General features: G+C 35.7%; 7 protein-coding genes, 2 long non-coding RNA genes and 1 other non-coding gene across 13 annotated transcripts; 5 read left to right on the top strand and 5 right to left on the bottom strand.

The window, feature by feature from the left end:
- The first annotated feature begins 22,874 nt into the window (after positions 1-22,874).
- On the top strand, positions 22,875-60,640 carry LOC136805083 (protocadherin Fat 1-like). Its single transcript, XM_067061646.1, has 24 exons — positions 22,875-26,594; positions 26,790-26,935; positions 41,281-41,505; positions 41,828-42,151; positions 42,366-42,547; positions 43,922-44,131; positions 45,026-45,358; positions 45,534-45,819; positions 45,952-46,516; positions 46,887-47,242; positions 47,474-47,668; positions 47,960-48,959; positions 49,246-50,498; positions 50,738-50,946; positions 51,256-51,681; positions 51,919-52,627; positions 52,910-53,490; positions 53,615-53,852; positions 54,109-54,228; positions 54,357-54,517; positions 54,696-54,945; positions 55,087-55,311; positions 55,542-56,578; positions 59,309-60,640. Exons 1-24 carry the CDS (start codon positions 22,915-22,917, stop codon positions 59,909-59,911), a joined length of 13,314 nt encoding a protein of 4,437 aa, XP_066917747.1. The 5' UTR covers positions 22,875-22,914; the 3' UTR covers positions 59,912-60,640.
- Positions 36,451-37,437, top strand: LOC136805092 (uncharacterized). Its single transcript, XR_010846332.1, has 2 exons — positions 36,451-36,784; positions 36,935-37,437. It is a non-coding gene; the product is annotated as an uncharacterized lncRNA (long non-coding RNA).
- A 2,988-nt stretch (positions 60,641-63,628) lies between the features above and the next one.
- LOC136805088 (leucine-rich repeat protein 1-like) lies at positions 63,629-65,951 on the bottom strand. Its single transcript, XM_067061653.1, has 4 exons — positions 65,767-65,951; positions 65,331-65,429; positions 64,368-65,116; positions 63,629-64,112 (listed from the first exon to the last, which is right to left on the bottom strand). Exons 1-4 carry the CDS (start codon positions 65,929-65,931, stop codon positions 63,848-63,850), a joined length of 1,278 nt encoding a protein of 425 aa, XP_066917754.1. The 5' UTR covers positions 65,932-65,951; the 3' UTR covers positions 63,629-63,847.
- A 208-nt stretch (positions 65,952-66,159) lies between these two features.
- On the bottom strand, positions 66,160-67,948 carry LOC136805087 (probable splicing factor, arginine/serine-rich 7). Its single transcript, XM_067061652.1, is given in 2 exon segments — positions 66,160-66,737; positions 66,740-67,948. Coding segments are annotated over 2 exon segments (1,599 nt in total). The 5' UTR covers positions 67,926-67,948; the 3' UTR covers positions 66,160-66,324.
- Positions 67,949-73,443: 5,495 nt separating this feature from the next.
- On the top strand, positions 73,444-73,885 carry LOC136805094 (uncharacterized). Its single transcript, XR_010846334.1, has 2 exons — positions 73,444-73,538; positions 73,797-73,885. It is a non-coding gene; the product is annotated as an uncharacterized lncRNA (long non-coding RNA).
- Positions 73,886-77,826: 3,941 nt separating this feature from the next.
- On the bottom strand, positions 77,827-96,579 carry LOC136805086 (leucine--tRNA ligase, cytoplasmic-like). Of its 2 annotated transcripts, XM_067061650.1 has the most exons (28): positions 96,336-96,532; positions 93,951-94,061; positions 93,539-93,552; positions 93,220-93,307; positions 93,023-93,103; positions 92,743-92,832; positions 92,273-92,364; positions 91,966-92,041; positions 91,684-91,796; positions 91,460-91,523; positions 91,262-91,329; positions 91,071-91,167; positions 90,680-90,899; positions 90,163-90,512; positions 89,823-89,908; positions 89,582-89,647; positions 89,260-89,342; positions 88,954-89,089; positions 88,686-88,778; positions 88,323-88,567; positions 88,028-88,140; positions 87,671-87,741; positions 87,336-87,498; positions 87,036-87,104; positions 86,701-86,841; positions 81,561-81,788; positions 78,554-78,658; positions 77,827-78,039 (listed from the first exon to the last, which is right to left on the bottom strand). In XM_067061650.1, the coding sequence occupies exons 1-28, from the start codon at positions 96,435-96,437 to the stop codon at positions 77,944-77,946; spliced, it is 3,261 nt and encodes a 1,086-aa protein (XP_066917751.1). In that variant the 5' UTR covers positions 96,438-96,532; the 3' UTR covers positions 77,827-77,943. The 2 variants fall into 2 exon arrangements, with proteins under 2 accessions (XP_066917751.1, XP_066917752.1); XM_067061651.1 differs by lacking the exon at positions 93,539-93,552 and having other exon boundaries at positions 93,943-94,061; positions 96,336-96,579.
- A 4,443-nt stretch (positions 96,580-101,022) lies between these two features.
- LOC136805015 (serine/threonine-protein phosphatase with EF-hands pef-1-like) lies at positions 101,023-111,536 on the bottom strand. The gene is given in 17 exon segments (XM_067061544.1): positions 101,023-101,669; positions 102,109-102,196; positions 102,405-102,568; positions 102,868-102,974; positions 103,222-103,352; positions 103,449-103,634; positions 103,989-104,072; positions 104,371-104,520; positions 104,700-104,836; positions 105,724-106,566; positions 107,965-108,036; positions 108,039-108,078; positions 109,239-109,400; positions 109,691-109,884; positions 110,080-110,128; positions 110,935-111,062; positions 111,229-111,536. Coding segments are annotated over 17 exon segments (2,904 nt in total). The 5' UTR covers positions 111,380-111,536; the 3' UTR covers positions 101,023-101,451.
- A 9,064-nt stretch (positions 111,537-120,600) lies between these two features.
- LOC136805089 (replication protein A 32 kDa subunit-like) lies at positions 120,601-132,802 on the bottom strand. Its single transcript, XM_067061654.1, has 8 exons — positions 132,627-132,802; positions 123,625-123,644; positions 123,299-123,373; positions 122,905-123,012; positions 122,579-122,692; positions 122,076-122,264; positions 121,377-121,588; positions 120,601-121,089 (listed from the first exon to the last, which is right to left on the bottom strand). The coding sequence occupies exons 1-8, from the start codon at positions 132,637-132,639 to the stop codon at positions 121,008-121,010; spliced, it is 813 nt and encodes a 270-aa protein (XP_066917755.1). The 5' UTR covers positions 132,640-132,802; the 3' UTR covers positions 120,601-121,007.
- Positions 132,803-133,050: 248 nt separating this feature from the next.
- Positions 133,051-140,899, top strand: LOC136805090 (small ribosomal subunit protein eS21-like). Of its 3 annotated transcripts, none has more exons than XR_010846331.1 (6): positions 133,051-133,132; positions 133,234-133,296; positions 138,589-138,663; positions 138,846-138,914; positions 140,033-140,088; positions 140,829-140,899. XR_010846331.1 is itself a non-coding variant. In XM_067061655.1 (6 exons), exons 2-6 carry the CDS (start codon positions 133,247-133,249, stop codon positions 140,845-140,847), a joined length of 258 nt encoding a protein of 85 aa, XP_066917756.1. In that variant the 5' UTR covers positions 133,052-133,132; positions 133,234-133,246; the 3' UTR covers positions 140,848-140,899. The 3 variants fall into 3 exon arrangements, 2 of the variants coding, with proteins under 2 accessions (XP_066917756.1, XP_066917757.1); XM_067061655.1 differs by having other exon boundaries at positions 133,052-133,132; positions 138,600-138,663; XM_067061656.1 differs by lacking the exon at positions 133,051-133,132 and having other exon boundaries at positions 133,215-133,296; positions 138,600-138,663.
- On the top strand, positions 138,391-138,461 carry LOC136805105 (small nucleolar RNA SNORD36). The gene has a single exon (XR_010846338.1). It is a non-coding gene; the product is annotated as a small nucleolar RNA SNORD36 (small nucleolar RNA).
- Positions 140,900-144,179: the final 3,280 nt, after the last annotated feature.

The raw sequence follows: 144,179 nt of genomic DNA, 5'->3' as shown, positions 1-144,179 counted from the left end.
ATTAAGGGTATCAGTAAGTAGAATAAGATTCAGTCCAGGTAGATGTTTTCCTATTAAGAAATTTTGCGTATTGGATTTTTGCTAGGTATTTTGATGACTCTCTCAAGTCTTTTAAATCTTTATCATAATAAAGATAACAGAGGCAAAATCGTCGTCAGCTTGTCAAAATTCCATAAAAGTGTCTAATAATTTTAGAGAGTGTCACATTCTAATTTCGATTGCAGATGGCAAACAAAAATATGTTGCGTTTGGGTCGTCCGGCCGACTGTTTATTTACAAGAAAACCCGATTCGGAAAGTCGGTAAAATCGTCGGATTTTTTTGGGCGCTGTTCGCAGGTTTGGATCTTTCCCATAATGGTGGGCACAGGCGAGCAGAGCATGTCTTTGAATCATTATTTTTTGTTTACTTAACCCACATTGAGTCCCGTTCAAGTTTTTTCATGTACCCTTTTATTGAAATTTTCATGTCAAAAGTCAGCAACGCGGTAGGGCCAATACCTTGGGGGCCGAAAATAAGGGCCGCTTTAAGGTTAACACATGCGCGCGCACATTTAATTTGGCAAATTAAAGATGGCGGCATAAGATTCTGTTGATTGCCGACTTGATTCATCGGGATTTACTAGATCTTAAAAATCCGACAAAGAAAATTTACTACCGACCCGAGACCCGCCTGGATTTGAAGATGTTTTAGGACCCGAATGGAACATATTTTTGATTGCCGCCATATTCTTATTACACAGGCTCTCAACTTTGGCAAGCTATTTTTTTCATTTTTCATAAAAAAAAATTATTGGAGTGACAAAAGATGAAAGGGATTCAAAAGTATACACACAGTTGAAATTCTGCATTTCAGTAGGGTGGTCAGTCGAAATTTCAAACTGATTTGCAAAATGTCAAACCAAGTTTAATGAAAAGCCCTTATCCTCAGAAAAAAAATGAGGGGTCACTCATCTTTAAACCTTTAGTAGTTTTCCAGATATTCCATTTTGAAGCTCCACTTTTTGAAGATTTCTGTGCAAAAACCTCCCGCCATCTTGTAACCTCTTCACGGCACTGAAATCGCAAGTGTTTCACAAAAAAAATCCTTGCGAGAAGTGGGGCGAGTGGGTTTTTCCGTAGCGCAAGCTACAGACGGGGATCACCATACCATTAACTTTCCCTTAGCGCTTTCCACCCGAATCTATTTGATTAAAGATTTTTTCAGATTTGGAAAGAAAAAACATTTATCTTGTTAAAATAATAACGTTGGTTGAAAATTATTGTAAATTTAATGGAAATATTTGCAGTTTAAATGCTTATTTTAACTTCCTGAAAAAAGTAGAACACTCTAGTCAGCCAACGTGGTACGTTTCGAAAGCTAAACTATTACGGGGGAAAATGTAAAAAAATTCAGGCCGATACCGTAAACGGCCATAACTTGCAACGAAAAACAGCGTTTTTTGACTAAACGATGCTATATCTTTTAACCTAGAAAAGTTATAGCAATGAAACTTTCACAAAATAAGCTTCTACCTTATTCCTTTTTAGATTACCATACATTGATCCAAACAGAAACTTCAATCGAAAACGTCGTTAATCCAAAGATGACCAAAAAATTTTCTTCAAAGTCCACAACTTGCAACGGTGCTAATTTCATAACAACAACATACTGAACACGCGCCAACTCTATCACATGAAACAAATTTGATTTCAACAAATTTTAATAGCATAATTAAAAAATGGCACAACGATGGAGTGCGTTGTTGTAGACAAAAGATGGATCAATTTGTGAATTACGATTACTTCTCACACATGCAAATTCCTAATTGGTTTGGCTTTTTTATGACGATAATGGAACATTTGCAAAAACATCGATAGAAAGACGGGGGGCATTACTAAGCGGAGAAGCTCAGTGTAACGAAGATCTGGGATTTCGTACCTTCCACGAGTTGAATGATTCTTCTACACCCCCATCTCAATTAAAGCAAAATAAAGTCTACTTTAATTGGATTACTTTTCGCGAATTTATATTTTCGCTTTTTTGCAAATGTTTGCCTTTCATTCACGAAAATAAAATCTTGCTAAATTGCGAGAGTAAGCTGAGTTGCGAAATTCAATACTCGCAAAACTTTTGTTTTGCGATCGCCGATTAGTGAATATAAATTCAAAAAAACAAACCTTTTGCGAGATGAAAACGAAATAAAATATTGAATTAAAAGTTGGGATTACGACGGCAGGTTACGGTAACAAATCAAGGACCATCATCCGTACCTTATTGTGATTTACCTTCTTTATGGGACTCAAAATTTGGAAATAGCGTATAGATGGATTTCCATGAAAATTTTTGAGTGAAAAATGGAAAGTTTTATTGAAATATAGTACTAGATGTTTTTGACTGGAGAGATTCAATCATATATAATATATACTTTCATAGAGATAGAACACTAAAAACGTAAAATTTTTCTCGGGAAGAATCTTTAGCGAATATTATTGGGTATCACTATTTGCGTGTTTCCTCAAAAAAAAAACCACCTTGCTCTTTCAAATTTTAAGTTTGACACATTTTTTTGGTGGTGTTAAAACACAAAATGAAGACATTCGAGGAAGCTTATAGGCTCGGGAAAGCTTATACGTTTAAATAACGGTTTAATATATTATTTGTTTTAAGTCTTTCGTCTTCTACCGTTGGAATCCCCGATTCTCGTCATAGTATGCCAAATTCATTCATCGTTTTGCTATTGAACTTTACTTTCGGGGTGAGAGAGGAGAGAGAGAGAGAGTGTTTTCGATCCCCATTCGAAATCCATCCAATGTAAAAAATTGCACTCCATCTTCACACCATCTTCATTGTGTATTTTAAAGCTTGGAACAATAGAATTCCTATCCCCATAGAGATTTTGATAGAAATTATTGACCCCGTTGTGGGAAAAAATTCCATTGAGACAGGTGTTTCGGCGTGACATGATTTACCGTATTTATATATAGGAGATTTGTAAAAATTCGAGAAGAAAACGGATATTTACTTTTTACCATGTATCCCGTCACTGTCTGCCCGGAGTTCTGCGTTCGCAAAGAGTGACACCTCTTAGACTGAGAAATAATTGTCTAATACGCTACTCCTTCTCTGGTTCCCATTGACGAGATACCGGAATATTCATCAGAATATTCATCTCATCTTCATCAGAATACTCATTGCGCTCATTTGACGTTGACTTTGCACACACCCCTGTCTCACAATCTATATCGATCGACGAAACGTCCATATACAGTGTTACATATACTTTCTTTTACACCCCTGTATCTTAACTAAGTTCAGAACAGGTTTGAAGGAAAAATAATCACTTTTGATTAAAAAAGTTCTTAAGAAAAATTCAAAATTAGCGTGTACAGGGTGTGTTTTTTCTTTTCCGAAGCTTGTATCCTTCATATTCATTTCTTATACTCTTACAAAATTGGCTCTGATATTTACTCCTCATTCCTGAAGGGTTGCTTTTTTTATCCGTCCTGTCTTTTGGTAATTTTTTTCCGTAAATCCAACGAATTGTAGAACTTATTTCAATTAAATTTTTCTTATAAAAGAGACGCACTTGAACAATCCTTGACCCCCTGATCGTAAAATTCATGATTACAGTTTAACGACGAATGATTTTATTGATTTCTTTTGAGGCACTTTTATGACACCAGTCTTGTTATTAACATGATTAGTTTTCGTATGGGACATTAGGAAGCAGAACTTCAGCTGAGATCCTTCAGTTATAATGGTTGATTGATTTAACATGAAAGCATTGGTAATTATCCAATTTATGCATCGAAACGTCTCTTCGTTGTGAAATGTAATCTAGCAACTTCAATCGAAGAATACGGAAGAACGAAAAACTGTACGAGCTGCGGATTTCGACCCAGCAAGGCCTCGTCTTTCTTCTTTCGAACTTTCTAGAAATCGCATCGTAAGAGAACGTCAATCGCCCAAGCGAGGGGGTTTATTGGAGAGACCTAATTATTTTCACTTTTTCATCTTCATCTTCGCAACAAATTATTCAATCGGGCTCGTTTTGCTTGATTAACGTGTAGTTTACCATTTCGAACATTCCCTGAAAAAATGAAAGAAAACGAAGCAATCAACATGGAGAAAACGTAAATAAACAAAGCTGTTGCAAGTTAAGTCCGTGTTGCAAGTTATGGCCGTTTACGGTAGCTGACTCAGGTGGCTAGCGCTTTTGATTTTAGTAACCCCCGGTAAAAAAATTTCCTGTGCCGTGAACAAGACGTTTGAAAAGACGCACCGCTGCGAGTACTCATTTTCAAATTTTGAAAGAACGAAAAGACATATCTTGATAACTTCTTTTGCAAAAGAAAGCTCAAATAAATTCTCTTGAAGTTGGAAAAAGAATTTGTGCTAGAAAACTTTTCCTTCCTGGATTTATGTAAAAGTTTGAAGATTTTTTTTCAAAAGTCCTGCTTTTGTTACTGCCGCAGGCGCGAGCCTCGACCTCCCTAATTTCAGAGCTGAAAATGTTGATAAAATATATTATATGCAAACTTGTAAAAAAATTTGAAAATAACTTTTTTGTACAATAGGGAGTATATAATGTTCAAGCTCTATCAATCTTTTAACCTAAATAATTCAAAGAAATAAAATTATGACAGAATATTGTCGGATTTTTCATAACCAATTTTGAACAGCAACGAAGCTCGCTTCAAAGAGACTTAATAAAAGATGTCTAGTCGTTTATATGTTCATGATTTTAAAAGAGCCATTTTCTGTAAGAACCAGGCAGTTTTGGACAATTTGATAGTTTCGAACATTTTAAATTCCTCCATTTTTGGATATTTGGTAGACAATAGTGAAAATTTCAGAATCCCAAAATTTCAGGTCCCCAAAATCCATAATGGCGGATTTACAGGCAATCAAATATTTCACTTTTTTTGACCGTTTTCTTTGGGGTTGGTCTAAAAAGCAGGGTAGCCAATTGGGGTAGCCAATTGGGCTAGGTTGTGGGGTACCTAAATATTTTACAGACCAGAATAGAAATACCGAAAATGAATGCATAGAACCACATTTTACTGACCAGGGAGCACGAATCTGATTGATACTTAGATTGATCATGTATAATTACAAAGATAAACAAAGATATAAATTACCACGTGTTAATGCACGAGGAGTAAGAAATAGAGCTTCATTATAATAGAGCTATTTCAAAAGACTTTTTGTACCTATTATAAGCTGCCATATTAAAAAATTTTGAAAGGAATTAATTGTTTGAAACATCTAAACATGATATAAATTAAACAATAGATTCAATAACAAAGGATTGTTAAGATATGACAAGATTAGAGATCATATGGCCCAAAGGCGATTCCAAAGCTATTATCATCGAATTACAGCTTCACGGAAATAACAATTAAAAACATAAATAAGATCTAAATCTAAAATATTAAAAACTGTTTTGTATATATTTTTTATTCCGGTCTGTAAATTTTCAAACGAAGCCAAGAAGGAAGACAAAATGGCGCCAGGTCTCTTGAGAAGTAACAAAGTTTAGTACCCTTGGAAAAAAGGCTATTGTGGCTGAAGTTCGAAAGGAATCTTAAATTTTATTACATGGAATCATTAACAAGATGTTGTATAGTTATTTCCACATGAAAACAGGTTTCAGATTTCAAAAGTTTAGGCAAAAAAAGGTACCCCATAACCTAGCCCAATTGGCTACCCCATTGGCTACCCTGCTTTTTAGACCAACCCTTTTCTTTGTTACAACTTTAAGAGGCATTTTTTCAAGTTGCAACTAAGATCACATGGGTTTTTATTAATTTTCTCGAAGTATATACCCAATTAGTGCTTCCAAAACAAACAAAAAAAACCCATGTGACCTTAAACGCAAATTCCATAATGGTGGCTTAAAGATGTTCCAAAAGCCCAGGACTTTTTTGGACCAAATTTCTTTGTGGAAATGTGTTAAATAACTTTATGACAGCAGATTTAAGCAAAACTTCTTTTATCAACCTAGGTAAGTCTCAGTTCATGATCATAAGGGGAAAACAAAGTTTTGAGAAAAACAGCTTTAAAGTTTCAAAAAATGTATGGTCAAGAAACAACTTATCTCTTCAAATCAATTATTATTATTATTATTAACGAATATTTATTCAGGATGATTACTTTTCAGTTCTAAAAATGTACAATATTTACATAAATATATACAATAAAACTGTTTTCCGTTGCAGTCCTGATAAAATATAAAAACCTAAATCAAAAAATATAATTAATAAATTAGCTAAAATATTGAAAAAATCTAAAAGGCTCAAGGCACTGGAGAAAAAAGGACAGAGAAAATTAAACGTAGGGCTAAATGCATAGACCAGAAGCAAATTGAGACTCTTCTATGCACTCATCATACCAATAGCAATATATGCCTGTGAAACTTGGTCTTTAAAGAAAAAAGATATGTCAAAACTTTCAGTCTTCCAAAACGACTGCCTCAGAATCATGGCTGCGAAATGCAGAATCGACAGAACGAAAATATTAGATTTAAATCGTAATTTCTTGGTGTCAAGATGGATATCCTTGATATGATCAAAAGGAGGAGAATGAACTGGTTTGGTCACATCGCAAGAATATCAACTATGTGCACAAGGCTTATAAGCGTGATTTTAAGGAAAAAAGACCCTGTGGACGTCCCCAAAAAGATGGAGCAATCTAATCCAAAGACACAGGGATCCCACTTCCTACTGCTGAGCGCCATGCCCGTGACAGAGAAAAGTGGAAAGAGTTTGTCTCCAAGAAGTGTGCAAATATCCCCGTGGTAAGTCAAGCTGAGTCAAGTCTAATCTAGGTAAGTTATTGACTTGAAACTCGGCAGAAATATTCTCTACCATAAAACAGGGATATGTTATAGCGGAGCTGGATGAAGGACGAGAATTCCTTAGCGGATTGCTTCTTTGTCTTTTCTATTGTAAACTGTTCATAACAGAAATCCATCTCTGTCCTCTGAGTGTTCTGTTTTTATAAGAATAATGAAGCAGACAAAGTATTCATGCAGTACGTTTGCACATATTTTGCTATGATGTTCCCGCTTTTCATCAAAGTAATATTTGTAGAAGATTCCCCAAAAGCTTCCTTGTAAATGAAATCTATTTTTATCAGCGTGTGTTATGAATTTGAGAAGCTTTCATGATTTCTCTTTAAAAATTTTGGTTGTAAATATTTTGACAAATATTGTTTTAATTGACTTGAAATTTTTTCCATAATCAGACATACCGACATGCTTTCTGAAAATATCAGTTAGAAAGTGAGGCACCCCTTGGTGTACTGTAGCGCGGTTTTTGAAAAAGTACTATTTATAATCTTAGAGAAGAAACTTCTTATGACGTCAAATACAATTGAGTAAAGTCACATCTGACAGCAAGAGTCAAAATCTGAGTTTTTCTGAAAAAATCATGAAAAATCGCTACTAGACCCACTCAAATTCATCAAAAACATCAACCAATTAAACTTAAACATCACCATAACCATCCATCATGACGTCCACGAGGAATAGAAATATTCCAAATCCGCTTTGCAGTCCTTCATCCTGTGCTGACTACCAAAACGAAGAAAGTCTAACCTGCTCGAAGTGTAATCGACTAGTTCACTACATTTGTACAAGGCTACCACCCTACATGATTGCAGTCTGTAAAGACGGGAGAAGAACTGCGAACGCATGCAAATACGTGTGTTGAAATTGTGTGAAAGTAATTAAAGATCTTTTGGTCCTCTCCCCTCAACCTGGACCTCAACCATCCCTGCGAACGGCTGCTGAGCTTGCAAAATTAAATGAGACGATTAAAGAAAACGAAAAGACAATTAAGAAATTGAAGTCTAATGAACAACAACTTCTTGAGATTATTGAATCTCAAAAAAAAGAGCTCACTAATCTCGAGAAGAAATTGTCTAATGCCCCGGCGTTTCATACTGTCGAATATGTAGAGAGCAAACTGGAAAAGAAACTAGAAACCTTCCGAGCGGAAATCTTAACATCATTGAAAGAGGAATGTAAAAAATCGTATGCTGTAGCCACTTTTGCCAATGTCCAAGTGCCTAGTGACAATATCAAGACTGCCGTTAAAGAGTTTCACGAGGAGGAGGCAGCAGAAGAAAGGGATAAGATCAGAAGATCAAAGAACATCATCATCCATGGTGTTGAGGATCCAACGACAGAGGACGCTACCAAAAAAGATGAAGCATGGGTGAGAACACCATCGAAAAGCTCCACGTCAAAGTTAACATCAAGTATATCTCAAGAATTGGCAAATCAGTAGACGGGAAAAAGCGTCCCCTCATTGTTACTCTGAACAGTGAGGAAGAGAAAATGAATGTTTTTGGAAATCTCCCAGCGCTAAAAGGAATTGATGCCTACAAGGGATGAGCATTTGCGAAGATCTAACTCCAGCTCAAAGAAAAAAGTACAAAGAGGCGGCAGAAGATGCTAAGGCACAAAATCAAACCAAAAAAGATGGAGTCTGGAGAGTGCGGGGTTTTGCAAAAAACGGATTCGGTGTAAAGAAGATAAACGCCAAAGATCAGCAATAAACCAAACACGAAAAAAAGACGTAACAAAGAAGAAAGACGAACAAACTAACGAACGAAAAAACCTTAACACACTATATACTAATGCAGACAGGTTGGTCTAAAAAGCAGGGTAGCCAATGGGGTAACCAATTGGGCTAGGTTATGGGGTACCTCTTTTTGCCTAAACTTTTAAAATCTGAAACCTGTTTTCATGTGGAAATAACTATTACAACATCTTGTTAACGATTCCATGTAATAAAATTTAAGATTCCTTCCGAACTTCAGCCACAATAGCCTTTTTTCCAAAGGTACTGAACTTTGTTACTTCTCAAGAGACCTGGCGCCATTTTGTCTTCCTTCTTGGCTTCGTTTGAAAATTTACAGACCCGAATAAAAAATATATACAAAACAGTTTTTAATATTTTAGATTTAGATTTTATTTATGTTTTTAATTGTTATTTCTGTGAAGCTGTAATTCGATGATAATAGCTTTGGAATCGCCTTTGGGCCATATGATCTCTAATCTTGTCATATCTTAACAATCTTTTGTTATTGAATCTATTGTTTAATTTAATTCATGTTTAGATGTTTCAAATAATTAATTCCTTTCAAAATTTCTAAATATGGCAGCTTATAATAGGTACAAAAAGTCTTTTGAAATAGCTCTATTATAATGAAGCTCTATTTCTTACTCCCCGTGCATTAACACCTGGTAATTTATATCTTTGTTTATCTTTGGAATCATACATGATCAATCTAACTAAGTATCAATCAGATTCATGCTCCCTGGTCAGTAAAATGTGGTTCTATGCATTCATTTTCGGTATTTCTATTCTGGTCTGTAAAATATTTAGGTACCCCACAACCTAGCTCAATTGGCTACCCCAATTGGCTACCCTGCTTTTTAGACCAACCCAATGCAGACCAACTAACTAAAATAAAGAAAAAAAAACTAAATGAAGTGATTTCAAAAGAACAACCCGATATCATTGCAATTTGTGAAGTAAAACCGAAACATTCGAAAAAAGAACGTCTCGTACAAGACTACCACATTGGAGGTGGCTACTCCGATGTCCGAACCCTACGAAACAAATGCCTTAAATAATGTTGGACGTTGAATCATCGTTTTGACACATAAATCGATCAAAAATTTAGTCGAAGTGACACCCAATAGTGAATTTCAGGAGGTATGCTTGCTGGAAATCAAACTCAAAGGAGCGGATTCTTTGCTTTTTGGATGTATGTATCGAAGTCCAACCAACACGCCAACATCAGCAAAAAACAATACAGCACTTTAATCTTCTTCTGAAGGAAATAGCAATGAATAAGAAATGCATCGGAGGAGACTTCAACTATAAAGATATCAATTGGGAAAACTGGTCAACTCCTCACGATGACACGAATGAAGACGAACAATTTCTCGAAGCTTTAAGAGACTCCTTCTTTTACCAACACGTCGATGAACCAACAAGAACTAGAGGTACCGATACGCCATCACTTATTGACCTGATTCTGACAATGCAAACGTAAATGATTGCTTGAAGATGTTGCGAGATAAATTATTCGAGCTTAGGAATCGGTACGTTCCTCGTACGAAGGGGAAACATGCCTACGGAAAAAAGGGAAGTTTTGCAATAGATCAAGATATTCAACAAAGCCTAAAAGAAAAACGTCGCCTTCATCGCAAATGGATAAGATCAATAGTTACAACTTCGGAACAAAGAAATAGAGCTATTTACGCTACTGCGAGAAACAAGGTTACAGGGAATATCAGACGAGAAAGAAGAAGACTAGAAGAACGAATTTGCAGTCAAGCAAAAAGAAGCCCTAAGAAGTTTTGGAAGCATATCCGGAACTCAATGAAGACCTCCTTGATCCAAATGATAAATCATCACTTCGTTTTACTGATGAGCATAAAGCTGACATCCTACAGGATCAGTTTTGCAGTGTTTTTACGAATGAACCTGCTGGATCACTACCTGAGTTTCCATCACGAACAAACACAGATGTGGCATTCGATCTAACAATCGACATGGTCAAAAAGGAACTAAAAGGTTTGAATCCTAATAAATCGCTAGGACCTGATGAGATTCACCCAATCATGCTGAAAAAGCTGGCCTTTTACATAGCCGGTCCTTTACATACTATCATGGCCAAGTCCTTTGTAGAAAGTAAACTACCTGAAGATTAGAAGACTGCACATGTGTCCCCGATCTACAAGAAAGGAAAAAAGAACCTTGTAGAAAATTACAGGCCCGTCAGTTTAACATCAGTTGCGTATTAAGAATCCTAAAGAAACAAATAATGGAACACCTCAGGAATGAGAAATTGCTATCAACCAAACAACGTGGGTTCATGGGTAAGCGATCGACAGTGTCACAACTACTTCACTACTTAGACAAACGTGCGGACTCGATATCCAATGATAAGGTTGCTGACGTAATCTATTTCGACTTCGCAAAGGCATTTGACACCGTTCCACATTGCAGATTACTAAGAAAACTCGAAGCGTATGGTATCAGAGGAAGGGTACTTGGTTAGATGAAAGCATTTTTGTCCGATCATTACCAATATGTGAAGGTCAATGGAAAGTTATCTAAGAAATGCCAGGTGCAAAGTGGTGTACCACAAGGAAGTGTCTTAGGTCCACTCCTTTTCGTTATTTACATCAATGATCTAACTGAAGTTACCAACTCAGAAATGTTCCTCTTTGCCGATGACACAAAGCTTGTTGAAGAAATAAATAACGCTGAAGATGCAATTAGACTTAAGCACGATATCGAGGCAATGGAAAAGTGGTCTGGTGACTGGTTGTTGAAATTCCATCCTGACAAGTGCCACGTGTTGACATTAGGGAAATTCTGGAACATTCAACATGCACATCCTTATGAGATCACTGGCTCTGTCCTAGAACATGTTGATCAAGAGAAGGATCTTGGAGTGATTATTGATAGTGAATTGAATTTTGAAGAACACATCTACACCAAGATCAAGAAGGCTAACTCGATCGTTGGATTGATTAACAGAAGCTTCGACTTCCTTTCTCCCGAGATGCTCCGCACACTTTTCATTGCATTTGTGAGACCTCACCTTGTGTACGCGCAAGCTGTTTGGTCTCCACGACTGATCAAACACTCTGATGCAATTGAAAGTGTCCAACGTAGGGCCACAAGATTTGTCGGTGGTTATAGAAACCATTCATATGAAGAACGTTTACAAGTCATGAACCTACCCAGCCTCAAGATGCGGCGTAAAATCGGGGACATGGTGGAAGTATATAAACATCTTAAAGGGATCCTCCGGTCATTTTGTTTGGCTTTGAATTTTCGTTTTATGAATATGAGAAGGAAAATCTATTTCATAAAACGTAAAAATCTCTTATAGAGCCATAAATGAAATTTTAAAACAGTCGAAGCTTCATAAAAAGATTATCTCTTCGACCTTCCCTTCCAAACAGCTGAATCGAATGGTGCGTATGTGACGTCACTTGTTACCCTCTCTTCTTTTATAATTTGTTTAACAGAAGAGAAAGCTTCAGATTTTTCAAGTTTTTTCTCTTTTTTGTCTAGTGATAAGTTATCTTTCTTTCAATTCTTCTCCCTTCTGTGAACGGTTAAAACTTTTCCTTGTAAAAAATATTATCCTAGGAAAATGGAAGGTAGGAAAATAATGGGTTTGCAGTTCCAGTCAACGCGAAGCGGGGAGAAAACGACTACCACTAGTACATCATTGACTACACCAGAAAATAGAACAAATCAACAAGATCAGTCAGAAATAATTGGGAGATCTGAAAGAAATGATTGGTGTAAATGTGATAGATGTAGTGTTATGACGGCCTATGGTTTCTTGGAGGAGGATGAATTTGCTGCCACAAGATAATTAAGAAAGCCGATTCATATTACGCTATGGAGAGAAATAAATGCGCAACTCAACATTCTGATAACACTAAATTTATTCTTGATAAGTCTTATCCGTACATAGGTTTGGTTATCTTACATGATTTATTCAGTGATTACTTGCCTCCACGTGACAAAGCTACTACCAGAAATTATTGATATGTCGCGTATAAATATTTCACTTGGTGGGCTCATAGCAAAGGAAAAAAGAATGTCCGTAGAAGATTACCAACTTGTGTGCTAAGAACTGTAAGGGAGAGATTTCCCGCTCCTGATGGTGTATACGTAGGATTCAAGGCAGGGGTAGCTACCACAGATAACCGTATGTCATCATTGAGATTAGTCGAAGAGGAAGAAGAACTCAACGAATAAAAAAGCTGAATAATATTAGACAAATATTCATGAAATAAAAAAAAAAGAAATCTATTGATTATCTTTCACTGCCATTCTGGAAAACTTTGTAGAGCGTTCGATAGTTTGTTCTCTAGCAGGCCTTTCAGCAGGTGTAACGTAAAGCCGCTTTCTCTTTGTCATTAACTTCCTATTTCCATCTACGACTGTGTGGTAGCATCGAACAGCAATGTCTCGAAGGAAGTCGTATGATTTCTCCTTCTTGACCTGCTTTGCCACAAACCGGTGGGAGTATTTGTGATAGGCAATCTTGAATCGCCCTACCAACTTTCCCTGATTGAGCGTTTGTTCCCTATTGATATTAAGGTTGTGGTCTAAGGCAGCAAGCATCATACCACATTCCATTTTATCCTGCTCGTAAAAAATAGATTTGGGCAGGTACCTTATCTTCAGTGCATGGAGAACCTCCAAGTGTTGTATAGACGTTTAAATTGAGCTTGCGAAGACCTTTTTGGAATTCAGCGTTAAAGATAATCTTCTTCAAGGCTTCGTGTGGTTTAGATCCTGCCTTTAGCCAATCATACTGATGTGATTTGTCATGGGGTGGGCAACTTGTGTATTGGTTTCCTGGAAATTCGTATCTGTCAACAATGTGAACAATCACGCTGTTAAACCGCTCTGTCAGCTCTTCTTCGTTTTCGTTGCAATTTCGTACCGCCCAATAAAAATGATTTTCTATCATTGGAGCCCAATCTGCCAGCTTCTCGTATCATTCTCTAACTATATTCAAAGGCAAAATATATTGCAACCGTTCTCGTATTTCCCGTGATTTTTATCGCAAAACACCCATAAAAATGAAATGATGAAGTTATATGAAAGTTTCACAAGCAAGGTTTTTCATTTTTTAAAGGGAGAAAAAAAAAGAACATCAAATAAAAATGAAAACGTTATTGATAATCTCAGTCCAATTTACTGGAATTCACTGTAAAATAAGCTTTTCAACTTCTTATGTGACAACAATCTACGTCACAACCCATTACTTTCAGCATCCGGTTAAAAATTACGTTTTAAAACAAGATGGCGACTATTGATATTTCTTTCTCTATTTGTTAAACAAAAAGTGCTCATAATCTCCTTATGTGGAGCTTTTGAGGGAAAAGAGAAACGTTTTCGTAGATGTTTTTATGTTAGCAGTGATATGAGAGAAACTTTAAAAAAGGCCGGAGGGTCCCTTTCATCATCATCCTTCATCATCCTTCGACCTAGGTCCGAATGGACCTAGGTCGGAAACAAACAATAACCCTCCCTCCACAGCTCTCGATCAGCCATTGCAGTGCCCAGTTCCTCAATCTCTAGCCCTGTTTCTCGTTTCAAAGTATCAAGAAAAGTGCGCTTTCTCGAGCGCCTAGTGCCCGCAGGACACCAAAGTAAGATCTCAGACACCATTTCGTTTTTCGCACGGAAACAGTGACCTGAGAAAGAGAGCATCCTGCTAGTCAGGACAGAGGAAATTCTTGGGAGTCCATGATATATCTCTTGAAGGGTTGGGTGGTTGCGCCAATCAAGATTCTGGACTCTTTTCAAAAGATTTGTATAGCAGCCATCAAGGTTCTTCAGCATGGTTTTTGTCATGGTCCAAGTCTCCGAGCCATATAGAAGAATGGGCTCGACAAGACTTCTAAAAGTTTGAAGTTTAAGAGCGTTAGACAAATTAGAGTGCCATATCTTGTTTAACTTATTACAAGCTTTCCAAGCTAGACCTTTCCTAATTTTAAAATCGTTTTCAGAGCTGTTAATATGAGAGCCAAGATATTTAAAATCCTTCACAAGTTTGATATTGACACCATTCTTGGAAGTTAAAGGGAGGACAATCCCAGAGGAGCTGATAAATTCAGTTTTTCCAGCATTGCAATAAAGACCGACTTGACTGGCCGAAGTTTCAAGTGAGTGAAGAAGACTTTCAAGATTTTGAATACTCTCAGAAACTAAGGCAAGATCGTCAGCAAAGTCAAGATCGGTCAGAAAAAGGCCGCGGTTACGCTTGCGCAGGGGAACTTTAATTTTGATTCCCTTGTCATTAGATAAGTCAACAGAAATTCTTAAAACATAATCTAAAACAATGATAAAAAGAAAGGGAGCTAAGGTGTCACCTTGTAGAACTCCAGCATGAATGTCAAAAATATCAGTGTCTCCGTCAGCTGTAATGACCTTTGCTTTGGTGGACACGTAGAGTGCCCTGATGGCTGAAATGAGTTTCTCTGGAATGCCGTACAATTTAAGAATTTCAAACATTTTTACACGAGATATGGAATCAAAGGCTTTTTTAAAGTCAACAAAGCAGATAAAAGCATCTTTGTTAAGTTTTCGCATTTCTTCCAAAATACGTCTGATGGCTAAAATCTGTGTAAGAGTACTTCTTCCCTTCCGAAAACCATTTTGGTTTTTTCTTAGAAGAGGATCAAGAACTGGAACGATACGTTGTAAAAGAAGTTTGTTGAAGATTTTGGCGGCGATAGGCATAAGAGTGATGCCTCTGTAGTTGGATGCTAAGGTCAAATCACCCTTTTTTGGAACAGGAATGATACCGCCAGTTAACCAAGCAGAAGGGGGAGTTAGAAACTCAAATGTGTGATTACAAAAATCGAGAAGCATTTCCATAAAGACGGGATCTTTCCAAAGCAGAGTTGGAATATCATCAAGGCCTGAAGATTTATTATTTGAAAAAAGTTTAACGCAATTTGAAAGTTCATCAATTGTAAAAGGAGAAGTTGATATGTCAAGCTCATCAAAAATTTGAGTTAAAGGGAGAGCATTAGTATTTAAAGTAGGTTGGTTTCCAAGTAAAGTTTTAAAGTGGTTGAGCCAGTTTTCTCTTCTTTTATCTGGTGAGCCACCTTTGAGCTGAATAGAAGGGTGGTCTTTTCGACCTGTTAGATCATTGATCGTTTTCCAAGCGGCCGAGTGCTGATGGCTAACATGAAGATTGGAAATTGAGTTTATCTTACCCTGAATAAACATCGATTCGGCGTTAAGGTAGGCATCATCCAGAGCTTTTTGAGCATCAGAGAGGATTTTTGATGTTCTTCTTGTAGGGCGTCGCTGATGTTTTAGTTTGGCCTCTACAAGTGCATTCCGTGCATCAGAAACAAGGTTGTTTTCAAAGAGATATTTCTTTTTGACTTTTTGTTTCTTTGGTAGAAGAGCAAGACTAACTTCTTTATTAGCTTTAATCAGATTTTGGTAACTTTTCTCAATGTCGTCGTCTGCTTGAGCCAATGTATCAAATCTATTTTTCACTTCAATAGTGTAAGTAGTTCGGAGGTCGTGGTTACAATAAACCTGTTGCCAATCGATGGATTTCATTGGGTCAGGTTTAGACTTTTTAGATGATCTAAGGCTAAGAGAAATGCGACAGGAAACAATTCTGTGGTCAGAACCAACAGAAGAAAAAGAAGAATAGGACTGAGCATTGCGAACACTGTTCCTCCATTTGTTTCTTACAATCATATAATCTAACTGAGAGAGGCTTCCTGAAGGGTGTTGGAATGACCAGAGTTTGGAAGCCTTTTTCATAAACATTGTATTTGTTGCTAGTAATTGAAACTGTTGCATGAAGTCAAAGAGTTTGTTACCGTTCCGATTAGTTAATGGGTGGAAAGAGAACTTAACGTTGTCTAGGCCAAGCTGAGCATTAAAATCACCAGATATCACCAAGAAGTTGTGGGCAGGGGTGTTAAGGACAGCCCTAGAAAGAGAAGAGTAGAATTCATCAACTTCAGATTCATCAGAAACGTTGGTGGGGCTATAGCAAGAAATGAATGTTGTTTTCGGATTGCTATTAAATTCGGCGACAATAATACGGCTTGATACTTTTGAAAGTGAAATTAGGTTGTTCGCTGCCTTAGGAGAGAGTAGTAAACCTATGCCCCCTATGGTCGAACCCTGAGAGTTTTTCCAAGCAGAGGATGTTATAAGTTTATTTTTACCAATATTAGTATGTTGAAAGTTAACCTCAGGATGTAATGCTCTATGTTCTTGGAGACTAAGTATATCAATATTGCATTTGGAAAAACAGGAGAGTAGTTCCTGTTTGCGACTAGTTAAAGTAAGAGTACGCGCGTTAAAAGTGTGGGTCCCTTTAATGTCTACGATAAAACTTTCCTATGTCAGAAACTCGTTCTTCGAAATCGACATCACCGTAAGCACAATCTCGAATTACAGAGGAATTTCGCTGAAGACGGCATTAGATGATACCAAACGAATTCACTTTACTATAGGAGCATTGATACTTGGAACGGTTTGGCAACCAATGTTGTAAATGCACCGTCAATAGGGAAATTCAAACTAGAATCGACAAACGAATGGAATAATGAGATCTATAAATTGTAAAGATGTAAGATTGTTTCATAGAGGTCAATAGACCTGAGAAATACACTTCTATAAATTAAAATTAAATTAATTATAACTTTACTAATGAAAACAATGTTTTTCATTTTTTTAAATTGTTATTCACCAATGTTTTACAGGCCTTCTTGATAATTAAAAGTTTTTAATCGTGAACAATAAATGCAGCAGCAGAATCATTGGCTAAGAGGAAATCCAAATTTCACGAGTTTGTAATTAAAAAAGTTAAATTTCATATCAAATTTTAATGTCAGGGACAGAGATAGAACAAGGCTTTTTTAAATGTGCGTTATCCAGCTCCGCTATAACATATCCCTGCATAAAAGGAATATTCATAGAAAAAAATTTGGGTTGATGACATCATCATTAAGGTAATGAAGTCATCACAAAGTTTCACAATTACCTCTGACCAGTGAAAAAGTACTTTCCACTAAAATAGTAATTAAAGTTAAACAAATAAACGTTTCCTAATTCTGTTTTGATTTTCTGAAAGCCATAATAAATATCTTTAACATATTTGCTGGTTTTTAACATACCGATAAAAGTTTTGTTTTGATTGAAAGGTCTGATGATGCTGATTTAGTAAAAACAAGTGCGACAAGATTAGAAAAAGTTTTGAAACAATGAAAATACATTGAATAAAAAAACATTTCTCAAACAAAGGGACTTAAGCTGATACTCTTTCAAACATTTTTATGTTTATAATAAATAGAACGTTTTCTATTTTTCTTTTATAATCAAAACATTCGATTGTAAATTTTCTTAAAATCAACTTTGCTATTTTTTTGTTTACAAAAGCAATAGAATGTGAGATCGCATCTCAAAACAACTTTTGATCTTTCACTTGTTTGCAGGATATCGTCGCATAAAAAAGTAGCTTTAATTTATCTGACTCAGCATGAAGACACTGCCTAAAATAAGCTCCTTTTATTCCCGTAGAAAACCTTTAACGTTTAAGATTAATGTGTAGAAGATGAGTAAAATTTGTTAAAAAATAATAACATTATTTTTGATGACGTCATCAATTTTTGAAAATGTCTTCATAGTTTTCTAATACGCATTATTGATACCTAAAACCTGTCAAAATTTGAAGTAAATTGGATGCTAGCCTGGGAATCCATGCTATGATTTCTTCTTTGATAAACTGATGGCGAAATGTATAGCATGGTATGGGTTGAGAGTTTGAATTTCTCAGATCCTTATAACGGTTGAAAACATAGCCAATCAAATTTTGTTATTCTTTTACTGGTCACACTTTCTTAGAGAAAGCGCAACTTTCGAAATTTGGTTTTTATTTTAGTAAGTGAGGACAGCGCTAAATTCGAATTTCCCACTGTAAAAAATGTGAGTCCAATATTGGACTCACAGCTCGAACCCGTCTTGTGTACATCAAATTATAAAAAAACACACGACGGGTCTCCTGTCTAATTGGATGCCTATAACAAAAGTTATGCTGTATTTAAGACTTTGTGATTTTACAGGGTTTTAGCTGGATTTTATGACATGCCTGCACAAAAAAGTCATAAAACCTGATCTGGTAGGTGTATAATTGTAAAATTTAGTAAACATGCTCCTGATAAGATTATATTAAAAGTCAGAAACTTTCAGCAGGCTAAGTTTGATATTATAAGAAAGAGGAAGATCTAACTCTAAAAATAACAGTTGTTTTTGTGTGATCGGTTTTCAAAATAAAATTTCACTTTTCAAAATGAGCCTGTATATCGATTGTTTTCTAAAACGATGGAAATTATGTATGAATTATGTTTTTAAATCCCAACCGCAACTGTTACAAAATATCACATATTATTTACATTTAAAAAGAATAAGGAATGCCATATTACTTCGAATAAAATCCCCCTTCTTTTAAATACCCCCCCCCCTTCAAATAAACGCCCCTCCTAAAAGAAAAAATATTTAATAAACGCCCCTTCGAATAATTGCCCCTTTAGGAGATGGGTGTTTATTAGAAACTTGTGACTTTAATACTTCAATACCAGTGTTAACTGGGTTTAAAAAGGAAGATTTTAGTCAGTTTCTTGTAACCAGAGCAGTTTTCAATGCAATTTTAGTTTTGCACTAAAATCCTGATAAAGAACCAAAACAAAGGGTATATTTGCTCTAAATATTCAACTAAAGACTAAAATAATTTAATAAATGTCCCCTTCTTTTAAACGCCCCTCTCGAATAAACGCCCCACCTAAAATTGAAAAAAATAAATAAACGCCCGGGTGTATATTCGAAGTAATACAGTAAATCTGTAAAACTTTAAAGATTAGATCTAAAATTACCATAAAAATAAAATACCACTTTTCTTCAAGAAATTTCCATTTTTTCTTCTTTATTTTCTTCATTGCTTTTCATCTTCCTACCTTAAGGGAAGAAATTTTCGCGAGAAGAAATTTTCGCGGAAGAAATTTTCGCGGAATTTAATTTCGCGAATTAGGGCATAATTCGCGAAATTAAATTTCCGCGAAACACACCAAAATGGTTAAATCGCGAAATTAAATTCCGCGAAATTCGAATTTTTTTTTTTTATTATTTTGTTGTTATTGACCAGATGTTACTTGATGAAAAGATGGACACAATTGATTTTAAGCATATAACGTGTATTTTTTATCAAATATAAACAAATATAAACAACTCCGTGATGCTTAAAATTTAATCTAAGTTGAAAACTTCTTCTCATCGCGAAATTAAATTCCGTGAAACTATTGAAATCGGCTCATTCGCGAAATTAAATTCCGCGAAATTTGCCATTTTGAAACTCTGATTCGCGAAATTAAATTCCGCGAAAATTTCTTTTCGCGAAAATTTCTTCCCTTAAGGTATTCAAATTCTTTTGTATTCTCCTATTTTATCATTTCTATTAATTTATTCAGCTTGGATTCCAAGGCTAGCAGACAGTTAGTTATGTAATGTATAGCCAAACCTGTTACTATCCTGACCTTACAAATTGAGCTGATCAAACTGATTTTTTTTATCAAACTGATGTAACCTGTTCAAACATGATCCATGATGATCTATTGGGGCTCGATTATTTCATAGGTTTGATAAATGTTGGATCAGCATTAAGAGTTATAACTGATAGATTCAAAATTCCATTAAATATAGACTTTTTCTTAATCACAATGTCATTACAAATAAAATGGAACAGTTTTGGGCTTTTCTGAATCACAATGAGTACAAAGGTTTATTAATTAACTTGATTGGAACATGCAGGAGGGTTTTTGGAACAGTCAGGAACATTCAGGAACCTTTACGGACGCTAGGACATTACTTGGATGCCCTAAGATGCCTAGTAAATACAGGAATCGATCAGGATCCAAGTCGCTTTTTTCACTGAAATGCTCTTATCTTATATTTAAAGTCGATTGTGATAAAAATAACTCATGGCTCCGACTGGGGTTCTAGGTCCCCCCCCCCCCTACAAAAGTAGGCCCCCCTGAGAACAAGTTCCCCCCAGCCTGATAAAATTTTAGGTCCCAGTATAGGAGAAAGATTCTATGGCATTCACAAAGCCCTATTTACATGTGTGTGCACTTTTCGAGAAGGAATGTCTTCATTTTTGCATTTTAAGGATCAGATCACACTTTGCATGAAAACATAAAGGTTTAGAGAAATTAAAAACCAACAGTAAAGAAAAATATTTAAAAAGTGTTATTTAGCCCCCAGAGTTACATAACTAATGCAGGTCCCCCTAAGATAGAGCTTCCCCCGCCTGTTGGGAAAAACAAGCAGCTCCCACCTCTTATATGGCAAATTTTAGGTGTAGCTCCCCCCGTTCAGGCGGGGGGGGGGGTGCGAGCCATGTAACTCAAAGTAAATTCTGAGAAAGGCACTTCCTAAATCTAATTTTTGGATTTTTTGTTTACATGTAAATAATATACAGTGAAAATCTTTTGAAAAATCTGTTTTCTTTCCTTTAAAATTGTGGATCTTTGAAACTTGGGCCAATTTGCCCAAAAAAGGGCACTTATGATAAACCTCTGACTTTAAGAGCAGTTTCAGACATGATCTTAAGCTTAAAGACTCATTTCAAAACATGCTTTCATGGAAGACAACCATTGCTACTTTGAAAATTCATGATATTCAGCACTACAATGTCTTCGTCATCACTATGGTGACGTAAAATCAGTCAATATTTCCCTTGCAACCAAGAAGTCTAGAAAACACAATAGTTCAAATTTTGAAAATATTTGAGACCAATTAGCTGGCTTGGTCACAAGTGTCAAATTGATGCTGTATACTTTAGAAGTCTTTATTTTATGGTAGTCTTCAACTTACAATTAAACTTTCAATATGGTATTTAAAGGCAGTTAACTTAAAGGGCATATCCTAAAATGGTGGTTAAACATTTTCATTTTTGTTTTTCCTTCAAGTCAATATCAATATTTTTTAAGCCTTCTTCCACATTCGTCTTCAATAAATTTAGATGTTTGACTTCTCAAAAGGTTTTATTAGTAATCTGTTTATCAAGATTTTCAAAAGGTAATAACAATGATAAAGAAAATGAAATTTTAGGACGAGAAGATCATTATCATTTCAAATCTGAAGTGGAGTTTTGAAAATAACTTTTAAAACAATAATAGTTACAGAATTGAAAAGAAATAAGATTTGTTGTTTTTTTTGTTATATGTTTTTCAGTACCTTTTTTTGGTTAATTGTTGTATATTGAAGTAAAATGCGAGTTTCAATATGTCTACTTATAATTTCTGGTTTATAGTCAAATTACTTTTGACACCTAGGATAAAAAGACAGTTGTTCAATAATTCATAATTTTTTTTCCATTCTTAAAAATATTGGCTGGTTAAGATTCTAAGTTATAAAAGAATAAACACGTTTTGGAGAAAGGTGAAAAGTTTTATTATTCGACTGTGATATTAGTACTTTTTTATTAAATTTAAACATTAACATGCTTTACAACACTCTTCAATACTAATATGCTCTTTTTGCCCGAAATTATTATATTGTTTTGATTAAAGAAGGGGAGCAGAATTTTTTTTGTTATTAATTTCACATTATGATTTGCCTGACTGCTTTTTGATAGTAATGACTACCGTTGATTATTATTATAATTGCATTAGGAATACTATATTTTTCTTCTCTTTTTTGAGCTACATCATTTGCCATAATTTCATCAATATATTCAGCTGTATTAAATAGGTAGGACTTTCTGAGGTTTCCATTTGATAAATTTAAAATCAAGACAAAATTCATGACGCATGAAGGAATTTCCTTTGAGGTATTTTTTAGTATTTCCTTTTTCCAGTGGACTTGATATCACATTTCGATCTAAAGCCTATTGCTGAGGGAAGGTTCAATTTCTGTTCATTCATCTCTCACTGTTGTAGTGTTTATTTTAATAACATATCATGTATTCAGTAACTGTACACCATGAAACTGTGAGGTTTATACAATCTCGTGTCTTTTTATAAACCTTCTCTTCTCTATAGAAAGTTGACTTTATTGTTTAAGGAAATGGAGAGGAGACTTCTGTCTTGTAATCAAAAAAAAGTTAGTGACATGTCATTTCTCTTCTACCGTCCTTTTAATTAGTTGATATGAGAAAATCCAATTCTACTCATTAATTGAAAAGTTGTTAGATTAGTATTACTGTGTGATTTCTACCTAACAAGAAATGACAAATTGTCTTATTGAGCTTGGTTTTTTAACTACTATGTCTCTTATTTTATTTTATAGACTAAACTACTAAAAACTTTACGAAATTATGACAAAAAATGGAAAAAGTTTTAACATTTTGTTTGGTTAGTTTGGTTGTTTTTGGAGAATGTACTCGATTCCAAAGAGAAGAACTTGGTGTACCAGATAGGTTACGTTTTACAAGTGGAAAAAACACTTATTATAACTGCGATATTTTTAATGGACAATTGGTTTCTAATTTGAAAATAGGACTTCACATCTACAATCACAAATCTGTAATCAACTTTGCCATCAATGATACAAATTTCAATGTTGTTGCAGAGAAAGTACAAGACTTTTACTTCGCCCATATTAGAATTGTCAAAAAACCTGCTAAACTTAATGAGGTTGTTATAAAGCTTGTGGCGAAGGACGAATCTGGTATTTTTATAGACGAGACTTTGTTACGTATCAACAGCCCCAAAATTATCACAACATCTGCTCCTGTATTTGTGAACAGTTCAGATACAAACATTGATGTTTATGATGATGTATTTGTTGGTAGTACAATTGGCCATCTTCTCATCACTAACAGAGATGCGTCGGTAATCTACTATCTTGACCAAAAAGACTCGATAACATTGCGCGAATTTGGTGTTACTGTTGATGGGAGTATAATTGTAACAAAAAGACTCAATCATGAGCGTAAAAATAATTTCAAATTCCAAGTTAATGCAAAACATTCGAATTTGGGACCTTCAGCTTCAATAACCTTGACTGTGACTGTAAAATCAGGTACGAGCCCTAAAAAGATACCAGAGCTTAGAAGGCTATATCAACCATTGATAAACCAGAAACCAAAATCAGCTTATTCCGTATCAAAAAATGGGTTGATCAAATTCTCCTTAAGTGAACTTGCACCAAAACACACCATTTTAGGAGGGATTGGTGTTAAACCTGATCAAATCAGATATGTCATTGGAAATGGCAATGATGGAGAATCTTTTTCGATTGACAGTGAAACTGGTATCATAAGTGTTAACAATGCAAGTCAAATTGATTATGAGAGAAAGAAGGAATTCACTTTAGAAGTCAACGATTATCCCAAAATCTTTCATATTTCGAAAATGATCGAGATTACGATTTTGGATGAGAATGATAATTCCCCTATTTTCACCAAGAACAAATATACAGCTTCTATTGATGAAAATGCACCCATTGGTGAAAGTGTAATTAAGGTTTCTGCCAGTGATAAAGACTCTGGAAGCAATGGTCTAGTGCATTATACATTCAGTAATAAACGGGAACACCCATTTGCCATTCAACTCGATGGTACCATTACTGTTGCAGCATCATTAGATCTCATTAATCAGAATTCGATTCATTATCTGTATGTCAAAGCACTGGATATGGGTCAATCTGTTCGTCGGGAAACAGAGACCCTGGTTGAAGTGCACATCAAAAGTATTAATAACCATAAACCAGTATTGAAGAATGTGAAGTGTGATATCTTTTACAATGTTGAACGAAAGAATGAAGAACTGTTCAAGTTAGAGGCCGTTGACGAGGATGTCAGTACTTCCATCACTTTCAGTACCGTTGAGAAAAGTAAAGATATTTTCATCAATCAATCTTCAGGTGTTGTCTACTGGAAAGGTGATTTAACTCAACAAACAGCAAAAATCAATTTCCTTGCTTTTGATGGTTTACATACTTCAGATCGTATGCAAGTCATTATCCGTTTTGTGAACGAGCAAAGCTCCATTTCATGTCAAACTTATTCTGAATACGAAATTGTCAAAGAAAAATTGGAAAGGAGAAAACTTCTACCGAAGCCAGAAAAAAAGTCGTCCTCTACAGTTAGACCAAACTCAAAGCTTTCTTTTGTGGAAACACCCGGAAGTTCAGTTTACATTTCAGAGAATTCAGAAATCGGAACTTTTGTTGGGAAATACCGCGTGGTGAACCCAAACCCACAATCCTATGGTATTGTTTTGTTTTCAATCACCAATGGTAACCATGAAGGGAAATTCAACATTGATTTACACAATGGAACTTTATTTCTTCGTGGTAATCTCGATCGTGAAAAGACATCTCAATACCGTTTGGAGATCGAGGCCAGCGATAGCATCTCAGAGAAGATTACGACAATACTGGAAGTTGAAGTCACCAACGTGGATGACACTCCACCCGTCTTTGAGAATAATGGCAGATACAACGTACAAGTGAAGGAGAAAGAGAATATTGGAAGGACCATTGTTACTGTGAAAGCTAATGCTGTCGGTGATTATGGTCTGACTTACTCTCTTGTTACTCCTTCCACCATCTTTGAAGTCGATGGCAAAACTGGTATTGTTCGATTAAAGTCCAGTGTGGCCAAACAACCCTACAAAGAGTATTTTATTGAGATTCAAGCAGCTAATCAGACCATGATGAATCCATTGTATGGATATGCTGTAGTTCATGTCAAAGTTATCGGACTGCAAAATCATCCGCCTCTGTGTTTGATTGAAGAGCAACGCATCGAGATTTCCACCAGCACGTTAGCAGGTGTCATTATCGGCCGCGTCTTCGCTTATGACGTAGACGAAGGGAAAGCGGGCAAGGTGACATTCGCTGTCAAAAACAAAGACAATACACATTTTGATGATTATTTCTCAATCAACCGAAAATCAGGCCTAATAACGTTGAAAAAGGATTTGTCTGTCCATGACAAAGGTATCGTCTTTCGAATCCAGATCGAAGTTTCAGATCAAGGGAAACCAGCACTGTCCACTATTTGTCATCTCTATAAAATCATTGTTGAAGATTCTGGTGCAACTCAACCAAGTTTCACGCATACCAATTATCCAGTCTCTGCATCCATCCCATACAACAGTAGCAGAGGAACGTTTGTCACTAAGCTGAAAGCTGTGCTCCCTGGACAAGAAACTTCCGTCAATGTTAGATATTCACTTATTGATGGCACTGGTATCGGACTTTTCACTATCGATAGCGTATTGGGTTCCATCTACGTCTCGGATAACACAACAGTCATGCCTTTCTATTGGCTGACCGTACAAGCGTACATGTTTTCAGATTCAACTAGCTATAGGAATGCTCATGTTTTGATTCAAGTCAGTGGTCAACGGCAGGGAAGTTTGTTCTTCAAACCAAGCGTCTATCATGTGAACCTCCCTCACAAAGAAGAGGATGCACGGTCAGTTGTTCAACTCTATGCTACAGACGGCGCTGGCAGATATAATCTCAAAGGCTTGAAATACACCATCCACGCTGGTGATAAAAAAGAATCATTCAGTATCGACAGCAATGGTTTGATGACCACAAAAGACATTCTAGATATCGGTTTGTACCATTTGAACGTCACTGTATCCAACCCAAACAATAAAACTTTCATTTCGTATGGTTACGTTGTGTTGGACGTTAAAGCAGACAATTCGGAACCTCCAGTCTTCAGTGGGCCAGCTGACCCTTCTCAAGCAGTGCGCATATTTGAAACATCAACGCCAGGTTTCAACCCACCTTATTTGTTTCAAGTCTCTGCTCTGAATCCGTCTTCAGATGAACGTACCACGTACCAGAGTACAGACACGGATACGTTCACTATCGATCGGTTTACTGGTGCTGTCAAAAGCAAAGCATCTTTGAAAAGTGGTGGACAATACTTCTGGTCTGTCAGGGCAACCAATCAAGCTGGAAAAAGCACAAGCAAATTCTATTACATTGTTGTTGGAAGACGTCCCGCTGTTCAAACCAAAATCAATTTCAAGAAAAGAGTGTAAGTTCTTTACCCATTCTTGTTGATTTTTGTGTGATTTAGCTCGATTAAATTTTCAGATCTCTGTGTTGTAGTTTCGGAAGATTCGTATCCTATGATTTTTTTTGTTTTGAACCTTCCAGGGTATTTCACCAAGTATATAACTAAGTAATCTTTGAATGGAAATACAATAACAATTCTCTTTCCACTTATTAGATACCATGTAGTCATGAAGAGTGGGTCGCTGGCAAAAAGTGTTATCGACCTACAAAAAGAAATCATCAGCTCACATTCAGAATACAAATCATATTTTTATGTCCTTTCTGGGAACGATCTACAGAACTTTCATTTCCCACCGGCAGGTAAGTCTCACATTTTGATGTCAATTATTTTCAATTATTTGTTTGAATATGATTATCTTCCATAAAACAGAAGTTATTATTGCCTCGTTTACTCTGTGTGCATTGTCTTTTTGATAAAAAGATTTCTGTACGGAGACCTCTGCGATGAAGTATAATTTACATAGTGTGAACCCCCCTTTTTTAAGGGGGTGGGATCTAACTGTTCCAAAAATGCTTTTTAGGGGTGGGGTGAAATAAAATTTAGGGGGGGGTGTTTGATCCCTCTGCTCACTATGATTTATAAATGGCGTACTGTATAACCCGGACCCGGACCGGACGCTGGACCCCTAGAAAACCCGGACCCGGACTTTTACGAAAACCCGGACCCCTCGTAATTTTTCGAGAAAACCCGGACCCCTCATAATTTTTCGAGAAAAACCGGACCCCTCATAATTTTTCGAGAAAATCCAGTGAAATGTGAGTAATGTATCATGATTCAAGTCGACTGATATAATTATATACATAATATATGTTACAAGTTCCCAACGGATTCTCAAGCTCGGTTATAATAAAACTATTAGATGTTAGTAGCAGACCCGACTGACAATTGTTATGTAGCAGGTTGAAACATGAGTTTCTGCTGGAAAGATGCAGTTTGTTTTCAAGTTAAATCTTCAAAATAAAACAAACTGCGTGGGTTTCTTTACTTCCAAACAACCTACCAATAGTTTTGGAACACTCCATAATAAAGGAAGATGGCTGTTCTTGTGGATTGACTTTCTGGTATTTCCCATATAAACACGATGTGACATGAAAGTGAAGAGACATGATTTGTTGGTTTTTGTTTGATTTGTTGACTCATATATCTCATGGCAAATGGGATAGCAAATGACTTTTCATGTATTGCTTGGCTCTACATATGATACCTCTAACTTTGAACACCTCCAGAATGTTGAAAAAAGCACTTTACGTTTACGAGATAAGTTTCGATTATAATTTTCTTGGAAATTTTTAATCGACAGATTTGACTCGGCGTCAGTTTTGTTTGGTTGATAAATCTTTAGCTACACCATGACCATGGGATGATTTTCAATAAACTTTTGTTGTTATACAATGACTTTTTATTTCTGGCTTGGTTATAACAGAACAGTATTTGATCTTATGTACGTTCACGTGAAATGAATCTTGGCTCTTGACTTGGGGTAAACATAAGTTTGTGTATGACAGAAAAATTCCATTTTTGCAACTAGAAGTTATGGAAATGAGCTGATGCAAAACATTTTAAGCAACAAGTATCATGATCATTAAAAGCAATGAAATGCCACACAGTCACTCTACACATGGTACTTTATGCCTCCAGGCTGCTCCAGCCACCCATGATTGGTATCAGAATGTTGGAAGAAAAAAAATTTAACTAGAAATTGTTTATAGAAATTATATTGACTTATTTTTACAATTTTGACGGTGTGGGTTTTGTTGGTTGATAATGTTCACACCGTGGGATGGTTTTCAAAAAACTGTTATATTGATAGTTGTTTGTTGGAATTGATTACCAAAAAAAAGAGAATCTTTTTTTGATAAATGCTCAGGGGGAGGGGTACAGAGGCAGGGTACTCAGCCATGGGGTACTACCGTCAACTGCTCCAACTTGAGTGACGTCAAACGCTCACATTCGCGCGTGTTCCACTACGACACAGTGCCCTGTGTCTGTACACCCCCCTGAAATGCTTTATTTTTTCACGAATCAAAAAAACCGTGCGGATGGTTGACATCTTTCTCTAGTCTTGTATAACCAATGCAGTGTCTATTTTCAAATCTTGAAAACTCTATATCTACTGAATTGAAGCTCTGACTAGCTGTTTTTAAAACTTTTAGCCATTTTTTTTCTTTGTATATTGCTATTAAAGATAGATTTTTACTTTGTCGTAATGTGAATTTATGGTAAAGTTTTAGTTTTTGAGTTTAGTTTATCTACAGCAGTATTTTTTCAGTAATCCTTTCTTGTAAATATAGTAACATTTAGCCACCGGACTCATTGCCCTCGTTATATTCAATTTTTAATATATTTAATATTTTTTTAGGACTGATAAGTACATCTTTTTGAACACCAAAACAAAGCAAACAACATGCCAATTCTTTCTGGACAAATATATCTGTAAGTAGGTAGAAAAGGAGAGTTTAAACACAATGGGTATTGTTTAACATGAATAGAAACACAATGGGTATTGTTAACATGAATAGAAATGAATGGGTATTGTTAACATGAATAGGAGAGTTTGAACACAATGGGTATTGTTAACAAGGGCAGAAATGAATGGGTATTGTGTTAGAGCAGAAATGAATGGGTATTGTTAACAAGGGCAGAAATGAATGGGTATTGTGTTAGAGCAGAAATGAATGGGTATTGTGTTAGGGCAGAAATGAATAGGCATTGTGTTAGAGCAGAAATGAATAGGTATTGTGTTAGAGCAGAAATGAATAGGTATTGTGTTAGAGCAGAAATGAATAGGCATTGTGTTAGAGCAGAAATGAATAGGCATTGTGTTAGAGCAGAAATGAATAGGTATTGTGTTAGAGCAGAAATGAATAGGCATTGTGTTAGAATAGAAATGAATAGGTATTGTGTTTACTTTAAATCATCAAATTTTAAAACGAAAAGGCATGAGAAGAGCTGAAAATGAATAAGCATTGTTTTCCACTTTTTAAAGTAAATCAAGATACAATTTTTACGCTTTGATTAAAACACAACCTATAAAAGGATGAAAATTGCTCACGTTTTTTCTCAGTTTTTACCTTTTCAAAGTTGGAGAGCTGTTAAGGGCATCAACAAAATGGCGACTTTTAAAGAAGATACTTCAAACACCAATGCTATGAACAACATTGGCGACAAGGCATCATACATGAAGAGAGAAAGGGCATTCTCCTTAGGAAAATTTAAAGTTGTATATTCGAGAGAAGGAGAAGATGCGGCAGATACAATCATTGTGAGAAATTTGTATGGTGATGCTAAAGAAAATCAAAGTATCTTTGGAATGAAGGGGGTGGACAACATCAGTAAACTATTTTTGTCACTGATTACAATTTGTCACGACAACAAAAAATGGATAAAGAAGAGTGCTCAATTTTTGGATCATGCTAATCTAGATGAAGTGACTGATGTTTATCTCGAAAACACTCACAATTTGGATCAACTGAAAAACTGAAAAACAATTGACTCTTCAGAATATATTCAATTTGGAATAAGAAAGGATGATGACGACTACAGTTCTATTGTCAAAGTAGAATTCAATCGAGAACGTGCGATTTTCAGTTTGTCATTTTACATAATTGAAGGAGTGTTCAGAAATAGAATTTATCTATTCCCAGCTGAAGTCATGAAGCTTTTGAAATACATGAATTCAAGATTTGAATTTTCAGAAGTGGAAAGATTGAGATTAGAAACGAAAGAAATGGTGAATGAAAAAGCTATTGATTTTTCAAAAGACGATTTCTTTTAACTTAAACAATGTTCTATATATGCGGAAAAAATAATAATGTATAAATGCATCATGTGAATGTAATATTTAAAATATATAAAAAATGTAAATTTAAGATGTAATAAAATAAAATAAAAAGTATATCAATTTACATTCTCTTCCATCTCTTCCGTGTTTTTGTAATACCCATAAGGGCGTGTGCTTATACCATCAGATAAAATAAATCTTTTATCATCATATGGACATAACGATATCTTATTCTGTTGTATCTTTTCAAAGTTGGAGAGAGCTGTTTAAGGTATGTGATCACCTTTCTTGACACATTCTCTTTAATTGATCATATCTTTAGAACAACAAATTTTTATATATCAAAGGTATATATTTTCTGAAAGCCAATAATATTCTCTTTCTAATGCTAAAATTTTCAGCTGAATTTAAAAAACTAAGCAGGATATAATTAAAATCTTGAAAATTTTAACCTTACCTACTTTAAAGAAGGTTAAAGTCACCCATAGCTTTTGAATTTTGAAAAATAATTTTGATGCTATGTCCCCAATAGATTGAACTAAAAAAGTGTCTTGGGATTTTTTTTTTTTTTTTTTTTTTTTTGGAGAATTGACTTTAACTCTTTAAATCCTGAATTCTGTAAAAATATTGATAAAAAAGTAAATTTAAATGTGATTTCTTCAGTTATCTGTAAATTGAGGTAAAACAACTCGGTTAGAAATAAAAATCTAAGATACTTTTTAAGTTTGATCTTTTTGGGATATCATAAAAAAAGAATGAAGTCGATACCTAAATGCTATGGATGACTTTAACTTCGTTAAAAGTAGTATAATGTGGTAAAATATCTTTTTTTTTTTTTTTTTTTTTTCTACATTAATTTGAAATTTTTAACGAAATGATTGCTATTTATTTGAGTAATCAGTGAAATGTGTCAAAAATATTACTATTCAAAAGAGGTGACAATAAATATTAGCTGAATTCTCTCTTTTGTCTTTATTGTTTCCAAAAGAGATAATTATTTGAGTTAATAATCCCTCATAAAACGAACTTTGTTTTGAAATTTAAATGATTATAACTCAGGATCAAAAAAAAAAAAAAAATTTAAGATCGCGATTTTACCAAATTGAAATCCAATAACTTTTCTTCAACTTTGACTGAAAAAATTTTTTTTTTTACAAAAAATCGGAAAAAGGTATACACATACATTAAGGAATAAGCAAAACGGCGACTTTTAAAGAAGATACTTCAAACACCAATGCTATGAACAGCATTGGTGACAAGGCATCATACGGAACGTCGAAGGTGTTCTCCGCATAGTGATATCAGTTAATGATGTGAATTGGAAGAGAAAATCCAAGGGATTATATAATCTCAAATGAGGATTAGTTGATCCCACTTAGGTAATCTAATAAAGGGATTCGATAATCTCTAAAAGATTTACTTGAATCGGATAATTAGAAAGAGGGATTAGGAAATCTTATAATAGGGGTTGGGTGATCTGAGATAAGGATTAGCTTGAATTAGGTAAACCCAAACAGAGATTAGGTAATCCCAAACATAGATTAAGTGAAGGATTAGGTAATCTTAAACATGGATTAGGTGATCTCTAAAACATATTAACATAGATTCAATATAATCCCAATTAAAGATTAGGTAATCTTAAACATGGATTGCGTTAGATTAGGTAATCTTTAATAGGGATTAGGTAATCTTTAATAGAGATTAGGTAATCTTTAATAGAGAGTAGGTAATATTTAATAGAGATTAGGTAATCTTTAATAGGGATTAGGTAATCTTTAATAGAGATTAGGTAATCTTTAATAGAGATTAGGTAATCTTTAATAGGGATTAGGTGATAGTCCCAAAATGATTAATAAAACAGACTAGGAAATGTAGAATAAGATCAAGCTAGCTTTGACCCAAAATCGATTGTAAAGAAAAAAAAAAGACATAAGCGTACTCAATTGAAGAAGAAGAATCCAAGATCCTGAAGAGAAACCCGATATCAGATTCCTCTTGCATTTGGACTATAAATTGGCAAGAAAAGATTCTATTTCTTCATAATGTTTAAAACCAAGGGCGACAATGTATGAATGTGACGATTGCGAAAAGACCTTTTCCACAAAAAGCAATTACAATCGCCATGCTGCAAAAGCCCACCCTGAAGAATCTGAAGAGGAAGAAGATGATGATTATTCAGACAGTGAGTCAATGTCCAATGATGAAGATTCTGATGACAGTGAACAATCTCAAAGCGATGAAGAAGAAACGATAAATATCTGGGAGACCATGTTCAACGAATGTGAAGAGACTGGTTTATCAATTAATGAAATTTATAAATACAAAGTCCTTTTTCTCCGAGCAATGAAAAATAATATAGCTCATAAAGCATCATGCAAACTTTGCAAAGAGTAGAGACGAGAAGATATGGATTTGAGGAAGCATTGGATTTGCCATTGAAAACGTCAGTCTTTGATTCATCGACATATAATTCAATTTTCAAATGATGAAATGAAAGAATGAAACGAATCGATCTCTGTAATAGACACTTGTATTTTCATTAAAGCTCTGAATATATTGCTCTCTGATTAGATTATACTAGGATGTTAGCACTAACAAAAAGCTAGAAGAAATTATAAATATAATGAAATAGCGTATTGTAAAACAAATGACCAGGCATCAGTAATTGTGATTAAAGAAAACAATGATGTCTTATTTTTATTTGTAAAGAATGAATTTGGGGACGTTCGCTCTTGAAAGTCTTCAAGGTATTTTATTGAAGTTATTTGTGAAAGACAAATTTTTAGGTATCTACATAGCAGACGAATTTAACAAATATAAAAAATAGCCAACAATTATGCAACTGCTTTAAAAAATCTTGTAGCTATTTTTAATACGAAATCATGATCAGAAGGATGAGAACGCTGGATCGTCATCACCCGACGTCGCACCCTATGATGATTAGATAAGATGAATGCATCCTAAGCCCTTTAGATAGTAAAGGGGAAATTATAGACTGAATTAATCTTTAAAAACGAAAAATTGCTACTTGAGACCAATCAGATTTTAACCAGTTCTACAAAATGATTTTATCTGTACCTTCTGACTCTATTATGATGTGTGTAATCATTATTAAAATCAGAGGAAAACAAACTAATTATATTCGACTTTTGGAAAAATTGGATTCAATAAATTTTTCGTTACCATCATTTCACAATTTCGCAAAAATATCGAACATCAGTAGGTAGAAAGTGAGAGTTTGAACACAATGGGTATTGTTAACATGAATAGAAATGAATGGGTATTGTTAACACGAATAGGAGAGTTTGAACACAATGGGTATTGTTAACATGAGCAGAAATGAATAGGCATTGTGTTAGACCAAAAATGAATAAGCATTGTTTTATATTGCGTTTTGATTAAAACACTAACATGAGCAGAAAATGAATAGGTATTGTGTTAGAGCAGAAATGAATAGGTATTGTGTTAGAGCAGAAATGAATAGGTATTGTGTTAGAGCAGAAATGAATAAGCATTGTGTTAGAGCAGAAATGAATAGGCATTGTGTTTACTTTCAATCATTAAATTTTAAAACGACAAGGCATGAGAAGAGCTGAAAATGAATAAGCATTGTTTAAAGTAAATCAAGATATAATTTTTGTGCTTCGATTAAAACACAACCTATAAAGGAGGTTTGTAGGGGTTCGAAATACCGTTTTCCGTCAAAATTTTTGCTAAATCCTGGAATCCCGAAATTGAAAAAAATAATAACACCGTCACACCGGTTTGTACAGGTTCAAATACCGGCATAATGACAAAAAATAAGACAAATACTGTCACCATCTGATTTTAAAATACCGTTTTCCCGTACTAAAAAGGGCCAAGGTCCACCGTAAAAAAGTACAACCCCACCCCCATAAAAGGATGAAAATTGCTCATGTTTTTTCTCAGTTTTTACCTTTTCAAAGCTGGAGCCGTTAAAGGAATAAACAAAATGGCGACAAGGCATCATACGAAACGCCGAAGCGTTCCGGCGGCCAGCGATTTCAGTTAATGATGTGAATTGGAAGAAAAATACAAGGGATTATCTAATCTCAAATGAGGATTAGTTGATACCAAAGAGGAATTAGGTAATCTAATAAAGGGATTCGGTAATCTCTAAAAGATTTACTTGAATCAGGTAATTACAAAGAGGGATTAGGAAATCTTATAATAGGGGTTAGATGATCTGAGATAAGGGTTAGCTTGAATTAGGTTAGCTTGAATTAGGTAAACCCAAACAGAGATTAGGTAATCCCAAAGAGAGATTAAGAGAAGGATTAGGTAATCTTAAACAGGGATTAGGTGATTTCCAAAACATATTAACATGGATTCAGTATAACCCCAATTAAAGATTAGGTAATCTTAAACATGGATTAGGTGATCTCAAAAAGGATTGCCTTAGATTAGATGATCCCAAAGAGGGATTAGGTAATCTTTAATAGGGATTAGGTAATCTTTAATAGGGATTAGGTAATCCCAAACAAAAATTAGGTGATAGTCCCAAAATGATTAATAAAACAGACTAGGAAATGTAGAATAAGAACAAGCTAGCTTAGTCCCAAAATCGATTGTAAAGAAAAGAAAAAAAAGATATGAGCTTATATTGTAGTAATGAAGAGCTCCTCCAAAACTGTCAAAAAGTACAACTTTTCGTTTAGCAACCAAAACTAAGAGCCAATGGTTACCAAATTTATGAATAGGTTGATTATTCGCTATATATAGTCCATCAAGAAGCGAGTTTTCTTTAAGATACCAAAGAGGAATTAGGTAATCTAATAAAGGGATTCGGTAATCTCTAAAAGATTTACTTGAATCAGGTAATTACAAAGAGGGATTAGGAAATCTTATAATAGGGGTTAGGTGATCTGAGATAAGGATTAGCTTGAATTAGGTAAACCTAAACAGAGATTAGGTAATCACAAACATAGATTAAGTGAAGGATTAGGTAATCTTAAACAGGGATTAGGTGATCTCCAAAACATATTAACACGGATTCAGTATAATCCCAATTAAAGATTAGGTAATCTTAAACATGGATTAGGTGATCTCAAAAAGGATTGCCTTAGATTAGATAATCCCAAAGAGGGATTAGGTAATCTTTAATAGGGATTAGGTAATCCCAAACAAAAATTAGGTGATAGTCCCAAGATGATTAATAAAGCAGACTAGGAAATATAAAATAAGATCAAGCTAGCTCAGACCCAAAATCGATTGTAAGAAAGAAAAAAAAGACATGAGCTTATATTGTAGTAATGAAGAGCTCTTCCAAAACTGTCAAAAAGTACAACTTTTCGTTTAGCAACCAAAACTAAGAGCCAATGGTTACCAAATTTATGAATAGGTTGATTATTCGCTATATATAGTCCATCAAGAAGCGAGTTTTCTTTAAGATCCCAAAGAGGGATTAGGTAATCTAATAAAGGGATTCGGTAATCTCTAAAAGATTTACTTGAATCAGGTAATTACAAAGAGGGATTAGGAAATCTTATAATAGGGGATAGGTGATCTGAGATAAGGGTTAGCTTGAATTAGGTAAACCCAAACAGAGATTAGGTAATCCTAAAGAGAGATTAAGTGAAGGATTAGGTAATCTTAAACAGGGATTAGGTGATTTCCAAAACATATTAACATGGATTCAGTATAACCCTAATTAAAGATTGGGTAATCTTAAACATGGATTAGGTGATCTCAAAAAGGATTGCCTTATATTAGATGATCCCAAAGAGGGATTAGGTAATCTTAAACATGGATTAGGTGATCTCAAAAAGGATTGCCTTAGATTAGATAATCCCAAAGAGGGATTAGGTAATCTTTAATATGGATTAGGTAATCCCAAACAAAATTAGGTGATAGTCCCAAGATGATTAATAAAACAGCAAAAAAGAACTTTTAAATGATGAACAATGGGTAAATGAACTGAAAAAGAAGATTTTACAATCAAAAATTTTAAAATAGAATTTATCACGATGTATCTCTTTAAGAAAAAAAAATTATTCATTTGAAATGCTTAATGATTGTTTGTTATATTTTTTGTTCGGTTGTATTATTATACGCATGAGTGAATAAGCTGAAAAAGAAAAATTGCAGCGATAGTTTTGAAATCAAATCAAAACAAAAAGAATATACATTCATCGAATTTTTTTAAATACGTTTCGAAGTTTTATTAAGGCAAGCTAAAATTAAAATGGAAAACTCTTCAAGAATTTTTGATTTGATCGTTCTTTCAAGTGGCGAAGAAGAAGAAGAATCGATCATCGAACCAAAGAAAGTAAAGCATGAGAACATAATTGAAATGCCTGATGATCAGTTGTTAGCAGACTGGATTCGAAATTATCAAGGGTAATAGGTATGTTTTTCACACTTATTTCTTGATACTACATCTATCTCGATCTAAAATATGTATGGGTCTTTTTTCAATAAAAACTGATGAATAATGTAGCGCAAGAAAAGTAGCATATATTATAGAACTCATTGAAAACTACTTTTTTTATTTAAGACTCTTCGCAGAAACAACTACTACCCGCAATCAAATATATTTGCAAATTATGGATTTTTCTTCTGGATCACAACCACTCTCACAATCGGAGATTGATCAAAATTTGAAAGTAGATGAGGAAAAAGAAGCAACAAAGTTCTTCATTGAAAGAGAAGTATATCTCATGGGAATTGTCGATAAAACCACCGAAAGGATGATCAATGCTTTAACAGAGACAGTCAATGAAATGTGCAAAGGATGCCAAGAAGAAGGAGCACAAAAACATCATGTCTTATGTAAAGAAAACATTATCAATACGACGATGAAACTGTTTGAACACATGTGGAATGAAATGGATATCGAGGAATTCAACAAGCAATCAACGGCAAAGTTTTTTAGACATCTTCAAAACAAGGAACAATTTTCAAGAGATAAAAATTGGTTTGAATATTTGAAAGAAAATTTTTTTATACATTATTTTAGAATAACAGAATAAATACAAATAAATGAGCGTATACAATAAATTGAACATTTACTGCTAAAAACTACCATGTCCTGGGAAATATTTTAACAAAAAATGTCCTATCTTTTGATCATTTGCGAAAAAGTCGGTTCTATCAAATTTTTTTACAATGTCAGACAATCTTTTACCACGGCACAATTGAGTAGCAAAATAAATGACATATCCACCGCAAACTTTCGAGAATAATGAATGTAGTTGAACAGGGTTTCTTTCGATTTCAGTCTGCGGTTTATCAAATGTGGAAACGCCGGAGGCGTTCCTCGCCCAGCGATTTCAGTTAATGATGTGAATTGGAAGAAAAAATGAGGATTAGTTGGTCTCAAAGAGGGATTCGGTAATCTCTAAAAGATTTACTTGAAGCAGGTAAACCCAAACAGAGATTAGGTAATCCCAAAGAGAGATTAAATGAAGGATTAGGTAGTCTTAAACAGGGATTAGGTGATCTCCAAAACATATGAACACGGATTCAGTATAATCCCAATTAAAGATTAGGTAATCTTAAACATGGATTAGGTGATCTCAAAAAGGATTGCCTTAGATTAGATAATCCCAAAGAGGAATCATGTAATCTTTAATAGGGATTAGGTAATCCCAAACAAAAATTAGGTGATAGTCCCACCAAAATGATGAGTAAAATAAAGTGACGCAACACTTGAATGAGCCTCAAATAATTTCAAAAAATACATTAAAGACTTTCAAAAAGCGACCGCTCCCAAATCCATTCTTTATAGTTAAAAATAAGACATCATTGTTTTCTTTAATCACACTTACTGATGCCTTGTTATTACAACACTCCATTTTATTTATATTTATACATTTCTTCTAGCTTTTTGTTCGTGCTAACATCCTTGTCCTGTTATTTTTATTCTTAAACAACGTAGCTGAAACTTAAAGCATCTATATATTATCATGATGTTTCAGTAACCCTACCTTACGCTAAATGCTTGACCTCGGGTGAAATGATTGACCCAAAGAATAAAAGAAATAGAATACAAGTATAATCTAATCAGAGAGCAATATATTCAGAGCTTTAATGAAAATACAAGTGTCCATTATAGAGATCGATTCGTTTCATTCTTCCATTTCATCATTTGAAAATTGAATTATTTGTCGTTGAATCAAAGACCGACGTTTTTCAATGGCAAAATCCAATGCTTCCTCAAAGTCCATATCTTCTTCGTCTCTAACTCTTTGCAAAGTTTGCATGATGGCTTTATGAGCTATATTCTTTTTCATTGCCCGGAGAAAAAGGACCCTGTATTTATAAATTTCATTAATTGATAAACCAGTCTCTTCGCATTCGTTGAACATGATCTCCCAGATATTTATCGTTTCTTCATCACCTTGAGATTGTTCACTGTCATCAGAATCTTCATCATCGGACATTGACTCGCTGTCTGAATAATCCTCATCTTCTTCCTCTTCAGATTCTTCAAAGTGGGCTTTTGCAGCATGGCGATTGTAATTGCTTTTTGTAGAAAAGGTCTTTTCGCAATCGTCACATTCATACATCGTCGCCATTGGTTTTAAACATTATGAAGAAATGGAATCTTTTCTTGCCAATTTATAGACCAAATGCAAGAGGAATCCGATATCGGGTTTCTCTTTAGGATCTTGAGTTCTTCTTCTTTAATTGAGTACGCACATGTCTTTTTTTTTCTTTTCTTTACAATCGATTTTGGGACTAAGCTAGCTTGTTCTTATTCTACATTTCCTAGTCTGTTTTATTAATCATTTTGGGACTATCACCTAATTTTTGTTTGGGATTACCTAATCCCTATTAAAGATTACCTAATCCCTCTTTGGGATCATCTAATCTAAGGCAATCCTTTTTGAGATCACCTAATCCATGTTTAAGATTACCTAATCTTTAATTGGGGTTATACTGAATCCATGTTAATATGTTTTGGAAATCACCTAATCCCTGTTTAAGATTACCTAATCCTTCTCTTAATCTCTCTTTGGGATTACCTAATCTCTGTTTGGGTTTACCTAATTCAAGCTAACCTAATTCAAGCTAACCCTTATCTCAGATCATCTAACCCCTATTATAAGATTTCCTAATCCCTCTTTGTAATTACCTGATTCAAGTAAATCTTTTAGAGATTACCGAATCCCTTTATTAGATTACCTAATTCCTCTTTGATATCAACTAATCCTCATTTGAGATTAGATAATCCCTTGTATTTTTTCTTCCAATTCACATCATTAACTGAAATCGCTGGGCCGGGAACGCTTCGGCGTTTCGTATGATGCCTTGTCGCCATTTTGTTTATTCCTTTAACAGCTCTCCAGCTTTGAAAAGGTAAAAACTGAGAAAAAACATGAGCAATTTTCATCCTTTTATGGGGGGGGGGTTGTACTTTTACGGTGTGACGGGATTGGCCCTTTTTTAGTACGGGAAAACGGTATTTTAAAATCAGATGGTGACAGTATTGGTCTTATTTTTTGTCATTATGCCGGTATTTGAACCTGTACAAACCGGTGTGACGGTGTTATTATTTTTTTCAATTTTCGGGATTCCAGGATTTAGCAAAAATTTTGACGGGAAAACGGTATTTCGAACCCCTACAAACCTCCTTTTATAGGTTGTGTTTTAATCGAAGCACAAAAATTATATCTTGATTTACTTTAAACAATGCTTATTCATTTTCAGCTCTTCTCATGCCTTGTCGTTTTAAAATTTAATGATTGAAAGTAAACACAATGCCTATTCATTTCTGCTCTAACACAATGCTTATTCATTTCTGCTCTAACACAATACCTATTCATTTCTGCTCTAACACAATACCTATTCATTTCTGCTCTAACACAATACCTATTCATTTTCTGCTCATGTTAGTGTTTTAATCAAAACGCAATATAAAACAATGCTTATTCATTTTTGGTCTAACACAATGCCTATTCATTTCTGCTCATGTTAACAATACCCATTGTGTTCAAACTCTCCTATTCGTGTTAACAATACCCATTCATTTCTATTCATGTTAACAATACCCATTGTGTTCAAACTCTCACTTTCTACCTACTTCTGTATACTTTATTGTGTGCTTTGATTTCTATTTTAATCAACCCTTCCAACTGCTGATCTTTCAACTATCATTTAGGAGTATAGAATGGGCTTCCATAGTGCCATTTTCTGCAAAGTATTTTGTGCAAATTTTCAACAAAGCAGACTTCTTGACTGTCCTTGTCCCTTGTGTTAAAATTGTTCTAATGGAGGACATTGCCATTTTTGGTAGCCTTCACATATCAATTAGGAGCTTTGGCTTAAATGTTTTTTCTGACGAAATTATACTAATCTGGAACTATTAGGCCTTTATGAACTTTCTAGAACATTAATCTTGCTCCAATATTGAGAAACACTGGAAAATAGATAAACGCCAATTATAATATTTCCTGGCCAACCCCGGAATTTTGATTGCTTTTCTCGTATTTGAGTAGGGTCCGGGTTTTCTCGTAAATTTGGACGGGGTCCGGGTTTTCTCGTAAATTTGGATTGGGTCCGGGTTTTCTCGAAAAATTACGAGGGGTCCGGGTTTTCGTAAAAGTCCGGGGTCCGGGTTTTCTTGGGGTCCAGGGTCCGGTCCGGGTCTGGGTTATACAGTACGCCTTTATAAATAGCAATATTTCTCTCGTCGTCTGCCCTCTCTCACCAACACTCTATCGCAGCAGTCAGTTTAAAAAATCTCAAATGAGAAAAGACAATGACAACAGACCCTCTACGGCAAGGAATTTTGAAATTAGCTGTAGATATCGGGTCTATGTACAGACTAAAGCGTTTTCTACATGCCATAGAAGTCTAGAAGTCAGATATTGATGTTTACGGTCTTTTGTGTTGCAGGATCAACATCTTCGTTGAAAGTGACAAGTCCACTGAACTACAAACGAAAACCTGTCCACAAGTTGACCATCTTAGCGTTCGATGGGTCCTCCCATGCCAATTGTCAGATCGAAATTACTATCGAGAATGATGAAAGTGAAAATTATTTGACCGCCTCTCAAGCTTGCTTCGAAGCTCGTGTTCCAGAGAATGAAAAGAAAATTCGAAATCTCATCACTGTCCCAGGTATAATTTTTTGTTAACTAGAGAGAGTCAGATGAATTCCTTAATTTTCAAATAATGTTTTTTGATGTTTGGAAGAAATGTTCTTTGAAGTTTTTGAGAAATGTTCTTTGAAGTTTTTGAGAAATGCTCTATTGAAGTTTTCAAGAAAATGTTCTTTAAAGTTTTCCAGAAATGTTTTTCAAAGTTTTCAAGAAATGTTTTTTGGACCTTTAAAGAAATGCTTTTTGAAGCTTTTAAGAAATATTTTATGAGGTTGGGAAGAAATATTTTATGAGGAGGTTGGGAAGAGATATTTTATGAGCACGATCTACATTTCTGTTAGTGACCAACTCGGACCTTTTACCACGTGTTGAATACGTCATGATCAACAACAATGATGGCTCTTCACCTTTCGTCATCGATCAACATGGTACCCTCAATGTGAAACCATCCGTTTCCTTCGATCGTGAACTTCAAGACGAATACATCGTGACGGCGGCCGCTGGTTTGAAGAAAGAAAACGCTACTTTTTGTGTCAACGTTTTTGTGGAAGATGCGAACGACCATAAGCCAAATTTCACGCAGAATGTTTATAAGATTGAAGTGTTGGATTCGACACCAGTTGGATCTTCAGTGATGGCTGTCTATGCTACTGATAAAGATACAGGTATACTTCTTCTTTCACTTCACATCCCGTAGTGATTTGTTGATGGAACCTAGCAAGATTTTCTTTTTTCTCAAAGGTTTGACAGTTTTGGTTAACTCATTACTAACTGATTATCACCGTGGCCTGCCCTTCAATCTCAGGATCAAAATTCGAATATCTGATTTTGTTCCAAATGGGAAATATGTAATGATAGAGTTATTTTGATTTTTTCAAGGTTCGAATGCACGACTAAGTTACTCCTTCCAAAAAGAAAATCAATATTTTGGTGTGGACAGCAAAACTGGTATCGTTCATATCAAGAAAAGTTTGAAAGATGTGGCTAACAAGAGCTTAACATTAATGACCATTGCCACGGACCACGGACAAAAAGCGTATTCGGGAAATGCCAAACTCAAGGTATTGTCGCTCAAAATAATATTGTTTTTAGTTTTTGGACCTACCCCGGGTGGGCTGTAGGTCCTATAAATTAACCTCTGTTCGTCCGTTCGTTCGTCCGTTCGTTCGTCCGTTCGTTACCAGCTTTTCTCGGGATTGGCTCATTAGTTTTTCCTAATTTTTGGCACAAAGATGCAAAATGGTAATGCCCAAAATGTGACGGAGCCCGATTTTCGAAAAAAATTCATTTCCGGCCGAAAATGCCGGAAATATGCCGAAAAAACCGGTTTTTTGGCATTTTCTCGAGATTTCATCATTAGTTTTTTCTGATTTTTTGCACAAAGATGCGTATTAGCAATGCCTAAAACATGGATTAGTCCGATTTTTGAGAAAAATTCTATTCCGGCTGAAAATGCCGGAAATATCCCGGAAATCGCCGTTTTTGCAGATTTTCATTGGACTTTTCCTTATATTTCGTTGTTTTTTCACACAAAACATTATTGATAGCAATGCCCACCATCAAGCATGGTTTAATTGTCAATAAAGTGATTTTGAAGCCGGAACTTTCTAAAAATCGCCGGAACAGCCTATTTTCGCCGGTAAAACAGTATTTCTTGAATTTCTCGAGCTGTACTTTATATTTTTTCATGAAATTTTGCACACTGATGCAAAATGACAATACCTAAAATGTGACGGAGCCCGATTTTCGAAAAATATTTTTTCCCGGCCGAAAATGCCAGAAATATGCCGGAAAACCGTTTTTTTTACATTTTCTCGAATTTTCATCTTTAGCTTTTTCAGATTTTTTGCAGAAAGATGCGTATTTGCAATGCTCAAAACATGGCCGAGTTCGATTTTTGAGAAAAAATTTTTTCCGGTTGAAAATGCCGGAAATCGCCGTCTTTGCAGATTTTCATTATATGTTTTCCTTGTATTTCTATGTTCTTCACACAAAACATTATTGATAACAATGCTCACCATCAAGCATGATTCAATTGTCAATAAAACTGATTTTTGCGACCAGAACTTTCTATTAATTTTTCCCTACAACCCTTCCCTCTCCCCCCATCAACAATCAATGATGAATTTATTGCGTTATGCATTTTCGCTAAACGATATATTTTCTGACTGATTTTTTTCTCCTCGCATTGCTATCAATATTTTGGTGTCAGCAACTGGTATCGTTCATATCAAGAAAAGTTTGAAAGATTTAACAAGAGCTTAACATTAATGACCATTGCCACGGACCACGGACAAAAAGCGTATTCGGGAAATGCCAAACTTAAAGGATGTCGCTCAAAAAAATTTTGTTTTTAGCTCGTAGATCTTCGGTATCGTCCACGCGCCCTGTTAGATTCCCTTTTAAAGAATTCTCTCCCTTTGTTTGCACTCTAGATCTTTGTATCGTACGACTTCCAACGCTTAGAATTCAGCAAACCGGAATACAAATTCTCCATCAGTGAGAATCTGCCAAAGGGAACTTTGGTGTCAGACAGTATCAAAATCAACGTCTCGAAAGTTTTGTATGAAATTGTTGCTGATCGACCTGGGGATTGTTCTACCAAGTTCTGGCTTGGACCTTTCACTGCTATTTTACTGACCTATGTAAGTGTCTTTCTTTCAATATCATTCGTTTTTCCTTCTTTGAAAGTCGCTCGGTATAAATGGTTTTAATATTGACTTAATTAAAGAAATAACACTTGATTTGTTTTAGACATTGTTTTTTGGAGGGAGTTTTTAAGTTATTTTAACATTGACACCCTGGGTTATTATTGGAAGAAAATAATTTTTTACTTTTATAGACCTTTTCAGGGTGTGAAGCCGAAGGGAATTTCTTCATTCTAATTTGTAAAACGAGGAAGGTCTTTTTCGCAAACTATATTCAAAAGGATTTCTATTTTAATCATGGGATGAGCTAAAGCTCTTTCCAAGTCCTTTTTCTCTCACTTGATATACAAACTCTCATAAAGCTAAGAAGTCTCAAGCCACGCTATTTTTCTAGACCACAAAAGAAGAATTAAAGGATTTCGTGAAAAGTTTGATGAAATGAAATAACTTGACTTCTAAAGATGACGTCATACTTGATTATCGAAAGCTCTGTCTTGTCAGGTCAAAACTTCATCAATCAAACTTTGATTCGCCTCGTCTACATACATGCATGTGTTCAAGTGAAAGACTATAAAATTAACTAACTAACTAACTAATAAAAGTCTCCCTCTCCCTTCAGAGTTCTTCGCCTCATGAATTCAAAACAAGATTTTTCCTATAACCGTCAAATCACAAAATGCAATATCGAGTGACCCCAACAAATGACCCTTCTAAAAAGCAAAACATATAAAAGCCAGGGTGCAGTATGCAGGGTGCTTATGAGTCCCAATAAGGACGAAATGTATCACCTGCTAAGATCAGAAACTATATGAATTTTTTCAAACATCTATGATCAGTTACTATAAATTGCATTGCTTTGAGAGACTCATTTTGCGTTTTGCTTCAATATAGGATGTTTTGGACGCTGAAGAATTTGGTTCGTGTACATTCAAAGTAGTGGCGCGTGTTCAAAACAAAATGGTATCCCGAACACGCCTCTTTCTCACCATCCTCAATGTTAACGACAACAAACCAGAATTCCTCAACGCTTCCTACACCGGTCACGTGACTGAAAGTATGAACAGTAATACCCCCGTCTTGCAATCAGATGACACGCCCTTAAGAGTGGTTGCTAAGGACCTTGATGATGGAATTAACGGAAAAATTAAATACTCCTTCGTTGAGAAGCTGGCAAATATTTATTTCACCATTGATGAGAAGACGGGCGAAATTCGAACCAATTTTGTAAGTAAACCCATGTTGCGAATATTCTTTACATAAAGTATATCCAGGTGAAGCATACCGTGGTCAAATATAATTTCCACCATTTGCTTTCAATATGTTTGTTGAAATTCTTTTTTATCGCACGGTCCTTCTTTATTTCTTTATTTCAATGCGTCAATATATTTTGTTTGTTCAGGTTCTTGATTGCGAGAAACATCCAACGGAGTTCGAGTTCAACGTGAAAGCAACGGATGAAGGAACACCCACATTCTATTCCATCGTTCCTCTCACCATCTCCGTCAGAAACATCAACGATCGTATACCTGGGTTTGTCGACCTCAAAATCATGTCAGTCAGATTACCAGCGTATGAAGGAATGATTGTTGGTCGTCTGAAGGCTAAAGATTATGATATCATTCCAGAAGAATTGATCTTTGAGCTGCCAGATTTGAATGAAGTTTTTGATGTCCATCCAAAATCAGGTGAAAAGGCCAAAATAATGTACTGTCCATTTTAGGGATATGACCTATTCATCTTAAAAAGATCGTTTTGTTCGAGATAGATTTGAATTGAAGAACACAACCATAATTATTCAATTATTTTCCCTTCAACAGGTGATGTGTTTGTGAAAGATCCAAACAAGTTGACAAACCAGCGAATGTTGATGGTTCAGGCCAAAGTGAGCGACTCTCTTTTCCACTCCATCGTATCTTTTCAAATACAAATAATCAGATACAAAGAAGATTCCAACTTCAAATTCATCCCTTCTGTCATCTCTGCTCAAGTCGTAGAAAACCAAGAAAATACGGATAAACCAATCGGACTTGTGAATCCGATCGGATACTTAATCGGGGAGCAAATTCATTTTCGAATTTTGAATCCAGTCCCGGTTTTCAAAATGGGCACAGTGTCCGGTTTGATTGAAGTCAACCCGAATTCTACTTTTGACCGCGAGGAGATTGCGAATTACGAGATCCACGTTGAAGCTTGGAAAGTAAACAACCCGCAAATGGTGGCCCGTGCTTTGGTCAATGTTACGGTAGCCGATCAGAATGATAACAAGCCCGAATTCGTGCAAAAGAAATTCTACAAAGCCATCGATATCGATGATGCAGTTGGTACTGATTTGTTGATGGTGACTGCCGTCGACCGTGATGCTGGTGAGAACGCACAAATCAGGTAAGGATCTCTAAAAACCACTTTAGCTTTTAGCGAATATAAAGATAGTTAGCTATTCCACTACGATGAACAGTATTTTTGCATCACTCGTTCACGTCACTGTACTTTTCTAAATTTTGAGCGTGAACCAAAGAAAACATTTTCCCACGCCAAAAATGATGGCTTTGCTTCTAGGATATATGTTTTGTTATAGAAGTGATTTTTTCTTAAAAAACTTTAAAATGTATCCTCTGCTCTAAAGTACGTTCGTTACTACAGCTAACGACACTTTACAGCTAACGACACTTTACAGCTAACGACACTTTATAGCTAACGATAATTTATAGCTAACGACACTTTATAGCTAACGATAATTCTTGCTCCCTCGTAGATACTCAATGGTGAGCGGTGACGGTCAAGAATTTTTCAGCATCCATCCTCAAACAGGCCAAGTCACTCTGAAGAAGAAATTCATCAAGAGTAAAGCATCAAAACAATACTCTATTGTTGTCAAAGCCTCAGATCACGGTACACCTAGTCTCTCTTCTGAAGCCACAGTCGAGATGTTCATCATTAACAAAGACCAACCGAAATTCAAGAGCAATTATTATGGCAACGTTGCTGAAGATGCTCAAATTGGTGATAAAGTTGTCACAGTATATGCCACTGGACCAAAGAATCGACAGGTGTATTATCAGATCGTGGCGGGTGACGAGTATGAACAGTTTCATGTTGGTTTCGCTTCAGGTAAGAAGATTTCATCTTTCATTGTAGGGAGTCTGGAATCAATAAATAGCTCAAAATATATATTAAGATATATTAAAAAACCGGATTCCATTGAAACTCCTTAATGTATGAAGAAGATTGAGAACGACAAGAATGTTTGCTACCCTTAGTTGCAAGATGAAAGAGTTCATTTGTATAAAGAAAACTCTTTCTCATCTTTATAAAGCTTTTCAATACTTTCTTTCCCTCCAGGTGAAGTGATAGTAGCTGGCCGACTCGATCACACGAAGTCTTCAAGTTACAGTATGAAAATCCGTGCTATTGATAGTCTGACAGGATCCTGGTCTGATACAACTTGTGATGTCACCATTTTGGATGTCAATAATCATTATCCGTTATTTGAGAAAACGTTTTATGTTGTGGATGTGAAAGAGAATGTGGCAACAGGTTTGTTCATATTCATAACCTACAATTTTGCAACTGGAATTTTCAATGGAGGTCTAAAACGCACTGTTTTTCGGGAGGGAGCCATTCTCATTCAATTATACAATAGATCTTGGAGCATCCAACTTTCTTGGACAAAGTAATTGATCTTTAGCACAGCTTTTATTAAAGGAAGGGACGGAAAATATCGGATCATTATAAAAGATAAACATTGTGAATCTTACCAAATCGGATCTAGATTCAAAAACTCAAAAGATTGATATTTCTAAAAGTTCTTTTACTTTATTATCATAGGATCATCAATTTTGAAAGTGTCAGCACACGACCAGGACATCAAGGAGAACGCTGACATTACCTACACGTCGACGTCTCTCGGTGAAGACAGTATGGATTACCTATCTATTGATCATTTGAACGGGCTTCTTACACTCGCTCACCCACTTGATGCTGAAACCAAAACAAATCACTTGGTTCAAGTGACGGCGTCAGATAACGGCACTCCGCGTAAATCGAGTTTTACGTACGTTGAAATACGTGTCCAAGACGTCAACGATAATCCACCGAAATTCCTGTCATCAGAGCTCACTTTTACTTACTCTCAATATGAAGACGAAGCGCATTTTGTTGGGCAAGTTCACGCTTACGATGCTGACTCGTCAGACAGTTTAACATATAGCATCGTCCCATCGTCCGATTACGTCATGGTTGCCAAAGACACAGGGAGTGTTTATTTGAAGAGAGATCCATCTCCCTTGCAACAGATAAAAGCAACCATTCAAGTAACAGACGGTCTTTACAAAGACACAATCCATATCATCGTTCTACGAACTGGAAGTAACAATCATGCGCCGGAACTCTCACAAAATCTCATGGCTACTGTCAAAGAGAACAACGCCCCAAAAAGCGAATTGGTCATGAAGCTTGAAGCAAAAGACCCGGATATTGGCGCTTACGGAAATGTCACTTTTCTCTTCGATGACAATTACAGTAACAAATATTTTACTTTGAAAGTGGACGGTAGATTGTTTACCACAGATGCTGTTTTCGACCGAGAAGATATCGCGGAGTTCATTTTACCGGTCAGAGCGGTTGACGGAGGTGGTTTGTTTACATTGGCTAACGTTACGGTTACGGTACAAGACGAGAATGATTGTACGCCGCAATTCGAGTTCACGTCTTACGAAGCTCACGTATCTACGTCACAAGTGAGTGAGGAATCGTTGGTACACGCTTTAGCCATTGATGATGATTTTGGAAGCAATTCAGAGTTGAAATATGTTGCTCATGGTCTTGAGTAAGTTCAATATTTATACTGCTTTTCATATAGATGAGTCGCTGATCAATGACCACTTTTTTTTACAGTATGATACTTTCTAAGATTTTCCAGAGACATTAATTGATAAACTATGCCAAGCATCAAACTTTTTGTTTCAAGTTAGGGCTTGGTAACTGTTTGTTATCTTGTTAGAATTAAAACGTGATTTTATTCGTGTCAATGTTAGAACACTTGAATATATTCAACCTCGTTTCACGAGGGCTCATACACATTTTTAACATTGTTTTCTTTTTGCCACTTTTAGTTACGATTCTCCACTGGTTGTTGACAACAAAACTGGTTTAATCTCACTGGCGGGATACGCGAAAGGTTTGAAGTATCAATTCTCAGTGCAGGTGTCAGATAACGGTTATCCTATTCTCCAATCACGGACCGGTATCCAAGTCTCCGTCAAACGGTGGGATCATCGTGTCTTCGCTTTCGCTAACAATTCTTATACTGTTAATGTCGCTGAGGATAAAGCGGTCGGCTCCATCCTAACGCAACTCACCGCTCGACTGAAAGATTACAAAGGCTCAATCAAGTACGGATTCATTGACGGAAATCTTCCGTACACCAAAGCATCCGATTATTTCACTATCGAATCCGGAAAGATTCGAATAAAGAGAGCTTTAGATCACGAGAAAATCACCAACTTCAAACTCTTAGTGAAGGCTCGTGCAGATAATGGGGAAAGTACCAACGCTTTTGTTTACATACACGTCCGAAATATCAACGATAATAAACCTCGTTTTGATCCGAGCACCATCACAGTGAAGATCTCTGAAAATACACCAGTCCATTCTCGCGTCATACAAGTGAAAGCTCGAGATGTTGACGATCCTTACGGCGACCAATTGACATACAAAATCAACGATGGTGATGCAGAAGGAATGTTTTTGATTGACGAGGCAAGTGGTTGGGTGTATGTAAAGAAACCTTTGGATCGTGAAGTTCAAGAAACTCACAAACTTATCATACAAGTTTCTGATGCGACCAAAGGTACCATTAACACGGCCGAGCTATCTTTGACCATCAACCTCTCAGATGTCAACGATTGGGCTCCAAAGTTCACCAGAGATCGTTACGAATTCAAAATGAAGGAGAATGCAATAAGCTCTCACGTTATTGGTCAATTGAAGTCACATGATAAAGATTTAGACTCAGTTGTTCGTTATTATTTCGATCCACTGGAGAAATCAAACCGTATGTTTAGCCTCGATCCTCAGTCTGGTGTCATCACGTTATTACGTCCCATACCACCGGATACGTATACGTTTAAAGTGATTGCGTTTGACGGCGTTAACCGTAACTCGGCTACCGTAATAATCACAGTCGAAGATATTGATGATAAAAATCCACAATGTTTGCAAGCGTATTACAAAATCGACGTGGCTGAAGATTGGCCGACTTCAGACGCTCTGACCAAGTTCCGTGTGAAGAAGGGAGACGCGAAAGACACGCTCTCCTTTTACGTCCAAGGAGATGGGAACAGTAAATTTGAAGTCAGCGAACAAGGTAACTCTTTTTTATCAAGTTTCGTATTTTCATACCGAAGTTGATTTCTATAACTTAAAATAATATGTAAGAGGTTTCATTCATTTTGCCAAATAAAAAATACCGTGCATTGAACCAGGAACTTCAAACTTTGTCAAAATTTTGGGACGAATGATGTACTTTCTAAGACGAAGTCGTTTTCAACTGTGCGTTGATTGAACCTTACTATAAATATTCTACTTATATCTCATTCTTTTCAGGTACCTTGAAAGCCATCCTACCATTAGACTACGAGCAAACACCGTCCGAGAAATTCAAAATCATGGTGGTCGATCAATCCGGACACAAGTGCAATTCGGACATCTTTTTGAACTTGCGAGACGTGAATGATAATAGACCGTCCTTTGACCAAGATCTTCACACGACCACTGTCCGTGAAAACACGTCCCAATCTGTCGTCATTGCACAGGTAAAGGGTTAATTTTGTTGTAAAAAAATTCACAAATACAAATTGAGTGGAAATTCAAAATTAATCTTTTTCTTATATATCACATGTAAACAATTAATGGGCCGTTTCGAGAAAACGTCAAACACAGTTGAAGATATGCGCGGGTGCTATTAAATGGTGCATTGAGTCGCGGCGCTTTTAGGTCACTCTTGGTAATTAAAAAAGAGCGTGGCATGACATATACTTTTTTTAAATGGCCATCGAACAAACCATTCAACTGCCTTTTTTGTAGCGATTAAATTCGACATTTTCATTGTTAATTTTTCAAAGGTCCGTGCAACAGATTTGGACAGCTACGACAATCGCAAGCTGACCTACAGCATTATCAAAAACAATGAGCAACGTATTTTCGCCATTGATCAACGTGGTATCGTCACCGTCAACGAACCTTCCAAAATCAATCGGAAGAAGCAGCCTGCATACTCACTCGTCATCCAGGCTAAAGATAAAGGTTCTCCTTCTCTCTCATCCAACACTAAGCTTCAAATCGCGGTGTTATCAGCATCTGATATCCCACCAAAATTCCAGCAGCTTGGGTACGAGTTTAATATCACAGAGAATAATGAGAAGGACGCGGTGATTGGTCGAATCTACGTGACTGCCAGTAAGAATTTGATCGAAGAAAAGATTGTGATGTCGGTAATCAATGACGAATCAGATCTCTTCACTGTCACCTCCAATCATTTCACTCTGAAGGTAATTTGCTTTCATAAGAATTTTCCCTACATAGCTTTAAATTTGTATTTTTAATACTTTACCACGTTCAATTCTCGAGAAAAAAGGCCATATTAGTTTAGTCTAAACCGGAGGTAGTGTAAGGAGCACGAATCTGTCAGTGGATGCCAGCAGCCTATAAAATTATAGATTTAACCACCTAGCTTCAACTGTGTATATACCACAAGTCAATAATACACCCTCCCTTTCCTCGCCTAGGTCAAAGCAAGTCTTGATTACGAGAAGGCATCGCGTTACGCATTCGACCTCAAAGCACATTACGAAAGTATCCCGACACTTTCGTCCACCGTTCGCGTCACGGTACAAGTCAACGATCAGAATGACCATAAACCACAATTCAAAGAGAAGAAATTCGACTTGCAAATCGATGAAAATGTGCGCTCAGGAACCTTCTTCTTATTGGCTTACGCAGAGGATAAAGACGGGTCACGTGAGAATTCCTTAGTCACCTATCGCCTCATCGGAGGTCCGCCTTCATTACCCTTCAAAATCGGTCCTCAATCAGGTGAGATTCGCGTCGATGGCTCCTTAGATCACGAGAAAATCAACTCGTATCAATTTGAAATTGAAGCTCGTGACAACGGCCGACCGTCATTTGCAAGTACGGTCAAGGTATTGGTAAATATCACCGACCTCAACGATAACGCGCCGATTATTCAAGGCTGTCACCGAGTCATTGTCCAAGAACGAAAACCAACCGGATCGGACTTGCTCACCTTGAGCATTAGTGATGTGGATTCACCACAAAATGGCGCCCCATTCTCATGTTCGTTATTGGAAGGCGATTCCAATCAGTTCGAGATTTCCAGCATTGAAGGAGGCACCAAATGTGTCATTTCATCCAAAGAATTGTTCGATAAGACGGTCAAAGATGAGTACAACCTGGTTATTCGTGTTGCCGATTCTGGTACGTTCTTTTTGAACTTGACTGTTTTCAGATTTAGTTACTCACTGTTTTCATACTCTGGTCACAGCTTCCATTTTTTAGATTTTTAATAAAAACCAGACCCTTGAGAATCGGTGTAATCGTACTTACCTAGGTCTCACGCACATTTTTCATGTACTATAATAATATGTACTATGCTGTAATAAAGATCAACTTCCATTACCTTGCCAGGCTGTTTATTACTTGGGTTCTCTTCATTACTGTGTCTTTAGTTTTTTATGACAAACATTTTGTTCCTCACAGGTGCCCCTACTCAATATAGTGATTGTACAATCGATGTGAAAGTCGTCGAAGAATCTTATCACCCACCCGTTATTCAAAGTCCCAAAATCTTTTACGTCATCGTTGCCCCGCCCTACGGATGGACCACTATTGGTCAAATCAAAGTTTTCGATGAAGATAAATCAGACATTCATCAATATCAAATCATGGGTGGAAATGAGGCTAATATTTTCCATATCCAGTCTGCGTCTGGTGTCATTGAAGGCAAACCTAAAGAAGGTTCTTACTCGTTAAGTGTGGAAGTATCAGATGGAAAGTATGGCGATGAAGCAGTCTTCAAAATTGTCGTCAATGAGTTCAACGAAAAACTCAAGAAACAAAGTGTTTCGGTGGTCATCAATGGAGTTGACGTTCGAACTTTCGTCGATCATAAGATGGTGGATTTCGTCAAACTGGTTGCAGCTTTGAGTGGTACCATCAAAGAGAATGTCTTCATTTGGTCCATCGCTGATCACAACCAAACACCCATGAGCAGCAGGAAGAGAAGAAATGCAGATCAAAGTGTGGTTGTAGCTTTAGCTGTCAAAGGAATACAAGATAATGTGAGTTTGCTTTTCAAAAATCTCTCCTTCTTTATACCAATATGATTATACCAACCTTATGTGTTTTGTTAAGATTCTCGGTCACTTTTTGATATTACCCACACCAATAAATTTCTCTTTCCAGCAATACATCCAACCCTCAAACTTGAGAAGTTACATCGAAAACAGTCGCTCAGATTTCCAACAATTGGACCTTCAAGTATCCGTTTCGAATACAGAGTGTCAAAGCACTAAATGTCCCACAAACCAACAGTGTGTGGTGACGTTGACTCCTAAAGCACCAATCGTTTCGTTGTTTTTGCCCACTGGTTACATGTCTTTTGTTAGTCAAGAGAAATGTTATTGCTCAGATGGTTCTGAAGGTTTGTTTTCTACTCATTCGTCATCCTAGCAGGGGGTTTCAATAAGTTATCAACGATCTCTTCATCTTGGTGAAAGTTTTCCTCTTCTACCGTACTTGTTCCGCTTGTATCGTTTTTGTTCCGTTTGTATCGTTTTTGCTAACACTGATTAAGATTAAAATAGGCCTGGTTTCATTTTGTTTGTTATCAAACATCTTCTCCGCTATTGAATCATGTTTGTGTCAAAAGCTTTACATTATCATTTCATTCTTTCTAGGGCCTGTCTGTTTGGAAACGAATCCATGTTCACACAACCCGTGCAAAATTGGTGAAAAATGCGTGGTCACTTCCACTTACTTTAAATGTGAATGTATGGAACATGACAAGTGTGATCCTTGTAAGTGACATGCGTAAATGTAGTATTTACCAACCACTAAGTTTTATGATCTGCTTCGAAACATCTCATTTCTTATGCTTTTTGTCAGTTGACAATTTTAAGCAATTTTCTCTTTCTACAATTTTCAGCCGTGGACACGGTGACATTGAAGGGTGATTCTTATGTCACGTATCAACTGAAACAGAACTTTGACGAACTGTTTGATCAGCTGTCCATGAAATTTCGAACGGAAGCCACCACCACCGAATATTTGTTTCACGCTTATGGAAATGATTTCTTCATATTAGAGGTAAAATATCAGAAGTTCATAACGAGACTCCTATAATCCCCCGTCTGAATAAAAAAATCTTAATCAATCTATATTGGGGTTGCACAAGGCATTAAACCTGATTGGATAACCTTTTCATGCCTCGTGAGCTATTTTAAAGTTTCAATCTTAATATGCATAAATCTTTTTTATCCAACAGATCGACAAACGCGGGCGCATCAAAGCACGTTTCGACTTCGGAAGCGGTGTCGGTTTTCTTGTCATTGATGATCCGGTGGTCAATGATGGAAAATGGCATCATATCAACGTCGAACGTTATGGTAATTATGTTGCCATGGTGCTAGACGAGAAACACGGCTTAAAAAAAGAAGCTCGAGCACCAGGTAGTTCTGCCAAAATCAATATCAACGGGCGCGGAGTACAGATAGGCGCTGGCCTCACGCACGATGGTAAGAACTTCAAAAATTTCCAGACGGTCTAATGATCCTTTCAATGATAAGCTCGTTGTATGGCAAACTTTTTCAAATAAAGGTTTTCCTATTTTAACCTATCAGTGAATGACTTTAAACATTCTCCTATCTTTTTCTCAGGTAAACCGTTGTTCGGCTTTAAAGGCTGCATCAAAGAACCGAAACTGAATAATCAACCGCTACCCTTCAGTGGGACAAGCGATATTGTACAATCCGTGGCCGCACACAAAGTGTATCCTAATTGCAAAGATTCTGGTCTTTGTAGTGAAGAAAAGTGTCCACGTTTTAGTGTGTGTATGAACACGCTTTCGAGCTATCATTGTCAGTGCCTACCAGGTCATTATGGTATGGAAAGCTTTTCTTTCTCTATTTCTATCAATTTTCCTATAGTTTTTATTCCATATGAAAACACAGGAAAGTTTTAGTTTATTTCAATCTCTAGGTAATCATGCGTCTTGTCTGCAGTCATAATGATTTAGGTTTCGGTAAAGTTTTTTCAGCATTTTTTTTTTGAGAACGATTTGTGATTTCATGTTTTGAAAATAACAATTTCTCTAAAAATTATTTACTTTTAGGTCCACTCTGCAAAACTAAATTAACATGTAAGGACAACCCGTGCCAAAACAACGCTCGCTGCACTTACGAACAAGCTCGAGATGAATCTGTCTCATACAAATGCACATGTAAACAGGGCTTTACCGGTGGCAAATGTCAAATTGCACTTGGACCTTGTGCTTCAAGGCCCTGCTTAAACGGAGGGCAATGCATTGCAGTTAATGAGAATTCGTATATTTGTAAATGTGCGTTGGGTTTCACAGGCAATAAATGTTCGATCAACACAAACCCTTGTGCGTCATCACCGTGTCGCAATGGTGGCACTTGCAAAAACAAATATAACGCCTATCAGTGTATCTGTCCCCCTGGAAAAACAGGGAAACAGTGCTCTGATGGTGAGAATTGTTTGTTCAATAAATGTTTGAATGGGGGTAGTTGTATGGAGAGTGATGGTGGCTCCTTGTGTACTTGTGCCAGAGGATTCTTTGGTTTGCGATGTCAACATGATGTAGATGAATGTCTTCTTTCGGGAAATTGTAAAGATACGACGTGTGTGAATACATATGGTGATTATTATTGTAATTGTACCACTGGTGACCGATTGAAAGTTTGCCCCATCGCTTCAACTGGAGACGGGGGTTCTGGTATTCCAATATTGTATCTTGTGGTTGGTGGTGCCGGTGTATTGCTTTTAATCATCATCGTTATCTTGTGTTGTTGTTTCTTTAAAAAACGGAAACGTGATCAAGTACCTTCCCATTTGGATTCACACGCCAAATATCCGTTGAACCGATATTTACCACACGATGGCGACGAAATGGCCTTCTTCCCGCCCAGCCCGCCACCGCGCGGTGAACTTTTACCGCCCGCGTATTATGAAGAAACAGACCAAGCATCGGCGGCAATGTATGACCCGTCACTAGTCACATTCAGCGGTGCTTCGTCGCCTGACGAGTGTGTTAAGAAGGTACCTCTTAAATTAAGCCCAAGTGTTGAGTATGTTTCGGAGGACGAAGAAATGAAATCGATGCCTGGTTACCATTGGGATTACTCGGAGGTATATATAATAATAATGCACTTTAACGCACCACTCACACTTCTCATCCATTCATTCATTTCATACACTTATAAAAAACCATCGATTTAGAGCACTAACAATTTTTGTTGCTTTCCTAGACAGGAAACTAAACCTAAAGTTTCCTTTTTTACTGAGAAAGAAAGAAAATTGTCCTCAAGTTAGTGTCGATTAAATCGATGGTTTTTAGCATGCACATACATACACGTTTATACGATATACTTTGCTTTCATTTACTTTCTTTAGTGTATTGTTATGTCTTTGCATGTGAATAATTCATTTAGGGAAAGTGAAAGATATAGAAGTTCAACTGTTGATAGCGGAGAATGTTTTGTTTATAGACATCATACTCTCTATACCTGAGCTACTTATATATCCGTTGAATGATAAACGGTATTCTGTGGAACGATATTTTCAGAAAGCATGGTTGAAAGCATGTATTAGAAGTTCACGATGCACGACACGACACACGATACTTTTACTATAATAACAGAAATAATGCATGGCATTCAACATTCCACTCGTTAAACATCGTTTACGATGACTAATTTATTAAAGCATGTTATCATTCTATTTCGTTCGTTCGTTCGTTCGTTCGTTCGTTCGTTCGTTCGTTCGTTCGTTCGTTCGTTCGTTCGTTCGTTCGTTCGTTCGTTCGTTCGTTCGTTCGTTCGTTCGTTCGTTCGTTCGTTCGTTCGTCCGTTCATTGTCCCATTAAATAACCAACTCACTCGTTCTTTAATTCGTTTATTCCTCAAAAACTCACCAATTTGTCCATCCATTGACTCATTCGTTTTTTACCTCATTCCTTCGTCCAGTTTTTTCATTCATTCATTCATGCTTACCCTCAAACGTTTGACCAATCAATCAATCAATCAATCAACCAATCAATTTTAATCAATGAATGATCGACAATTGATCGATCGCTCATTCATTCATTCACTCACTCACTCATTCATTCATTCATTCATTCATTCATTCATTCATTCATTCATTCATTCATTCATTCATTCATTCATTCATTCATTCATTCATTCATTCATTCATTCATTCATTCATTCATTCATTCTTTCATTCACACTGGCATTCATTCATCTTCTTGTTCATTCATTCGATCATTCAATCAATGGTGTACACCTGATCTCCTAACTCCGATCATCTCATTGCAACATTCACCCCAACAACTCCATAGCAAAACTCACGATACCGACACGTAACGACACTAACTTACTCACACCTCGGGGAATAGTGCAGTAGAGTTTGACGTTTAGCGAAGCTAAAATAAATTAAACAGGATGAATTGGTCGTTTAGGATATACATTGGAGTCTCCGTAACTCGAATAGCTCCTTAACACTCAAGCAACGGTGACAAACCCTTAAAACTCAAGCAACGGCGACAAACCCTTGCTCAAGCAACGGTGACAAACCCTTGCGAACAAATCTTTATAACTGGATCCAATTTCAATTTTCCGTACTTGTTCGAGTTGTGGAAACTCTGCTCTTAGTGGGGTCGTTTAGCATAATTTACGGGAAAAAAAATAAGATCTAGCTGAAACTTTCTCCAGACCTTCTCTATAGGATGCTTATACCTCAGGAAAAATTCCCCTAAAATCCAACTGGTGGAACATCAGACATTATCAAGTATACCATTCGAAAGCTCTCGAAAAACTATAAAGAAGACTTTTAAACAGGTATAGCCGATTTCTTTACATAACTCAAGATATTTCATGCGCAAGTTCCACTTCTCGCCACATTTTGGTCTAAAATTGACCATAAATTGCATCTTCTGCGTGAATTATCTTGAGTTAGGTAAAGAAATCGGCTATAACCGATTAAAAGTCTTCTATATAGTTTTTCGATAGCTTTCGAATGGAATGGTATACATGATATTGTCTGGAAATAAGTTTGAAATTTTCAAAAAATTTCGCCCTTAGGATTTTGCCTGGGGAAAATAGAAATTGCCTAAAAAAGGGATGTTCCACCAGTTGGATTTTAGGGGATTTTTTCCTGAGGTATAAGCATCCTATAGAGAAGGTCTGGAGAAAGTTTCAGCTAGATCTTATTTTTTTCCTACAAACGGCCTGTATGTTTGTAACACGACCACACTATGTATGATGGCATGATATCTCCTGCGATGTAATAATTCAAAATTAGTACTAGTAATCGTATGGTTTGGAGTGCAATTAACGATTAATCACGAGTAACAAAGGAGAAAATAGTAATTTTCACGAGTCCGAAGGACGAGTGCAAATTACGGTATTTTCTCCTTTGTTACGAGAAAGCTCGAATACGAGAGTTCTTTCGGAACTATGACAAAACATAACACTTGCAAGAATAAGAGGGATGCAGGGAAAGTCGAGGTTTTGTTTGGACTCAACATCATGAATAAAGCATGAATAATGTTATTCCATTTCTAAATGTTAATGTAAAATGTTTTTTATGTTGTTGGTTTCATGATCTCTGTTTCTTTCTAGCTCGACATATACGCATACATTGTATTTACTTGACATACACGTTCTTTCTACCTTTGCTATTTGACACAACAATCTCTGTTCAATTAATTGCTTGCCATTCAATTATGCAGATAATACAACGTTGGAGTCAGCGAGGGATCAACCTCACTCAATTTCAACGTAAATTGATTTAGGGGTTGCGATTCCTTTGTGGAGTAACACCTTCTCTTTATTTGATTGTCCCGGTTTCGTTTTTCAGGTACCGGAAGATATGATCTACCGAAAGATGTCACGTGAAGGAAGTCGGATCCTTCCCACAAAAACCGACCAGTATTACGATGACGAGAACCTCGAATGTGTTGATATGCCGGAACTCCCCGAACGACCGGCCAGCAGACGTTCTTCGTTACCCGGATACTCTGAATCTGAAGCGGAAATACCGGAGTTACCGGAACTTCCTCAACAAGTCCGTTTATCACGGCAATCGTTGCGCTCAAGCAACCAATCTCCTCCGAACATTAATTCGATTTCTTCATCGGAATTCCGAAACCGATATTCGTTATTATCGGATGAAAATGAACAAGACGCGCCTTATCTCCAGGATGATGATGGAGGTGAGACGACGATGTCGGAACTTACACGCGTCACTCGCCCGCGGATGTCGGATGGATTTTATCAACGATATCGGCGTGAGAGTGAGAGCAGTGCAAGTGATGAACTTGATGGATACACGGAGACGTCGTTCAATTCTGATGATGACGCCACGGAGCATGATCCTTTGGATCCTGCCAATACTAGAAAACTTGAAAGAGATATCCAAAAACTAATCAAAGATCTTCAAAGAAGGACGGAAGAAGATTAGTTACGAGTAACCGAGTGAGAGATAAAAAGTTTTACAGTTTTATAGTTTTTATATTTAAGTTAATTACATAGTTTTAAATTATTTTTTTCCTTCATAGTTTGTTTACATTTTCGAGACGGATGTGCAGCCTAGCTGTCATCGATATTATTTTTTCAGTTTATTTTTTACTTTAGTGACTTATTTTGATATAGAAATTTCAGTTTTATTGAAATTAAGAATGAAGGACCATTTTGCGGTTTTGCGGATGGTCTTCTTTCTAACATGATCATGCTGTAATAAGAGCCGGTTTACGTGAATGAATCTCACTATGTTCCGAGCCACATGTATAATTCGTGATATTGTGCTTATAATAGTTTCTTGTCTTTAAAGTTTTCGAGCCTTTTTTATTTTTCGATTGTTTTTATATGTTTGTTCCTTCTTGATAGTATTGCCTTTTTCACACGTTTTTCGAATGTATATTTTATGTTTTTTATTGCCGTAATTTGTTTTGTATTTTTCGAACTTCAAAAGTCAAATCTGCTTTTTGTGTGGTATTTGTTCTTATGTTTGTATAAACTGTAACTCAATTTCAGATGTGATGTCGTAAACTGAGTCAAAATTTAAGTTCTGTCTATTCTGTTTTTCGTAACTTCTAGAATATTTTATCCATAGTACACGTTTTGTTTATAAGAACAAACTATATAACAACATAAGGCTTCAACAGCCAAAATATTAAGAACAAGCTAAGAACATTTTTAAGGCTTTGTGTTCTTTAAAACACCCAATTTCTTAGGAAAACGGGGCAAAATAATCAAAAAATGGAAAAAAATAAGAACATTTTTTCGCATAAAACACAAAAAGTTAAGAACAACCGAAGCCTTCAAAAATTTTGAATGTTCTTATAAAAAAACGTTTACCTATGAAACTTTTCACACAAACTGTCCTTTTATAGTTTTGGCGATAAAACAACTTTATCGAATTTTTAAGAATTTTTTAAACTGTTGATAGATTATGTTATTTTGAAAACGACACTAATTTCATGATATTTTTTGTTCTTTTTCATTCATTATATATTTTTGCTGTTTTGTAAGTTTCATGTTTCCAATATGTTTCGTTGTTAAGTAAGAAAAGCCTTTAACAATGACCTCAAAATATCTTATGTGTCAAAAATTGCTTTTTGGACCTACCTCGGAGGTCCTCTTATTTTACCTTTGTTCGTTCGTCCGTCCGTTCGTCTGTTACAAGCGTTTCTCAAGATTGGCTCATTAATTGTTTCTGGTCTTTGGCACAAAAATTGTTATGCCCAAAATGTAATAGAGCTCGAAAAAAATCAGCCGGAAAACTGGCATTTTCTCGAGATTTCATCATTGATTTTTTGAACAACGATGCGCATTAATTAACAATGCCAAACATATCTTCAACAATGAGTCAGATTTTCGAGGAAATTTTTTTCCTGCCGAAAATGACGGAAATGTGCTGGAAATCACCGTTTTTGCAAATTTTCATTGTGGGTTTTTTTTGCTATGTTTCTTAGGTTTTTCACACAAAAACTTTATTTATAATTTTGCTATGTTTCTTAGGTTTTTCACACAAAAACTTTATTTATAAAAATGCCCACGATTAAGCATGGTTTAATTTTTCATAACACTGATTTTTGAAGCCGGAACTTTCTAAAAATCGCTGGACCAACCGATTATCATCAGAAAAACCTTTTTTTTTAATTTCTCGAGCTGTTTATGACAGGGAGTTTATTTGCTGGATAGTATTTTGTACTATAGGGGTGGGTGGGTGTCTAAAATCTGCTGTAAAGTACTGATACATACCGCTGTTTTGTACACAGAACCCCCCCCCCCCCACTGTTTGGCTTTTTGGTACTGAGAAGTAAAAATAATTAAAACTTTCTACAGCATCATCCTCTTAGGTGCCTGCCTTGTAAACAAAGTAATTTTTGTAAAATCAGTTTTAATGTTATTTAGAAGTACACATGGCCCAACTTAGAAATTGGGGCACTTTTTCATTTGTTTTCATCAATCATGGACATAGGCAGGAGAACCGTCCTGTATTTTTTTATAATCTGATGTATACAGGACAGGTATGACCTGTGAGGCAAAAAAAATTACAGTGGGAAATTCGAATTTAGCGCTGTCCTCACTTACTAAAATAAAAACCAAATTTCGGAAGTTGCGTTTTCTCTAAATAGCGAGGTTAAGCAAGAAGCTATCTATTACGTACGGAATCTATTACGTGAGTTTTTAGACTGGATCCGAGGCGTTTTAACGTAAGTACTTCGTATCTCTTGATAACGAAATTTTTAGACCATAGTTCTGACCTTTTTCTTAATCAGCATAAAATTTCTGATCGATTGGTATATAATATGTCTATGTTTAAAGTCAAAAAAAATTTTCTTTTTCAAGCAAGAGGGCTAAAAAGGGTTGAAATCTAAAATCCGCCATTATGGAAATTTGAGCCTGATCCAAATAACGCCACACACGCTTCCTGACTCTTCAAGGACTATACTTTCATGATCAAAAGAAAAAATGGCTATACGCCGATGCGCATACGGGACCTAACTCAGCCCCTAGAGTACTTTTCTTTGACAGCTAAAAATATTCTTAAAAATTAATAAACAGGGGGGGGGGGGGTTCTAATAAGGTCCGGGGGGATGGAAAATTTTCGAAAAATTAACAATTTTAATTAAGAGTACTTCGCAACATTGAAAAAGAACGATAAATTTCTTAACTTTTTTTCACCCTTACAGTGCAGTTTGGGAAGCCTGAAAAACGTACCCTTGAAGGCCGCTTCTACCTAGGTAGATCGCTTAACTTCAGTGCTCCCGCTGGGTTTTTTCTGAACAAAAATATTTGATCAAGCAGCTTCTCTACAATCTTTTTAAATATGTTATGAATTTTTTCGAATTTTTTACAAAAAACACATTCGATATTATTTCTAATGACGTCATTCCCTTTCAAATGTTGGATGTAACCTGAGTAAACGAAAAATAGGAATATATGTTGAACTAAATCTTTGATCCAATCCGACTCTTTTTTTCTTCTTCCAACATAATATTTTCTTCCTGTCCGATTTTTGCATTCGAGTAAACGATTCCACATTCCCCGGCCTTTAGCCATTCGAAAAAAGTGCAATCATCCGAGAAAGTTGTTTATTTGGGTCGTTCGCCAAAACAAAAACTAACAGTAATAAAGCCGAGACCCAGTGGAAATCTGAGGAAAGAAATTTGTCGCAAAAATTATAAAACGTAAAAGTCGTATATTTCTAAATTATATTAATAAAAAATTACAAGACTAGTTTAGCATATTAAAACAGTAAATTGAACTTCAATTTTAAACGCGGTTAGGAAATATTGGAAGGAATGACTACTTTAATAAGGGCAGAAACTTTCGCTTCTGCCAGGCAAGAAATTAGGCTGCTGGTATCCACTAACGGATTCGTGCTCCTTATAGATACTACCTTGGGTTTTGTAGAGGTCTGCGATTCAGACTAGTAAGAAATTAAACCTTAAAAACGCGAGAAAAAAATTTCGCAAAAATTAACTTTTCTACTCATTTTTGCACTGCTTGCAAAATTTTTGCGTATTTTATAGTTTTTGTTACCAAAAAAGGTAAATTTTATATGAATTCGCGAAAGTTCTATCTGTGAAGTTTCAGCTAAAACCATAATTCACGAAACTTAAATTAGCTAAATTTCGCGACTTTTTGAAAGTTTTACATCATCCACGTCTCAATATATAAAAGTTGACTTGATTAAAAGATTGCAACAGAAAAATTTCAAAAATTTAAATATTAAAAAAAAATAGAGCTGCAAAAAACGTTTTTACCGGGATTACCTTCGAAGTCCTGAAAACTTCGAGAAAGATGAAGTCAATGAATGAATATTCTTTAAAAGGTTGCAAAAATATGGTACTTAAAAATAAAACAGTGAAATAATGACAAATACGTTTCATTTTCGTTTCAAAAATCCGCGCCTTTGAAAAAGAACAGGGTCTTTGCAATACGATTGATAACAGTTCATAGAACATAAATAACTCAATATCTTTAGGTGGTCTCTTTCCATACTATAAGACATGGCGTGAGTCAGCCGCGAGACATCGTACGAGAACACATAAGGGATCCCTTCATTGACGCATGGCATCCCACAAGGACAATATTTCGGTGACCGGAGAATGTCTTTCAATAAAGTTGGCAATCGTTGCAAATAATCCGACCTGAAATTCAAATTCGAGAACAATGAATAGTGTTAGAATCAAGATAGTTTCAACGGCAGACTGAAGTAGCTTTCCCTGTATATGAAACCCAAGCTACAAGTTTTTGGCCATAAGGTCAACATCTATCTGTGAAACTTATCGTGGCGCAGAACTCGTGGAGAAAATAAATTAAAAATACAGAGTTGACACATATATAAAGGCCCTTAGGTAAAAAGGATTACGTTTTAGCCAAGTTAAAAGAATAAAGTTTTTTACTTGGTATCCGTTTGAATAATCTTTCTGCAGCAAATTTCGAACAGTGTTGACGGCACCGGAAGTTCTTTATGATATTTCTCATCCAGTAAACCGACATTCATTTCACCGAATGCATTTCCACTAATATCAAGAAAGTCGAATTTCAACTTCAAAAAACTCCAAGGTAGACATTGCAGCATATTATTGGTCAATTCCAGCCTCTGTACCGATTTCATATTTCCAAATGAATGCGGTATAGAGACTAAATGATTGTCTTTTATCTTCAAGGTATGAAGGTTCTTTAAACGGACGAAATTATTTGGAAGATATGAAATCTTATTGAAGTTCATTTCTAGAATGTGAATCCTGTCAGCAGTTTCACCCTGTAGTAAGCAGCATGGAAAACAATCAAAGTCATTATTTGATAAATTCAAGCACCTTAAACTTTGAAGCCCATCTAAACATTCGGGTAATGTTTTCAATTTGTTCAAACTCAAATCCAAAATAGTGAGAGCATCTAGTTCCAAAATTCGAGCATCTAGTCTTTGTAAAACACATCCATTGATGATAAGCGTCTCCAACGTCGATGGAAATCCATTTCTCAGAGGATATTCTTTCCGTGAGAGAACTTGCATTTTTACTTTCGGTTTTTCGATATCACATTTTTTGACTTTTAAAATATTTTCCAATTCCGATATGTTGCTGATCTCCTCTTTGTTAAAGACCAACTTCAAAACGTGTAAAAATTTCTTCAATGCGTTGACGTCCGCCTGGAAAGTGCAGAAAAGTAAAAATGTCTGTCGCCCTTTTTATTTGGGAAGATCCCTGTATCGTTGTTCCATCGGTGTTTCTCGAGGAATCCAGAAAAAAGACTAATTTACATCCGAATTATATGGCATTCTTTGAGGAGGTTCTTTGATTAAAAAAACCAAGGATATGAAAAAAACGATCAAACCAGTTCGAATAAAAAGAAGGATATCAAACCTTAGATATTGCCAAATCATGTGGAGGGGTTTTCATTGATAATGTGCATTTACCTTCCCTTGCGAACCGGTTGTGCACTTTCAGTATATTGTCATGAACCTAATGTTTAAAGAAAATCAACTTCCATTTGCTAACAAACACAGCATTTCAAAACAAGAGAAAGATCGACTTACGTCGCCTTCAACTTCACACAAGCTCTAATTTGAAAAATTCATTTGTTAATTCTGATTTGTCATGGTAGGAGGCGCACATGATTTGAAACTCATAAAAACAATATCTTAAAAGTTTCGACAATAAAAGTAAATAGCCGCGGATTCCATCTTGAACTTCATAACGCTGACTGTAGGTTGTAAGTCGTAAATGAATTACTGCAAAGTCAAATATACAATACATCCGAATAATTGACCAACAATGGAAATGGAATTTGACGACAAACCTTATACTTGGTACCACTTTTACTTTTGACAGAATAAATAGTGAAAAAGACTTCATGTTTGTCTTTCTTCTTTTCTTTGCCCAGCATGAAGGTGGAGTGACATTTACGGCTCTCCATCCCAGGTGCTGAACGGTTTAAAACCACCAAGTCACATTTTAATAACATTTTTTCTGTATTTCTTATATCTGAAAACAAAATGCAGTGAAACAAGTGTTATTGTATTTTGATCATACAGAGACAAGTGAAAAGTATATACAAACAAAGAAATGGGAAACTGAATTAAAGTAAAAATCTCGAAAAATCGGTTTTTCAAAGACTGTATCATTAGAAAAATTTGGGATTAGAGTAGTAAAGGATATTTTGGGAAACAATTGAGTTGTACGAAAAAACTGATAAAAAGTGATTAAAAATCATTTGTTCACAAACTAAAAATTGTTTTACATTTCATCTGAATATTTTGCACAGACTACGAAGGTATTCAACCTCCCTCGATCAAGCTTCCAAATGTTTGGTCTTTCATGTATTCTGCAAGAATAAAGATAACCCCACTAAAACAATTCATTCTTTATCCTTCTCCTTTTCTTTCTTACTTGAAGCCGGCTCCTCGCTGCCTTTCTTTTCCTTTTTATCACCATGTGTCTTCTCTTCGAAAGTTTTAATCTTACTCAACAAATTCTTAAGTTCTTTATCGTCAGATTTTTCATCAACCTTTTCTTTCTCCTTCTTTTTATCTTTCTTTTTCTTCTTTGAAGAGGACGAGCGCTCACGATCAGGCGAACGCGAGTTCGATTTGCGAGATGACTTTCGTTTAGGTGAGGTGGAGCGTGACTTAGATCTGGATTTGGATTTTCTTTTTCGACGTCGTGGTGATCGGGAGGGTGACTTGGTAGGAGATCTTCTCCTTCGACGTCTATCGCGCGATCGGCTTCTACTTCTGCGTCGACGTCTTGGAGACCTTGTTCTAGACTGGAACGACGCCGTGACGAACGGCCTATGCTTCGTGATCTGCTCCTTCTCGGAGACCTTCTACGTGGTGATCTACGACGAGGCGAACGTGTTTTACTCTGAGATCGACGGCGTCTTGGAGACCTTGTGCGGGAGCGACTTCGACGTCTACGACGTTCACGGGAAGGACTTCTGCGACGTGAACGAGATGGAGATCTACTACGCGACCTAGAGCGAGAGGTAAATATGCGAGGTCTTGCTGGCTCGATTGAGGAGGGACGTTTAACGGCATCACGTTGTGATTTTCGAATACCACTTTTGCCAGACGCAATCCGTTCACTTTCAGGTTTGACAATGGGATGCTTCGAATAATGAACTGTCAAGCATTTGCCACCAAACAAAACACCATTATACTGCAGAGCAGTAGGAACAGATTCCAGGTTGGAGAATTCGACAAGAGCAAACCTTCTGTCTCCATCTTCACCTTTCGAGAATCTCAAATACTTCACTTCCCCAACGCCAGAAAAAAATGCCATCAATTGCTCAGCCGACAAATCATCCGCAATATCTTCCACAAAGATTGTTCGTTTGATTTCTTCAATTTCTACTGGATCAGTGGTTGTGGTGATTATCGGTGGTGGAGGAAGTCCTGGCAATCCTGCACCATTCGACGTGTCTTGAGGGAAGAATTGAGGTAAGAACCCTGTCCCTACTGCAAGGGCGTACGCATTGATAGTGGAAATTAAATGCTGGCAATCCTTCTCCTCTGGGATCTCTTCTCGATTCATTGGAACAACAATGAGTGGTTTATCAATGAAAACGGTGTTGGTGAGATGTTGTGCAACGCCACATTGTTCAGAGGTGTCGAATTTGATGTAACATAATCGTATTTTGATGGTTGGGTTCTCTTCCGTAGGATACATTCGAATATCTTGTATGGTGCCCAAGTAACCAAATAACGTGGCTAATTGTTGCAATGTAGCTCCAGAAGAGACATTGCTGATTCGTACCACTTTCCCAGTGAAACCATTCCCATCGTTTACTGCTTCTTCTTTGTCTCCTTCCTCTATCTTGATGTCTTCTGTCTTGATGTTGGCTGCCTCTTCTCCACTACTGGCTACCCCATTAACTATAGGAGGCATAGGGGGTGGAGGCATAGGGGGTGGAGGGAGGGGTGCATCTTCCGGTTCTGCTTTGATGGTTTCCCCTTCCATTAGCCACTATTCTATTTTTATTTCTAAAAAAAATAAATAAGAATGTTAAATTAAAACTTATCATACAGTAATTATTAGTACGGTCTAATCGTGTAAAAATTGTGCACAAAGGGGTGCAAGCATGACACTTTGCACAATTGTAGTTTAGGGTTCAAAAATGGATTTAAATCTCAGACCCAAAAAATTGGCACCTATTTGTGTATTTTACAGACCAGAACAGGTTCCCAGGCTAAAATGAATTTTTTTTTCCAAATTATGTCATGTTACATACCGTTGGAAAGCATTTTTCATGCTTGTTTAGAAAAACATTACAACCTATATCTGAAAATGAAGCCAATAAAATTTATTGTGGAAGGCTTTTTGAAAAATGACGTAATTGCTGACGTCAGCAAAAGTTCAAGGACAAGCAATACTCTTGGATATTGATTGACACAGTTTACCTTCCCTCAAACTGTCTATGCTTAAACTCCCATATCAAGATTATGGGATTTGGAGTGCGGGCCGATTTTACTTTCATTTTCAGTGGTTTAACTTAACTTAGCAACGGGGTGGTCGTCCATAGTTAGGCGTTTGTGCAAATAAACAAACATAGAAAGTTTTCCAAATCCCTATTTTGATTGAAACAATAAAAAATGAAACAATAAAAAATGAAACTTTTCAATGTTTCACTTTTTTGCACCAATTCTTCAAAATGAAAATATTTAAGATTTAAAGTTCTTCTTTTATTCAATGATTTTTTACGGCACTTTGTTGACCATCTAACTCTCGCATCAAATTCCCACTTTCTTCAGTAAATTGAAGATGAGAAATAACCTAAGCCACGGATCACGGATTGAAACAAATATATGAAGGGTGGGGTTTTACAACCGCCCGTCATGCAAGGCGCTGAGGGGCCACGGGTGACAAAAGAAGGGCTCTGTGAAATGTGGCAATCTCATTGGTGGAAATTTAATAAACAGCTGCGAAGGAGCGCCAGGAAGCAATCAGTAGAGGAGACCACTTTTGTTTTTGTTGCAGATTTCTAAATAAACTTCTCTTTTTTGGAGAAAAGGCTGGGAGGGTATATTCGGAGTTACAAGATTTTGGGTCCGATGACGTCATCAAAACCTGAAAAGCAATATCTCGAGTTTGACAAGAATTTAAACCAGACGGTACTAATTGATAAATTCGATTATCGAAGTAATCGATAATGATCGAAGTAATCGATAATGATGGAAGTAATCGATAATGATCGAAGTAATCAAACGACCACTTATCGATTAACAATCGAATGTCGAGTACCAAAATTTCAAAAAAATTGTGAGTATTCGATCACTTTCTTAACAACCATTCGAAGACTAGATAACTGTTCGAGTACTTTGATTGTTATTAATTACTTTCGATAACTTTGATAATGAATTGATTATTTTGATAACCAATTAATATGATATATCTTTAAGAAAAACCAAAAACAATTGACCTAAAACCAAAGCATAAAAAGAAGCCCCACCACAATATTGACCGCCTTATTTCCCAGCCATTTTCCCCATCATTTTGTGTGCTTTCGCCATGGGTTTCCTCAAGTATATAATTCATATCGCGCATTCTGATTGGGTTGGAGAAAACAAAAGTGGTTTTCACGCGTGAATCGAGTGTTTTAATTGGCCAAAATAAACTCGGTTTCAGATTATTTTGACGCGCTGCTACAGGAAACATATTTGATAAAATCGAACATAGTTTTTTTCTATTTTCTATTTGGCTGAGTCGCAGGCTGTCGCAGGAGGCTTTGAAGCCCATTTTCGCAACTATAGACGCTTTCGATTAGCGCCCCGTTAGCACATTGAACTGACTACCCAATTCCCCTCACATGGCATAGGTTAATCTGAGCGAAGGTTCATTCACTTGCCAAGTGAACCGCTGCGAGTGGGAATTGAACCTCAGTCGCCTGTGCAGCAACCAAGGTCAATTACCACACTATACCACAGCGCCTGTAGTGTCCTCCAGGGTTTGTTCCCCCCACCAAATTCTTGATTTTTTTTAATCTCCCCCCTCTTTTTTGCTTTCCTCCTAGAAAATTCTAAAAATATCAGTTCCCCCCATACTGTAAGTTGGTCTAATATCGACATCCCTAGTCTAATTCTGACACCCATAGCTGTCAACTTCGCCTCACAAAAATGCGGGAGAGCTCCAAGTCAGAAAAATTTTCCCCGATAATCCAATTTTTCTGAATCAGAAAATTAGGAAATCGAGGGAATTTTTCCGCAAAACCGATTTTATCGGAATTTTCTTTCGGGAAATCGGGGAAATCAGGGAATTTTTCGTCCTAATTTTCCAAATTCCGGAAATTTTGCCATTCCGCTTTTTCAAAATCTGAATTTCTTTTGGAAAAAAAATTGGAAAATTTTTGGAAATACGGTAGATGCGGGAGAAAATCCTGAAAATGCGGGAGATTTGGCTGAATTTTTTTCCCGCGGGAGAAAACGGTGGCATGCGGGAGTCTCCCGCCCAATGCGGGAGTTGACAGCTATGGACACCCTTCTTTAAAGAAAGGAACAATATAAAAGTTTGAATCACTGATTGAAAAAGGGTTATTCCTCTTTGAACACTAAGCAAAGAAAAACATTTTCAGCCTTTCTATAAATTTCAGCTGATAAAAAGGGTGTCGGAATTAGAGGAGGGGTGTCGACATTAGACCAAGTTACGGTAATATACCCATTTCGTTTCGAAGAAAATGCCATAATTAGGAGTTGAGTGAGTATTCGGTCACCAATAAAATCGAGAGGTGGTCACTGACCACCTTTTATTGTTATTCGATCATCATTGATTACTTCGATCACAATCAAACGTTCAATTAGTACAGTCTGGTGCCCCTCATTCATTGGATCGAAAATCATCAAGAGAATCTATTTGGTCAATGAAGAAATAGTTTCAGTAAAGTGAAAAGTTTATTACACTTTCAATGACGTCATTTAGGGCCAAATGACGTCAGAAAACATTAAATTTGCAATATTTTTATTTTTCAACCATTTTAAGCAGTAATTTTTCGTTCTTTGGGCTTACAAATCAGATCTTTTTACCCGGCAGGTCCAAAAATGTATAAAACATAATGCATATTGCATAATACATAATATTTAAAAAATATCAATTTTAGAGGCTATGATAAGGAGAATCTGAGAGAGAATACTTTCAACAAAACAAATATACCATTTTCTACCAGATAATAAAGGGTAGAAAGCTGTAAATTTGAATTTTGGATGATGAAGAAAATCCATGATCCACTGAAAATGCTTGTCGCCATTTTTATTTTCATAGTTGTATTTTACAGAACGTAGTATAGTGTAGAAAAAACACGAAAATATCTCCTCCGTATATTACTTTTCTTACTCGAAAACGTAAATTTTACAGCAAGATCTTTATTCTGGGTTTTCTCAGATATTTTTTCAAACAATTGCTAATCATAGTATATAATCTTTTTACATTCGAATGTTTATGTGTTTACCTGCTTTTTTGAGAAAGAAGAAGGGGGAAATTTTTCTGATCTGCTGCATCTTCTTATTATTTATGCTGGCGGAAAACTCTTTGTAATTGTTGTTATGATTCGAATGTTTTCTCTTTCGTTCGGATTCGAAAAGTAAAATCATCTCTGGGGAAATCCCTCTGATTGGAATGTTTACTTAAGAAACTCTTTGAAAGAGGTTTTTCGCGGTTTTAGCCTCTACAAAGGAGAGGCAGTAATTTCTTTTGGCGTATTGGCGCAAGGAGTGAATATAAAGTAAGATATTGGCATAAGTCAAAGCTTTTCAAGACGAGAGGAGCACCGCCATTCTAACGCCCAATTTCATTACGCCAGGTTTAAACGCATCCACCTCGCTCTCCCTTGACCATCATATAACGATGTAGATTGTAAATATAATATAAAGCGCTTTTAATTCATTAATCCCTAATCCCATTAATTTTTAAAATATGGCTCATTGTCATGATTAATTTAACTTTATACATTTCTTTCGAAAGCAGCCAGCGAGGCGACCTTTTTTTCCGATGCGTTCTGAGAGCATATTTCAAATAGAAATTTTGATCTGTTCTGATCAGATCTTCGAAAATTAATCAGCTAGAGGTATAATCAAGGTCATCTAATGCGTTCTTGTTGTCTAGGTAACCCTAGAAAGCTTCATAACACATCTTTTAAGGAAAAAGGGGGTATAATAATCAAGAGAAAATTGATGTAATCTTGTTGCTTAGTAACCCTAGAAATTTTCAGAACATCTTGCATGGAGAAAAACCAATATCTTACAAAGTTATTTTGGCAAACTTTTTTTCCTATATTTTAGAACACATCAAACCATAAAGTAGTGATAAGTTTAGGGAAACAAATAGCGCAATAAAGGTTTCCTAGAAATCAGAACACATCATTTGTATAAATTGAAAGGTCATAACATTTGGTCTCCTAGAAGATAAGAACCGGCTGCTTCTGTTCTTTTTTAGAAGTAGCAGCAATTCAAGCTTCTTTTCTACAAATTTTAAGCAACTTTTAGGCATGAGAAGATCAAAATCTCAAGGCTTTCGAGGGCTTTGCCCCTAGGGCTCAGCCCTAGACCAGTTTTTTTTTTTTTTTTTTTTTTCTAATATCAATTAACAATTCGGCGTAGACTTTGCATCGTTTCCACACTGGCTCCTTGGCGGGTGCAACGCCGGGTGACAGCTAGTCCAGGAGCTGGAGCTCAACTACTTTTTACCTTTACTAATTCTGATGGGGGAAAAAGTAGAGAGTCCAGTGGAACCCAAAAATTATGTGACTGAAACTATTAACTGTCACATCAAAATTGAATTTAAAACCAATCAGAATTCCCTCTTTTTTTAATTTATAACTATCGCAGCTCCATCATTCAAATCAGAAAGCGAAGATAGTATACGGCAGATTTTCTGACTAGGTGACGGCTAGTGGTTGTAACTAATTGACCTAAAATGAACAACTAGTGACCAGTGCTCAGAACCAGACCCGATCAATCGAACTTGTCGAACCAATCGAACAATCGAGCTAATCGAACGATTAAAGTTCAATTAAAAAGATTAATCGAACTCTAAGATTTCTTAAAAGATTGTGAGTGTTCGATTAAGTTCGATCAATGGGTTTCGGTTCGATCTGTTCAATAAACCAATTTTGTTTGACAAGTTTGTGGTGCTCAAACACCGTATATTAGCTTCTTTTCAAAGCCAAATTGGGAATGTAAATCGGGAAATTACTTCCGATAACGGATTACACACTTTTCCTGTATCCTTTTAGCGCCAGAGGCGGTTTGTTGGGGCGTAGTATTCCGCCACTCGGCCGCGAGCGAAACTGCAACAGAGGGGCTACGGACTTTATTCCGGATAGACAAATATCCGGGTACAATAAACGTCAAGCTGTTGAATGCAATCGAATCTCAATTGTATCTATATCTGCTCCATTGTAAGGGAAGTTTAATGGTATAGTGACCCCCGTCTCTATGGCTCGCACTACGGAAAAACACTCTCGCCCCAAACTTCCTGCTTTCTATTTCAGTGCCGTGGACATGTTACAAGATGGTAGGAGGTTTTTGAACAGGAATCTTCAAAAAAATGGAACTTCAAAATGGAATATCTGAAAAACTACTAAAGGTTGAACGACCCTGCCGGTGCACCCAACAGTCGTGTGCTGTCGGGTGCTGAAATTTCCAAATTTGCCAAAACACCCGACAATAGCGCACCCGACAGTCGGGTGCTAAAATTCCAAACTTTGTTACATGTCGGGTGCTGCTAAAAGCGTTCAAGATGTAGCACCTGACAAAGTGCACCCGACTATCGGGTGTTTAAAGTTCTAACTTCGAACACCCAACAACAGCACCCGACTGTCGGGTGCACCGGCAGGGTCGTAAGGTTGAAAGATAAGTGACCCCTCATTTTTTTTCTGAGGATAAAGGGCTTTTCATTAAACTTGGTTTGACATTTTGAAAATGATTTTGAAATTTCGACTGACCCCCCTAGTTAAGTCCGGGAACTGTCGAAATGGCAATTGCGTGCCAGGACAAAGTTTTTGCAAGTTAGGGAAGATATGAGGATTTTATATCCACAAACTAATCGAACCTTTTACTGCCCGAACTAATCGAACTGCTATTGCTTCAAAAATTGTGATTGTGATTAGGTTCGATTAATTTTTTTAATCGAACTTTAATCGTTCGATGGAGTTCGATTAGTTTGATTGTTCGATTGATTCGACAAGTTCGATTGATCGGGGGTCTGGTCAGAAAAAGCATTTGACTGCAGGATACAAAACCTTTAATAATCATGCAGAGTGTTTTGTAATGTTTTCTAGTTAGTTTTCTCAACTTTTGTCAAGCTCAATTAGAAACTCTGGCACAAAATAAAACAATAACACACAAATACATTAATAAATTTAAACACTCAAAACCTGAAAACGTTCACATTGACATTTTTACCGCCATTGCTGTTTATAAAGTTTACTCCATTGCTCAGCAGAAAATTACACAGAAAATTTGACATGAAATAGAAACCAGTACCGAATTCTATTACCAGATTTTCTAATCCTGGTTTCTGTCGAGTGAGAAACAAATACTTTTGATAAAAAGGGAAAAATATATTCAAAACTAGTCTATCAAACGAGAGGCAAGGTCGGGCGGCACAAGCGGGTGTAAAAGGGGCGGATTATCATTGCTGTGGGTTTAGTGCACTGACCTTTATATATCCCTGGAACAAGCTATATCCACCATCTTTAATTGGAGTTTCGGAATTGGTACCCGAGATGAAGCCATTGTAGTGTTTGAAACTTTGCCTAACCAATTAAAAACAAGAAGCCCGTTGGGCGTGAAGGCCCAGCGAAAAGTAACGTGTTGAAAACGAGCGTGCAAAACAGCAAATGTATGACCATGTTGATCAAAGACAGGAAAAATATTTTCAAAGTCACCGCAGTACGAAGTCCATTCCAACCGGGTCTACAGGCGCAGGTTCACGGTTGAATACTCTCGGGTACCTAATAGCGGGGGGGTTTGGAATAAGCGGGGGGAGGTTGGAAAAAATCTCAAAACTTAATAAGCGGCGGGGGTTTGGAATAAAAATGTCCTAGGTGGAAAATTTCCATAAATTATGCGCGCCCATAGAAAAAAATGAAAAATACCCGCAAATATATAGTGGCTTTTTAACCTATTAGGTGCACTCACATATGCAGGGAGAAATATCCATGCAGGCATGTTAGTTGGACCAGACTGTAAACCAGAAAAATAATCTTTAAAAAACTAGACGGTGAAATAGTTTACAGTCTGCATATCCAGGCCAATAAAATTCATGTGGTTAATGTGAGTTAACAGTTTAATGTGACAGATCCAGAAAATGATCATTTTCACTGTTCATGCGTTTCAACCTTGAAAAATGTTTCAATCTAGTTCAAATTTACTCATGAGCTGCATTTTAGTGTCCATTAACAGATTCCAGAATCAGTTTATATACTTTAAATAATTATGTGATTCGAGTTTGAAAAATCAAGCCAACAACCGTTTAATACGACAGATCCAGAAATGACCATTTTATTTAATGTGTAGAATCATGAAAAAAGTCCCAATCTTGTTCAAATTTACACATGCACTGCATTTTAGTCTCCATTTAACATATTCCATAATCAGCATATTTGAAATAATTTTGTGTCGAGTTTGAAAAATCAAGCCACCGCACCAAATCGTCAAACGAGACAGATCCAGAAATAACCATTTTCACGCGTAGCATCATGGAAAAGTTCCAATCATGTTACAATTTACACATATGAGGTCCATTTTAGTGTCCATTACCAAATTCCAGAATCAGTTCACTTGAAATAATTATCTGTTGAGTTTTAAAATCATACCACCACGTCCCACCACTGACTGTTGTTTTGGTAAAACAGCGACATATCCAGAAGTGACTGTTTTCTTGTGTAGCATCAAGAAAAAATCTTATTCAAATTTACACATGAGCTGCATTTCAGTTTGTTTATTTCTATATCAAAAGCCATTATTTCCTAAAAATAAAGTCTTTTTGAAAACAAGAAAACAAGAAACTAAAAATGAAAGTGATTTATGATTTAAGGTAGCATTTTCACTCATAAAACTTTATGAAAACTTGAGCAAAGATATGGCAGAATGTTGAAAAAGGTTTATAAAGAAAAATCATTACAAAATTTCTTTGGTTTGAAAGTCTCTTGACTCTTCAAGAAAGTATGAATCAACCTCCTCGCTTCGACCGCCATCTTGTTTTGTTTTGAAAATTGTTTTGAAGGAGCGCGGAATCAGAAAATATATCTTTTATAGCCAGTATCCGACTTTAGCAAGCTTTTCCCTCTCCAGACGGCAAAATTTAAAAGTGTGGTACTGTTTTTGAAGCGCCGTTTCTACCAAAATGGACGGACAGAAAGCGGAAGGACGGACGGAAAGTTGCAAATGAAAGGCCCTATCGCTAGCGCTGGGCCAAAAAACCCGATCATAAAATTTTGCTTGGCCGGCATTGAGCAACTTGGTCCAGGGATATATAAAGGTCAGTGGTATAGTGCACTGCAGCGAAGACAAGAAACAAAAAAAGAAGCGTAACTTTTGATAGAATTCAACTGAGATACTGTAACAGTTTTGTGCGTGCTTGTTGAAAAGACAAACAAACATGAGTGGAATATTTTCAAAACAGAAAATATTTTAAAAAATGGAAAAGTGAGGATGAAAATGAGCACAAAGCCGCTAAAAATCCGTTAAAATTCGAAAACTCCTGTTGTCATAATAAAAATTTCCAAGGCTTTTCGAATCAAATGTTATTTGGAGGTTCCCATCAACTTTCGAGTTATTTATCGTATACCTCCCTTATTGTACGGATGATTGGAAAATCGCGCGGAAGAAAGTCGGCGTTGACCTAACAAAGTTTACTCTTTTTGACGTCAATTATCCCGATTCTGGTTTTGAGGGATCTTAGGGGCGGGATATGGCGGGATTTTGAGGGATCTAAAGTCGAAAATTCCCAAAAGTTCCCGTTTTGGAAAAGCGTTCATTAAAACCAATTATTGTGTTCAAATTGTACCCGTATGGGCTTAAAAAAAGGAAGAATGCATGAGGTCCTTTTATAAAACAGTAAAGCGCTTAGTACAAAAATGAACTTTGGATTTCCCCGATTTTCAAACATAACCCAACGGATTAGAATAGGTGGATTAACTTCTCTCGTTGCTCCCAAGAGAGATCCATTGTCTTCTCATTGTTACAAGAAAAATCTGTAAATGACTCTGCGCACTCCTCGTTTAGTTTTTTCATTGTTTTTATAAGAACAATTTTCCAATTTATACAGTTTCGAAAACGAATTTGTCCTATGATTCGATCAATTTTGATGATTTTGCAAATATTTTAAATCCTGCACTTAAGTTTTAGCATCAACAAACGCTAGACCAGTTTTAATGTAAATTTTTAATCTTTTGTCAATGGCAATCTTCAGATAAGTGAAAATTAACGTATGGTCTATAACTAAGAAACTATCGATGGGTCACGAATGGGTTGCATACTGGTGAAAGAAGACTGTATTTAGAATTAGGAAAATAAATTTCAAATTATTTGGCTAATTTCTGCATTGGATAGAAAGGGCTAAAAAAGTGCATTTTCTTATTTAAAATGTACCACGTGATACGTAATGACCAATGAAAATGTTGAAAGTAATGATTTTTTACAACTTTTTTACAACTTATCAAGTTTTAATTGCTAGCAAACTCGTAAAAAAGTTTGATAACCTAACGAGGAGTGTTTTCTATGAGTTCTTAATCCACCTATTCTAATCCGTTGCATAACCCTAAAGATAAGAGTGAGGTAGGTATCGAATGAATTCCCTAGAATCTAAAGGTTTGAGATGATCATTATCTACTCTTATTATCATGGATGTGAAAGGTATAATGTAACTGTTTTGAGTTTTATTTCAAAAAATCTTTCGCAAATAATGATAGTTGAATTCAAATTCAAATTATTTATTTTATAAAAAAACTAAAATTGTAATAATTTTATTCTACTAATGGTTGTGATCAGGACTTGAAAATGGAGTAAGGTTTTCCAGGAGCGCATTCTTCTTGAACTTTAGCTTCAGCTTCAGTAGATGGTTTGATTTCGATGTTCTCCAGCTAAAAAAATTGAGAATAATACTTTGTTGAAGCGACGGAATGGATATACAGTTGACTATTTCTCTAAGTCGAAATGGAAATCGAATTCTTTCTAAGAAACTTATCAACAAAAATATTTTTAAAGGTTTTGTTTTTAAATAAGAGTGATATCGTTTGCTCAATTTTAACATACAAGCTTTTTCACATTGAATTGACACATATGTGGAGCAAGATTTGTCAGACAGAGGAAAAGAAAAACAATTTTTTGTTTATTCAGCACAATATAACAATAGGGAGGCACTGTCCTGATATGAAACATGCGTCTGATATAAAACGGGAACACTTACGTAAAATAAAACCTTTAAAGTATTTTTCAAGGGCTGCATGGACGGCATCTTATTCTTTCGGACAAATCATACTATCTTCTTGTAAGAATGAATGAGAACATTAGGCTCGATTTTATTGACAAAAACCAAAGCACAAAATGAGAACAATTTTAGTCTCATTGGTTCTTATAAAAAGGAAGTTTACAAACCTCGATGCTCTTCAGAAGGTAGGTCAAGTTGTCCATCAAAACGGTCGTCTCGTCAAAAGAAACAGATAAATCCATCGCTGACACTCCCTCAGTTGCTACACGTGTCTGAAAGAACGAGATAGAATATATAATATCAAGTTGTATAAAGTGGACAGTATATCAATCAAATGTTACAGTACCATTTAAGTTGGTCATCAGAAGTGGTCTGAATCAAGATCAAGATAAACAAGCTAGATGCTGAATGGACCTACCTGATGATGAAAGTTAGATAGCAATAAGGAGAAAAATGAAAACAATCAGTCAGAAAATATAGCGTTTAGCGAAGACATAACGCCTTAAATTTAATCATTGATTGTTGATGGGTGGGGGAGAAATAGAAGGTTGCAAAAATCAGTTTTATTGACAATTGAATGATGGTCTTCTCAAAAATCGGACTCGGTCATGTTATGAAAAATTCAAGAAAAACCGTTTTTCTGGCGATTCTCGGCTGTTCCGGCAATTTTTAGAAAGTCTCAGCTATAAAAATCAGTTTTATTAACATATGAATCATGCTTGCTGGTGGCATTGTTATCAATAATGTTTTTTGCGTGAAAAAACAATGAAATATCAGCAAAAAGTCTAATGAAAATCAGCAAAAACGGCATATTTCCGGCATTTCAGACCGGAAAATAATTTTTCTCGAAAATCGGACTCGACCATAATTTGAGCATTGCTAATACGCATCTTTCTGCAAAAAATCAGAAAAAACTAAGGATGAAAACTCGATAAAATGTCAAAAAACCGGGTTTTCCGGCATATTTCCGGCATTTTCGGCCGGAAAAAAATGTTTTTCGAAAATCGGGCTCGGTCACATTTTAGGTATTGTCATTTTGCATCAGTGTGCAAAATTTCATAAATATAAAGTACAGCTCGAGAAAATCAAGAAATACTGTCTTTCCGGCGAAAATAGGTTGTTCCGGCGATTTTTAAAAATAGTTCCGGCTTCAAAAATCCATTTTATTGAAAATTTAAACATGCTTGATGGCTATTAATAATGTTTTTGAATGAAACAAATGATACTTTTATGGACCAACCTGGTTATGCATTTAACACATATATAATTGATATCTACGTGAGCGTGACCATTAAACAATCATTCATAACACAAATAGTGACGTTCTATTAAAATTAGTCGTTTGTTTCTTATAAAAAAAACGTTTAGAAACCAAAATTTCATGCTCTTGAAATAATCTTTCATATTCAAGACTTCGTGAGCAAAAAAAACATCCATCTCATCAAAAAATTGAGTAATTTGGCTAAGAACATTGATGTATGCTTATTAATAGTGATTCTTATAGATAAAGATGCGTTTTTTTGAGCTGAAAAATTATTTTTTAACAAAAATCTGCTTGAGCCATCTTTTACCTACTTTCATGCAAAAAATCAATGATCCAATATTTCACAAAGTCCAAAAAATCCTTTTTTAGCCGTTTTTTAGCTGAAATTTACCCAAAAAATTTTTTTCTCCAAAAATCGAGCTCCGTCACATTCGAGGATTTATAGTTATGCATCTTTGTGCAAAAAATCATAAAGAATGAAAGAGCCAATCTCGAGAAAAGCTAATACCTAAGTAATTGATAATGTGCTTATAAAAATATCGAATTTGGCCAGTTTTTCTATAAAAACACGCCAAGCAACCAAAATTTCATGTCTAAACACACATATTCCTCAAAAGTAAGCCCTCATGAGCAAAAAAAACATCTATCTCATAAAAAACATTTGCCCCGAAATTTTTTTTTCGAAAATCGGGCTCCGTCACATTCGAGGGTTTATAGTTACACATCTTTGTGCAAAAAATCAGCCAATCTCGAGAAAAGTTGCTAACGAACGAACGAACGAACGAACGGTTAATTTATAGGACCTCCAGGTAGGTCCAAAAAGATCGTTTGAGTTGTGGTACTTTAGTGAATTAATTTTTGGCTCGCACTTAATTTGGCGATTACCCGAATGACTATTTTTTGTGGATATTTAATTTGATAGTTTATCAGATTCGTTAGTTTGTCAAGGATTCAATTGAGCGGCTGCAAAGGTTTTATAAAGACTACTTGATATTTGACTTAACCCTATTTTTATCAGGGGGGGTGTTTTCCACCAGGCTGGCACTCTTTTGCTAATAGCTCACTGAAAAAAAATTTTAACACTCTGAAAGTTTTCGACTTTTAATATAATCCTATTAGCAGCATGTATACCAAATTTTACAATTTTACACCGACTAGATCAGGTTTTATGACTTTTTTGTGCAGGCATATCATAAAATCCAGCTAAAACCCTGTAAAATTCCAAAATCTTAAATTTAGCATGACTTTTGATCTCGGCATCCAACTGACTTCAAATTTTGACAGGTTTTAGGTATCAATAATAAATTTTAAAAAATATTTTAAAAATTTTCAAAAACTGCTGACGTCATCAAAAATGACGTCATTGTTTTTTGAAAAAACTTACTCATTTTCTGCATAGATTTAAAACGTCAATTTTATTAGTATGTAAAAAACCGGCAAATATGTTAAAGATATTCTTTTTGGCTTTTAGAAAATCCAAACAGAATTGAAAAATCTCCATTCGTTCAACTTTAATTGCTATTTTATTGAATAGTACTTTTTCATTGGTCAGCGATAATTGTGAAACTTTGTGATGACGTCATCACCTTCATGATGACGTCATCAACCCAAATTTTTTTCTATGAACTCCTTTTATGATAGAAAACATTTCTGCCAAATTTCATGTCCACATCTTTTCTAGATCAAAAGTTATGCAAGGCTGGTGGAAAACACCCCCCCCCCTTGAGAATACAAAATCCGAAAAAGCCTGATAATAATAGGGTTAAAAAGGCTAATTCTGTATTAATTTTTCCCTCCAAAAGATTATCCTAACATCGGGTATTTTATTTGGCGGATTGAGCCTAAAACCTCCAAATCCACCAAATCTAATCCTCTCTATATTTAATACACTTTAAGTATCAAAAACATACCTTTAAATGAGCAACAAATGGCATCAGTTTTTTCATATGTTTCTTGACATCAGCATTTGTTTTCAAAGCATTCATAATCTCCTTGTTTTCAGGGAAGGTATTGTTGTTCTGTGTATACATCTCACGTAAAGTTTTCAACACCACTTGTTGCCAGGGTGGATATTCCTTAGCAACATACACAACACCTTGAGTAGGCTTGCCAACCTCCACTGATGGGTTCTTCCCTTTCTGTCGGTTAGAAAAAAAATTGTTGAGTCACATGAAAAAGGTAATAAAGCAGAACTTATTTTTAGATACAAATACTCACCAGTAACGTCTTTCAAGGATAAATGTACTTCCGGAAGAACATTTCTCCAGGAAAAAGTTATCCCCTGCGAGCTATATTGGAAACCAATTTTCCATGGAGTTGGTACTCGATAGTACAACTGTTTCTAATAGGAGCATTGTTTTCTCGTCAGCCTTTGATTGTGTTTCTTTTGAAAATAATTGAATATCAGGGGTAACATGAGCATTCGGCGAAATAAATAATTTCGATCCTGAACTTGTGAATTTTTTTTTAAATACACAATTTTTTTCTATAAGGCGAGGTCAATTTAATTTGTTGTTTTACGGGCCAAGCTACCCAATAAAGAGGGTCGGTCGGTCGGTCGGTCGGTCGGTCGGTGAAAAAAATGAAAATGAAAGTAGAATTCCACCTATAAAGTCTCCTAAAAAGGCAGCAAAAACTACTACGTCTTGACAAGAATGCGAACAAGAAAACAAAAAGACAAAAAAAGCTCGAATTCATGGATAAAATAAAAAATTGGACATAAAATTCTTAAAACCTTGGTAAAACTATCAAAATTTTTCAATATTTGGCAGTCTGTAAAGTAATGAAATTAAAAATGTACTACCAAAATCATTTTTATTTTGACTTTTGGAATTTCAGGGTCGGTCGGGCCCGTAAAACAACAAATTGGTCTCACCTAAACAACTCGATAAAAGGTTTGGAAATAAAGAAAGAATTGAGCAAACTGGGATGGTTTAGTTTTGGAAAGCTTGTATTTTCTATAATTAATTTTATCAAAACAGGTGGAAATAATATTAAGTTTTCTTAATACAAAAAATCATGTTGACCTACTTGGTTTTAGGACGACTAAAAATTGGTTGTTGAGTATAATAAATGTTCGAGCCGAGGTCAACTATCAAATATCAATTAAAAAATAGAATCTCCTCAACCAATATGAAATTTTGATCGAAATGTTACCACATCGTCCCATATGTTATTCGGATGAGACCCCTAAAAATTGAAAACCCCTTTTTCATCGGAAAAAAGTCTTACTCGACAAATAAAAATTTTTCTACGAACAAATTCTACTTGTAGAAATCGAAATACCTAGTCCCAAAGGGAATATCTAAACAAGAAGCCCGTTGGCCCGTTGAAGGCCCAGCGAAAAGTAACGTGTTGAAAACAAGCGTGCAAAACAGCAAATGTATGACCCCGTTGACATGGATCAAAGTGAAGACAGGAAAAAATTTTCAAAATCACCGCGGTACTTCTCATTGTTTAGACGCTTGGAATTTTATTGAATGGTCTCCTACCAACCGGGCCTACACAGGCGCAGGTTCAAATTTCCAATAAAATTCTAGCCTGTGTATCCAGACTCAAAATTTCAGAAAAAAAAATCTTACCTGGTGTAACTAAAAATTTCGGGTACAATTTGTTTGATACTGCCTGTGAGTGAACCTTGTTGACAGACTATCAAAACCCAGGCAGACACACATAATTAACTTACCATATAACCTCTTTTACAAACTCAAAAAACTTTCAAAACTACTCTAAACTTCATCAAAACATCAGCCACATTTTAAAAAGGCTCCTTTCCAGCGGCCATTTTGTTTAGAAATGAGCCTGTGTTTTCATTTTCAGTTGTTCATCTTTTTTCACAAGGTCAGCTTTTTCCATAAATTATGCGCGCCCATAGAAAAAAATAAAAAAATTCCCCGAATATTCTGCTTAGTGAGTGGGCACTTTTTAACGAATTAGGTGCACTCACATATGCAGGGAGAAATATCCCTGCAGGCATGTTAGTTGGACCAGACCGTAGACCAGAAAAATGATCTTTAAAGAACTAGACGGTGAAATAGTTTTTATGGTCTGCATATCCAAGCTAATAAAATTCATGTGGTTAATGTGAGTTAACAGTTAATGCGAAGATCCAGAAATGACCATTTTCACTGTTCATGCCTTGCAACCATGAGAAATGTTCAATCTAGTTTGAATTTACCCATGAGCTGCATTTTAGTGTCCATTAACAGATTCCAGAATCAGTTTATATACTTTAAATAATTACTATCAACTGCTTCAACTTGGGACTATCTGAAAAAACATGGGACGGCAATTCGGCTACCATTTCACCAAACTTCCAAAGTCATTTGATTTGAGTTAATGAACGGCGTATTAAAAAATACACGATTTCTCTTTCGATTTTACAGTAAGTGAAAATACAGACCAGATATGCAACAGTCCAATGTTTCGACAAATCGTCCCAAGTTAGAGATGGTTGACGGTATGTGAGTCGAGTTTGAAAAATCAAGCCACCGTCCGTTTAATGCGACAGATCCAGAATTGATCATTTTATTTAATGTGTAGAATCATGAAAAAAGTCCCAATCTTGTTCAAATTTACACATGAGCTGCATTTTAGTCTCCTCTAACATATTCCATAATCAGCTTGAAATAATTCTGTGTCGAATTTGAAAAATCAAGCCACTGCACCAATCGTCAAACGAGACAGATCCAAAAATAACCATTTTCACGCGTAGCCTCGTGGAAAAAGTACCAATCTTGTTCCAATTTACACATGAGGTCCATTTTAGTGTCCATTACCAAATTCCAGAATCAGTTTACTTTTAATAATCATGTGTTGAGTTTGAAAATCATACCACGTCCCACCACTGACCGCTGTTAGCGACATATCCAGAAGTGACTGTTTTCTTGTGTAGCATCAAGGAAAAAGTTCCAATCAATTTATAAATGAGCTGCATTTCAGTTTATTTATTTCTATATCAGAAGCCATTATTTCCTAAAAATAAAGTCTTTTCGAAAACAATAAACTAAAAATATAAGTGATTTAGGTAGAATTTTCACTCATAAAACGTTATGAAAACTTGAGCAAAGACTATAGGATATGGCAGAATGTTGAAAAAGGTTTATAAAAGAAAACCATTACAAAATATCTTTGGTTTGAAAGTCTCTTGACCACTAAAGCAAAGAAAATGTTCAAGAAAGTATGAATCAACCTCCTCGCTTCGACCGGGAAAAGGATAATTACAAGGTCTCAAAAGAAGGTTGTCTATTGCTCATTCCGACATTTTAAATTTTCCGGGGGTTTTGTTGTTTGGAATTGATTAACTAACAGTTAGGTAGGGTCAGGGTTGCTAGTAACGGCTTGTCACTGTGCCGGGTGCATACTCGGCGCCTTGGGCCCCGCAGGGTTGCTAGTAACGGCTCGAATTTCAGTCAGGTTATAAGTCGATGTCGGAATGAGCAATAGACAACCTTCTTTTGAGACCTTGTAATTATCCTCTTCCCTTCGACCGCCATCTTTGTTTTGTTTTGAAAATTGTTTTTGAAAGAGCGCGGAATCAGAAAATATATCTTTTGTAGCCAGTATCCGACTTTAGCAACCTTTTCCCTCTCCAAACGGCAAAATTAAAAAGTGCGGTACTGGTTTTAAGCGCCGTTTCTACCAAAACGGACGGACAGACAGCGGAAGGACGGACGGAAAGTTGCAAATGAAAGGCCCTATCGCTAGCGCTGGGCCAATAAAGTGCTAAAATATAAAACTTAATAGGATAGTGATTACATAATGTACATGATTAAAAAGTTGAAAAGGTGCAAATAAAAGTTATTTGTCCGGAGGGACTGATTTATAGTTCTTTAGAATGAATCTGTTTGTATGCCTGCATTTAGAGACTAATTCAGTTTTTTTTTTCACTAGTTTGCGTTTGGAAGTGATAATGTGAAATTTTTCTGCCAAACAAAGGTTGCACGTTTTTGTTCCATTTTTGTATGATGCAGCTTGATCAATAATTTTCCAGGAGAGAATTGGGTCAGTGACGCCTGATTTTTTCAAATCCCAATAGTGGTTTGAGAGCTGGGTGTGGCTTGTAGCATCTTCGTGTCTCAGTGTGTATTTGTGTGTGTTCCAACGATCCTTGAACGTGTTGCCAGTGAGACCAATGTAGAATTTGCCCGGGTCGTTGATAGTTGATTTGATGTGACATTGGTAGATGACGTTTTTTTCAAGGCAATTTCCTTGAAGTGGACAGATATTATTCTTACGACAGTTACACGCTGGGTCGTTAGTTGTTGGATTTTGATTGTTTGAAAGCACTTTCTTATTATGTGAAGAAATTATTCTTGAAATGTTTGGTAGACAACTATAACTAACTTTCAAAGTGTTTCTGTTCAAGATTTTTCGAAATTTGTGGTTTTTTGGGAAATTCTTATCGACGATCGCGAGAAATCTTTTTGCAATGTTAGTTTTGACATTCAAACTGAATGGTGGATTAAACCATATAATTTTTCGTTTTCTTGATCTTGGGCGATTATTTGTTCTTATAGAGTGGAATGTATGGCAAAGAAACCCGCTTTCATTACTTTAAAAGATCGCAAAACGGACTTTGAGAACAACCCTAAATGCCGATTGATAAACCCTGCTAAGTCAGAAATAGGAAAAATAAGTAAAAAACTGTTAGAAAATATAAACAAATCCGTCAGAGAAGCGACTGAAGCCAACCAATGGCACAAATCCGAAGACACCATTGAATGGTTCAAAAACATCGAATCGAAAAAGAATTGCTTGTTTACCAAAAACGGGGGTAGTGATGATAAAACAGATAAAAAACAGATAAAACAGTTTTTCAATCATAACACATTTTACGATCTTTTTACGAGAATGACCTCATAGCCAAACTGTGCTTAGTGTTTTAGGAATTAACAAAGTTCGTTAATTACTTAAAAATAAAGGCAATATAAGTTTAGGTTCGAACCCTAATCACCCTATCCCTTTTTTTTCGTGTCACTGAAAATAATGTGGTTCCTAAATCGGCGAGTTGTCAAGAAAAATAACGAGAATGAAAAGACAGTGTGATACCTTTTTGTTGGCAGCAGCGATCATATTCTTCAAACGTAATCTGAAGTCACGTGCACACTCCATCAGATACTGACTGCACGTCAACAAGCCATGGTCAATATCACCAGAGACTGGCCATGATGCATTCATGATACTCCCCGGCTACAAAAATAAAGGGAAACCATGATGTTTCCGAATGGATTAACCTTTATTGGTTTTTACGAGGTTTCCTCTCGGTTATTCAGTCATAAAAAAGCGAGTTCTTAAAAATTTTGTACATAGTCGTTTATAGAAAGTCCAAGAAAAACAAGCTATTAGTCATGGAATGAAACTAGCAAACATTTGAAGACACATACCTTTCCTAACAAGCTCCAGATATGTTCGGAGACGTGGGGACAGATCGGGGATAGCAGTAAAGCTTGCACCTAAAGAAAGTTGAACTGGTTATTTAGCATTCATTTAAAATATATAACACAACATAAAGGCAAAACAAAAGTGGAAAAAATCTCTTTTGTTTCTCTGAAAAGCTTTTTTTCAAACATTTTACCAGAATATTTAAAAAAATTATGTCTCTTTGAACCATTATTAGGTCACAACCTTCGATTTTCTTAAAATCAAGATAGTTAGGCTATAAGGTCTAAACGAAGATAACAAACCTCAATGTATTTCATGACCACGTCGATATGCATTCCATCGATTGATAATTCACGATATTTATCACGTACTGTTTGGAATTCATAAAGCCCTGACTTCAACCCTTCACGGAATTGCATTTTCTCGAAGGCTTCTTCTGTCTTATTGATTGTCAAGTTAATCTCTCTTGAATTAAAAAAAAAATCGATTTTTATAAGGATAATTCAACATGTTTAGGTCCTCTTTCTACAGAGATTTTGATCATGGTCTAATTTCAAAATTCACAGCAAAAGAGCGGGAAATATTCCAAACTTGGTTGAGAAATTTAAGAATGGGTAAAATAACTGGTTGAACTTACGATAAGAAGACTTGGTCATTGAAATCGTTCATTGGTCCTGATCTCAAGCTTTCCTTTAATTCGATCATCTCCTAAACGTTTTCAAAAAGAAGGACCATCATTTTAACAAACAGCATTATTACTAACCTTGATAATTTAGTGGAGTATAAGTGAATACCTATCAAGTCATGAATAAAGTAATGGAAAAGCTGGTGTTTAGAGTCATAATAGAGCCTTTAATCAGCAAAAATGTTCAGGAAAGTGGGTTTGCACGAGGTTAGGGTTTTTTATTTTGGTTGATTTGTCAAAATCGATGAGTAGAACTGATATGATGGAATAAACCCTTAAGTAGCCCAATTGCTTCTCAAAATCCAATACCTTGACCCATTCGATCAGTGTGTACAATCTCAAAAGTCCTGAGTCAGCAGTTTTCTCAACGAAGTTTGCGTCTTCAATAGTATCCCCTGCATCAGCCAATGCCAAACGCATACCTATAATGAAAGGAGGAAGGTTTCGATCAACAGCAATCATACTGATTATAATGTTACAAAATATCGAAAAAATGAGCCATTTGTGGGAAAGAAGGTCTATTAGAAAGCTTTTCTCAAAAAACTTTCTTAGGTTGAACAAGAAGTTGAAGAAGCATTATTAAATGAAGAGTAGTCGACTTTACCGTCAGCTGAGAATTTTCCAATGGCGCTTTTCAAAGTCAAGAAGTTGCCAGTCGATTTGGACATTTTCATAGAGTTCAGTAACAAATGCCCATTAGCACGAACACCTTTTGGCCATTTCTCTTCCTTGTTGTTCCACACAGCAACATGGTTGTACAAGAAATAAGTCAAGTGGTTGGGAATCAAATCTTTGCCTGATACTCGCAAGTCTAACGGATACCAGAATTCGAATTCGGCTTTCATTTTTCTAAAACAAAATGGAAACTTTATTCAGTTTAATGTTTAAAAGAAATGATCTTTGAGTTAGGGTTTTGAATTAAATCTACAACAAGCTAGAACATCATGTTAAGAAAGAATTATTTTACCTGAGAATTTCATGGTCGATGTCGGTCGTTGGAATTTCATCGACTTCTTTCAAGAAAATGTAATCCCAAACTTCATCGGTCATTTGTGCGGCACTGTCAAGGGGATAAGAAAGTAAATTACAAACAAAAGGGAAGGAGCTATTTTTATCTTCTAAAGTGCTTCTACAACGCAATTCATCGGCGACGCATTCCTCAAGTGTTCAGTATTATTCAAGAGAGCTGTGTTGTGTTTAAGTGAGCAGCGAAATGAAATGAGCGTTGGAAGTACCTAGCATTGGCTAAACCAGTATCTCGACCGTAGATTGAGCCTTGCAAGAAGTGAGCAATGGTGTAATAAGCCATGTAAATTGTGGAGTCTGATAAAGATTCAATGAGGTATTTCTCATCCCAAGGAATCTTGCTACCTGAAAACGAAAGAAAAAACAGCTTTCAGTATACATAATTATTCCGCGAGATTCACTGTTCTGTGAAAGATAGTAGAGAAATTTCAAAATTTGGCAATCAGGGCATAACAATGCTTGTAAAAATACAATCAATTTATTGAAAAATTTATATAAAATTATTCATCATATACCTAATCCAAAAGAGCGAGAACAAGCGTGTTCCTGCAACCAATCTAGTGTCGCCAAGAAGTTATGCCTCGTCTCATCTCCATACCTATAATGGAAATGAGCACAAAAAGAAATTAAATCATACAAAAATCAATTAAAGTCAATAGAAATAGAACGTAGCTTCACTTCAGACTGAATTGACCTAGTGCTATGATATGCTGAAACTTTCCATAGTTTTTACTGACCAGCTTTTGTGTTTAAAGAAGAGAAGCCTGACACTAAACTTGTTCGCTCAACAGAAAGTTTCATCTTAGTAAAAGAAAACTTTGTAAGGATGAAACATACGTCTCCATCATGCCCAACAATTTCTTTGCTTCAGCTTTCCAGGATTCTTCTCCGTAATCTAAGTACCTAAACAATAATTACAATAAACAAAGTTATAATCGCCAATTCGTAAATCACATGATCAACTAAAACAAAATGGTGGCAACAGTTACTAGTTTCCAATCTACTTTTATACGTATAAGGTAGATACAGATAGCTAAAAGAGATCAAGATAATCTTTCAGGAAAAAACTGAAATATACCATTGATCACATTTTGAGACAATACATTCATCTCCAGATCTGGAAACGACTTTCTTCTCTGGTTCCATATAAATAATTGCTTGTCCCTGAACGAAAAAATCAAAGCTTCTTGTTAGTTTCAGTTCCTTAACTGTATTTTTAACATATTAACCATGATAGTTAAAAAGTTTGAGTAAAAATAATTTTACCATATTATACTTGTGTAAAACTAACCAAATGAATTAGGTGGACATTTTATTGACGATTATAACCAATAAGTAAAGACAAACCAGAGTCCAGTATCATCATAATTATTGAAAAAAGTACCTCATCCTTTTCTTATATAGAATAGAAGAGTTACCTCAGCGACCATCTTGTCCTGAACCTGTTTCTTCACATCTTGAACTTTCAATCCTTTCAGCTCCTCAACTAACATTACACCTTCATAAAAACCTTTCTTGTAAGTCAATTCCTTTGCATCTGCAAGTTGAATTTTATCATTTTGGCTGTTGACTTTGAATTTATCACAGGCAACAATAGCTGGTAGGTTCCCTAGCTCTGGTACATCAATAATTGGGATAGGTTCGTAAGGTAAGACCATTTCATCTGCAATGTTGTATTTGGCCCGGAATGGCTGTTTGTTTTTCAAATCTCTTAGTGCAGCATAATCGTCAGGAGCATCTGAAGGTACTGAAGTGACCACGCCAGTTCCTAAAAGAAAAAGGTTTCAACATAAAAAACATGCCTTTCTTTCAAGTAGGTCTTCATCGTACAATACACTACAGTTTAGTTTTTTTCTTAAGAAGCAATTTAATTTAGGCAAATTGAAACAACTAGGAGCGATTATATCATCTACAAAAAAGTTATACAAATTCAACCTTTATCCTCTTTGATGGTCAACATCGGTAGTGTGTAAATGACATTGTGTGCCGTTAAAGGTGCGTTCAATGCAACACCCATGATATCTTGTCCAACCAGTTCCAGCACAATATTCACTTTGTTTTCCTCCTTTGTCAATCCTTGATAAGCCATGTTTTTTGCAGCTCGTCTTGTACTGATAAGAATTTCATTATCTTTTGACGACTCAAAAGCAATGTACTAAGAAAGATACATGATGATGAAATGATGAAATATACTACAAATTATATGCAATTACTAATGTAATTACCAAGCTGGTTGAGATTACAACTTAAGGCAAAAGAAATACTTTAATATTTTAACCAGCAGAAAACCTTTTCTTTCACTGTTTATACAATAAAGAACACTCACAGGTAGATCTGGGTGAACCCAGCAATTGGTTTGACCATACATTGTTTCTGGACGTAGTGTGGCAGCAATCAAATATATATCTTTTCCTTCCAGGGAACTATTAATAGTTAAGAACAAATAATACCATCAAAACTATTATAATCTATTAAACTACTTGGTCACAGATATAACTAAACTTCAGAAATTTGTACCTCAATTTTTCAGGGAGTGGAGCAGCAACTTTCATCTTGATCAAAGTGTATTCTTGAGGTGCAACTCCCTAAATTACAAAACATTTTGAATTATTATTTAGACAAGACAAGTTCAAGTCGCCCCGATTAGTTAAAACTTTACCATCCGGATATACACAAACAAATTGAAAATTTCATGAACATTTGAATAATACATACTTCTCCAGATAGTCGATCATGATCCATACAAGGTTGTCCATCTTTGGCAGAGAAAATTGTATATCTAGGAATTTAAAGTTGAAAATAAAATAAAAAATTTTGTTTTAAAAAATGTATCTTTCCCATTTACCGAAGATTTATGTTGTTGATCGTAGTTTTTTAGCAATCAGTAAAATAACTAGCAGATAAATTATCTTTGAAGTTATAAAATGTCTCAGCTGTACCTTTTGCCAAATTTCACTTTTCCAGCTTCTTTCAATTTTTTAAAATGCCATCTCGCAAAAGAATCATAGTAAGGATTGGCATCTGTAGTGATAAAAGAGCGCCTCCAGTCAACCTGGTGAAATAAAAAGATAATATTATGTCCCAGACAAAATACAATCAAACATTAACAATGAGGGCTCCACAAGACTTGGAAAAAAGACACTACCATACACGATAAATCAAAGCTAAGATGACAATCTTATTGATGAAAAATATATACCATTCAGTATTTTTCCTCTTACCTTCAGACCCATAGCTTTAAGATCCTCAGTTGCAATCGGTGGAAAATACTTTAGCCAATGAGCAGTATCAGCAAAACTAGGGAGCAATTAGTTTTAGAAAAGCATGAATTCATAAGAAAGGTAACAATGCTTGAGGTATGGGTATGTTATGAAGACTCTTGGGTGAGTTGGATACCATAGGTATCACATGGATGCAAAGAACAATGTACATTTGATCGGTCAAAGTGGGTTTTTCGAAAGTTTTGGTTGATTTTTTCTGAAACAGAGGTTTCAAATTCAAAGTAAAAATTGGATAGATGGCTTTTACCTTTTGATTTCTTCATCTGGGATATCCAAAGCCTGCATAATTTGCCATTGATAAGTCAAGCCACCAGTCTTTGCAGCTACTTTGCTTTTCATCTTAAAATAAATAAAAAACATAGTGAACAAAAAGTCCTGAAAATCGCAAAGTCTTGAAAGTGGGTAAAAATCTTGATGACACCCAAATTTGAGGGGAGTTCCATCAAATTTTGGGTAAGAGGGTACAACCTAGAGTAGGCAGGTGTTGCTCTAGACTAGGGAGGGTAGTGACCCCCTTCAGAACTTTGAATAATATTTGATTTTTTCCAGTATTTGTATTGCCAGTTCTCATGAATGAAATTACTTTTAATTTCAATTCTACTAGTTTTCAAATACTGATTGATATTATCAAAACACAGTAAGACCTGTCTGAACATTTTGTCTGTCCCATTTGAAAATTCAAATTTAAATGTTCTTTGACCTAAACTTCTTTCTTACGTTGGTTGTATCTTTTTTTTCATCGCCACTTGGAAAAGTTGGTGGACATCCAAATAGTTCCATTTCACGTTTTAATTTATCAGCGCAGGCCTAAAACGAAAATCATGTGATACTTCAAAAATCAGAATGTAGCAAAGTAAAAGTCTTGTAATCTGTGCCAGAATCAATATTCAACAGTTAGCATTGTTCTACAAGTTAATTATCAAATTTAAATAAGTGATGAGTAAGAACCAATTTTCACCAATTTTATTCAAACTTTTTTAAATACTGTTCTACAAACCTTGATTGGCATGCCAGTACAATGGAAACCAAATGGAAACAAACATTTTTTTCCTTTCAATCTTTGATAACCGACAGCAAACTAACAAAGGAATGATTGATACTGTTGATTAGTTATTGTTAAAATTACAAAATCAAGAAATTTCAAGATTAATTTTTTTATTACTAGAAATACGAAAGTGTTAAACAGGTCCTTACTTCACATTTTGAAATGGTAAAAGTGTGTCCTAAATGAAGTTTTCCATTCATGTATGGGTAAGGAAAGGTAACCATATATTTTCCAGTGCTAAAAGAATGAAAGTATGAAAATATCAAAGAGTAGGACATAGGATAATTCTTTGCTGGATTATGCTATAAATAAATTAATTTTCTGAAATTTTTCGTTACAAACTTCGGAACTTATCTCTTTGCCTGGTAAAGTATCAAAAAGTTTTTAAAAAAGTAAGGATGATAAAGAAAAATATTTAACATGAAACGGAGAATCATTCTGCTAATGAAATATGTTTTGTCAACATACCTTTCTTCATTGGACTGAAAAAAAAAGAAGAAAACTGTTAATGAGAAACTAATTATTATTTGTTACAAATGTCACAAATATTCAAAACACAAAGTTTGTAAAATATGAGGCATAGAATATCTTTAACTTGTAGGCACACACCCTAGTCAATCTCTGTTTCTCTAATTATAAATTTAGTGTTAGTTTAAGACAATGCCTTTGGATGAATTTTCATAGATTAGTTATTAAAATTTATGGGAATGAGCATAATTGATAAAAAAAAGAAATTTACTGAATCAATTACCAATAATGATTTTTGTTTTGATTTACAGATGTTCACTATAAAGTATTTGACATTTTCTCCCAATACAGTTTCAAAACTAAATTGGCCATTGAGAGCCATAAAAAAGAGCTAGCATTTCCACCGCCTTACCTGTGGAGCATTTTCTTCAAAGATTTTTGCATCATACCACTTCTTTTGGACATTCTGTTCAATTTCAAGCAAAGAGTTAACTTTGACGTTACTCTTCCTTTCAAGTTGCTCCTGTAAGAAGAAAATGCATCTGAAGATTGCAAGCTTTGAAAATACCACGTGTTCAATAATAAAATCAACTTTTCTTTCCAAAAACGGCAATTATTGCCGAAAACGGCAATTTTCATTTATTTACTTTTTTTACTTTTCTGCTGATTCAGCATGTTATTGTCAAAAAAATTGCCGTTTTCGGCAATAGTTGCCGAAAAGAGAAATAATTGCCGTTTTTATCTTAAACACCCAACTGCTTAAGGTATTCTGACTAAAATTGTGATTTCAGACTGAAATTTTTGATTGAGATTCCTCTCACCAGGTAGGCTTTCACACCTCAAAAAGAACAAATCTTTGCAACGAGAAATGTGTAAATGTGATCGCATGCATTCAAGCATGTAGTAGTTAATCGATATAATCGATAATCTTGAGTAATACAACCTATCGATTACTTATCAATCATGTATCGATTGTTAACAATCATCGATTACTTATCGTTCATGCATTGATTACTTATCAATTATTTACTTATCTTCGATCACGTATCGTTATCGATTATATATCGATCGTGACCGACTATTGACTACGTTACCGGCCCTTTTTACGCTGGCCCTTATTCCACCAACGAGCCCAAAAATAACACTAATAAGGTCCGGCGTAAAAAGGGCCAAGATAAGGTATTTAATGAAGTAAAGAAAATTTCTGAAATTCGCCAAATCTCATACCGATCGTATTACTTTGAATAAACGCCCGCTTTCGAATTAATAATGCTCCTCCAAAAAGGCAAACCATTCAATAACGCCCCTTCTCTAAATAAAACGGTAACTTTGTTTTTTTTTAACTTTTTTTTGTTCAGCCTTTCAGAGGGTTTGAGAATGCTTCAGCCGAAATTTACCGTATGCTTATAAAAAAAATGAGTGTAGTAGCTTTTCTAGGCCCTATGCTACCAGGGGATTGGATTCAATTCAAAAGTACATCCCAATCGAGATCAGCGAAAAATGTTGCTTTTAATTTTGCGAAAATGGCGAAAATTCGAGAAATCGAGAAATTTCATCTCGCGAAGGGTGAAAGCTAATCCAATTAAAGTACCACTCCCTAAAATCTGATAAATAATCGATCACGAATCGATAGTTGATCGATTAACTATTTGATCGATATCTAATCCATCGGTTACTTAAGGCGTGGGCAAATGTGTCAAACTACTCATCAAACAAGTCATCAAACTGTTTGATGGAAAATTTCGAAAGTTTGCTCACATTTGCACATTTGCCCACGCCTTTAGGGATTATTTAGGGATTATTAATTTTCCATTTGCGCCAACCATCAAACTAGTTTGATGGTTGGAATTTGATGGTTGGAAGCAAGCATCCGAACACAGATATAAAAAAAGTCTGTTCTTCTGCGGAAAATTGCGAGGTCTGTCACAGTAAGTGAAAATACAGGCCATATAATTATCAACAATCCAATATTTTCACCAACCGTCTCAAGTTAGAGCCGTTGACGGTACTCAACACTTTTGTAATGAAATCTTACCCCCTTTTTTTTACAGAAAATCTGTTTCAAAGGAAACTTGATCAAAGCACCACCCCAAAATGATTTAAAAAAAGTACAAAGTATATCAATAATTTCACAAAATAATGATGTGACCATTTGTATACGATTAAAAAATTGACCAAAAGTTTCCAAACCCCCCTTTCTTATTTGATCCCCCCTACACATTTCGATCCCTACAACATATTATTTCCATCCCCTGAGTTTTTGGCAAATCTTGGTACCCCCTACAAAGGCCCAGCTAAAAAAGTTAGCATCCTCTTTTTGGAGCTTTGAAATCAATTGGTTTGAAAAAGATTTAGTGTCGTTTAACAAAGATAGATGTTGTTTGAAAGAAAGTATTATTTCTGCTTTTAGCAGGCCATACAGTTATAAGAAAATAAAAGATGGGCTCTTCCAGAAAAAAATTTATATAGGGGGTGGATGACGGGAATTTTCAGATAAAAAAAGCACTCGGAAATCCAGTCAATTTTTCAAAGTGCTTCGGAAATTCTGCTCAATTTTTTATTTGAACCCTTGGAAATTCCACATAATTTGTCAAAGTTTTAAAAAAGGTATCGGAAATTCCAGATTTTTCCACCAAAAAATTGATTTTGTATCGGAAATCCAGGAGTTTCAATTGCTTTTGTATTGGAAATCCAGAAATTTCAAAAAAACATTTTGCCTCGGAATTCCGCTGTCGTCCACCCCCCTATAATGGACTTTAACATGTTTAACTTGGAAGAGCCCAATATGACTACTCACAGTCATTTTGGTTGTTGTGAAATTCCTTCCTTGAATGTTTGGTTTGATTCTCAATACAACTGTATGTAGATTTTCCCAGTTTTTAAAGAATCTTAAAATCATCCACCTCAAATCCAGTTTGTTTTTCTTTCATATGAAGCTAAAAACATAACAGACTGACAGAGAAAGCTGGCTGGTTGGAACACGTTTGCTGTTTATCGATCAGCTTTCCGGGGTTCGACTGTGTAATCCTGCATCTTTACTCTTCTTGTATTTCACAGTGAGCGGGTGACTTTACTTAGTACTTTCTCTTTCTTCGATAGTGCGAATCACACGCTCCATTGAAAAAGTAAGTTTTCACAAATTTTAGGCTAAAAATGATGAAATCTGATGCAAGGATTGCTCCACATTTGAGTTAAAATACATCAAGCTGAAGACGACTATCCCTGCCCTCTCGCCCAAAAATTGGAGGATAATTTTCCGCCACCGGGGACGATATTTTGGCCAATTCTTTCCATCCAATGTAGACTAGCAAGCGTCTGTCTTTCCTTGGACACAGGAACGCGGGAATAGTGCTTATATAATAAAGAGTTCTTATAAAATATAGAAATTGCCGCGGGAGAGTGGATTGGAAAGACAGACTAGTTCCAAACGGTGCAATACGGGATTTTGCTTCAATCTAATCTCAGGCAACGTTCCCTCGAAAAAGAGGGAAGATAAAATGAATGGACACGGCTTATTTTTTCTTCTATTCTCATCGCAATATTTGAGTTTCTCAGAGTTATGGATGAGAAAAAAAATATAAACACAAACAGAAAAACGTGGCGAGGACTTCTCCAACTTCTTTGCAAAACTGAGAAGAGAAGATTTTTAATGCTTTTAAATGTTTATAAACATAGATTTAAACTGTCTTGGCATTCTCTATCTGAGATACTTTATTCATACATTGTTTTTGGCTTGGTTGGGACGTTGATATATTCAAAAAACAAACAAACTTTTATATGGATTATACTTTCACTTTTTCATGTGATTGTTGTGATTGAAAGATTTTTTGATTATGTATGGTTATAAACATTCATGACATGTTTTAACACTGGCATCTTTGAAATTTTGTTGGCTTAGTACGTTGGTAAATCTATAGTACAAGTGCAGTATTTATGACAATATGACACAGCTGAACACAGATTCCATGACTGCATCATGCAGGATACTTTTTGCAGGGAATGTTCAATATGTTTATGCTCACATTCATTGGGTAACAGATCACTGCTTTTTCTATAGTACAAGTTAAACTTGATAACCTTATCCCAGAGAATGTAACTCTGAAATGGCTACAGAAATCCTCAAAAATTAAGATGGAAAGTATGGTATTTATATAACATTTTTGGTGGTGCGATACATGGTGTGGAAATGATGAAAAGTGAAAGTGGTAATTTGGAATTTAAAAATTGAATGCTTTTTATACGAAAACAATATTCTGACAAGCTGACCAGTGAGACACATCTTGGTTCTGTTTGTGAATGAAAATAACAACATTTTACATTGAGATGGCTGGTTTTCTGGGTTTTCGGATGCCCGGCCGTTGTTTAGCTGGATTTCACTACCTTGAAATTGTTAGATGTACGAGGATGTTTTGGGTTTTCACTACTGGCAGACTTCCAGGGGGCACTTAGGCAAAATTAAGTATGGGGACATGCCGCTGATCAGGGTCCCTTTTTCAGACTCTAGAGATATATGATAGGGTGTCAAATTTGTACTAATTTTCAAGATAGTAACCCTGACTGGGTCAATTTTTGGTCATTTTAGACAATTTTTACAGTGAGAATATTAGAAATATTAGAAAATATTTGAATTTTTCATCTACTTTAAGTCATTTTTGCCACTTTACAGATTTTTTTCGATTGAATCATTTATCGTTCTGAAATGGTCCCAAATTTACCAAACATTTATATCTCACAGGGTCCACTTTTCAAACTCCAGCGCAGGGCACATCCCCGTCGGTCGTCAAGGTTGGTGCCCCCCTCCCCCGGAGCATACTTCTACCTTGTAATTTTTTGTTGTCCACTGGTGTTGTTGAACACGTTCAGACTGAAATTTATACCTACTGTGAAAGTCTTTCAAAACTTATACTATGCTTATATGCTTATAAAATTTATGAAAATTTTGATTGGACTTTTGCCAATTTAAAAACAACCACTTGGATTTGGAAGTAATTTTATGTATATAATTTTTATAGCAAAATTGGAGGTCAATATGTACATATAATTTTATGTTTTGTAAAAGCTGTTGCTTTTTTTCTTTTTGGCTTTTATAAAAAAAAAAGTTTTCTTATGCCTGCAATGGCCCTTGATCCCCTGATCTTTTATATTCTTGATGTCGTTTTTCTAACATGTTCATCTTTTTCTTTTGAAAGAGATTTTTTTCCCCTTACATGAATATTTTTGTTTTGGAGTACCTAGCTGGTAGGTACAGTTCAGTTTATATTCTTTTCATTCATTTCACAAATCATACTTTTTGTGAATAGTTTTATTTAACTCCTTGTCTTGTTGTTGGTATCTTGTTTCAAGTACTTTCAAGTACTTTCAATTTTTTCAAAATAAAAAAGCTTCTAAATTGACTGATATTCCATTGTACTCACCTTCTTTTATATATATAATACATTAAAATCAAAAAATAATCAGGATGTGAGTTTGTTTTGATTTGAGTGAATTGAATTGTATATCAAAATGTTGCACATAAGATGATAAAACACCTCTCATTTAACAAAATAAAAAATAAAAAAGCTTCTAAATTGACTGATATTCCATTGTACTCACCTTCTTTTATAATACATTAAAATCAAAAAAATAATCAGGATGTGAGTTTGTTTTGATTTGAGTGAATTGAATTGTATATCAAAATGTTGCACATAAGATGATAAAACACCTCTCATTTAACAAAATAAGAACCAAGTTTTCAAAAACGCTGTTAATTTAGTTCGGCAATTAGTTTTTCAAGAGTCGCATTAAAAAAAACATAATAATAAAGTGTAAAAAAAGTACCGAGTTTTGTTTACTTTTTTATTCTAATCCGTGAGAGTGAGTGCTCTGTTTTGAGTGAGCACTCCGCCGCGGTAGAAAAAGCACTCCACCGTTTATTTAGGAAATAGCGCCTTTTGGAACTAGTCGTTGTATTCAGAAAACATATAAAAAAATAGATCCCATTGAAAGTTTAATCTGCAGCGAAATACAACGACGTGGTTTACTAGTCTACATCCAATGGGAAGGGGTCCTTTGGGGTCTGTGAGAAGGGGTGTATTTTATATACCTAGGCTACTGATATTTAAAGTTACCTAAACCGTACTTCATCTGGTACTTACCTATAGAATCCAAAAGTTCCCTTTTCAATCAGCAGAAGCGCCAAGATGACAGACAGAATATTCAATATTTGCGATTTTAGCGCTTATGATAAGGGAACTTTTAGCTAACTAAAGTAAGGATACCTCACTAGTCCGACAACAAATCAATCCAAATCCAGACAAAATGAAATCAGCCCGGAAGTATGTCGATTTCAAAAAATTTCGCATGGATAAATTTTAGCGAATACTCGTATTACATTATTGACTGAATTCGTTTTCTAGCATTTCTTTGCACTGAAACCCTTCCTATTGATAAAAATGTATCAAGGCAATATAAGGGGCCGTTCACATAGTACGTACGCACTAAAATGTCGAAAATCGAGTACCCCCTCCCCCCCCTGTACGCAAGCGTACGAAAATGGCTATACCCCCTCTGGTAAGTACGTACTTTTTCATTCACCCCCTCCCTCGGTTGAAGAAAATTTCGAATTCAAATCGTTTGGTTCGGACCTTTATTTCATACATGAAACTCAATGTTTATCAAGAAACTTTTTCTTTTCCTTGATGCGTATTTAACAAGCGTAAAAGTCGACAAAAAAACAAGCGAAAAAGGGCAATGAAAATTTTTTCTCTGCGTACGTACATTTTCCTTTGACCCCTCCCCTCCCCTTGTACGCAAGCATACGCTTTTGAGAAGAGCCCCCCCCCCCTTAGTGCGTACGTACTATGTGAACGGTCCCTAACCAGAAATTTCGCGCGGATAAATTTTAGCGGTCTGTCGATTCGGCGTGTTTTAGCGAGATTTATTTTAGCGAAAACAGGGAAAACTCGCTAAAACGCTAAAATTAGTCTCGCTAAAATTTCTACGATTAAAGTACGACTTCTTTTTTTTCCATAGATTATTTCGATAGTCGCACGATCTTTCATTCACGAGCTTTTCTTTTGTCTGGCAGCGCAGCAACCCCGCAGGCATACAGGCTCATTCCCTGTATTGTGTGTAAAAACAAATTTGTGGGTTGGCTAGTGCAGCATGCTGTTGTTTTTGCAAAAATACTAATTTTTTTTATCACTCATTGTCAGACAAAATATGTTTCAGAAAACTGGCGCAACAGTTAAATTGTATTGTCGGACTTCTGAAAACTCCCCATCTATAAATACTTAAGCCCCTTCCCTTCCCGAGAAATAGGTAGTTCCAGAATCTTACACGAATGCCATCTGGCTAGGTCATGATATCACATCATGATACAGATTATGTCCATCTGAAAAAAAACACATAAATATCATATTGTTGCGTGGTAGATCAGCGAGATAGTGAAATCGTTAAAATGCACCACAAAGTAATCTGGAAAGCTTAAAACAACATATGATAAATATTTTCTTTTAAAAATAGTCATTATAATAATATACAAATCTTCTCTTAAAACAATAAAAATCTTTATTTACAAATGGCGTATACGAGTAGTAGAAGAAAATCGAAAGTTTATGTTTGGTAGGACAGAGGTAGTAGCGAAACAGGGAAACACTGTTAAAATTGCCTCCTTTACGTGAATTTGTGTACTAATTTCCTTAAAGGCACGGGCAACTTCATAATACCATCGTCTTTGAAGATCGTGTTGAAAGTAAAGTTGACTTTTTGCTGGTTCGAACTCATTATTTGTTCATCCTTGATTTACAGGAAAATTCGAACCATGGAAGAACCATGGAAGAACCATGAATCGTGATTTAAAAAGATAAATCAGAATAATTTACAAATGAGACATGTTATATACAATGGAAGCAACTTAAGGCAAATAAACAATATCACCCATTGACTGACATAGATGATTTTGATTGCTCTTCAATTGAGTGATTGACCAATCGGAAGGCTTCTAAGAATTCATTGAAGTCAATCTTTCCATCTTTGTTGATGTCAAGAGCTTTTGCTAAATCACTAATGCTTGAGTTTGGAGTGTCCTCTTGGTCGTTGAAATTGTTCAATACACGACAAGCTTCCTCAAATTCTTCCTTTGAGATGAAACCTAAGAATAAATCAAAACTTTTGATGAGGGTTTGTAGGAGAGATTTAAAATTAATTTAACTTTAACAATTTTAATAACTAAAGAAATCTAACCTTCTAGAGTGCCATTATCTATCAAAAGTATGGCTACTGAACATTTTTCTTTGACAAATTCGAGAAACATTTCAAAGACAAAAACAAAAACACAACACATTAACAAAATAGTTGCAAGTAATTCTTTTTATGTACAGGAGAGTCTCTTTAACCTCGATAACACAAACAAGTTTTCTCGTCCATTTAGTTAATAATGCCTTGTAAACCTTACTCCATAACTCCAAATTTCATTAACTCGAACAAACTTGTGTTCCCGTGCGAGTTCGAGTTATGGAGTCTCCAGTGTAAAAACTTCGAGATTCAAATGGAAGATAGAGAAAAGAAATGGTGCCGCTCGTATACTATACCTGAACAGTCTTTATCGATGATCCGGAAAACAGTATACAGGGCATCTTTATTCCGATAGATCGTCTCCGATAGTCCATTGTCATTCAACTAAAACAGGGAGATTTCATTGTGAATAACAGTATAACTGTGAGCGAAATTGCTACGTCTATTAAGATATTGTGTTGTGATTTCAAAAAAATGATTTTACGATTATTACGTGATAATTTTTAGCAAAATAAAAGGATTTTCTCGAATGGAGTTTTGTTAAAGGGGCAAAAAAATTAGATTCAATCAATAGACAGTAATTACTCATTACCTGTGGTAACATTGAATCGATACGATATCCTTCGAACAAAGTCTCGTAAAGGATGAATCCATTTTCATCTTGGACAACAAGCTTTGGGCGTAACAAATACCATGGAAGTTTCATTTGCAGAACTTTTTCCATCACAACTGTCCACTCCTGGACATGAATTTTCCCTGCGAAAAAAAACTCAATCGGTTATGGTATCACTAATGAACTCAATTAATCAAGCAGATAACAATACAAATCCGCAAGCATTGTGCTTAGTGAACTTCTGTAGATATAGATTTATGAAAATATCAAGTTTTGTTAACACTGAAGATTCTATGACTCTTACTCTCTCTGATGACGAGTGAAAATGCACAGGTCACTACAAATGATAAGTCTAAAAGTAAATAAAAGAGGCAAGGCAAGTTTAAGGATTGAACAAAATAACATTAAAATATTAATGGTAAGTTGATAGACATGAAGATACCTTGCGACTTCTGATCAAGCCTTTTGAATTCTACCAAGAGTTCTTCCCTTTGTGAGTAAATTTTTCGTTGTAAATCTTGAGTCGCTTCGTCTTCATTTACACCCACTCTGTGGAGGAGAAGGAGAAAACAAGTTATTTCAATCTCCATACCGTCAAACACAAATCACACCCCTGTCTAATCATACGAACCGTCTTTAACAGATCGACCCTGCACAGTACAGGAGTTGGCCTTCTTTTATTTTTAAGTGACAAGAGAGAAAGCCAGGATCATGACGACAAATGTATTCCATACTATTCAGTATTCAGTTTGGTGAGTTTTGAGAAATAGGACGAGGTGGATAAATGGTAACTGACCTGACAGTCATTCGCGTTTTAGGAGCATCGAATTGGATGATTCTTGGCTTTAAATTGACGTCAATCTTTACATAGGCGCCCAAATTACTTGAACTTGCATAATAGGAAGACACAGAGAAGATGGTCAGCACCTATGAAGAACAGAGGCTAAATGTTTTTGAATTAGCTATTCTATGTCGTCTTATAAACAAAAAGGTCTGGAAAATGAGCTCACAGGCTGATCATACCTTGTCATCATGAGTGTACTCGTAACCTTCGAACTTGCATTCATGCGACCGAATGATCAGATCCCAATCATACTTCTCTAATATCAATTTAGTGATGTCAGGACCAAAGCAACACCCTCCACCTCTGTATTTATTGAAAATCTTCCCCAGTTGAGGTTGAGGGTCACTCCATAACAAGTCAATAATCTAAGGTTGAAAATAAATGACATAATCAAAACGCCTAATAAACTTTTTAAAAGGTGCGAACACTAAATAGACTCTATCTGAATTAACCCATGTTTACGCGGTAAATTTACAGCACGTTATTTTTTATCAATATAAGGTTCCGAAAATCCGCGTGAAAAAAGTGAAAAAGTCCAACGTCCAGAAGAAGAAGACTTTACTTCAGTAAAACTAAACTTCACAGTTCACTGCCCTTATTTCTCTGGTGTGTGGCTTAATCAAGATGATCATTAGATGACATTTCCATAAAGAAAACAGTTCAAAATGAAATGGAATATTGATTATAAAATTGATAAAAAACAGTACTGAAAAACAAACCTGTTCCCATTCTTGCAAGACCTCCATAGAAGGAGGTTGGTGATCGTCCAGGGAAACATGAGTCGGTTTCAACACTGAAGAAAACTATAAAAAGAAAGAAAATAAGAATATAGAAGAAGCTACTTTATCACAAAAAATCAACTGGTCATGTTATTAACGCAAATCGACCCGTGTCGTGCTAATTATAACTGTCTAGCAAAGATTGAGCCATTTCAAAAGCTCTGGCCTTTCCGTTGATAAATTGTCATACTCTTTTAACCTGCGTCAAATACTTGAGTAGTTGTACAAGTGTAATAGGGTAGCTTACGTGAGCTGGGAAGCCGGAAGTTTTCTATTATAAATGATTTCATTGGCGTCGATAAAAACAGAAAAAGTTTGATACCTGATGGCGACGAACCGTCCTCAAACGTTCCAAATCCGTACGATCGGAAATACCTCCATGGCAGACGAATATCTTTTCACCGATCAATGTTGCTAAGGGCAACCAACTAAACACTTTGGAGCACAAGTCCATAATATGACCAGCTTCACCCTAAGGGAACGATGAAATTCTTTACATCTGAGGAATCTGGACCATAAGCAACAACATATTGGAAATTTTGTATTTTGAATTTTCTATTATGAAGCATTCTGGGATACATAGTCACAGAGCTTCATGAGAGTTATATTGTGTTTTGGATTTGAATCAAAATGAAAAGGAAAACTACTTACTTTGTATTTATTTGTAATTTCTTTTGTAAAACCGTACCTAAAAACAAGGGAAGCATGTTGCAATACCGAATGGTAGAAAATAGAGAAAGGGCGAAATATTTCAATAGAGGAAAGCCAGAAGGCCAGAAAACTCAATAATTATTCCCTGCAAAAGTGGGATGGAAAGCCGCTGATAATTTCTGAGTATTCCTGTGTGGAATCCATAATTACACAATGAAGATGTTGTAATAAGTTTTTTCTTTTCTCAGATTTGTACAGGATAACCAATAAGATTTTTTTGTGCTATAGAAAGGAAGAGCGACTCTTATGCTGGCAAAGCATAATAAACAAAAGAATTTCTCAACATTTGTGTGGCGCAGCGCAGGAGTGTAAGAAAATCGAGAACGTTGTGTAAGCAAATGGTAAATGATGTCTTTGAAAAAATATTTAAAGTAAATATTGATCCTAGTAAAAAAGTGAAATTAAAAAGTTAACGAGTGCAAATTATTGATTCATATATTGAAGTATAGTTTAAAGGAATTGTTCTACGAAATAAGTGCTTTTGGTCCCTGTTTTCTGGGGTTTCCAAAGTCTTTTCCACAAAAGCACTGAAAGCAAAACAAAAGAGCGATTAAGAGACACCCGAACAGAATTGTGGCGCAGCGCAGGAGTGAAAAAAGAGAGAAATTGTGTAAGCAACTGGGAAATGAATGTCTTTGAAAAATAAGGTTTTTAAAAATGTAAGTGGCAAAGAAAACGAGCGTTGGTAAGCAATTGGTAAAAAAATGAGGTCTTTGAAAAAATATTAAAGTAAATATGATCCTAGCTAAAAAAGTGAATTAAAAAAGTTCACGAGTGCAAATTATTGATTCATATATTGTATAGTTTTAGGAAAAGGAAATGTTCTACGAAATAAGTGCTTTGGTCCCTGTTTCTGGGGTTTCCAAAGTCTTTTCCACAAAAGCACTGAAAGCAAAACAAAAGAGCGATTAAGAGACACCCGAACAGTGATAAAACACTGAACAAAAAGATGACGTAATCATACCACGAATGCGATGCAGCACAATTGTGAGCGGTGTTTGAATAATTCGTCCCTTTTCTACATTGAAACAATCTCGTCTCATCTTTTGTGTCACATACTGATAACATGCTCCTCCAATCCGTAAAAATGAAGCAATACTAAAGATGAAAACTGTCGTTGCCAGGAAAACTTCATAAATTTTCCATTTTGTGCTTTCGTTTTCTTCCTGTGCTTTTGAGCGGACTGCTTTGAACGCAGTATAACATGTTACCAAGGTTACCACAGCAATGATCACATCTTTCAGAATCATCCACCAATTGGCTGATGACGTAATGTATTTCTCAATGTAAAAATATTCCAAAAATAGTTCGGGTGCGTCTTCAGTTATAACGCTCAAAGCGTATAAGTCGAACTTAATGGCATCCAGTTGAACTTGTGTTCCCCTCCAAGCAGCGATTTTCCCAAAGGAAGCGACAACTTTCAAAGCACAACCATAAAGGGGGAACCCGAAGATAGCCTCAGATACATTCGGTTGACGAGTGATACCAGGATCAATCAAACCACCCGTCTCATACTGATAATGAATTTTCATATCTAGAATAAAATCTACATAATCCCAAATGATTTTGAAGAACATCAAGAGAACTGTTGCAGAGAAACTCTTGAATTTCAAAAGTTTGGCATTCTTGATAGTGCAACAATAGATATACCATTTGACACCGATGAACATAGATTGCTCTATATTTTCTCGACGTTCTTTTCTCCTATTTTCTTTATATCTATTTCTCCATTCTCCTTTCATTTGAAAGAAAGCGATGGCGTAGAAGGGTAGAAGAATCACCCCGTAACCAACGATCATTGAATATACTTTAAATTGAAGCGTAATATCTTCATATGGAGTCTTCCAAAGCTCTTTTATACCACAAAAAGTAGAATTACCAGCAGAAATGGGAAGGTCGTAGCAAAATGTTTCATTTCCCTGTGTTCTGTTCATGACTTTAAAAATTCGATGAGCTTTCAACTCACTGACAAAGTTTTCTTTGATTCACTGCATACATCTGCCATATACTCTTTACTTGTAAGACGATAATCATTGTAACAAGGGAAAGCAAAAATATTTTATTGACATTTCACAAAAATGATGCAATTGAAACTTGTGACGTCAATGGACATTTTTCTTCTTAGAAATAGACTTTGGAAATGCATACGTCGTGTAAAATAAGAAACTCGTTATTTCTTCTCGGGAAAAGAGCTCAGAAATGCTGAAAATGACTAATAATAAAGTAGCGAAAACAAATTTCCTATTGCAAACACAAGGTCTTTATCATTCATTCATTTTAGCACGATATTTATTAATGGTGACGTGCCAAAACGTGCACTGAGGTTGAGCGTGTGTTTTAGCATGTTACTTTTATAACTACTTATTCATTTTCGTGTCGAAACGAATGGAAGACGGATCATCAACCCTAATACACGTTTTTTTATAAGAACATCCAAAAATTTTTAAGCCTTCGGGTGTTCTTAACTTTTAAGATTTTTAAGCCTAAAAATGTTCTTAACATGTTCTTATTTTGACCATTTTGTGAATATTTTTGACCGTTTTCCTAAGAAATAGGGTGTTTTTGAGTCCACAAAACCTTAAAATGTTTCTACTTGTTCTTAACATTTTGACCAGCGAAGCCTTATGTTCTTATATAGTTTGTTCTTATAAAAAACGTGTAGGCATTATAGACATTAGGAAAGGCTCATTGGCATAATAGAAAAATCCGATTGATGTGTACTAAGGATTCAGAGGAGACTTCAGTTATAAAACCTTTAGGATGGATTCCTGGGTTAAGTAAGATTTCTTTATAAGACCAGGAGGGTGTTTCCCTGGGTACCCAGGATAAAGGAAGATTCAGTTATTCAGTTTTTTTTTGACGTCATATTTTTAGTTTAGTTGACGTTAAATAAGATCACAAACCTTGTAAAATTGGGAATAACTTGTGAATAATAGAGTGTGTCAAAGGTGTGCCAAATTTTAGCTTCGTGGACAAATTTTTTCGTCTTCTACGCTGCCCCCAAAGTTGCGAACAAACAAACAATTCTAGCTCAACTGAAGTTGAGAGCTAAAGTCTATTAATTTCATGATTTCATAATACAAAAGTGGAATTCATCTGTTAGGAAAAATTATTTTTACTCCTCTTCACATCTCGTTGGCAAACTCTTTGGTGAAATGTGCTTACCTGAGTTCGGATGTAATCCCTGAGTCCGTTTAAGACCCACGTGAATCGGGGACAAAACATGAAGCAACACAACAGCAGGAAATCTCTATATTTTTACCACGATCTACAAATCACCGTTGAAAATATATGGATTTTCAGGAGATGGCAACCCATTCTGTAGGCGAAACATCGATGATGAATTAATGTTAGATAAGCCAAGGACACTTGTATAGCGAAGCTGGACTAGGACAAACGAGTTTTCAACACATGCCTGTCGGAGCGAATCCGCGAACCGGCAGCGTTGAGAATATTTCAAATTAATGAAATAATTGGTGTTGCAAAAGTTTATTTTTCAATGAGGGACTTTGTTTGCAAATTTTTGACTTTATCTTGAATTTTAAAATAAAATATAAGTTTGATCAATAATTAAAAACAATTGAAAAAAAACCTTCGAAATAGTTAAAGTGTAAATTACGTAAGTATTTCAAGGTGTAACAAATATTTTAAACAACTCTTAGAAGGTGAAGTTGAAAATGACGAGAAAAAAATGAGTAAAAATAGCCTAAACTCGCCTAAAACTTTCACCAAAGTCCCAATCTTAAGGCTATAGCAAGATGTCGAACAAGAACGGAATTTTATACTACAAGCTGCTAAAAGCAAAATCTAAACATCATTCACGAGAAAGAAAATTTTCTCTTTTTTAATGATTTGATTGTATAAAGGTGTGATAAAACTCATCATAAAGTAATTTTTTGATTGTTATTGTAATCATGTCAAAGCAATTTCATAAAATATCTTTAGCAACAAACTTTCCGTGCAAAATCCATCTGTCTGACGATGGTTTTTCATTGAAAAGTACTTTTATTAAAAAGTATTTCTGATTGGTTGGAAAAACATGAGGAACGACCTCTTATTGGTCAAAGAAATACAATGTCTATTATTACGACGACACACATGGTTCAAAGAAAATAAATTTGTGCTCAGTCCAGCTACGCTATACAAGTGTCCTTGGATAAGCAAAGCATATTGAGCAGCTTCCAGTGAAAGCTGGTGAAAAAAGTAGAAATCTACTATGTACGATGAAAAAATAAAGAAGGTTTAACCTATAACTGCAGGCAGCTGGGAAAGCCTGTTTTGTTATGTATATTCGGCCCTAATTTGGCCCAAAAATGCAAGAACATTTTTGACCAAAAACAACAATTATAATGCATATCCTAAAATTTCGCATATCCCAAAGTTTTTCTTTCGTTAACCCTTACAATAGACTTACGTCCGGTTGATGGTCATTAACCCTTGATCAGAAGCCCATGCGGTGAAAAATTTGGAATTAATTACCTTGTTAAATATTGTGATGAAATCGTTGAACTTTCCATGAATATCACCAACCACAGTGACTTGTTTACAAATATTCAAATTAATCTCTATGACGTTGGGAAGGATTTTCATTCGCGAAAACGCTTCCAATAGAATCATTTTCACGTATTTCGGATGTAATATCTGAAGAAAGTGCAAAGCATATTTTAGTTATCCTGGTAAAGGATTTCTCAGAGACAGGAATGTAATCTAAATATATAATTAACTAATAATATTTGGATCATTTAGTAAGTACTAAAGGCTAAATGTCCTAAGAATTCTTGTTATATGTAAATTAGTTCTTAAAAGAAATGGTTAGGCTAACTCTTCCGAGGCTAACTCTTCCGTGGATAACTCAACTACTAAAAACCGGATAATAAAATAAGAACAAAATATTTAGAATGATATGAATTCATAAATAAACAAACTTCTACCTGTCTTTTCTTTCCTTTGAAATATTCCAGCAATTCTTTTGTTTTCTCCAGTGTTATTGGTAGCTCGACGTGCGGTCCTTTATAAGAGCTATCCACCACCATGTTTGAAACTTCAGCCATGGATTCAGTTTCCAATAGATTGTTGCTGGTTTGAGCTTTGGTCAACATATTGACAAATCCTTTATTCGAGTGGTCTAAAAGCAAAAAGAGTCCAAAAGTTTATTTCCTTTCCATAATTTAAAAAGAATGAGCAATGAAGACTTATAAGAGTACTAGAAGAAGAACACATTTCCCAAACACTGGAGTGTTACAATAACAAAGGTTCATCTAAGTGGTATTTTTGAAGAAACAGAAAATAAGATCCCTGAAAGAAAATTAAAGAATCTTACTGCCGTTTTTTTCGACATTTGATACCATCTCATTGAAAAAGTTGTAAAGCTGAAAAAAAAAGGATAACGAAATAATTCAAAGCTTCTCCTGGAATGGTTTTAGACCATTCATTCGTCTTCATAATAGTTATCGCACGGTACCGAATACAATGTTGGATATATTTTTTGAGCTCAAATTTTTCGTCATACAAAATATAGAAAACTTTGAACGAGAAAAATATATATCCAATATTGTACAAGTAAAAGTGTGATAAACTGGTTTATCGCCAATATCAACAAACTTTCTCTCTCTACAATCAATGACAAAATATGTGGCAATTTTTTGAAAAACCCCTTCCCCCCTAATATCAGTGTTAATGTGAGCTTTTTCTGAGCATGGTAGCAGCCTTTCTACCCATAAACATTGATACTAGGGGTGAGGGAAGGGAATTCTTGCCACAATATTTAGTCACAGATTGTGTTTTGTTCCCTAATTTTTGTTTTTTCACTCCTGTATTTCGGTATCAATATCAAAACATTCTAAATGATTCGAGTTGTCATTAAACAATTAAAAACATTCTTATTTGACAACCTTTTTGTGCTTTGAGAGAAAAAAGAAAACATTTCTGAGAATAAATTTGGGTATAAGATACAACAAGAAAGTACAAAATATGGTCTCTCGCTTACCAAGCCCCTTCTTTGAACGGTCTTGTACGGTACAATACGAAATACAGCATTTATGTACGCGATCAGCCAATCTGATTACTAGTATTTTTCATGTCGTTCACGATAAATGAGAAAACTATGCACAAATTCATTCGCATAATCGATTTATGGATTCATTGGGAGAGAAATTACAAAAAAAACTTTGCATACGTTAATTTGGTCATGTTCAGCAGAATATTCGATTTCTTGGAAGACCTTCCAAGCACAATGTCTTTTCAATTCAAGTCTGGCTTTGTATCTTCGGTACCATTTTTGAATGATGATTGATGATGCAAAGGCTGAAAGTTGAAACAATCCTTCTGACGTAAAATAAACAGATCTCTCAGCTCATGAATTCAGCTAAAGAAAAGAGTATCAAAGTGCTTCACTCGTATGCAATAAGACAAACCCTTTTGAAATTGTTTGAACTTTCAAGATAAGATTTCAAAATTGTAACCAACAAACCTGCATCAGGATTGAAAACCCTTTTCAAAGGTTCCACTGCATTTCTAGGTAAATAAGGAGACTGGTTTGGGATCACATCTTGTTTCTTCTTTTTAGCCAAAGGTGTCACTTGAATATTTTGTTTCTGATAGTTACTTGAAGCACATCCCATTCCTGTTCACATTTTCAACAGAATTCTTTCAAATTCTGTATCACAAATACCAAAGGTGAAAACAAACAAAACTGAAATTTATTCCTCATTCAAAACCAATCAACCCTTCTTCTTTTTCATTTTCCTCTTGTTTATATTTTCTTTTTTATTTTTTGTGGTTGCTAAGGATAAAAATTTTAAAAAAGTGAAAAATATACAAAGATCATTAACATGAGTACGACGAGGCCCCAAAGAACGAGTTCAGTATGTTACTCTGTTGTGAAATCTACATCTTGTTATCTATTTCTTTATTTTTATCTCGCTAAGAAAATAAAAAGAAATTGGCTTTATTTCACCTGCTGTGAGATATCACTGTTATCATGATAGAATCAATAGGAGGAAAATCTACTTTTTACTTTATTTTGATAATATTAAAAAAATAATCTATGATACTTTTCCCTTTAAAACAAACAAGAAAGCATTACAATGAGAATAGGATGATAATGAAAAATTAATTCGACTTTGATCCGTTTTCATTATCTAGTACTTCAAAATAAGTATGCAATTTTATTTCATTCGTCAACAATCAAACTGTCAAGAGCTGATAAAACGAAAAATCCATCTAGTATATTTCTAATTTGAATACAATTCCATTCAGTTAGTTTTCCAGTTATCATCTTTTTGCTGACACAAAGTTCTATTGTAAGATGAAAACCTTTGTAGTTTTATTTTCCATTTCCAAATGTAGGCGAAGGAAACGTTCTATGAGAAGGATTTATATAATTCCCTTCAATATTTGAAACACCCGCCTGATATTGCCATTAACAATTCTTTTTGCAATCCAATCCTTACGTTCAGGAGAAATATCTTATTTTCAGTTTGACACAAAAGTAGAATAAACACAAGAAGCAACTTATGATATTAAAGTGTTGCCAAGCAACTAACAATTCAGAATGAAACTTCTAAGGATCCTCAAAACCACATAAAAGAATTTTGATTAATGTTTTATCAAAACAAAGAAAATTAATATTATTACATTGAATATATTTACTATCTAGCAACAATATCCTCAATTGACTTGCCAGTGTGTTATTAAAAAATACTTGAAATCAAAGTGTCTCATTTAGATCTTTTACAATTCTAAAAATCATGATAAATGAATATGACAAAATTTACCACAGATTTTCTTTTTGGAGGACAGGAGATGATCCTTTCCTGACAAACTTAGTACCACAGGCGTTTTGTCTGTAAACAAACTAAAAAGATCGGAATTATTGATAATTAGCTTAAAAAAGCCTTCAGCTCCCCTGGTGGATACAACACTGACTAATATAGTTATCCTTCAGGCTATAACTTAAAACATTGCATAGCTTCAGCCAGGTTTCTAGCTCACCCCAACAAAGTAAGGCCCCCCCAACAATCTAGCTTCCCCCAAAAAATTGCCTTTTGCTAGGTCCCCTAACACTTGGGGAAAAAACAAAAACATTGTTCTCCCGCCCCTGTAGAGAAGTCAATAAAAAATATATGCGAGTACAGTACTGATAAATGAAAACTCAATTTTACTTGTATTAATATTTATGTTTACAAATCTTTTCCTTTTTATATTTGATTTAATAGTAAGATAAGAGATCTTTTGAAATTAGCTGAACAGCCCCCAGAGTCTCAGACAGATCATCTAGGCCCCCCAACAATCTAGGTCCCCCAAATATTTTGGTAATTTTAGCCCCCAGGCTCTATAAAGGCCAAAATATTTCTTAGCCCCCCCCCCAAAAAAAAAAAGTAGGGGGGGCTGAAGCTATGCATTGTCTCATATTGGGTCTGTTACAAAATCCAGGCAATGACCCATGGAGAGATTGACTTTTCATAATTCAAAAGTTTTTGTTGAAGGGATAGGCCTCTCTTGAAAGCAGCCTTTCCTAGATTTTGAAGCAGAAAAGATTATACTAAAATATTTTTTGTCTGGCCTCTAGGTCGGGTTGAATTTTCATGTAAGAAAAAGGGGAGGGTACATTTTCAAAGGAAGAGTAAAGTTTTGAAAAAAAATTTGTGACAATGTACCATAAAGCTAGCTAACCTCTTAAGTTAATCAGTAGCGATCTGGCTTAATTTTCTCGGGGGTGCAAACTATAAAATTGGCGCCCCTGGTGTTTGTTTCCTTTTTGGCGCCCTTCATCATCAAGTGAAAATATTTAAGTGTAAGATTGATTGGTTGAAACTAAGAACCGGAATTATGAAGTTAAGAAACGTCTTTTATTTATACGAAAATGATGGTAATGGTAACTTGATATCCCTTTCCTTGTCATTTGAAAAGTTGAAGTTTTCTGGGCGAGGAGGCGCAACCATGGTTTGCGCCGACAGAAAATTTTTCAATTTTCACCTTTGAATCAGTCTAAAAACGTCTAAATCTAAGCACCCAAAATGAATCCCCTCAAATTGGACTCAAATCGGATTAATCAAATTGAAATCAAAATTTTGTAACTAGCAAGGCAAAATTTTCATGGTGTAAGAAAAGTCAAACAGCTCAAAAGAACCCCTAAAAAGAGAAAGTTAGTCAGCATAAGATACAAAAACTACAGTTTCGATCTTTTTGGCAATCTCTCATTTTTGGGAGGGATAAGCGCCCTCTTGAACCCCTGGTAGATACACAACACTCCTCTTGCTTTTGCTTTTTGCGAATTAATAATGATGGTTGTTTCCAACTGATGGAAAAATGAAGAGCAAATCATGTAAGAGCGCAAAAGAAAACGAAGCGCCGTAGGTGAAAAAAATTAACATTGTATCTTTAAAGGGCGCTAAACGATCGTTAGATAATAGAAGGGCGCTAAATCGCTCAATTAAACATCAACAAAATTTTGACGCCCCCTTGAAAAGCTCTTTTGGCGCCCCTCTCAGTTCTGTCTGGGTTGTGCAGTGCACACCCTGCACCCCCTGCCAAGCTGCCACTGAAGTTAATTATTAGAATTAGCATATAATTTTGGGCAGTATTATTATAGTGTGCAAAATCAAAACATGGAGTTCTGAACCTTATTCCAAATTTGTTTGGCTTTAAAGCTAAATCGTGTGTGCACCATGTCTAGACTAGATGGAAATTACATAAAAAAACCTGATAAGATTACCATCATGGTACCATCAATTACTAAATCGTGTGTGCACCATGTCTAGACTAGATGGAAATTATACAAAAAAACTTGATAAGATTACCATCATGGTACCATCAATTGGCTGGGGTTGATTTTCTATTGTAAGTTGACAACATCTCCTAATTTTCTGTAGAGGTAGAAACAATAAGTATGTTTAAAACACTGATACATAGCCTAGAAAACAGGCACTGCTGGGGGTCCTATAAATTTTTTTTGGGAAATTTCTGGACCCAAATTTTTATTTTTATTAATCTACATAAAAAGTTGAACAAAACCTGAAAAAATCAGCCCCTAAAACCAACTAGATGAGAAATTATTTATTATTGGATTTTGCACCACTACAGATTTTCAAAAACTTGGGGGCGGAAATTGCTCAAATCAAAATTTTCAAAACCCCATATCTTGAGAACCGCTTGAGATATAGACCTGAATTTTTCAGGATCTTCTTTTCTCATTAAAGGGATCATTTGAGCAAGCACAATCAGCACAATCTGAGACATCAATGAATCACACCTTGAAGAATTTGAAGATTTAAAAAAAAATGGCTCTTAAGTCTGGATGGCTAACAACATAAACACATAGATTACTGTCAAAGATTTTCTTGATTTATAAATTGGGTTCTCATAAGGAAAACCAGCAGAGAAACGGTAGGTAAATCTTCAGGAGAGATCCATAAAATATATATCATTGATATCATGTAAAGGACAATTAAAGTGAATTTAGGATGATTGGGTGGATATTGGGCGGACGGGCGTTTTGCACATTCCTAGATCGGAAATTAGACGAGAGTAAAAGACGGGGGCGTTTTAGTATGTAATATTAATTCATTATTTTTATATTTTTATTTTTTACGAATGCAAAATTAATTTTTGATCTTTGAATTGAGGAAATATAATGTAATATATTATATTTGATTGTCAATGCCAAAAGATATTTCTTTACTTTACGAATAATCTGCGTGTTGCTTTGCCACTTACCCACGAATTGTTTTAGTAGACACTTCGGTCACGTGACTGACTGTGGTCATAAATTATTGTGGAAGTGAACGCTTAAGAAGAATGTTTGGGAAATCAAAAAGACAACTTTTGTAAGGATGTTGAGTTTTGTTTACATATATGGCACTTTGTGATGGACTGATGGAACATGATCTATAAGTTCAATCGAACGTAATTGACAATCGAATTGCAATTATTCGATCACGCGTTCGACAATCAAATCGCAATTATTCGATCGCGTCTGATTACATTCGATTGGTTCGATTGGGATTTTCGTTCGGTTGACACCATCTGGTTACCAAAATCAAAAATCTACTTCTTCGCTCATAGAGTAGAGAAGTAGTCATAAGACATTAAATTCTTGAAATTTAGACTAAAATTTGAAAATGTTGACTTAGATTTTTGGGAAACAGTCTCTCTAAGGGTAGCGAAAACGTCAAAAAATGGACTAACAACCAGAAGCCACTAAATCCTGCCCTAGCGACAAGTGAGAAGTGCGCTATAGTACCCTATGTAGCAGGCACACCCTTTAGCCTAAAGTTTAGGGGTTAGGAGTTTATGTTACCTGGAACAAATGAGTAACCCCCACACCCAGCTGGCCGGAGTATCCCTCCCTGGCGGTTTTTGTGGGTAGGGTCAGAGGTCCTTTTGGAAGAATTGTGATCATAATCAGACAGTGTCAATCGAACAACTTCATTCAAAAATCGCAATCAAACCAATCGAATGTAATCAAACGCAATTGAATAATAATTGCGATTCGATTGTCGAACGTAATCGAATCTCAATCGAGCAGCCGATTCCTGGTTAATATTCTATTGCATTCGAGTAAGGTTAGATTGGTTCGATTGATAGTTAGACTATGTCCGATTAGTTTGATTGATTGTCAATTACATATTGATTAATCTTCGATTTCGTTCGATTACGATTATTTTCAATGAGTTTGATTGCGATTAAACTAAATTGGATCACTCCGTTAGAGCTTTTTAGCGTGGGCGGTCGAGTGCTTAAGTACCGGACGAAAGCGAATAAAATCTAATACAATTGAATCAATCAAACGTAATCAAATATAATCGAATACCGTCAACTGCTCCAACTTGGGACTATCTTACGCAACATGGGACAGCCATTCCACCACCATTTCACCGAACCTCCAAAGTCATTTGATTTGAGTTTAATGAACCGCGTATTAAAAAATACACGATTTCTCTTTCGCACGGAGTAGGCTTTTAAATCGAAATATGAAAAAAATCTGTAGTGGAATACGCACGAGTGTCCGGAACGAAGAAGACCAAATTAGTGGCAAAACGATGGAGCGTTTGACGTCACTCGCGCGACAAGTTACACACTTGCTATTTGTTAATCCCATTGGGCGGTAGGCGGTTAGGCGGTAGGCGGTTAGGCGGCAGGCGTTCTCTAATTCTCCATTCGGCGTCCGGTCATTTTGAATGAAAACAAAAGTTTAAAAGGCCGCGAAAGTGACAGAAAGTATGATTGATAAATTTGGTGGAGTTATCAAAACAAATTTGTTGTCAAAGAGATTTAACAGTAAGTGAAAATACAGGCCAGATATCAACAAGTCCCATGTTGCGTACACTTGTCCCAAGTTGGAGCAGTTGACGATGTACAATCGAACGTAATTAATTGACGACCCTGCCGACTCCCCGGACAGTCCGGGGTATTTGTCCAGGGTTGAAAATAAATGATAATATCACCGGACATACGTCTGGGGCACCATTACGCGCGAGGAAAAAATACCCCGGACATTTTGTGTCTTTCCTGTCGAACGTTCGTGACTATTTTCAAATCGAGCATGGGGAAGCATAAGCATTTTGTTTTAGTACCTCGGCCTCACTTGCTAAATATATAAATTTGCCGTTTTAAGAGTGTTTTAATTACCGCACTTGACCACGCCAACATCATTTTTTGAAAGTCGGAGAATAGGAATGCCCGCGCGGCCATTTTTTGAAAGTCGGAGAATAGGAATGCCCGTGCGGCCATTTTTTTGCCCGTCTCCAGACCGCGCGGTCAGTCCGGGGTGTCCGGGGTAAGTCTCAAAAACAAATAAAAAATCCCCGGACGCGGGAAACAAATACCCTGAACACGACCCTGGACACAGCCATACATTGCACGGTGAAGTCCAGTGGGCGTCGGGTGGGCGGAGCCTAACCTATTTTTACCACCGTAGTAAATGTCCCACCGTACACGAAAAATACTGCCGGTGTATTCCGTGTACGGTGGGATTCTGTACGTACGGTGGTGTTGTACGGTGTTTTCGATCTTACCTAAAATACCAATGTACACCCACCGGACGCCCACCGGACTCCACCGCGCAATGTACGGCGGTGTCCAGGGTCGTCCCCGGACTGCCCGGGGAGTCGGCAGGGTCGTATTAATTGTAGCAATTGAACGGCAAATCCTGGGTAATATTCGATTGCCATTCGATTGCCATTCGACAATCGAATTGCAATTATTCGATTGTGTTCAATTGCGATTCGTTCGAATAACACCGTCTGGTCATAACAGTTAGTTTAGCCTATCTAACCGTTGTGTTACTCTACCTTTACATCATATGTTAACAAGCACAATAATACAGCTAGTCTTTTCCAAGATAACTTTTTTTGAAATAAACCATTGATCAAGGGAATGATTACCTGTAAGAATATTCGTTCCGTGTTGTAAAACTGATACCATTAGATTTGTACTATCATAGTATAAGAAAGCCGCGGCTGGAATATCTACCGCATTGTCTTTTCAGTTAATTGCTGTTCCATCTCTGTCTCCGAGCTTTATAAGAACATCAAGATGCTCAGTTTATCATTGGTAGATAGCTTTTGAAATTTTTCTCTTACTTTCCTTTACAAAAAGTTTTTTTGTTACTAGATATCTTTGAATCTGTACCCAATAGAACACTTGAACTAATTTTGGACATATTTTAGGGGTATTTTGTGGAAACAATAGTTTTTTGCCAAAATTGAAATTATAAGAACTATATTCAAGATGACAACTTTCTTGTCAGTTTGAATGATAAATTTTGAAGGTGATGGCTTGAAACTTTCACAGTATTATCTAGATGTACTTTTTCATTGATTTCTAAAAAGATTTCAGTGAAATATTGCGAAGGCATTCGAGGCACTCTGTTTATTTTTTAGTTCTTTCAGCCCAGCCATTTTGTGCTTGTTTAAATTTCTTATTGTTGATCTTTCCTTTACAATGATTTTACAATGCAAGTGTATTATCAAGGGCATATCATTAATGTCTAAAACACACTGTAAAGTAAGTATTAACGACAAACCAATAAAATTTACCTTTAAAGATGCTACATTACTGATCTCTTGATCAAAAAATAGTCATCAAATACGACAGAGATAGAACAACAGAAGTTCAGATGTTACCATTCCAGCCGCGGCTTTCTTATACCATAATGGTACTATCTAGTTAGTTTCTTGAAATTATGTTTTCATATGAGAAATCTCGTCCTCTTCTCCGCAGCTTGCCTACCATTATGCGCATTCTTTGGTAACTTGTTTTTTTTGTAGCCTATGTCATTGACGTTAAACTAGGCTATAACCCCGGGGGGGGGGGGGGGGTACTAGGGTTGCGAGCTGGCGGGGGGGGGTGCCGCCCGACTTTCGAACTTTGGACCCTTACCGGGACTAAAAAAGAGAAAACCAAGAAAAATTTTGGGAATTTTACGATCCTTAGCGGGACAAATTTGACCAATTTTGACCAAATTTCGATCTTTCAGGGGGTAAAAAATTGGAATTTTCCTATTTTTCCGACCCTTAGTGGGACTGAAATTTGATTTTCAGATTTTTCCGACCCTTAGCGGGACTTTGGAAGTCCAAAAAAGGTACCCTTAAGGGCGGCACATACTGTACCCTTCATTTGCCTAAGTACCCCCCCCCCCCCGGGGCTATAACGGTCAACTTGGTAGATTTGTACGAAGTCGAAAGATCGCCGTTCTGCGCTAGTCAGCTAAATAGATACCGAGTTGTAATAAATGAGTTGATGATATTAGCGAAGAGGCTAGGAAATCCTGAGTTACGAAAAAACCGAGTTATTCTCAATTTCGTAGCTCGTTTTTTTTCCGTGACGAGTTATACGGAAAAATCGTCTGAGACAAGTAGTTTGTAAAATGTGATCTGTGTGGAGGAGATCCTATTTATTGAAACATGAATGGAAGGTACACTCCTCCATAATGCTCATTTTCTAAATTGCTCGTCTCAGACAAATTAATCGTCTCAGTATAAATGAAACTATTTATTTCTGGTATTTTAACTCGAGTTTTTTCCTTTCGTTAAATTTTTGAGTTATTTCTCGTTTTTTAGCTCGGTTTATTTTCGTTCTTTTAAATTTTCGAGCTATTTTCCTTCCATTGGGCTCTTCCAGAAAAAATCCGTTCATGGGGAGTGGAGGATGAATTGTCTAGGGGTATTGAAAAAATACCAAAAAATTGCAATGTCCAGGGGGTAAATTCCAATGTCCAGGGGTATTTTTTTGTGTCCACAGGGTTGATTTGATGTTTGTCCAGGGGTATAACCCGTGTCCAGGGGTATAACCCGTGTCCAGGGGGTTAAAAATCAAAATGTCCAGGGGTAATTCATGAGAAAAATAATATATCCTCCACCCCCCATGAACGGATTTTTTCTGGAAGAGCCCATTCTCGGGTTATTTTGGCGTTCCCAGCAGTAGGCTCAAAACACGCACTTTTAGTTTTCACGCAGTAGGGTGGTCCAATGGCGGAAAATACTGGCGGCCTGGATGCAAAAAAACAAAGTTGATATTTGGTCACTTTTAGCTTCCCCGATTTAAGCGCTAAAATTCCACCGATTTTTGCCACTGGGGAGAAATTTTGCTGATCAGCACTTAACTCGGAAAGTTTCAGTTTCAGAGTTTTGCGTAACTCGACATTCATTTTAAAGACCAAAAAAAATTTCAATGCGCGGGCCGCTCACTTGGAAATCTCCCGAGGAATTCCAAAGAGATTTCTATTGTAATACTCCCGAAACAATCCCACAATGCATCGCTTTTTTAGAAAAATCAAAAACTCCGATAAGACCTATTGCAATACCCTCTGAGAGGACAAAGTCGATAACTTAACAAAGGATTTGTTGAACTCATTTGATCATGTTATAGTCAATTTGAGTTCCTAAATTATTTACATTTTATCACTTTAAGTATTTAAAAACATCACATTTTCTAGTGATATATGCACTTCAGTCACCAAACATAACGTCAAAATGCAAAATAAAATTGTCTTTTCGTCGTTTCACCATTCATCATTTTGTCATTTTTACGTGTCCCTTCTGGTTGGTTCCTTTTTTATTTTCTCAACCGTGGTATACCGTAGTATAAAAATTTGTTCTGATAGTCCGATGAGAATATTGTAATTCTTTCCACAGATAGTAGACCAAGATTCCGAACGTTTATGCAAATGCAGCAATCCGCTGTCAGTGACTGCCACGTGGATAATATAAATAAACAAAACTAAGTATTGATTATACTCTAGCATTTTTAACTAGATGTTGATCTATAGTGATCATCGTCTATCGTTGAATAGATGTGTCCTTCGTTACTCAACCATTCGATACAATTCCTGAAAAGAAAGAAAATTGTCTCAAATATTTTACTGAGAATTTGGGCCAGGGAAAGTTAAAATAACTTTTGAAAATAAAGTTAGTTTAACCCACTAGCTCATCTTTGGTATAAATCATTTCCTTGACAAAAATATATATTTTTAAAAACTGATATGAGTGACGATTCAAATGAAATTTGAGAAGGTTTACTGATCTCACTACTATCTATAAATTTATGACTCTCATAAGAAAACTAATAATTTCATAGTCGTGTGTTAGAGGGAAAGTCATCCAACATCGTACATACCTCAACTGCTTTTCTTGCATTCCACGACATTTATTTTTCAACGACTGAAAGTGGATTCCTTGTTCTTCAGTGCACGCAGAAATGTAATTGAAGACCAATTTGTTTTGACCGGTCAAGCCTGCATCATTGTAACCACCACCAAAGTTATCAGCATTTGCACCAGCAGGGGTTTGTACCCCACCCAACGGTGCTGTAGATGAGCCACCAACAATCTAAGACAGCGATACCAGAATGACTATTATTCAATTCACCATAGGATGATGAAATATATTTTATTGTAGGAAAACTCATATCAACTATGGTTGTGTTCTAAATTCTAAAATTCAACGAAAGGCCCTTGCGAAGCTTCCTTTTTTCAATGAGTCATTTTATAGAAGACAGCAAAACAGCTAAGGCATAATCAGTTCCTTTTTACCCTAACCGTAAATAAGAAATTTGTCTGTTTCTTATTTTTAAGTTAATGTTAGAGTAGTACTTAAATTCCAGCATTTTGAGCCCCCACCGTCCTACGTCATAGAGTAAAGAAGGGTTGAAGTACCTTCCGCCCCCCCCTCTAGATTAGCCCAACCATAATTCAAAATGGCCACGTAACAAAAGGTAAGTACACACTTAGGGGAAGTCATATTCATGGAAGAGAGTGATATCAAGAAGGAAGAATCAATAAAAATCGGAGCACCCGTTCCAACCGATGAAAATTACCTTTTCGATTGCTAGCTTAGCATGAACAACATCCAAAAAGTGATATGTAATTTCATCGAAATCAACAACTGGTGTAATATTGAATGCCATAACATTTCTTAATTTCCCCTCAGATAGTGCTTTCATATTTCCAACCACTCGAACGTATGTATTTTCTCGGCACTCTGATCTCTTGAATGCGGTCTTCTCCTAGTAATTTAAGAAAGTTATAAATTACATTTGCCCAAGCAGGCACAAATGGGAAATTGTCTTAACCTTTTTTATTATAAAAAACCAGTAGTGAGATTTTAATTTTAAATAAAGACTAGATAAAGATAAGTTTTAGTGAAGGTTTAGTTTATTAAGCGGAGCTTTATGGAAGACAAGTTCAATGTGAAAATCTAAGAGAACCTAGAACTGCTTTCATAAATTTTGACAGAACTTTGGGCTATCTCCTCCTATGAGAGAATATGCTTAGGACATAGAAAGTTGAAGGGAGACGAGCACGAGATATTTGTACATACCTCGTCATCTAGCCATTTTCGAACTGATATAAAGTCACCAGTCATGTCATCAATTTTGTACGAAATATTGGTTGCAGCTTCACTGACCTCTCTGATGATACCAACAAATGTCACCTAGAAAAAAATCAGAAGTAACTTTTCATTCCAAACCATTATACTTTTCAAACTCTGTTCCAATTTTACTTTTAAACTGCAAGTATATGAATCTTTGGAACTTGAAAGTTGGTAAACTTTGGACCATTTAGAGTACTGGAACATTGACTATACATCTTAGAGAGAGGATAAAAACCTAACAAACACAAATACAATCTAAGTATCAAACTTACTTGGTGAATTTCGACTCCTTCAAATCGAAAAACATCTTCTGTTGCATTATAGTCAGCTTTTTGAATGATTGCTGCAGTTACTGGTAGAAGCGATTGAGCTCTTGATTTCTGTAAAAATCAAACTTTCCATTTTTTTATTTTGATCATCGATAGAAATGGACAAATATTGGTAAACGAGGTAAGGTCAAATGAATGCCAAACTCCAAACTTCACTATCCAGAAAGTAACAAAAATATATAGTTGTGTGTACTGCAGTGCCGCAGCTATCAGGCCAGCTCTCACGAATGTGCCAATTAATTCCTGTCCGGCCAATTTGCCTTTATAAGAGTATTCAAATATATTAACTAAAAGTTGTCAACAGGTTTTTAAAAAGACAATTTAACTTATCGCTTACTTTAGCATCTGGACCTGGTGTTTGTGATCCACCAAACCCAGGGCTCATAAATCCACCTCCACTTCCTCCATCACCCTTTAAAAGAAAAAATTAATTTTACCTCAATAATTGCACAATCCAAAATCTTTATTATGAGAAATGAAAAATCTGTCAAGGGAATATTGGAATGCATAAAAAAAAGACATTTCAGTACACTCCCTAAAAACAGACAAGCTGAATGATAAAGCTTGACCAATCCCTTATCATATTAAACAAAAATCTTCACAGGGTTGATAATTTTAGTTTTGTCTGCTACAACTTTTATCAATTTAAGACTAAAAACTTACTTGATAGTTATCACCAAATCCTAAAAAAATAACAAAATGACTCTTTAAAATCTCTTAGTAACAAATATTGTAAATGTTCCCAGCCGAACCTTACTTTTATTTGTTAATTCAGAATTTTTATGCATGGGGACTTGATAAGGTTTTTTGTTGAATTTTTTAAAAGGACAAAACAAAATTCCCCTCAGGGGGGGTCAGGGTCCAGGATACCAGCTCATGACCCGAAAACCTGATTTTTTGAGATTTGAAAGTAGAAGACACCACCCCCTATTTTGATATTGATACCAACTTGAATATCCCAATCATCTTAAAAAAGGGCGACCTCCCCTAAATTGGTACCAATACCAACATGGAAAATCCCAATTTTCTAAAAAAGGGACCCACCCCCTAAATTTGTATTGATACCAGCCTGGGAAACCCTGATTTTCTGAAAATGGGGGAACCACCCCCTTCCCCACCCCAGCTGACAATCAGTACAAATGAGATAATTTTATTTGCACAGATACTAAAAATGGTGCTGAGCACATTGGACTCTGAAAATCAAAACAAGTTTCTCTCATTCTAACTCAACGCAAAGTTGCATAGTGGCAGATGTTTTATAGATAAAACAAACTATACTAAATAAAAACTGATTCAGCCACTTTTTAGAGAACCTTGCCATTTTTATGCATAAAATCAGAAAAAACTAATGAACCAATTTCGCAAAAAGTCCAAAAAACCCCATTTTTAGGCACTTTTTGGCCCAAATTTTTTTTTTGAAAATCAGGGTCCATCACTTTTTGGGAATCACCATTTTGCATCACTGTGCAAAAAATCAGAAAAAACTAATGAGCAAATCCCGAGAAAAGCTGGTAACAGACGAACAGACGGATGGATGGATGGACAGACGGACAAACAGACTGACTGAGGGACAAACAAACATTGATGTTTTTCGACGTCAAGGTGAAAACAAGACTTAGCGCTGACTTATGGCAGCAGAAAATTCTTGACCTGCATTTGAAACAAATGGCTGTCGCTAATGAAGCTGGTTCAACTTTTCGCAGTTTTTTTAGTAAACCCAGGGTAAGATTAGGCTACAATCTATCACATGCTGCTATTTTTGAAAATCTACAGGCTGTCTGGAATTTCAAAAAATAGAAGAAATTGTGATTTTTGACAAGATTGCGGATTTTTTCATGTAAGCAGCATACACCAACTGAAAGCTGAGGTTTTGTAGTGCTAAAATTTGTTTTCAGCTATCATTTCCAGCTCATTAGCAATAAGCCAAAGTTTAACAGTCATTGGGCTGATTTTCAAACTGTGTCAGCAAAACTCTGCACGCCCGTCACGTGGAAAGCTAGATTTCATCTGCCATTTTTGGTGCTGCTTTCGAAAAATTATTTCTTGCTGGTACAGGGTGAGCAGACGATTCTTTGGAAAGGCGATTTTTTGTGTTTTGAATATGGAATAACTTTGGAAATACTTAACAAATTTAATAAATGACCCCTTATTTTTCTCACAAAGGACTTTCAAATAAAATTTTGCAAAAAAGGTATTTTTTTGAATTCTCAAGCCAGCAATTATTTTTTATGTACGCCCACTATCACATTCTTGGTTACCTTTCAGATGGTGTATACTTTTTTTTTTTTAAGAAACACACTTTTAAGAAACATGAGGCTCAGAATGCCTAAAAACTAAGAAACATCTAAGAAACATGCTGAGGCTGAGAATGAGAAAATAACATTTTTTAATTCGGTTTTTTTAAGAACCTTCCAATTCAGTCTTTCATAAGGCTGATTATGTTAGCGCTGACTTACAGCACCAGAAAATTCTTGACCCACATGGAAACAAATGGCTGTCGTTAATGAACTGGCTCATCTTTTCAATTGTGTTTTTTAGTAAACCCAGGGTACGATTTAGGCTACAATATCTATCACATGCTAGTTTATTTGAAAATCTACATTTTTCGCCATTTTTCATGTAACTAGTATACACGTTTTTTTTTTTTAAGAAACTAGTTTTACCAAGCAGCCTCAATGTTTCTTAAGAAATCGGCCTTTTGAGCCTTTATTGTTTCTTACATGTTTCTAAACTTTTTGACATAATCAGCCTTTTTTTCATGCAAAGAAAATAACACATTTGTTTTGATTTGAAGGTTCTTAAAAGAAACGAAGTAAAAAATGTTACTTTCTCATTCTCAGCCTCAGCATGTTTCTTAGATGTTTCTTAGTTTTTAGGCATTCTGAGCCTCATGTTTCTTAAAAGTGTGTTTCTTAAAAAAAAAAACGTGTATTAACCTTGACGTAGAAAAACATTGATATCTTTGGAAAGAAAAGAGATATTTAGATTTAGTTTATTTGTTTCCCTGATTTCTGATTGATTTAAAAAAAGAATTAAACGATTTGAATTTTTTTATATTTCGATTTAAAAGCCTACTCAGTGCGAAAGAGAAATCGTGTATTTTTTAATACGCCGTTCATTAACTCAAATCAAATGACTTTGAAGGTTTGGTGAAATGGTGGCCGAATTGCCGTCCCATGTTTTGTCAGATAGTCCCAAGTTAAAGCAGTTGACGGTATAATGCGTTGAAGTTCATTTTGGTGAATTCTTCCTTGTTCCGCGCCAAAAATCCCAACGGGTGACCTCCCTAGCACTGTTAATTTTTCTTTACTGTTTCCCTTCCCTCTTTATCATAAACAAATAGAGAGAGAAAACAAGGGGATTGATTTTTAGAAGGAAGGAGCAGCAAGAAAGGGATTATTGAATCGCACTATACACTATATATTTTCGAAAATTTAGCACAAAGCCCTTGGGGGATAGGCATTTTTAAAGGTTGGGGGATGCCAAGAAGGGGGGATCATTTAACAAGGGGGATCAGACCCCCTTCCGCACTATGGGGCCAAAACATCTATCAAAGCAGCAAAATTTCAAAACAAATGGACTAAGCAGCTCCGCTCTACTCTACTGGTAGGTTGTTGCATTCTCTCACCAAACGACTACTAAAAGGATGTGCAAGGATACCTCTTTATTATACCTATCTCCAAAGGACAAGTAACAGAATTAGATATAGGAGATGAAGACCAAGTTATAATGGTGTAATAATCGCACTGGTTTCCAAAGTGAAAGTTTACGAGCGAAGCGTGCCTCCATTGTCTAAACCCAAAAACAAGAAAATGTATAGACTTTCCACATTCAAATTTGTCCATTTTTTTAGTACTTTGCGCGTGAAATATAATTGATTATTTATGGCCAATCAGATGCAAGATCAATGCTGCGCTCTAGAATAAAACAAGAGCCAAAAGAGATATTTTTGTTTTAGATTTGTTGTTGTTGTGCCCAGTCTTTGGCCGTTGAGATATTTGACAGTATGGCACTTTATTTTTCAAGATGTTTTAGCTTTAGACAGAGTACGACACTTTTTCTGGCAGAAATCCTGGAAAGGTCTCTGTATGATCAAGTAACGGTAACCTGATTGACAAACCTAGTGCAATGAAACTTCTGTGTTGAAGAGTGCGCAACTGTCGAGGGGAAGGAAAACTGCCAGTTTGCAGTTTTTTTATGGTTTGTCCCAGCCAGGGAAAGACAAAGTTTTGATAAATCCTGGCAGACATAGATAAACTTTCAGTGATTTATACTGGTACAATTAACAAGGAAAAGGTGAACACTATCCGAAGTCAAAACAAAAGAAGAAGAAAGATGTCATCATATCCCAGACCAATCTGCAAACAGACACCTTTCATACCAGAACTCAAAGACAAAGGAGATTAATTAATGCTTACCCTTTGGATTGAGGTTATAAACATGAAAATTGTTCATAAAATTTTCAGATTGTCTGTGTTTTATAATATACGGTAAGAAGACCAGTGCCATCCATGTCACATTTATTGTCACATAGTTCGGAAGGGGGTCACTACCCCCCCTACCCTAGAGCTACCCCCCCTACCCTAGGTTCTTCCCCCTTTTAAAATTTGATGCTACCCCCCTCAAAATCCTACAAAAGAAAATAGAACACACTGCATTGCGAAAAAAATAGAATCATTTTGAATCGAATGTTTCAAACATACTAAACAATTAATAAAGAAGACGTTGCATTGTAAATTAAAAATAAAACTTCTAATTTGGGAAAACACAAAAAAAAACATACCACTGACATCTTACCCCCCCCTTTCTAGATGAACCCCCCCCCCCTTTCTAAAAACTTCCCCCTTTCTAGAAAAAATTCTCTTACCCCCCCCTTTCTGAGATTTTCTGAACATCGCTACCCCCCCCCCTTTATAAAGGGGGGGTGCGAACTATGTGTCACCCAACGCAACATTGCACATGATATGTGAACTCTTGGCTTGTTATAAACTGTAGGGTACAGGTCAGGGAAATCTAACAAATATCTGACACAGTCAAAATTTAAACACTTTTTTCAGGTGCTAATATTATTGTTTTAAGAGCAACAACCATCATGAAGAATAGAAGAATGTATTTTTCACGCTAACCATTAAATAAATGACATTTTTGGAACGTTGGATTTTTCCTACCAGGAGTGGAATTGGATGGATGGGGAACTAAATAACCCAAATCTGGCATACCTTAAGCCGGGCGGTGTCAATCGTATATAGTTCGATAATTTTGTTTGATTTTAAAGTTCAACATTTTGATTACAAAAAGTTTCATAGCGTTCTGCTGACACCGTCTCGCTTAAGTTTATCTTAGCAAAAGATCGACTAATTTTGCAGTGCCAGAGAGCAAAAAAATTATAATTTGCTAAATTTTTTCCAGCTTCTTTTTATAACAAGCACAAAAGGGCTCTATATTTTATTTGAATTCTATCAAAAGTTACAGCCTTTTTTGTCTCTGCTGCCAGAATATTGATCTTTCTTGACTAAAGTTTTTTTTTTTAAACAATTTCAGTGAGATCGGGTAACTTGCATCAGTGGAGGCTAACATGCATAGCCCTCAGATCAGGGGGGGTCAGTGTACCAGAAGGTGGCATCTATCCTGGGGTGGGTGGGTGTTTGAGAAAAAAATTTGTCATGTACTACCTGTGTACTATAATTGGGGTGTTGGGTCCAAAATCGAATTTGATTTTTACTACCTGTGTACCAAAATAGGGGTGTTGGGTCCAAAATCGAAGTTTAAAAAGTGTGGAAACAAAAAGGTTCAGAAATTATCTGCTAAAATAGAAATGTAAAGTTGTTCTATTATAAATTAATCAAGCCAAGTTTGTTCAAGATCATTCTTCCAAACTTCTTGGAATGAATTGAAATCCTATTAGATCCCACTGAAATGAAGGTTTATCGAGTCAATGTAAACATTCGAACATTTGAATTCAAACATTCAACATTGGTGCCAACTCTCACGCATTGGGTGTGAGACTCATGCATTTCCACATGGTCTCGCGTAATTTTGAAAAGTTTGATTTCTCACGCATTTTGCATTTTTGAGAAAAAATTTTCTGTTTTTCCGATTTTTGGAAAAAAGTTTTCCCAATTTCCTGATTTCCTGATTTTCGGAAAAAAAGTTTTCCCGATTTTTGGTAAAATGTTTACCTGATTTTCTGATTTTCCGAAAAAAAACAAACTTTATTTACCGGATTTTTCTAGGTAGTGCCCAGTAGTAATTGGGGGGTATGGGGTGGTCTTGGTTTTTTCCAGGTACTACCCGGTAGTAAATAGAGGGTATGGGGTGGTTTTGGTATTTTTCCATGTAGTATGGTGTACTTCAGGGGTGGGTGGGTGTCAAGTTTTGAAAAATACCTTGTAGTACACATACATGCCACCTTCTAGTACACTGACCCCCCCCCCTGCTCAGATGAATAACTTGGCTGGTCATTAAAATATAAGTTAAGTCAAAACAAAAATGGTAGAGTAGAGCTGCGAGCAGAGATGCGTAGTTCATTTGTTTTTAAATTTTACTGCTTTGATTGGTCAGTCATTTGATGGCTATGCAAGCTTCCCTCCACTGATGCAAGTTACCCGGCTTCACGATATCTGTTCTGAGGGAATTTCAAAAAAGTCAAAAAGTCTTTGAGATCTGTTCTTTTCCTTCTGAATGTGGTTGCCTGGAGTGGCAGCTGAAAATTCTCTGGAAATTGTCGATCTGTCCACACAGATATTTAAACTGTTAGCTGGAAATTAAGTTTCTGTTCTGAAAAGTCCTTCAGTGGAGCTGGAATTTAGCGATCTGTTCTTATACCGTGAAGTCGGGTAACTTGCATCAGTGGAGGGAAACTTACATGGCCATCAAATGACTGACCAATCAAAGCAGTAAAATTTAAAAACAAATGAACTACGCATCTCCACTCGCAGCTCTACTCTACCATTTTTGTTTTGATTTAACTTCGTATTTGAATGACCAGCCAGGTCATTCATCTGAGGGCTATGCATGTTAGCCTCCACTGATGCAAGTAACCCGATCTCACGGTATAAAGTTTTGTGTTAAAATTTTAGTCCATATTTTAGAGTTTATTTCTTGTTTATATTGTGCAAAGAGACGTCACATATTAACTAAACATTAATACAGAATTATATAACAAAATAGAATTCAATGGAAATAAGGCTGGACTTAGAAAAATTGTTAGTTTGCCGTCACCGGACCCTAGATAGACCTTTTTCAAAGAGTCCACCCTGTTGAATAATTATGTAGTCCAGCAGAAAAACAATGATAAAACCATGCATAATTATTACAATATGCATGATACAGTAATTATGCATGGCTCTATCATTGTTTTTATGGCTGGACTACATAATTATTCAACAGGACGTCCTCTTTGAAAAAAGGTCTATTTTGGAGGTGGGTCGGTCGGTCGGAAATTTATTTTATTTTGACGATTTAAGAAATTTTTGTACATGGAAGGGTTTGTTTACATTTAGGTAATTTTGAATGGAAAACAGAAGAGCGCTAGCAGGGAATTCACGATTCTTATGCTTGAGACAGACAAGATACAAGTTTTGATTTGATTGTTTGAAGTTTTTGAAGAAAAAAACATTTCTTCTTTAAGGCAAATACTTTTTTATTTATTGGTTTACGGATCCGCCGACGTTATTTTTGCCAAAATAAAAAATAAATAAAATGGAGATTTCAAAAACTTTTATTTACTTTTTCTCCTCCGACCTTCAAAAAAGAAGGAAGAAATAAAAAAACCTTTACTTAAACAGGAAAACAAAAGAAAAGAAGAGAAGAGAGAGGGGGTTAAATGATCTAACACAGCTGTGCTCTATTCTGCCAATGTAAAGATACTTTGATCCTTCCCTTAATGTCAGGGAACTTCCCCATGGAATTTCCCTATCCACAAAAACTCCAAGAGTACATTTTTCCTGCATATGTGCTAAGAAGAAGAGTTGTTGAAGAGAGACTTATTTAGATACTTAGCAAATTTCATAAAATTTTATTTTATTATTTCCTCCGATTTCTGATTTTTAAAAAGAAAATAAAAAAAATTTAAAACATCAATTTTATTTTTATTTTTTTCCATCCTCCTGTCCAAAACTTTTCCTCATAATGTCCGTAAACCAGAAAATAAAAAAGTAATTGCCTAAAATGGCAATAAAATTTTTTGGGTCGGCAGGTTTTAAGGTAGGGTTGGTCGGGTGACGGCAAACCAACAATTTTTTAAGTCCAGCCAAACCTTTGCAATTTTTTTTCTTCATTACTGTTGTTACACTGTATTTTTTTTGAGTTACATGTATTTTTTTTCTGTGCTGGCTTTGTTTTGAAAAATACCTGTGGATTAATTTTGGCCTAGATTTAATACTTTCATTTTTTGGCGATTGATCAATTTCTTGAAATTATTAAGTGGGGATTTTTAATTTGGTGCGCATTGGGATGTTTGAAGGAGGACTAAAAACACATAAAAAATATGCTAAAAAGAGGCGATTTTTTCATTAATGTGCTATATTTTGTTGAATTTGTCCATTGACCGATATTTGAAATATTTGTGTGGATTAGAAGGAATACATTTGCCATCAATACGGCCACCGCTAAGGTCAGGAGGTCGAAGTGTTTATTCGCTGCTGGTGAAAAAACAGAGAGCAAGGGACCCTCAACAAAAAACTTTCGAATTTTTTATCGGCATTGGGCCGATAAGGGGGTGGGGGGGTCCAACTACATACCGATAAAAAAACAAGTATTGGGACGAAAATCTTTTCAGCCAATTTCTTTCTGATTTTGTCCACAAACTCCACTGAAAGCATACAATTTCACTTGCTTTCACCTTCGCGCACAAATTCGCAACTTTAAAAGTACAGTTTTGAATTAGCTTTGATAAAAAAACTCTTTTTTCATAGGCCAGCGTGCTGCCATTTCCTTCGAAATGTTGCGACTTATTCATCGCGTCTTTTTAACTTTTGTTTTGATTAACAATATCAATGCGGGTATGAACAAACTCAATGTTGGTGCAAATAGACAAAAACTCAACGAAGACGGGTGGGAAGGCGAGATCAACGCGATGGCGGTAATGATTGGAAAAAATTGTGTTTTCGAAGATGTAAAAGTTGGTTTCAAAAATTTTGGCCGATAAGAGCAAGGAGGGGAGGGGGTCTGGAGCTTATCGGCCCAATGCCGATAAAAAATTCGAAAGTTTTTTGTCGAAGACCCCCAACACGCGTAACGCCAGGACCCTGCCGACGCACCGGACTGTCCGGTGTATTTGTCCGGTGGCAAAAGTATCCTTTCACTACACCGGACGCAATAAGTCCGGTGTCAGTCCAGTGTTGCATACAGGGAATTTTGGACGCGGGACATTTATGAAACAAAAAATTAAGAAACACCAAACGCACCCGACTGGTCATGTCCGGTGTTTTGATTGTCCGGCGGAAAAAAATATCCTTCTCCGTCACCGGACATCCGACTTCCTTAAGTCTGGTGTAAAGATTTCCGGTGGTAAAAAAAATCTCATTTTACACCAGACTTTCGCATGTGCGGTGTTCGTTAAGTCTGGTGCGTCGGCAGGGTCCTGTAACGCCTTTTATATTGATACAATTTATTTGCAAAGTACTAAATTAGATTTAAAAAATAATAATAAGATAAGAAGTTACCTTGGAAATTCATCTCTTCAATGAAGAAACTTTGAGAATGTAAAAAAGTTGGTGGTTCACAGTGACAGTCTGGTGCAGTGGTTATAAAAGTAAATTTCTACTCAATCCCGCGCGTTGTGTTTACTTCTAGCCAAGAATAATAAATCATAGAAAAATTCTACGCCTAAAAATATGGGCTGGGAGGTCTTTTACCAAGGGAAGAAACGATTTGTTGATATGGCGGGAAATAGCATTAACGATTTTAATTGCAAAGTTTTACCTTTGATTTACCTTATAATTATTTTCCTTGGCCTTTCTGTTAAATAAAATGAAGTAAAAAATCCTTCTTCTTAAAATTTTAAAAATACATCACAGATAAATCATTTAATATCGATGAAGAATCGATAAGAAAAATATACTCTATTGTCCGAACATCTCATTTGCTTTCACTCATACCCAGGCTCCCAAAATCGAAGAAGTAGATAAAATGGTTCTTTTTACTTGCTCATCGCTAACAGCCAGCACGTGTAAGTAAATTTCAGATTGTATTTTATTATTTTGACTCACCTAAAACTCTCTGGAAAACCATGGCAAACCTGTTAGAATTCTTATTTTAATTTTTTACCAGATCACACATCAAGATGCAAAACGATAGCGGTGAAGTTGTGGATCTCTACATCCCAAGAAAGTGGTAAGCATTGCCAGTTTTTTTTAGAATGAAAGTTTGATTGAGGAAAATTTGTGCTAGTACAATCAACATAAAAGGGGTTGCGGAACGACCTTCCGTTTTCGCAAAGCGAAGAAATTTCGACACTAACAAATTATTTTTATAAGTCAAACTTTTATTGATAATGTTTTCCCACTCAACTCTTTTTTTTTATAAGAATTTTATAAGAACAATACGAGGCTCAAAAATTAAATATGCCGGGTTTTGAGCAATTCAAAAACAATTTCAGGCTCAAAGTGCAAAAAAGGACAGCCAAACCTTTAAAAAAATTTACTGGTTCTTATAAAAAATAGTGCAAGTGACAAAAAAGAACACACATGTTTCTTGTGCAATGGCTGAATGACCAACAACAAAGATATTACATTAGGCTTTAGGCTGGTAGTTTATCAGAATAAATTGAAAGACTTTTATCCCATCTTTTAGTGAGTTTTTGAAACAATTACTTAGCTCTCTATAAAACTTTTACAAAGACAAATTTATCAACAATTCAAAAATTATATTATACATTTCCCTTCAAAATTTAAAAGAGAATAGTGCGTAGTTTGAAAGACGATCTTGAGCTTTTCAGCCATTATCTCTCTAAATGTGCTACTTCTTTATGATATCATTCACTTCAAATGTAGTATCAATTTTCCGAAAAGGAACCAGCATCCTAGCAATAATTTCCAGTAACTTATCAAGAATAGTGAGATTTTTTGCGTGATGAAATTTGGTCTTTTTGTGAGTCTATTTTTGCGATATTGTGTGTTCGGCAAAAAGATGTTCCCAATGTTTCATTTATAAAATCAATCCAGACCAGTCCAAACTAATTTTTTCTAGAACCTTGCCTTGCAGAATAAAATTCAAAAACTTCTATAATTCATATAAGTACATAAAGTAATGCCATTACTATTTATTAGGCGGTAATATAATAACAAGCGTTATCTACAATCTCACGTCAAAGAGTTTATGACCAGACGATCTCAATCGAACGGAATCGACGATCGAACCAGTTGAATCAAATCGAATGCAATCGACCGATTGAAATTCGATTGTCGAACGCAATCGAATCTCAATCGAATATTACCGCCATTCGATTGCGTTCGACAATCGAATTTCAATCGGTCGATTGCATTCGATTTGATTCAACTGGTTCGATCGTCGATTCCGTTCGATTGAGATCGTCTATGAAAATATAAGTTGATTTGCCAGTAAAAAACACTTTTTTGTGAAAGATATCTTGTTTGAAAATATATTCGAGCTAGCATCAAAAGTAACATATACCATAGGTACTTTTATCATTTAAGTTGTCTTTTGGGCTAAAGTCATCAATCATGCTTTTGTTATAACTTTATCGTACAAATATAAATCGGCATTATTCTAATTGATGATGATCAAGCTCCAATGTTAAACAAAAATCTCTCGAGAGTCAGCAAGAAGCGATTGGAATCAACAATCAATCAAGCCAAATCAAAATGATTCCATTATTATCGAATAAATATTGAAGAAATCTTCAATGACGAAAATAGCAACTAGTAATTATCATTTTGATTCTGTTTTCCAGTACAGTCTTCTCTTTTGTCTCGTAAACATTGCACGGAATAACATGGAACTGGCACAATTTATATTCAGCAGGACCATTTTATTATTCTCCATCAATCACAATCTGTTCATACAGTCATAATGCTATGTATATTTTGGTTTTATGCTGCTTCTTTGTTGTGTACGTTCACCCACCAAAACTCTGAAACACTGCTGATTCAGCCAGTCGGCCGATCGGTAAAGTCACCCATCACATCAATCAAGGCAAGCTCCCCTTCACCTGAACCCTGAAGACAGAAGAGATGAAAATAATTATAGTTAGAGTAAAATGAAATAAGCACACGCCCATATGAATAAAAAAAGCCTGTGGAAAGAAAACATGGCCATATGATATCCATGAAACACATGGCCGAGAAAAAAACATTTTGTTTTGTGAGATGAAATCCAATTTATAAACAAAAAAGTCAACACAAAGAAAAAGTACTAATGTAACATTCCAAAGGTAGTTGAAACTATAAAGGTGAAAAAGAATGAAGATTTACCTTTCAATGGGCCATAATCAGTCCAAAAGTTAATGCATGCACCTCAAAAACCGAAAAAATTCGTTGGTTTTCAGGGCCATCTTTGTTGTTTTGAAAATGAAACGCAGAAAAAAGACTGGACCCAGACATTCTGGAAGAAGCGGGAAAAAAGCAAAGAAGATAAAGCTTTGACACTCTTACTATTGTACAAAAGTTGCAATTTTAACAGAGGGGGGTCATGCAGTTATTATATAAACACTATGACAATTACTACCGTGGTGGTATATAAACCAAAATTTGGGAAAACAGTTACTCCACCAGTGGACTAACTGCAACATGGGTGGTGCCTAAGCCCAAAATTGTCGATTTTGGTAGGATATGGTGTACTAAGTGAGCACATTTTTCAATTTTTCACTTAAAATTTTAGGTTTTCAAAAATTCCGGAAGCAAAAAAATTCAAAACATTTTTTTCAAAAGTCAAAAAAAAATCACAAAATTTTTTCTTCAATCAAGGCATGAAAGATACTTTAACAAACTTGGAAAATGGTTGAGATATTTAACTTTTGAACGGTCGTTAATAAGACGTACCCAGTAAAATGGTATCAAAAATGAGGAATTCAGTGAAAAAATTGCCAAATTTGGCATTTTTGGGGTGGTATACACCAATTTTGAGGGTAAAATCAGTTAGTACACTATGGAATAACTGCAAGGGTGGTGGTGTCTGAAGAAAATGTCCAAAATTGCAGTTACTCCACATAGTGTCAAGGAGTAACTGCAAGACCCCCCCCTGATTTTAATCAAAAGTCTTACTTTATAATACTTTTGATATCAATATTCTATTGCAATAAATATTTTTACAAAACGGATACTTTTAATAGTGCTACAGAAAATTGATCCCATCCAACACGAAGCAAAGTCGATATGTCACCCTACGATTTTTTTTGAAATTTTCGTACATATAACATATACAAATTTTTTACGCCACACGCCCAGATCTAGAGAAAGGATGCTACACTCCCTATTCGGGCGCTTCGCGCCCTCAAAACGGTCGTTCCGCAATGACGAGAATCTTATCTGATATTTTGATGAATTCAATCGAGCTTTTTAAAACTGAGTACTAGTATAAAGACCTAGTAAGCTTCAAATCTAATATCCCAGACAACCGCGCTCGATAGGATCGATCATCGGAACGGCTCGATGACAGATTGATATGTGATCGATGGATTACTTAACGATCCGGATAGGAGACCGATAGAGGATCGATACTGAAGATTTTTTCAAGCTTATGATTAGTTATCGAATATTTATCAATCTATCATTAATCTTATCGACCCTATCGACTTATGATCGATAACAAACCAGACCCCCGCGCTCGATAGGATCGATCATCGGAACGGCTCGATGACGGATCGATATGTGATCGATGGATTACTTATCGATCCGGATAGGAGATCGATGGAAGATTCGGCCATTAAAAAGTCTTGAGTATCGATCTTTGGTTGATCCATTATCGAGCTAGTATTTCAATCGAGTATATCGATTCGTCATCGATCGTTAATTGATTCGTCATCGATCGTTAATCGATTCGTCATCGATCGTTAATTGATTCGTCATCGATCGTTAATTGATTCGTCATCGATCGTTAATCGATTCGTCATTGATCGTTAATCGATTCGTCATTGATCGTTAATCGAGTATGCATCGATTATAAATTGATTATGCATCGATTATAAAATTAATTAGCAGGTTGGGGACGCTTATTATATTAGGTACCCGAGAGTACCATATCGGCCATTTTTAAGCCGGGCCCCTCCGCTTTTTTAAGTTCGGAGCTAGGGCTCAGGCGAAATTCCGTAATCTAAACCTTCCAGCAGATGTTGAAAGTTTCCCCGACCTTTTCCCAGAGCTTTCTTAGCGTGTCGAAAGAAAATTTCTACATCGGGTGCCAGATAAGTACCGATAAGTAAATCCGGTTTGACGCCATTAGATCGATATGGATCGATTAATCAATATAAAAAAACGGTCGATATTTTGATTGGATCGATAGAGGTGTCGATAGGTAATCGATAGGTGTCGATAGGTAATCGATAGCGAGAAAGATCGATTAATATTAGAGCTCGATTTTTAGAAAGAGTCGATAGGGTCGATAAGATCGATAAAAGATCGATGATAGATCGATAACTAATCATAAGCTTAAAAAAATCTTGAGTATCGATCCTCTATCGATCTCCTATCCGGATCGATAAGTAATCCATCGATCACATATCGATCCGTCATCGAGCCGTTCCGATGATCGATCCTATCGAGCGTGGGGTCTGGAACAAATCGATTAATGATCGATGACGAATCGGTATACTCAATTGAAATACTAGCTCGATAATGGATCAACGAAGGATCGATATTCAAGACTTTTTTATGGCTGAATTTTCCATTGATCTCCTATCCGGATCGTTAAGTAATCCATCGATTACATATCGAGCCGTTCCGATGATCGATCCTATCGAGCGCGGACGTCTGGAATATCTTGTTCTTGCTGATCAAGTGCTTCCACTACTTGTGACCATTGACAGATTGAATTAAGCTTTGAAATGCTCTTTTAACAGCACAGAACATTACCCTATATTTGATATAGGTGAGATTAATATCTTTGTTTTACAAGAGAAATGTGTAAAGCCTGGTTTACATTTACTGTGGTTGTTATTAAAGAGCGTGCGCCAATAGAGAAATTGGACGAGCTAAAAAAATTATATAAGATATAAAGCAGAACCCCTTAAAAACCTCCTGCAGCTTTCTAGAAATTTGAATAACCCCCTGGAAACCTGAAATAACTTATGTCTGGCATAGAAAAACTCTAAAGGTAAAGGGTCCTCAACTATAAACTGATATGCTTCAAACTCTCCCTATTTTAGCCCAAATTTTTGAAACAAAGTCTTACCTCTATATGGAAGTATGCTGAACAGATCTCTGTCTAGAATTTTTCAGCTTAACAAAATAGGTGGTAATTATCTGGTTTTTCATGCACTGATGAATTGAAATATTCTGAATAACATGTTGACTTGCATATCGAGCTTTTTAAACCTGAGCATGAATTAACTAATTTCACTTATGTGTGATACGGAATACGAGTGACATTTCAGTGAACCTGTATGTCAAGCTTTTTTTTTTGCCTACAGTCAGTGGTTAATATTGAAAACAATGTTTATCAAATTTACAGTTTTATTATAGCTCAGCCACCAATACCTTGATCTCATCAAAAGACCATGCTTCAGTTCAACTGTCTGTTGCTGAGGTAATTTTTGTTATTATTGAAATTTTGATAACAGGTTAATGATGTTTAATTCTTCACTTTGAACTGATCCAATGTGATTGATATCTTTTCAACTCCTGAAACCTGTTCTTATTTGAAATGGAACTACTTTTGTTTTATATTTTACTTAAAAATATAATTCAAACTCAAAACATCTCTTTTAGGTTGACGATGAAGGCAGAATGACAGGTGGATTCAAAACCTTTGCATTTTCTGGCAAATTGAGATGTGCTGTAAGAATATTTAATGATTACAAAGTATTTTTATGGAATGGAAACTGATGATTAACTTGTTCATGCACCACTCAGACTTATGATGGTGATAAAAAGAACCATATAAGAATGAAGTTTCTTCAGTTTTGTCATTTATCATTTGGATCACCATATTATGTTCTGAAAGTTGTGATTAATTAGTTCATGCACCACTCATACTAATTTCGATTAGGATGGTGAAAAAAGAACATAATGAACTTTCTATATAATGCTTAATCGGGCAAATTGTACTAAAAAATTTAAGTGAGAATTTATTTTTGACTGGAAATTACATTCTCTTACTTGAGCTAAATCTTGAGTTCTTCTATTGAAGTAGTATGACCAGTGATGATTATTTACCTACATTGCCTGATATTACATGATTTCACACGTAAATCTGAGGTCAATTCTATGTGTCTACTTACCTTAAGTGGCTTTATTTTTACTTTGATTAATTTAGGGGTCACTCACATATCGATTTTTCCCACGCTTAGCGTCATTCCGACGCTAATAAAAAAACCCACCTACCCTTAGCGCCATATTATGAAATAAACCGAAATTCGATGGAAATCTTTTTACCTTTCTCACTTCAAGTATTGATGTTCACTGCCCGAGAAGTTTCTTCCCCCCTTTTGTTGGTACATTTTGTAGTGGTTTCGGTATATGACTTAAGCACAGTTTGGTTCCCAGACCTGCATAAGTTATGACGCAGGGGAAAAGCCCCAAACTTTTTAAACATCTAGCGTCTCCGGCATTTTACTATATTTTACTCAAAAAACCAATATCTCTAGTTGATTTTCTTAGCGTTGCTCAATCTAACCCACCCACCCTATAGCATCGGAATGACGCTAAGCGTGGTAAAAATCAGTATGTGAGTGGTCCCTTAATAATTCGATTTGGAAATTATTAACTCTAATATTGAAGCTCCATTTTGCAAAACTTTAAGAATAAATCATATTGTGAAAATTAGTCTACATATTCTAAAATTTACACAAAAATTAATTAATTCACTTAAAGCTAGTTACCAGATTCTCAAAAGTTTAGGTACTATTTTGGAAATTATTGGTTTGAATTGAAAATTTTATCATATTTTCATTTAGGCTGAATCTGATGATGCCCTCAATCATTTATGTCTCAAAGATGGAATTTTCCCAAAGTAAGTTGATCAATGTTGTTAAATTCCCCCAATACAGTCTGCAGTCCGTTCATCTGTTGAAAGAATTGTAACCAATGTAAATGTATTACGAATCGTTTTACCTGCTTATTTCTTGTCCCAGGGTACCCTTACGATTCCCAACTAGTTTTAGAAAAATAAAATTTTAAAGGGACATAAAAGTAATAAAATGTAAACATTGCGCAAACCACGTGTCATTAAAGAGAACAATTAAAATCACGTGTTCAAAACAAACTTGTAAAACAATTGAACAATCAAAATTAGCCATATTTGGTTTGATTCTTTATTTTGACATGTGACATTTGTTTTGATTTTGTATCCGCTGCATACAGTTTGTTTACAAATTTCGCAAGTACTGTCATGTTCCTTTAAAGAAAACCTGGTTTACCTCAATGGGCCATTCCATTTTATATCCCAACATGGGGTAGATGAACATTTCCAGAAAATGTCCCAGGTGTTAATTCATTTATTATTCGTTTATTTAAGGGATAAAGTGTTGCACTAAAATTTCCAGGTGTAAAAGACTGGTTTTAGTTCATCCACCCTCGCTTAAAGGTGTGAAAAAATCTTTCCGAGGGTATTTTTTGCAAACTTTGCCGTTTTCCAGGGGGTATCCACACATTTTCAATACTTTCCTTGACTTAAAGGTTCGTCCACCCTCCCCCCTGTATGGTTTTGGAACAGCCCATGCCTTAATGGTTAAAATTTATTTATTTTTTCAGGAACTACAACATGAACTAGAAGTGTACACCACACTGAATTGTACATAAGGAAATAAACATCTCGACTACAATTATATTGCATTCATCTTTTGTTCTACCCAGATTTGGACATTTTTTGCCTGTATTGTTGTGTTGCAAAGGATTCTTAACTCTATTTGGCCTACGGGGCTGTTTCTGTTCGGAGGTCAAATTATTGGTAATACCTCCTGGAAATAGAGCTTTTTCCATGAAATTTTTTGAAAATTCCTAACTTTATTTACCTTCAAAATGAAAAAAATTTCACACCTATAAATTTTCACACTTACTGACAGGTGTCACAAAAATTGACACTTTTCCAATACAAATTTATTTTTAATGTCAAATATATCGTTTAAACCGTAATTTATTGAATATTTAGGATAAAATAAAGCACTTTAAACTCGGCAACTATTTTCTAAAGCCTTTGTTAGAATACAATAGCTTTTTAGCATATTTGTAGGTATTGTCGGTCGAGCAATTGGGGTGTGTTTGATGTTTTAGTTTTTGCTGAGATTATGTTGAGGGTAGTGTTCTGATCCAAGAGAGATTTTCAAACTTTTCTTAGATATAAGAACAAAGGAAATTTTCGGTTTTTCCTCACTTTGGGCATGATGAGTGACGTCATCGAAAAAAACTTTTGTCAAAAGATATCTTTTATGTAGCCCGGGGTCCACTTAAAGCTTTTTGATAGCCAGATTTTAGTTGTTTTTGGAATGTAAAAACAGTATAACAAGGCAATGTTTTTATTTGGGAATAAACCAGCTGCGCTGGAAGGTCAGCCCAATAAGCTTAAAACGACTAGCAGGAAGTACAATCAAGAAACATAATTCGATGTTAAAGCCAAAGAGTAGCTTCTTTCAATTTGTTGAATAAACTTAAACAAGAATCGCAAAATTGCGACTAAATATTTCCTTAAAAATGAAGGTCATTATTGACATACCTTATTGGTATATATTTTCGCGAATCGCGAAATTTTTTCGAAAAAACGTGTTTCGCGTGTATTAAATTTCGCGATTCACTAAACTAGGTATTTTCAGAAAGTGGGAATATAAAGCAAGAAAAAGACTGATTGGTCAGCCGAAGCTGAGCATTCAAATAGGTAAAATTTTCTTCTACTTCTTCCACCATAAGACGGCAAAAAAAAATCCGATTTCCCGATCTCACTTTGATTTCTAAACTTTCTTCCGATATCGGGTTAACTTTTTGGGTACTTTTAGCGTGCGTTGTTTTTACAGATCATAATCATAATGTGGTGTTTCAAGATGGCGGCTCAAGTGATAAAGTCAGATGTGATAAGTCAGTGTTGTGCCAAAGTATTTCCAGTGTAAATCTGTTGCAAGCTTCAATTTCTGTCATTTATTTTTTTTAATCGGCAAATCAAACACATGATTTTCATCAAGGGGATTCTTTTTCTACATCTTTTGAAGGTTTAAAGTCTTTTGCTCAAGTTTTTGTTTATGTTGAATTTTCTGATACTTTTTATTGCTGCTTTTTATAATAAAAAGTCTAGTTTTTGCAATAAAAAAATATTTTTCTTGTTTGCCTCTAGGTGGGATTGATGGTGTTATAATGTTATTGGAATTTGATAAAGTTTACAAAAGTACAGCTACTGTCTAAATTTGATAAAGACTGGATGCAATCGTGCTTCTTTGGACTTGGTTTGGACGTGTTTGATAAGGCGAATCACAAAAAATTGTTTGGTTCCCGTCATTTCTACTTTAAAAAGTGGGGGTCATTCGGTCGGTCGGTCAAAAATATTTTTCTTTTAAGAAGCAGCTACATCTTGTTGAAAGGGAATCCGTGTGGACTGATCCGAAATAAGAAATTGAGAAACCGTAGATAAACTGGTTTTCGGTTTACTCTCCATTAGCATGCGGCTTGCTACTTCGATTTGAAAACTTGTAAACACAGAGCGTGCAGAGGTCGAAAGTGGAAATCTAGCAAAGCAGCTGAAAAGCTTTCCGATTCTCCAACTCTACCTGCTGACCGTAAATCAGGGTCAGTCAGATGACGGGAACCAAATGATGACATCACATCTCCTATTATTGGACTTGCAAAATTATGACAAATGGTCTTTGGAATTTGTTCAATTATATTAATATTAATATATACAGTTCTTGTTGAAATTGATCAAACTATTTTTCATGCAGTTCCGGACGCAGATTGTGTTTTTCTAACCTTTTCTAACCTTGGCGCACGTTTTGACTGAATGATGGAATGGAATAAATGGCGATAACAGTTTATACATATCTCTTATCAGACTTGTAGAAAGCGGACTGCCGAAAGTTATGAAAAATGGTTTCTAGAATTTAATGAATTATACCGTCAAGTTACACAACATGCACACTCTTGTCACAACTTGCACAGTCATAACAAACAGATCCATCTGGTCTTCATTTAACATTGTTTTAAATATGTTTCATAGGCGTTTTAAATGTTTCATAGGCGTTGTGGTATAGTGGACATCAACCTTGATTCCTGTACAGGCGACCAAGGTTCGATTCCCACTCACAACGGTTCACTTGGCAAGTGAACAAACCTTCGCCCGGGTCAACCCATGCCATGTGAGGGGAATTGGGTAGTCAGTTCAAGGTGCTGACGGGATGCTTACTCAAAAAGCATCTATAGTTGCGAGAATGGGCTCCCAGCAGAGCCTCCTGTAACTCAACCATAATAGATAGATAGATAGATAAAGTTTAAAAAACACTGCCAGTGCTTGGCACAGAAGAGAGGACTCCCAGTTGAAATTAATTGCTACTCCGCTGCCCTGTTGAATTTATTTATTATGGTCGTGTGTTTATTCCGCCAAGGCGGCAAAGCGATCGCCCAAATTCATAGACCAATCAAAAGGGAGTTTAAAGCAAAATGGGGGAAAAATGAGCTTCCCTGCATAGTTATGAATTTTTAGTTTTGCTTTCGGTTATCATTTGCGACCAGCAAAGTCTTCAAGATGGTTGTGTGTGCATGTTGTGTAACTTGACGGTACTATACAAAATTTATTTACGAAGACTGGATTAAATTATGTTTTTCTGACCTTGCCAAATTTTGGCTTTGACTGAATAGCAGTCAGTTTTTACGTACCTCATTGGCCTTGCAGACAACTGACAAATGGTTTCTGTAATTTGACCAAGTCTACCAAAATATAGTTCCTGTTGAAATGTTATAAATATGAACTACGTTTTGCAAAGATTTTGATGCAAATTGTGTTCCTTTTCTTTTCTTTGTGACTTAAAGTTTGTAGCTTGTTAGTTTAAAGTGTTATTGGAGTTTTATCAAGTAAAACAAAAAGTACAGATTCTATGTATATTTCATGGATATCTTTATTTTGGTTCT

This window comes from Clytia hemisphaerica, unplaced genomic scaffold (genome assembly GCF_902728285.1).
Source record: "Clytia hemisphaerica strain Z4C2 unplaced genomic scaffold, Clytia hemisphaerica genome assembly, whole genome shotgun sequence".
Taxonomy (NCBI): Eukaryota; Metazoa; Cnidaria; class Hydrozoa; order Leptothecata; family Clytiidae; genus Clytia; species Clytia hemisphaerica.
Note: the sequence above shows the minus strand (reverse complement) of the source record. Positions and strands in the feature narration are given on the sequence as shown.

Coding starts and splice junctions, on each gene's coding strand:
- LOC136805083 (XM_067061646.1), top strand. CDS start 22,915: ATGGAAAAAGTTTTAACATTTTGTTTGGTTAGTTTGGTTGTTTTTGGA. Junction 26,595..26,789: donor ATCAATTTCAAGAAAAGAGT/GTAAGTTCTTTA, acceptor TCCACTTATTAG/ATACCATGTAGTCATGAAGA. Junction 48,960..49,245: donor TATGTTGCTCATGGTCTTGA/GTAAGTTCAATA, acceptor TGCCACTTTTAG/TTACGATTCTCCACTGGTTG.
- LOC136805088 (XM_067061653.1), bottom strand. CDS start 65,931: ATGTTATTAAAATGTGACTTGGTGGTTTTAAACCGTTCAGCACCTGGG. Junction 65,117..65,330: donor ATGATTTGGCAATATCTAAG/GTTTGATATCCT, acceptor TGCACTTTCCAG/GCGGACGTCAACGCATTGAA. Junction 64,113..64,367: donor ATTATTCAAACGGATACCAA/GTAAAAAACTTT, acceptor TTTGAATTTCAG/GTCGGATTATTTGCAACGAT.
- LOC136805086 (XM_067061650.1), bottom strand. CDS start 96,437: ATGATTTTAAGATTCTTTAAAAACTGGGAAAATCTACATACAGTTGTA. Junction 91,797..91,965: donor TTAAAGCTATGGGTCTGAAG/GTAAGAGGAAAA, acceptor TTATTTCACCAG/GTTGACTGGAGGCGCTCTTT. Junction 90,900..91,070: donor GGGTTCACCCAGATCTACCT/GTGAGTGTTCTT, acceptor TATCTTTCTTAG/TACATTGCTTTTGAGTCGTC.
- LOC136805089 (XM_067061654.1), bottom strand. Junction 123,013..123,298: donor CACCAGGTCCAGATGCTAAA/GTAAGCGATAAG, acceptor TGATTTTTACAG/AAATCAAGAGCTCAATCGCT. Junction 121,090..121,376: donor ATGCAAGAAAAGCAGTTGAG/GTATGTACGATG, acceptor CTTTCTTTTCAG/GAATTGTATCGAATGGTTGA.
- LOC136805090 (XM_067061655.1), top strand. CDS start 133,247: ATGCAAAACGATAGCGGTGAAGTTGTGGATCTCTACATCCCAAGAAAG. Junction 138,664..138,845: donor TTCAACTGTCTGTTGCTGAG/GTAATTTTTGTT, acceptor CATCTCTTTTAG/GTTGACGATGAAGGCAGAAT. Junction 138,915..140,032: donor CTGGCAAATTGAGATGTGCT/GTAAGAATATTT, acceptor ATTTTCATTTAG/GCTGAATCTGATGATGCCCT.